Source organism: Anas acuta, chromosome 3 (genome assembly GCF_963932015.1).
Source record: "Anas acuta chromosome 3, bAnaAcu1.1, whole genome shotgun sequence".
Classification (NCBI taxonomy): Eukaryota; Metazoa; Chordata; class Aves; order Anseriformes; family Anatidae; genus Anas; species Anas acuta.
Window position 1 is genome coordinate 18,288,556 of NC_088981.1, and position 115,750 is coordinate 18,404,305.

The following is a 115,750-nucleotide window of genomic DNA, read 5'->3' on the forward strand; positions in this document are numbered from 1 at the left end:
AGCTACCAGCACAGATCTCCACAGATTCCCTTTCCTGCAGCTCCCAAGTCTCCCAGCTCAACCCAGCACATCACCAGGTCCTTCAAACTCAACCACGCTTGCTGCTGCACCTGTGTGTGCTCCATGGCTCCTGCAGAGAGGCTGAGTTTCATCATTAACGGCAATCGCTCCAACAGCGCCTAATGCCCAGCCTGCGATGACATGAATAACTAACAGGAGAGTTTAAGATTAACAGTTCTCCCTAAATATACAGGTTATCTTCTCACACTTCTTCCTCCTAGGCATCTCCATTACACTTGTTTTGTATGCTTTCTGAGTGCTGAATTAGCTCAAGTTATTGCATTTTATCACATACTCCTCTTTTAGCAGTAATTTACATACAGTGAGGAGCTTACACCATGATTTAAATATGTGTTAAACTTGTCTATTATGCATTGTAATAAGGAGTGCTTAGAAACTGCAAATGAATTTGTGGCTTTCTTGTGCCACCAACCATCATACAAATACAAAATAATGGACAGTTCTTTGAAGTGCTAGAATTCCATATTGAAAAGCCAAGCAGGATGTGAATTACTTCCCAATTTAAGTAGGGACAAGGGAGGTTTTTGTACTGCTTTTTGGGGGTTGATCACACTGTAAATGGATGGCAAATCCAACACATGATGCTTATTGGAAGATCTACTGTATTCCATGAGCTCTCATTACATGGACCATTTCATCACTAAGAATGAAAACTCTTTTGCTTTGAAATAGAAAACATAAAATCTCTTAATAAAATTAAAAAAAAAAAAAAAAAAAAAGCATGAGTCTGTTTTAAACTCTTTGCACTACAAAAGTTGCTATTTTTTTTTCAATTTCACTTTTAATGTTCTGTAAACTCTGACTACCTAACTAACTGTGCTTCCACTTGTGCTGAGGTTTAGCCCTGGCAGACAGCACAGCTGCTCGCTCATTCTCCCCAGGTGTGATGGGGAAAGAACCAGAAAGGTAAAAGTGTGAGAACTCATGGGTTGAGACAAAGACAGTTGACTATGTAAAACAAAAGCTGCGTGCACAAGCAAAGCAGAACAAGGAATTCATTCACTACTTCCCATTGGCAGGCAGATGTTTACCCACTTCCAGGAAAGCAGGGCCCAGCAGCACATGCAATAGTTTCTTGGGAAGACAAATGCCATCATGCCAAACATCCACCCCTTCTTCCTTCTTCACCCTAGCTGTTGTTGCTCATCGTGAAACCTTGTGGTACAGGACATCCCTTTGGTCACTCTGAGCCAGCCGTCCTGGCTGTGTGCCTTTGCAGTTCCTGGTGCACCTCCAGACCAGAAAGGTCCTTGGCTCTGTGTGAGAGCTGCTGTGCAACAACTAAAAATATTGGTGTGTTGTCACCACTATTTTCATCAAAATTCCAAAACGCAGCATTGTGTGAGCCTCTATAAAGAAAATTAACTCTGTCCCAGCCAAAACCATGACAATATCCATACCTTCTTCCATACCATTCATGTCATGCTCAGGTCCCTCATTAATCATCACCCTTCAATTCATAGATATCATTCCCTTAGTCTAAGGGCCACCCCTACGAAAAGTCCATAAAATGTTCATATAATGTTCAGTGAGCCCTTTTACTCTGTGACTAAGCTTCTGTCTGCTTTGGTGGTCGCTCAGGACAGGAAAGGTGGTGTGTTGCATAGAGTTACTTACACACAGCCACAGCTGCTTCAAAGTATTCTGGCATGGCCTTATCTATGGACATGGACACTGCAAGGTGTACCTGCTGCAGCACAGACTTCTCCATGGCCACGGATGCTTTGAGATGTACTTTGCTCCAGAGTGGATTTATCTTTGGCAACACACAGGCAAAAAAGTTCTCATAATGTAAGGCTTCGTGATGAGCAAGCAGCAGTCTGACTTGAGGTCATTTTCCTGAGCTTTGGGACAAACAGAACATTTCCTATTACCTCATCTTTCATCACTTTGCTAAGAAATAAAGCAAGGCAAAATTATGCCATTCAGCCCTTCAGTCAGATTTGGACGAATCCAGACTTTAATCTGGATAGTCAGCATTTTAGTTCATCTCCCACAGGTGAGTGTAATTTTCTTAATAAAATATATCAGCAACTTTCTTCTGCATTCAAGTTTTTAGATGGTTACACAGATATCTAGCAAGACAAAATTATAGACTGAAAGTGAACAATCGGTTCAGGAAATCTGAATTAATCTTGTATAGAAAGCTCAGAGGTAGACATTCATTCATAAAGAGGTAAGAGAATTCTTCTTGGCTGTACTGTCAAAAGTCTGCATTTATTTAATGGAGAAAAAAAAATCCACAATATAGAATACTATTTTACTAAAGTAAAAATAAAACAAATGATTGCAAACATGCATCACAGGGACATGCCAGCAATACTTATTGGATGGAATGGTACAAGAAACTGTAGTTTGGCTCTGGGATTTATGTCCTACAGTCCTGAGTTGGTGAAGATGGGAAATTGTGCCAAAAAGCTATATGACTATTTAAGGCAGAAGAAAACATATTCTTCTGATTTTTAAGCAGGAACATAGATAAACAGCAACATTGTCTGCAGACAAAATATAATAGAAAAACAGAAAGAAAAAAGTAAGAATAATAATTTTGGGGACCCCACAGAAATTAACATTCCCAGCAGATGATTCAGAGAGAGCATTTCCCTGAATTACCCTCACTTCTGATAAGTCACAGATCAGCATATTCAGACTGTGGTAGAAGATGGTTTCTTGCGTTTCTCTTGACTTCTCTGAACAAAATAGTCACTGTCTATGTGGATGAAGATAATGAAAGGAAATATTAGGATCTGGGACAATTAGAGGGGAAGTGCATAATCTGGAATCAGTTCTTTTTATAGGCAACAGGAACAATGAAGTTTCCTGCCCCTAATAACAGAGATTTCAGCATGAATGAAACCTAAGGCTGATTCCAGCAGGTACAACAAAAGGCAAAATTTGATTCATGCAATCTAGTCTTTTACTACTCCTCTAATGAGTGGTTTGGTTCTTGTATGTAATTTGATTGCTCAAAAGTAGAAATGTCCAGCTCATACTGAGACCTCTTAAGTCACATATGTGCATAGCACTTCCAGTGCTTCAACATGAACTGTGAGCCTGCTGTGAGTAGCACAACACTGAATCATGTAAAGTTGTGGGGTATTTCACTTCTTCTAGTACAGACAGTAAGAAATAAGAGCCTAAATGCAGGGTTTCTATTCACCACCTCCTTCGATGAAATGTGGTATTTCCAGTACGTGTTTCTCAGTCAAACTGTCCCCAGGCCAGCTCTTGTGAGCAGCTCGAAGCTGGTAAGCAGATATTTGCTGGCTGGATAGTGGCAATACCAAGCAGAAGTGAAACAAGCTTTCTGATGCACTTTACTCATGGCAGCTTCATTCCTTCTCCCCCACGGACTAGCGATAAGATCATGCATTAACACCCGATGTCCAGGAGCAGCTAGCCTTTCCGTTTCCTCTGCCATCCAACAGCAAGCACAATTCTTTGAAGCGTTGCATACTTTGCTTCTTACGTTAACTCAGTACTGTGTCAACAAATGACAAGCAGTGTTACTGGTTCCAAGAAGATGCAGTTGTTATGCACGGCTTGTGCAAGATCTTTACATATTTATTGCATTAAGCTAAGAATGAATCTTTCTTACTTCATCTTGATGTGATTCTTGCTCTTTAGTTAATTCGAAACAGGACCGCATGTAAGCAAACTGCATCAAGCTTGGCTCTTTAATGATAAGCCAGCATCAAAACAGACACCCACCCAAGGCTGCAGGAATTTTTACCGGAATTAAGATTTTTTCTCTTGTGATGGCAGTGGCGGGTTTGGCTGCCTTTCACAGGCGGGACAGCACTGTCAGGCTCAGATCATTAAAGCTCAGCACATTCCCAATAGTCATCAACCGCATTGAAGTAGACTGGAAAGAGGTTTATGCATTTTCAATTTTTATCTCCCAATACATGAACAAATAAACAAATATCGCTTTATTTGGCCCAAAGAAACTTGCAGCCCCCTGCTGAGGCCTCCGGCCAAAGAAAGGCGCCGGTCTCGGCGGCGGCTTCTTCACCCCGGTCCCGAAACTGCCGGCTTTCATTGAAAGCCTTTCACTTTCTGGCGGCCGCCGGGACAGAACCGGCGGCTGCCCGCCAGGGGACGCTGTGGCTCCGGGCCCCGGCGCCGCGACAAGCGACACGACACGGCGACACACGAGCGACAAAGCCACACGGCCACTGCCGCCGCGACAGCCCTCAGCGCCTGCCCGGGGGTGCGGGAGGCACTTGGCCGTTGGAAGCGGCCGTTGGAAGCGGCCGTTGGAAGCGGCCGTTGGCCGTTGGAAGTGGGCATTGCCTGTTGGAAGTGGCCGTTGACCGTTGGAAGTGGCCGTTGGAAGTGGGCATTGGCCATTGGAAGCGGCTGTTGACTATTGGAAGTGGCCACTGTAAGTGACCGTTGGCCATTGGAAGTGGCCGTTGGAAGTGGCCGTTGGCCGTTGGAAGTGACCGTTGGCCGCTGGAAGTGACCGTTGGCCGTTGGAAGCAGCCATTGCGGCGCCATTGAGGCGTGTGAGGCTTTCCCGGGGGTTGAGGCATGTGCCCGGGGCTGGGCAGAGCTGGTGTGACTTGACCGGTTGCGGCGCGGACGCAGAGCGCGTACATGCGACTCAGCGTGGCTTGCCGTGTAACTTCCAGGCACTCCGGGCTCATGCAGTGCTATGGTACACGGCAGGGACTTCCCCTTATTTCAGTGAGCTGAGATCCTGTAAATGAAAATTCTGAACCGTTGGTTGTCTGGATGGAGAGTCCCTGAAGGCAATTTATAGACAGTATTTCATGACTAACAAAATACGGTCACTGGGATTTTCAGATGGCTGACAGGTATAGCCCAGCAAACTGCCTGCATGAGAGCAGGATGGGCAGATGACAGCAGCTACAGGCAGAAAAAGAAAATTATTTGTATGTGCATTGAAGATCTGCTGCTGCATGGCAAGATACTGTGGCTATTTGTGTGACACCAAGCATTTCAAATCATAGCCAGGCATCTGCTGGCATACGTGAACACTGACTGAAAGGAATGGGACCACTGAGTTGCAGACAGCTGTCGGAGAACCCTGAGCCAACACCTTTAATGCACGTCCACAGAGCCTGGGCAGAAGCACTGAGTCAAATCCCCTTCATGGGACGGCTGTTCTAGAAAGTGCTGACTTGTGTGGCACAAGAGGGTTGTGGCACAATAGTCTTTCCTAAATCTGTAAGGGAGAAAATGCTGCACCATCACGTGGCTTCCCTATCACCATGGCTTCTGATGGATGGTCCTGGAAAACGATCAGCTCTGCTTCTCAGAAGGGATGGCTATCCCGTGGCCTGCCAGTTCATCTGCCTTGCTTCCAATACCACGTGGCTGCATTTATTGTGCACTGCGTTGTGCCGCGTATCTGTGCCCTCAGGTTTATATGTGCAATCACACAGCAAACAGTTAACGTAATTTAAAAAGTAAGCAACGCAGGAGAGAGTATGTATAACAAATCACATAAGCAGTCTACAGCCAGTTCAGCAGAAAGACTGGGAGGCAGCTTAAGGAATAGTTTGATCATTGATTGTAAGCTTGAATAATATGCTCTGCTGATTCTGCTGTAAACTGATAACCTCTGGCAAGAAAGTGGTAACAAACATCTCCAAGGTTGCTTTGACAGTAATGGCTCCCATGGCTTAAGCCACATTATCTTTGCAATTCTGAGCAAAGGAATGTGTAAAATATTTTTAAAAGCATGGACATAAACTCGTTAACACCATTGGTAAGCACTCCTGCAAAAAACATTACCCCAATTCATTCTTTCTCAACTGGAAGCAGAACACATTTTATATCAAGTGCAATTTCTCTTTTAAACATCTTTATCCTAATGGTTTCAGTATTGTACTTTCTGGGGAGCTGAACCTCACCTGAGAAAATTGTTAATGCTTTCCAGCTCTTAGAGGAGTCCTGTGGAGTGTATTTCTGAATGTCACAGACTCATGCCTCACCTGTGAGTCCTGCTTCATTGGTTGGAAAACACTGTTCTGCACATCAGATGCCATGTAAGACATTATTTTCCCACTACTATACATCATTCAACTCCTTCTGTAATTAAAAACAATACGAGGAAGCTACAAGAAGCAGTCAGTTCAAAAGGACTTTATTCCATTTCACTGGTGATGGCAAGCCTTACTTCAGACTGAATTGATGCACAGGTGGACTGCCAATCCTACATGATTCATGGGATTCAAAAGCACTGGGCAGTACCATGTTCACACTACTGCAAAAGCTAGTCTAGGGTTTTTAAAAGCTAAAAACAGCAATTGCAAAGAACAATCTCTCACTGGGTATAAATTGATACTGCTTTAGCAAGTATCAAGATAGAGGTGAAAATGATTTATGGTTTACATAATGCCTTCCCTTGAAGGCATGAATTTATTTAAAAAATAGGCAGGTGTGTTCACCCCAACAGTTCACAAAATCCCTAAGATGCTGCCAAAAAGAATATTTCCATATAAAAAGATAAAAAATTCATCATAATAATTACAAATAAACTTCAATATCAGTCACAAATTCTTCCGACATTCTCTCTATTTTGTTTATTCCAAGTGAAAGTGGAGAAAAGAGAGGAATCTTCTCAGATTACTACATCTGATTCAACAAAGTTCCAGAGAAATGATGACCATTAAGAGCGTAGTTCTGAGTAACTGGCTTGTCTTCTTCATCTACATGAAACTGGTCAATCCAGGAAGCAAGGGGTAGCATCGCAACTACCTATTAATGTCCGAGTTCAGCTATTACTAAAGCATGTTAACAAGCCAGCTGAGATATGTGGGCAGATATCAAGTGACATGTTATCTGTCCTGTTCATGTATACAAATGTTGGACTCCAAATGAGGCTGAAGGGGGTTCATGACACAAAGTGTTCAGTGGCAAGCACAATGATTCAATGCATTCCCTTGCCACCAGCCACTCATTCCTGTCTCTCTGTCTTGGCAAGCTCCTCCTCATCAGTCGTGCCTTTCCCACTGTTCACCAAGCCATTCTGTGAGCAGGATCAGTCAACTGGTACTCAAGAAAGGTTTTTTCTTCATGCAAGATTACTTTTCAACCAGTTTTACTGAACGGGCTTATTATACAGCCCAGAAACATCATGCTGGCATGATTTGGAGGACAGCAATCAGGGAGAAGGAGCTACTGGGCAGGTGATGCTTGCTTTGGTTGGTTCTGCCACACAGAAAACTGTATGTACACCTACTCTTACAAGCACATTTGCTATTAGTGCTTTTATGTGTTACATCCACACATCATGAAAATACACAATGCTAATATGGCATGAAATTTCTAGCATAATCTGATTTCAGGGACAACCAAAGTTCATTTTTTCCTCTGTATGGCTGTATTCTCTGCCATTTCTCTTCCCCTTCCCTACACTGAGTAGTAGGAGCTGAACACCTGGGTTGAAATCCTGGCAGAAAGGCAGTCAGTGGTGGCAAATCCCACTGACTTAGAGGGAAGGGAGCAGGTTTCACACCAGCATTTCTCCCGAGTTTAAAACCAAAACTTCTTACTCTTTTACTCCATCGGCAATAAAACAATTAAATATCATGCAATGTCTTACCTTAAACCATTTCAGAGGAACCAAGGCATTTGCGTGAAAACTGAAGTAGGTTAAGCTGGGGTATGTGTCCCCTTCTGTCACTTCTAGCAATCAGTGGCAGGGGAGCAGAGTGACATCTGTGCAGTAACATCTTAAACTGTGGCTGATGAATTTACCACAGCCAATTAATCAATGCTTTTACTCAGCTGGAATGTACCCACATGAACATCCCTGCTAAAATCAGCTTGTAAATTAGATAAGCATCATCCATACCTATTTTAAAACCCCTTTGTATTGTCAGGATGGCATAAAGGGGCTTGGTATATAGGAAAAAATGGGTGTGATATTTTATTGTTTTAGTTGAGTTGTTGGGACTACAGTTTTGAAATCAGTAAGGCAGTTTTTCCAAGTGCTTGGCAACATACACAACTGTTTACAATTTCCCATAATACTTTTAGTAAAAATCTAGTCTATACCATGCAATTTCAGAACCTGAATATGGATCCACGTGCACAAAGTTCTTACGCTCTCACTGGGAGTATCAGCACACAATTAAATGAAAATATTTGAATTTACTAAATACAGTGCTGAGACACTAATGCAAATCTTGGTTTGTAATCTAGGAAGATCCACTTCCATGCCAAATATACATGAATTAAACTCACCTCATACGGTTCCCCAAGAGGACTGAAAGTTAAAAAGAAATATGTTCCATTAAACTCAGGAGAATAACCTAAGAGGCCTAACACTTGGTTGCTAATTGAATGACATCAGAAAGAGGCCATCAATGGTGTTCTGCCGATTTCCTAGACACTGGAGAGTTTTGGTAAGAGTTGCATTAAATGATCTGTCATCAACCTAGTATTAATCTCTCAGTATTTTATTACTCACTCTTAAACAGGGCCTTCTGGAGGGCATGAATTATTGGCAATGGGAGGCAGTAATTACAAAGTGAGGTATGGCGGAGAAAACATGACAAGTGAGCTAAAACAGTGTCTGGGGACCATTTAATATTGTGCTGGCAAACATGACGTGCTATAAAAACATTTTAGAGAGAACAGATATAATGCAGGAATCTAGCTGCTTTACAACAAAAAATGAACCCTGAAGCAGAAAATTATGTTTTTCATTTCTTACATTAAGGCATAACCTTTCAGGCTACGTTCCTTTAACAGTGCGGTGGATTCTGGTTATAGAGAGCACCATGTGAATGTGCCAAGTTTCTTGAATGTGCTGCGGGACTGGACACATTTTTAAAACATGTAGTAATCGCTGTGCATAAGATGCCATCGACCATGGTCTGTCCTTTGGGTGCTGTGTGGCTGATGACCCTCTTGCTGATCTCAGTGCTGAATAGGCTCCAAGCAAGAACGGAGCTAAAGTGAGGAAATACACACTTTACATGTGCATGACACTGACATGATTCTGTTACAGTTAAGAAAATGTTAGTAAAGAGAAAAGAAAATCACAGCAAATTACTGCAATTCAAATATCCCAACCTGAGCCAAGCATGAGCAGATGCTATGAATGGGGAAGGGACCGTAACAAGAACTAAAAGCATTGTGCAGGGGATTAGCTATCGGAGGGTAGGGCATATGGCTGATAAAAAAGATAAATAGCTCTGAAAAGCATCACTGATTTACTAGGAAGCCTCAACCCACGAAACACAGAACCAACCATTTCAGGCCACATGATACAGGCCGATGTTCCCACAGCCGTCATATTGCATGACAAAGCATGAGTAATAGTAGAGAAGTTTTCAAGTGTATCAGTGCATGGAAAGACCAGGAAAGTACTGGAACATTTCCCTGAATTAGCAGCTCATTGCAACAAATGCCTCTGCCCTGAAGGACTTAAATTGTTAGTAGATAAAATGGGCAGATGGTGCTGGAAAGAGATATGTTACAGATATGTTACATGATAATTGAATGACCAGCAGCAATGTAGCTCGCAAAGCATGGGAGACCTTCATGAAGGGCATTTGTTCATTAAAAAGCATTTTTTAAATGTAATAAGTAATGCATAAGATGTTATTAATATTATTATTAGGGCAATTGAAATGCTAATTGGGGTTGGAGTTGCGGTTGTTCAGCCTAGAGACGAGAAGGCTCCAGGAAGACCTTGTAGCGGCTTTTCAGTACCTAAAGGAAAGATGGGGAGGGAATCTTTGTCAGTGATAAGACAAATAGCTTTAAACTACAAGAAGGTAGATTTCGATTAGATATTAGGAAGAAATTCTTCACTCAGAGGGTGGTGAGGCACTGAACAGGTTGCCCAGAGGAGCTGTGGATGCCCCATCCCTGGAGGTGCTCAAGGCCAGGCTGGATGGGGCTTTGGGCAGCCTGGTGTGTTGGGAGGTGTCCCTGCCCATGGCAAGGGGTTGGAACTGGATGGGCTTTAAGGTCCCTTCCAACCCAAACCATTCTGTGATTCTGTGATTCTATGGTTCTATGAAGCACCAAAGTAGAGATTCTGCATAATGACTTGGGATAGATTACTGCTTTCTCACTCTTATTGTTAATATGCATTCAGTAGCTGAGTACTGTTCTTGAAACGCTACTGTTCAGGTATAGAACAAGTGTGCAGATAATAATGTGCAATGGGATTTTTATCAAGAAATCATGCAAGTTTTTAGTATCCTTGTGGTATCATTTATAATAATATATTCTTGCAGTTTGTGAGAGCAAGCCAAGAAAGTAAGACAGCTAGGTCTCTCGATATGCATCTGATGTCAAATATTGTGATAAAAGTGAAATTGTAAATTCATCATACCTACTTTCCTTTGAATGTATATAACTGATAGTTTAAAAGTAAAATAATTTCATTTTTCTCAATCATTATAAAAGTTAAAACTTGAAAGAAAAACAATTATCTACAGCTGTGTATTGTTTCCTGAATTTTAAAAATAGTGACCCTCTCTAGGTGGAAATGTAAAGAAACTATATGGAAAGAAGTAGTGATGCAAAACCAATTAGTGAAAACTGCAGAAATTGGTTTTCATATGAATTAAGTAGAATATTACAAAATATGAGACTGATATAACATTTGTTAATCTAATAACTCATGAGGAAAATGTTTTGATCACAGTTTCTTAGCAGACTGGTAAAAATACAGATGTGCTTATAATGTGAGTGTCATATAGAACAGCCAATAAAAGGCCTGAGTTATCATGCAACCTCACGTTACAACTCTCAGCCACCCATATCCTTGTTTATACTCTTCTGCTTGAATTGTATCCGCAATTAGATCCTGTTCCCGCTGCAAGCTGCTCTGCGTGGGCTGACCTCACTGACTCTTTGAGACTCCCTGAGTTATCTGAAACTCCAGACTGGAGAAGTGTGGAACTACCAGCACGGCAAGGTTCATACCAAGGCAAGCTCTCTCAGCATTTTATTGACCTGGAAAGCTGGACTTCTGTTCTTATAGAAACAATACTTAAGTAGCTGTCGTTAATTTCGTCACCTCACCTGTATGAACAAAAAGGCTCTTTCAAATTCCATGGCCCTGGGCCATAAGTCAAACCCTTAAGCACAGCTGATGGATCACCTCCCCCTAGAAAGGCATGAGCAAGGGTGCGTAACATCTCAGTGCTCTGACAGAATAGGTCCCGAGTCCATACTGGAACTTAGCAAACAAATGGGATGACCAGAATTTACAAGGGAAATTTCTAGCCCTGTGTACTATTGTCATTTACAGTAAAAAAGAAAGCAAAAATATTCATCTCTAGAGATTATTTACCTCGCAACCCAATAGTGCACTTGGAAATTACTGTACCCTAAAACAGCTCTGATAAGCAAAGATGAAACTCAAAGAGCTAAAAGGGAACTAGCAGCTTTCTTGCTTAGTATCAAATCCTGTTTTAAAACTTTCTGATCTTAAAGACATCCTGTTTATATATTTAATCAATGAACTGGATGTAAGAGAAACAAAAATTGCCTGCATTCCTCTGTCAAATGCATATTCCCAAAGCTGGAATAACTCAGCTTTTAAAGTAAACAACTAAACAGTTTGGGAAATTTACCAAAATTCCAGTTATATTTTGTTTCTGTTTCTCTGTGAACGGCTTTTTTTTTTTTTTTCTGGGAATGTGACATGGTTCAATGGTAGGCATCAAGAAGAAGAAAATTCCCTCTCTTTTCTGCTCTTTTCCTACTTTAATCAATACTTTAATTTGACAAGAGACACTTGTTTTACAAAATCTTACACATGAATTAGCTCTCCTGTCAAAATGAGCTGCTAGGTAAAGATGTCAGATGCAGAGATCTCGGGGATTTATTTTATTTTATTTTATTTTATTTTATTTTATTTTATTTTATTTTATTTTATTTTATTTTATTTTATTTTATTTTATTTTATTTTATTTTATTTTATTTTATTTTGTTATTTAAGATCCTCTTGCTTTTTAAGAACAGTTGCAGACCTTTTCTAAAGCAGATGGGACAGCAGGAAATATTTCAGATCACCACTATGCTCAATTGGTCTCACATCAAATAAAAAAACTTCAGCCTAAAAAATAACAGGTTGTCTGTATACATACCTATCCACAAAACTGCTCATACACACCATTTCTATTGAAAGGTTATTCCTGAACCTCTTTCTTCACATATACAGCTCAAAAATACATACAAATTACTCCTGTTTATTCTTCTACCAACACTCTTTTCTAAAATACTTTCCCTGCCATGATCCTTACTCTACTGTAACTACATAGACTGTGTTCCTAATGCTTCTCAGACTATTTGCCTAGCGACATAAAACAAGATCTCTTTTTTTTTTCTCATTCCATTATTCTTCAGAGCAGCCCTTCTATGAACATACGTTAGCTTTGGTTCACCTTTCTTTATCATGGGTGAGCAGAAATGTATGCAGAATTCCAGATGAGGAATTTTGTTTCATCAGGCTCTTGCACGGTTATATGGACATTTCTCTTTTAAAGAACACAAAAATGCACATAAAGAAATAATCCCATTACTACACATCTAAGTTCCAATTTAACTTCCTTTTTGCCTCAGTGTGTTGGTGCCCAAGCATCAGTGACTGACTAATATGCCTTTGCTTTTTCATTTCATCGTCATTTTCAATCAGTCTCCACCTTGTGACAAAAATTCTTGTTATTAGCTCAAGTTTGTGACTGTAAACTTTGCATCATTAATGATAATTGTATTTCTATTCTCATCTCCAAGGTCACACTGTTCCTCTTGCATGGTATTTCCATCTTCCTCTGTACTAATGGCTCCTCCATATCAAACCTCTGTAGAGAAGATTCTAAACACAAGTGGTCTGAGTTCAGTCCTTGAGAATCTCCCCTTATAATCATTTGTTAGCTGGATAGGTCCCTTTTCAAAAAAAGGGAGCCTTTTCAAATCTTCCTTCAGCTCATCCTCTGGTTATTTTTCAGTTCTTGTACTAATTCACATCATCTCCAGCTGACGTAATTGCACCTTGTGTTGCATCAAGTGTTTAAGCAGTCTTACTGTTTATTCCTTATTCTCAATTGTTTTACCTAAGACATAATTAGTTTTCTTACTATTTACAATGGAAGATAAACATTAGTAGTTTTCTTATGCCAAGACAGTTTCCTCATAAGAATCTCAAGAGATTAAACATTTTATTAATTCAGAGTGATGAAAACATGACAGTATGTTCACAATGAGACACTTAGACACTTGAAGGAGAAAGTTCTTCCAGAGGACAAAGAACTGGAGATGTCTAGCCAGAACTGAGTTTTGGGGGGAATGGACTGTGATAGACTTCATTGGATGGTGCCTGGATGAGTGCAAAAAGCTATACTGGCAGGCTGTAGAACTTACTGAACATATACCATTTAAAAAAAAAAAAATCTTCTAATGCAGATTTGAAACAAAAACACCTATTAGGGGTATCATTTTCTATATGGCTACATGGAGAAGCTGATTCAGGATAAGAAAAGCTTTGAAACTGAAGCACAGTAGTCATTCTGTACTAACTCCCCAAATGAACGTTTTCATTCTATACCAACAGAGCCCTTTGTGGTTTAGCTTTATCCACTTCTAAAGAGAACTATAATGATTCCCTTAGAGCAGACAAAACACATAACTAGTAGAGAACAAGAGTATTTACAAAAGTTATGCCAGCTATTTCCAGACTAGGCAAGCCCTTTTGATGTCATGGTTTAAAATTCTACAGTGGGTGAAAAAAATCCTACTCAATTCTTACAGATTTTTTCCATAGGAACTATCTAGGAAAAAAAAAAAAAAAATCAGCTGAATGAGTACCAGAAAAGCAGCATGCAGTCTCAGGGATGATTGTTACTATAGTTTCCTTATTAAGAATTACCCACTTCAAGTTAGTCTGTAACCGCTCCAAGTTAAATATTACCCAGGTTAGTAAGCATAGTGCCACATGTCCTCTGTAGGACTGTTCCTGCTTCCAGTGAAATCAGCGTAGAACGCGTGTTTCAGCAAAGAATTAATACAAATTCTTTCACTCCCTTGTAGATAGGTGCCCACACTACATTCTGTGCGTAGGTGTGAAATGTTTCTCCAGTGACCATTTGAGAGCAAACCAGGGCTTACAAAAAGAAAACTCCTACCCTCCTGTCAAGAGAATAACGTTAGTCTCTAACAGTAAATAAACCCACTGCTTCTCCTGCTTATCATACGTGCTTCCTTCCTGTGACAGGAATTATATCACCACACTGATGGGAAGAAGAGAAAAGGGATTTTTTTTTTAATGGTTGTTTTATCTATCACTTTCACTGAGGCAGAAATTCAAGACTGATTCACGGACGGAAACCCCAAAAGCCATGCAGCAAAGCATTCATCTATGGACAGGAAACAGCATGGGTTTTATAGGCTAGAGTAAAGGTTATGTCACTTCTAAGTATGCTTTAAAAGACTGCTCAGACACCTTCCTTAATATTCAACTGACAAAGCTAGACACACAGAATATGCTTTAATCGTGTACAGGGTGTACCAGCAAAGTTGAATTTCTATATTCTCCTACAAATTAAACTTGTTCCTATATCACTGATAACATTAAGCAGTGGTGTCACCTAGCCACACAGGAACAGTTGAAAAACAAAGGAAGAATGGGGGGGGAATATGTAGCATCTGAAATAGAGCAGGAGAATACAAGGGAAATAGCAACAAGTGCAGGTGAGACCAGCAGCAGAGCAGTACAGGAGGATCAGCAGATGACAGTAAAAAAGGTACCAGGTAAAGAACAGAAAGACCCAAAGTCTGTAGGCTTTTTGAATTTTATTTTTTTTTTAAGGTGTGCTTTTAGCAGGACTGGATGACTACATGAAGACACATAAATATTCACATGCATAAATATAAAACATCAGTGGGCAGGAGCGGGACTTTCTAATCAACTCTCTTGAGGTATAATAATTGATCTCTGTTATATTCTAACAGTTTTGGGAAGCTTGACTTTGTCTTTCTGTCTCTCTTTGGAGGCCAGAATTATCTTTTAAAAATAAGATGAATTTAAATCTGACCCACCATCAACTCAAAGAAATGAATAGACAACAGCTGAATTGGACCCAGTCTGCTTACCAGAATTAATATTTTTATCTTTGGGTAAGTTTGAACTGCGCATTTTGATTTTTCATTAGACTCAAAGAAAATACAAAAAGAAAACACACACTAAGAAAATCTAGATTAACTGTAATCTTCATTGTGAATATAAGAGGGAAAATCCAGTTTTCTTGGCAACCCTCATCCACATTACATGACCACAAACAGGATTGCAATTCATAGTATTTCTCACATGAACCAGCACCTGAACATAGAAAAGATCTTCCCTAGGTAGACGCATCAGAAAATTATGCAAGTATAATGCAACCCACATTCGTAAGGATCAAGTCAAACTATCTGGAAGCTTTCTAAAGCTAGAATAAGTCAAGCAGTTTTTTAGCCATATATAGGTATGAAACATTTTTTGTGATGGTGTAATACCCTGCTGCAAAAGGAGAGGTCTGAATCTGAAAAAGAACTTTCTGTTGCTTCCTTAACAAACGGGCCTTTTCCTTTCTGTTCTCCTTTCTGCTTCCCTATTCACGTTACAATTATCCCAGGCTCCAGAACATACTTTCAGTTTTGAAACTCTCTGTAAATCAATAAATCCTTTTGAAGAGCTCCTGCAAACAGTGTCATCAGCCCAAGTGCATGTTATTTGTATTAGTGATACATAAGCCAGTGCTTTAACAGGTCACTGTGTCATTCACAACATGATTCAGCTATGACAATAATTCTACAAATGTATCAGTATGTTGGGTTTATCTAGTTTGGGACACTCATTTTGCTCGCTTCTTTTGCTCAGGGTTCTCAACTGCCTTTGAACTTCTTTCATACAAAACACAGTTTGTGATAGATGCCTTCGTTGAACTATTAAACAGAAGAATGATGCATAAGGCCCTTTGGTAACAGTGCTGGGAAAAAAAAAAAAAAAAAAGTGATGCAATAGATGCAGGAGGAAGAAGCAGTCCCTGCCCCAAGGGTTCAAAGCACACTGTTAGTAAGGGACCCAAGGCACAGGCTGGAGCTACACCCTGTGGCTGTGGGAAGGAACTTGTGGTCATGAGGGCCCCTGTGGGGCTCCCAGCTCTTCCAAGGAACAGCAGCACAGCCTTGGACTTAGGCTGCTGTTGCAAGCACACGACATTGTTGCGAGTTCAGCCGTTTTCCCCTTTACATTCTGCACAGACATTGCGCAGTTAATGAGCCGATAAACTTAAATGCAGAAACAGCGGACTGAAGTTTGCAGAGCAAAACAAGATCGTTGCTTACTGGTGAGGAACATACAAAAGGACTTGGGCTACTACATAATAACATGCAGCCAGTTTCTAGGCAGATATTTATAAGAATAGATGTGTAAGGATGATGATTTCACACAGGTGACTACTCTTCCCCTTCTAGGGGAAAGCACTTGTTGGACAAAATCCTTAGGAGGATTCTGCTGGGATGGACTGTCTTAGACAAGGTAGTTGATCTTTCCTCCCAGTTTTGAGGGTCTGCAGGGCTTCATAGAAGATACCACGCTTTTGCATCTACTCTGACCTCAGCTAGCTCCTTTTCATCCCCAGCCTCCACTCAGCCACACATACACATCTACGAGACAGCAGATACCCTCTTGCACTCTGACCATCCTAAGCTATAATGAACTTTACTGGAGCAAACGTTGTTCATTTCCACTATGCTCCACCTTCTCCATTACACCTCTACTCAGCCCAAATTACACTGTGGCATCCAGAGGGGAAGGGATGTAGGTGGGTGGGTGAAGATACTCAAGATAGCTTCCTTTATTAAGGGTGACACAAAGAATCCTGTCAAGGACATTACCCAAAAAGCATACTGCAACGTGTCCTGAAGTTTTCATTTTCCTTGGCAGGGACTGCACCTGCTTTTCTTTGTATGATGAATCAATTTTTACAGGACCATAAGAAACTTTGAACAACACGTTTGGGCTGTGGATCGCTTCTGCAAGTGCTGAAAATTCTCTTGGGAACAACCTACTGCAAACTTCTCAAGAAACCAAAAACTCCCTCCTCCAGTTGACCTTAAGTTTCTAGCCTAAGACAATGGCACGAGGGGGCCCTTTAGAAAGCAGATAGAATTAGTGAAACCGTGCAGTCAACTGTCTTCATAATTAAACTGTAATTCATAATTAAACTAGTGAAGCTAAATATATAAAATCTTTTACACTTTTCGGATCACATCCTGCTGATAAATACATAAATCCAGCTGAGGGGAGAAATTAATCTCATGAGTTGAGCTGAAAAAAAATAAAAAATCACCAAATGCTGAAGTGGGAGAGCTTGCAAAAGGATAGAGCTTTTTATTATCCAGAGATGCTCTTTGATTGGTAAACACTGTGAGCAACTCTTTGTTGGATCCATTCCTAGGGCATTCACATTTCTAGGGCTTGACACAACTAAGAAGCTTCAGAGAAGGGGAGAACATTTTTCTGTTTGTTTCTCATAAACATGGTCATAATTCTTCCTTTTTGGTAAGAAAGGGAAAAAATAGTGAAAGTAGTAATAAGACATATTGCATGCAGTTATCCCATGTGGACATGGAATTAAATGCCTAGCCAAACTAACTCATTTTATCCATGGGCATCACTTATCAGAAGCAACATGCGAGATGAAGAATAAAGATAATGCACTACCAAAAAAAAAAAAATCCAAACAATTTCCCTAACCCCAAATAATCCCCTAGTTAATTTTCAGTTTGCACACTAAAGCAGTAAATTTTAAGATCTGCTCTTTAAAAAAAAATGTGTAAAACCAGCAGACTGCTTTGCTTTTCCTTCACACAGAGCAGACTATCATTATTAGAGACTGGCTGAGCTGTATTTTAGGATATAAAACATTATGAGAATTAATGCTGGCAGAGACTGATGATTGGGGATAGTAAAGAAATAAAGACTTGGAAAACTCATTGGTTTACACGCGTTTCAAAAGAGGGACTAATGAAATGGTGATAAGAAAATAATAAAGCAACTGACAGGAAGATTACCATTAGACTTTGGATTTGACCAGCAAACAAAGAGGAGAGATGTTTTAAGGACATTGGATATCGAAGAAGGTGGAGAAAACCATAAAGATAGGACATTGCTTTTATTAACCAAACCTGTTTAGAGAAAAAAAGAAACAAAACCACAAACCAGCAGCCAGAATCTGATATACAAGGATGACAACTGACAAAGGGTTGCTAGCAGTGGATGCGTGGGAGAAAGGCATCTCAGCCCAAGGCCGGTACTTTTCCCTGTCTACATTCCGTTGCACGATGGTGGGCTGCATCGCACTGTGACATTTCTGAATGCAAAACCATGGCTTGGAGATTCTACAAAAATATAAAAAGTCGCAGTTCGAGTTGTCATTTTTTCCATATTGATGTTTTCCTGAGATTCAGGAGACTAAAACACTTCAACACGGAGAAGAGCTGTGTGGTCAAGTCCAGCCCCCTTCAAGGGAAGGCCTGTGCCCTAAGTATACAGTTCTTCAAATCTCCCCTCGTACTGGCACTTTCACACATCGCATCTAGAGGTGGTGGAGGCAACGTCTCATCTGGGCAGGCAGCTGCTGAGTGCATCGGGCCTTGGTACGGTCACAAAGTTCATGGTGCAGTGCAATAGTGGACAGATCTTCTCGTGATCCTTCAACACTTCACTCAAGTGTTTCATTTCATCTGTTAGCTTTCCGATTTCTCTCTTCAGGGAGGTATTTTCTTGCTCAAGGGACTCATATTCCTGGAAGGAGGAAAAAAAAAGCCTACTCATAGTCAAAACGTTCTTTTCAGTGCTCCCACCTTGAGTATATTCAAGTAACTGTAGGCAAGAAGCGTGGTTTCTTATTATAATGTGCAAAATGCTAAGGAAGGACATGCACAGCCTCGAGCAAACCTGGGTGCTTAAACAGGGCAGGTACTTCACGACCTGCGTCCTGAGCATGATGTGACTCCTTTTGCAGGAGGTGCCCCTGGACGGGGGGCTCCCCAGCAGCCCAGGGCTACAGAGGCAGCTGGTGGTGCCCCTGGGGTGCCCCTCCCAGCCCCAGGCTGTGCCTGCCAGCTCCACACCATCAGAGCTATGAAAATGAAAGTCCCGAGCCCCCGCTTGGTCAGCAGCACTCCTGGCCACTGCCTTGCTTGTCCCTGAGCAGTCTGCCTTTGAGCCAAGGCTCCTCTGGCAATGAATACGCTGCTGTTAACTGCAGGGGAGCTTTGAGATGCTCTGCAGCACGCACCTGTGACGGATGTGAGACTCGCGTGTCACTTTTTTTTTTTTTTGCTAGCTGCAGGTCTCAAGTGTCCCTGCTGCCAAGACTTCTCATCCCAAAGAGAAGAGAGCCCAAGGTTCAGAGCCAGCCCACGGAAAACCTGCAGGTGTCTGCACCTCGCTGCTGGCCTGGGGCTCAACACTCGCCCACTCAATCTCACCTCCCTGGGAAAGCTTCAGAGCAGGCTTCAAAGCCCACACGTGCCTTCAAGGGGCTGCTTACCAGGCGGAGGGGAGAGCCCTGCACAGTGCTCCTCTGCTTCTCTTCTTTGCTGCAGCTTGGACCCCCCCCGCCCTCCCTGGCACCTTTCCAGCACCCACTCACGCACAGAGCACAACAGGCAGGATCCTCCTGACACATCCCTGTGGCAGAGGCCAGCATCCCTGGCTCTGCTCTCCTCTTGTGCCCCAAGCCCCGTGGAGCAAGCGTTACCCTCCAGTCGCTCCATCCCTTTTGCAGGGCAGAGAGCACCAAATTGCTCCTGCTAAGGAGGAACGCCTCTTCAGCCAGATCTGCCTGGAAAAACCTGGGAATGAAGATTCCCAGCGTGAGGGAGAGCCCCGAGCCCAGCAGGAACACCAGAGCGGCTGTGGGACGGTGCAGTGACTCCAGAAAAGCCAGGGCTTGCCCTGTCCAGAAGCACCCAGCACCTGGCAGTGTCAGGCACTGACTGAGGAGATCTGGGAAAAACCAAACCCCAAACTCCCCACCCTGTGCCTCCCGTAGGCAGCTCCTTCCACCCTACATGACCGGCACAGCCACCAGCAGCAGGAGCAGCTGCCGGGGTACCGGGAGCCCCGCTACAACAAAAGCACTGCTGTGTCAGGCAACATCCCGACCCGGAGAGCTGCAACTCCTCTCCTCCAGCGTTTGTGCTGGGGACTGGAACCGCACGTGTGATATCGAGAAGTGCTGAGAGTTTCTGGAAGAATGAGCCACTTTCATGCTTTTTGGAAACACCCACTGCTATTTATCAGAGCACACATGCATAGCAGCTAACTGAACCGAGCTCCCGCGCCAGTTTTGGAGTTCCTAAGAAGCCTTTTCGAGCGGGTATTTCTGCCCCACACCACAGTTTTAGGTTGAGTGAAGCCAGCGCTGCCACCCCGCAGCGGTCCCCTCCTCCACCACCTCCTCCCCGGGGCATCCCTGCTCCATCGCAGCGCTCCTGCTGGCCTTAACCCCAGCTCCAGAAGCGAGCAGCTTTGCCGAGGGACGCCAGGAGCCCCGGGGAGCTGCTCGCAGGCGGCCAGGGGCCACCAGGTGCGGGCACGACCGTGTCCCCCCCATCCCCACCGGGCAGAGCCGGGAGCGAGCCCGGTGCATCCCCAGCCCCGCGGGCACCCCGAGCCCCCCGGGCACCTCGTGCAGCTTGTCTGCCTTCTGCGTCTGCTTCTTCCGGCTTCTCTGCGCCGCCACCCGGTTCTTTTCTCTCCTCCTCACCTTCCTGTCGTCTTCTTCGTGACTCTGGAAAGACACCGAGCCAGCAGCGCCTCGAAACAAGTCCGGGAACCGGCGGGGGGCTCCCGCGGGCGAGCTCCGGCCGGCACCCACCGCGTCCCGGCAGGCACCCAGGGGTCCCCGGCAGGCACCCACCGCATCCCCGGACCCCCCCATACCCCTGCCCCTACCCCTACCTGCTGGCTGCCCTCGGAGCTCCGCGGCAGCGCGCTGCCCGCCGCCGGGACGCCGCCCGACATGCCGCCGGCTGCCGCCCGCCCCGGGGCGCCGCTTGGCAGCCCCGGCCCCGGCCCCGGGGAGGGCTGGAAGGAGGCAGGGAGGGCTGCAGGCACGGCCCCCCCCGGCCCGCCCCGGCCCGGCACCGGCACCGGCACCTGCGGGCCCCGGGGCGGAGCCGCCGCCCGCATGGAGCACACGTGGAGGGCCCGGGGGCTGCGCCCCACCGCCGGGGGAACCCCCCCAGTTCCCGCTCCCAGGGCACGGAGCTGCCCGAAATTCCCCCGGAGAACCCCCCTCCCTCCCTCCCTCCCTCCAAAAAAATTGCTCCCCCCTTCACCCCCCCCAAAGCCGCGCAAAAGCCGCGCAGCAGCCGCGCAGCCTCACCCCCGCGCACTCCTGCCCGCAGCACTTGTGCGCCATCGGCTCCTCCGAGCGCCCTGGGCTTCAGAGAAGGGAGCGAGGCTCATCGGCGTGAGGACGAGGCATCGGGGCTGGAATACAGCGATTTTCGCTTTCGCTCCTCGCCCTGTTCCTTTAAATAATAAGGAAATGCCGCGCGCTTCTGGTAAAGGCGAAGGAAGGCAGCGCCTGGGGACAGCGCGGCTCTCCGGGACGCGGCTCCCTGCCTTGTGCCGCAGCGAGCAGCGCGGCTCCTGCCCGAGCCTCTGCTTCTCCCTGGCTCAGAAGGATTCCTTTTTGCCCTGGCAGATGCTTGCCAACGCCCTCGCTCTGCCGTAGGTGTGCTCAAAGCACCCCGTGTGCCAGCGCACGGGGCACACGCGTCCCCACGAGGGAAGGTGTCCCGCGGCGCCACGCACGAAGCCCCAGGTATCTCAATGAAAGGGCCGCTTCCCCATTCTCCTGGTTTCCCCAGAAGTTTGAGTCACGCAGCTTAGATGAAGCTGAGGTTGCGGAGGCCACAAATGGAGTAAATAAACCCGACGTTTTGGGAAGATCCGGCCAAGAGTTCGTGCTGGAGGTGAGAGAAGCGCGCAGCTGGAGGCCAGGAGCTGGCCCGAAGGCAGTGCTGCTGAAAAACCTGGCCAAGGGCTTCTCCCCAGCCCTACTGCACCACCTCAGAGCACTTTCTGTCTCTGCCCTCTGGGCCACCTCCACCTGGTGCTTTTGGAGGACCAAGCAGCAGTGACACTTCCCTAATCCAACGTCCCCTGGGACCCACGTCCCTGACGGGCCCTTCAGGTCCCTCGCCAAAATGCCTCAACCAGCGGGCACCCACAGGCTGTGCTGGGTCTGTGAGTGCCCTGCAGGACGTTCCCGGGCCCCTGGTTTCTCCCTGCCTGGCTTCTCCCTTCCTCCATCACACCCGCACCCAGCTGCTGGGTGCTGGGTAACTCCTGGCAGCTGCAGCCTGAGGAGGTTTCCAGGACCCCACAAGCAGGGGACAGGTCACAGAAAGGTTCCCTTGGGCCTGAGCATGGTCTGCTGGGGCTCAAAGTGGCATAGGAAATGAAAAGTCAAAATTTGCTCGTGGGAACAAGTTTCTGCTTAGTATTAAAGCTCTATCTCTGGTACATCTGCAGAAATGCCTACACAGTAATTCCAGGTAACACAGCAGCAAAGGCAGAACATTTCAATGCAGGAGGGAAAACAAGCCCAGAAAGCAGCCCAGGCGGCTGAGTTTACGTTTTACCCTCGCAGCTTATCAGCGACTTCTGTCTGCGTCGAAGCAGCCTACACACACACGCGGGCTGGAGATGTGGTTGAACGCAGCGCGGCGCTTCCAAGGCACGGCACAGAGCGTAGCCGGGTGGCAGGACACCCAGTGCCCCGGCTTGCAGACACGCAGTGGTGTCTGCGCCAAGATTTCTGGAAGGGGAGGCTCTCCCTGTGGTGTTTGCCATCACCTGGGTTAGAAAACAACATGCACAGGGCAGGGATGCTCCTCCAGCCCCTTAGGTTTCACGGGGTAGAAATGGCTCGCCCTCATCAGCGATGACCACATCACCAAGCAGCGAGATGGCCCAGCTCACCCCAAAAAGCCACGAAATCCAGCCTGCAAATATTCCCGAGCATCCCTCACTGTTGAGCCGCCTTACAGGATTCAAGGGCTATATAAAGAAAACCTACCAGACATTTCTTGATGCAATACCAATTCAGCCCAAGTTAAAAATAAGTTTGGATGTTGTGACATTTCACCGAAAACCTGATTAAGCACTTGTCTTGCACAACACTGCTGATTTCTATGAAAAGTTAACTGAAGGACGAAAGGCTACGGGAATGGGAAATAAATATATATATATATATGTATTTCTGCCAGTGGAAAATAGATCCCAGACACTGATAGCTGCAAACATCCCTTGCTGCAGAAATTTTTAATAATTAGGGAAAGAGCTGAGCACTCAAGTGTCGAGTTTAGTTCATCACAGGACTTTCATTTCAAGAGACGTCCTCCAGCACCTTCTGCTGCCGCTTGGCCAAAAGCAGCCACCAGATTTGTAAATTCACAGCTGAGACGCTGCACTGGGAATCTTTATTTACCTTCTTTATCCTTCTTTACACCATTTATTTGGGCAGCAATTCCAGATGCCTTTGTGTTTTGTTTTTTTTTTTTTTTTTCCACACTCTCGTGGTTACAAGGGCCACGGAACCAGGCTCAATTACCCTGGCTCAGGGTACCAGGCATCCCTTCCCACTTTGTTCAAACCCCGTGCAGACCGACTGTCCTGACATCTCTTTATGCTGCCACGTGCTGCAGGACAACTTCTTTCATTCACTTCCTAGGTCTTAATCTGCAGTGCTGTCCCTCCTTGTTTCTTAAGGCGTTTGTCTTACACTGGTCATTTTAGATGGGATGTCTTCAGAGAGGTGCCTAATCCTAGCTTTTATTTTGTTTTGTTTTAATTGCCTAACATTACTCAAGGGAGGATTGCAGGGAATCTTTCTATTAAAAAAAAAAATACTATAATTGGAGACTTGCAAATTCTTGTGGTGCTTAGCTTTGTCTAGGAACACTCAGATTCAAGAGCACCTGTGGAGCTCAGCGAAGATGTATGCATTTGGGCAATGTGGGGATTTTCAGCCCAGGCCAGAGCAAACATACCAAAAGAAGCTACAATTCACTGTTTGAAAAACCGTCCCGGTCACACGTTCCGCAGCTTTGCAGTTCCAGTCCTCTCACATCCTGTCCTCTCTTATATTAGAAGCTTTGTAGCCCCGAGATTAATAGCAGTTGCAAGTTCAAAGGCAGTAAATGGAGCTACTTCAGTTACTCGAGCCAAAATTTAACACAGATGTCTTCTGAAGTACTAATACACTAACTGTTCAGTCACCATGTATTCCAGGATTAGAACAACATCAGCCAAAACTTTGATCTTTCTTAATTGATTTCTTTTACTTCGTATAAAAACAAGTTTGTATATACAAAAGCCATGGGAAATATATTTACATGTGATTAAATATACAAAGTTTTAGCACAGAGGCTCACCTTTACAAAATAAACGGTACTAAAATCTGTTACACGTTTTCTTGAAAATTTTCAGTCTCTTAGACATCAAGTTGGCTCTGCCTTCCCACAACACTACACTAATAAAGCTTCTTAAAAACCCTCTGTTTACCGTGTGAGGAAATACATCACATGCTAGACACACGTATTTACTGTAAGCACATGCACTCGTAAGCCAGAAAAAGTTATCGATGGTTAAAGCATAATGCTCAATTTAACACTACCTAGGTACTAATGTGTTTAAAAAAAGTAAGCTAGCTCAACCTAATACCATTTACTGTTAGCCTATACTGATTTGTAAAGTTTAGTCAAATGCCACAATTGCATATGTGACCCAAGTCAAGATCCTGTAATGTGTAGAAGTATTGTCAAGGAAACCCCCAGACTGCTTATATGGATTGCATGAACTGAAATATCAGATGGAAAGATGCAGATGGTCAAATCCTTGCTCTGAAGATCACACGGCAGGCAAATACATACAATTATTGAAGTCCCACATTTAAACCAATGTGATGATACATAAGCCTTGCTGACCTAAATTCAGGAAAGGTGAAATAGGGGGGACTGATTTTAGGTTTGCTGTGGATTTTCAGATAACTAAAGCATCATACCAAAATTGGTGGGTTTAGTATGTTCTAGTTTGAAACTCTTCTTAATTTATTTATTAAATAGCCACCAAACGCAGTATAAATGAAGGTTCATTAGGACAACCAGACACTCTCCAGCCTCTTCAGAGATGTGCCTGCTGTGTACGAGCACTTAGTGGTTTACAAAAAGGCTGCCCACAGACACAAAGCATTTGCAGAGCTCTGAAAAGAACAAGGACTTCAAGTTAACTTCTGTAATAAAAGGATAAAAAATGAGAGTTAATCAGTAAATACATTTGTAGGATACCAGATGTTACTGGCACGCATAGGCTGTCATATACCACCATTGTAACAGTAAGAAGAAAGATACATATATGGATCAAAAGCTAAATAATTAAGGAAGCTCCCACGTACAGCACTGAAATAAAGGGTAGAATAGGGTTTAAAAATAAAAGACTGAATACACCGAGCCAGAGTGCAACCGAGTATCCAATCTGAAAATACAAAATGAGGAATTCAGGCGCTGAGGGTAATTTTCCTCCGTCGAAGTGGGTAGTATCTTCTCTGTGGTGAATCTGCAGCTCTTTTCCTCTTGAACAAAGTGTAGGGATTTTTACTGGTGCCAGTGTCTGTTGGCGTGACCTCTCCCGGTGATACGAAGCTTTGGGCGTTATCTTCCTCCTTTGCATGACAACCAGCAAAAACTTCTTGCCGCAGCTTGCAGAGTTCCAGGGTTGGCTGCCAAGTCAGCGCTTGGGAAAAACCTTCTGCTCTTTCTATTAGCGCGGGGAGAGACTGCAAGAACAAATTGAGCATCTCGAGTTACATGGGAAAAGTAACGGCTACAATGAGCGAGATGTTAATTAGATTCTGACAGGCACAAAAGCTGCAGTGTCTGCAGGGATGGTCCAGGTGAAGGCTGGGAACCCAGCGCTACCAGCCTAACAGCACAAGGGGCTGCACTCACAGCTCGTACCAACAGGATGCCAAGTTTCAGGGCTGCCTAATTCCAGCTCTGAGCTGAATCAGTATCACAGGAACACAGTTCGTGTCTGAGCTGGTGCTAATGTAATAAATGTCATGTGCATACCTCTTCAGGAGGTATTTTTCAGATGTTGCAGGTCCTAAAATCTCCATTAAAGAAAAAATGCCTCCTATCGCCACAGGTTATTCTTCCTTACTCCCAGCCGAGGGTGAGTTCTTTACAGCTATAACATCAGGAATCCAAACCTAAAGATGTGCTTGCTTCAAAAGTATACATGCAGGCTTTTTTGTACAGATCTATAACCAACATGAGTTAGAACTCCTGTTTGATAACATTATCAGAACAAGAAAAGAAACAAACATCCCCTTGGAGCACACAGATCTCACCTTCATTGCCTCACCAATCTGTTCAGACACCGTTTCTGTCACCTGCTTCAGATCTGTGATGTAAGCATCTGCAGAAAAACATAAAGCTCAAATACACTTCTGAAACGTAACTCCCCTTTCCTCCCCCAAAACTTGCTATTGGCTTTTTAGAATCAGACAGAAAAGCAGCAGAGTCCTTGTGTAAAACTTAAACCTACAACACATCCCTTTTGTCAGAGTGCCGGGGATGACAGCCGAAGGGCTTTATCGTAGTGTTATTACTCTTAATCACAGAAAATACAGTAGTGCCTAGAAGTCTCACCCCTTGCAAGCCACACAGTTCTTCACTAGAAATCCTACAGCTTATACAAAACATGAGCCACAGAGGAAGTATTTGAGTTAAAGGAAGAGGTTACAGTATATATATTTATCTGTTTTTAAACCTTTCAAGTTCACAGAATCACAGAATTGTAGAGGTTGGAAGGGTTTTCAAGAGACCATCAGGTCCAACCCCCCTGCCAAAGCAGGTTCAAATTACATTATGTAATTACAATGTTCACACTACATTTGGAAAAAATGCACGGAAGAAGGAGCTTTTACAAAAAAGGCTACTTTTTCATCCTGGCTTAATTTACCGGGCGTTAACAACAGGAATATGGCCAGGCTAGATGGGGCTTTGGACAACCCAGCTTAGTGGGAGGTGTCCCTGCCCACGGCAGGGGGAAGGAACTGGACAGCCTTTAAGGTTCCTTCCAGCCCAAACCATTCTGTGATTCTATAAATAAAAAAAAAAACAAATGAGTGTAAACAACATGAACAGCACTAATTCTGCTGGGTTAACAAGAAAAGAAAGAAAGAGAAGCTTTCACGAGTACTGAGGCAGACAGCAGGTGCAGAATAGTGGGGAAAATGGTATGTATTTGATTGCTGTAGCAATATGATAAGATCATCAACACATTATACATTTTTGCTGATTGTTTTACAGACAATAATAATTCTTCTACTCAAGAGTTAAACTCTTAAAGTTACTATAAAAGAGTTTTGCATGTCCTCTGTCATTATTCCGTCTGTGGCACTATGCCATCAACAAAAACAGATAAGTAAGCATGCTTCTGGGAACTAAGTAGTCTCACCTCCCACTACTATTATTTTCCTGTAGGGTTTCGCCATCGTCTGCAGTAAATACCCTGTTAGATTGTGCACATGCTCCTAAACCATTTCAGAGCAAAACACATCACCGTGCTTTGACTTCAAACTAGTCAGTACTACTGAGGATAATTTAAGTCAACTACTGAATTCTGGCGCAGTGCTAGTGACCTCCTGCTGACACGTAGGAACCAGCAGCTGGCTGTTTTGTCAGGCTGCCTTTTCCATGTGCCTGCTGTGCTAACCTCACAGGGCTTAGGAAACAATCCTTGCACGGACATGGATGCTAAAACGCACCATCATTCCGAATTTGGAAGGAAAAAGAGTCAAAGAGCAGCCTCTTTAATTACAACACAGGACATTCTCTAAAAGAAAGGCATGTCCATAATGAAGTATCCTTGAAGTAGAATATTGGGATTAGAAGACTCTATGAAGTTGTAAGGAAGGAGTTAAGTAAAAGTGAAAAAAAATAATTACTAGGGTTATTTCAGTTACACAAGAAGATTGACACGCAGATGAAGTTTGCCTGCAGGAGTTCAGCTTTACATGGACAGCACTATATTCCTCAGTGTTCAAGGCTTTCCAAAACATAGGGAAACGAAAAAAGGAAATGAAAGGTATTGAGTAATCTAAACATTTTTGGTTTCTGGCCGCTGTACTTGCTAAACTGGGATACATAAACTTCCCAAAGACTACATAATACTAAAATTCAGCACAAACTCTCTGCTGTCTTGGCTAGGACTTTGCTGTTACCTAACCTAAAAAGGAAAACAATGGTGCAAGGTATTACTAGCTTATAGAAGCAGTTAATTCCTAACAGAGAAGCATAGACCTGGATGCTAGAAACCAAAAGGAACGCAGACGTGAAGTGACGCTCTTTACTGCTCCTGTTAGCTGCTCTGCTGCACAGCCTGGCATTTCTGGGAGCAATGTCTCCTGTTTACAAAGAGGAAATGATGCCTTGAGTGAAGCCAGATCAGCAGGGTGAGAACTGGAAGCTTCAGGTTTGCTTCTCAAACTTCAGTTATCACCTCTGCTTGTTACGTCAGCTTTGCAGCAGCTGCAGTAATTCATAGTGAGGGTTCTGTCACTGTGCCCACTTCAAACAGCACTGGCAAATTGTGTCATTTTTCAGGACTTTGTAACAGGCAAGACAGAACTTTCCATCTCCAAAGGCCAGCCTCAAACAAAGCACATCCCACTCTTGTATTGCAAAACACACCGCCTTATTCAAACTCCCTGGAACAAGGAATAACCTTGCAAAACCATGGAGCAAACTTATGACGTTTACAGTTTTACACAAGCAGGCTAAAATTCAATCCATGCTTCATCAGCGAGTACTACACAACTGCTTTCAATTCCCTGAAGAAACTGACCGATTAGGAAGAGAGAGTGGAGCATTTCTAGTATTTATATAAAGGCAACACAAGGATGGTCAAAGCATAATGTCAGTGGTCCACCTAGTTCTGCATCTTGCCTCCGCCACCAAAGGAGGAAAGAGGTAAGAAAACCTCCTGAGGGCGAGTATTTGACAGTTTCTACCCAATGCACCCCCCCGGGGACCAGCTTTTGCCTTCAAGCACACTGTGTAACAGCAGACAGCGTTCAGAATAAACCGATGCAGCGATACATTCAGTTATGACAAACCTCTAGCTGCTTTGGTTAATAATTTAAACAAGCCAATATATTTAAATAAATTTACAGAAGGGAAACTTGTAAAACATTTGCTGCAGGCCAGTAAGGTAGGCAGTGTTCCCTCAGTACAGTTGCCCTCCCCTGAGAAACCATTACCTTGAGAAGGCTGTGACCTGATCTCTTCGGGTGTTACCACAGGCTGGTAGAGCTTCTGCAAAATCAAAAGAGAAAAAGTCTGAAATATCCTCTCACTTTAATAGATACTAATGTATACGCAGCAATTCGAACAATGGAGAATGGTTAATCGAAAGAGATGGTGGTGGAATTATGTAGATAAAGAGGGTATTAGACGCAGGGTTTGTAGATACCCAGTTACTGGAAACAGCATTCTGGCTAACACAGTTACATTCACTGTGAACACGGCTCTGAAATCTGCTTTGGTTTGTGGAATTCCAATTCTTAAAGCACGAGAATTTCTAAACTAAAACCCAGATGTTTTGGAAGAAGGAGTGCCATCCGCTGTGCTACTGAGGAAAAAGAACAGCTCTGACTTCTAGGGAACCATTCACAAAGGCAGGATGCTGTCACAGAGGAGCAAACCTCAACAATGGGTCCATAAAGACAAAAAGCTTAGGAAATGAAAACCATTTACGTGACTATATCATATCTCTGGAGTTACTTATGCAAGAACAAGTACAGTCGTCTGCACAAGCCAGGCTCTCTCATTTAACACCAGGGAACTGTGACATGAAGTTCCCTAATACCAATTAATATATTTGATATTTAATTATGCTGAGGGCAGAATTAGAAGTAAGAACCTACTTGGGAAGAAGGGAACAAAGCAGAGACATAGGAACGCAAGGTTTTTAAATCATCTGCAAGTTGTTTTCTCCACTTGAAGAGCTGTCCCTCATCCTTCTCCAACCAAAAAAAGCAGCAGGAGGAAAGTTACTTATTCCTCTCTGCAGTGTTATCAGAGCAACACTTTCACAGCTCACACGTGTTACTAACAAGCCCACAGCGTCAGCTCCAAACAGAGGAACACTGCTTGCAGCTATCCTCAAACAAGAGGGAATATACTGAATGAAAACGTGCGAGATCATCTCCTGCTTTGGCAGTTACAGGGAGATTGCCACACTAAACGAGTGGTTCCCTCCATGTGAACTTCAGTTAAGTACTGCATCTTCATAGCTGTTTTTTTATGCCCCAGAAAACATGCATCAGGAGAGATACCAGGCTTAAAAAGGAACAGGAAAAGTCCTCCAACTAAAGCAGAGAAAACACGAGTACCTTTGCAGAAATAGCTGGGAGGAAAAAAACACTTCATTTACAGAGACATGCTAGAAGCTTTCTGTGTTTTGCAGACACAAAGAAAATAATCATCTGGTTGTGCTGTAGTAAAATCTGAAATGATCACCAGCAGAAGAAATGTAGTCTGAGAGGCATCCTAAGTAACCCTTCTACTTTAGGACTCGGGTAGAACATAGTTCCTTTTGCAAAAAGATCAAAAGGTCTCATTAAAATCTTGGTGCCACACAATAGCACACTTTATTTTAGTTAATTTTTTGGGTTTGATATACTTGACTTACTGACAACAGAGATCACAAAGGCATGATGTGTTAGAAAGTATTTCAGATTGAAGACAAATACATATGCATGCACTTCTATTTACTGCAAATCCTCTACGCCTGGCTAAGCTGGAGAGTTATTTACCTTTGTCAATTTTAGTCCTCTGAAATGTAATGCAGGCTCTTAAAAGACTTTAAAATGATGATAATAATCCCTTTCTTCTCTAGCAGAGAATCACAGAGCGGTTGGGGCTGGGAAGGCCCTCTAGAGGCGGTTCAGTTTAAGCCCGTGCTGAAAGCAGGGCTAACTCGGGCAGGTTGCTCAGGACTGCACCACGCCAGCGACTCCTTGCTGGACCTGATGCAATTTCCCCACGCCTTCCTCGGACCGAGGAGCCCAGCAGGACCCAAAGCTCCCAGCCTGTGTCACCAGGGCTGAGCAGAGGGCAGGAAGAAGACCAGCTGGCCTCAGCCTGCCGGCAGCTCTTCAGCTGGTGGCCTCCTCTGCCACAAGGGCGCGCTTCTGGCCCACGGTCAGCCCAGCAGCCAGATCTGTTCTGCAGAGCTGCTTTCCAGCTGGGCGCCCCCACATCCAGCAGCTCCCTGGACGTGTCCCTTAGGTTGGTCGGGGATGGCTCCCTCTGTAAGTCCATGCGGGCCACTTCCACCCATCCATCACCTTCCCAGGGACGGACAGCTCCTGGCTCGCAGGTCTGCAGTTCTCTGGATCCTCCTTTTTTCCCCTTCCTGATGATAAGGCTGACATTTCCTTTCTTCCAGCACTCAGGGACCTCCCCCATTTGCCACGGTATTTCAGAGATAACCAAAAGTCCCCTTTTAACAGCATCATTTGTGGACACATCCCAGCAGGACACGGAGAACAGGACCGAGTGCATGAGCCGGTCCTGAGTCACTGCCTGAAGACCCACGGTGCGTGCCCTGGTGATGTAAATGTTCCTGGCCTGACGCTCCTCTGCCCTTCCCCTGAAGTTCTCCTTGCTTCACTGCCTCCCACAGCTCCCAGGGGCCTGTGGTTCCTGAAGGCAAATCTTACCGGGAAGGACCAAGGCAAAGAAGGGATTAAGTTTCTCATCCGTTTCCATTTCCTTCGTCATCAGCCCCAGTCAGAAGCAGCCCCTGGTCTTCCTCTTGATACACCTGCAGAAGCCCTTGCTGCCATGGCTAAATTCATCTCCAGGTGGGCTTTGGCTTTCCCTATCCCCACGTGCTACAGAACCCCTGTGAAATACAGCTTGATAAATGTCAAGGCTTTCCTTGCTAACTGTTTAACTCGCTGAACTGCAAGGCAGCAGTTCATTTATGCTGCCTTCATTCATTTTTCCTGTGCTTCCAACATGAAGAACACAATTCTCAAGTCTTTACCGAGTCAGAAATCCTATGAAAAAGCAGTAACACTTCAGCCACAGAAAGTTCATACTACAGCATGCACAAAATTAGGAAGAGGGAAGGAAAATATTTCTGGATTTCTGTAGCAAACACTTTAACCTTCTATCCTGTTTGAAGTTTCTGAACAGAAGGCAGTAAATCATCTCATTTGTTTACAAACACACATGCACGTACAGAAATGGCTCAGTGTGCCACAGTCCAGATGTCCCTCTGTTTTGCTCCTTGATTCAAATTACATTTTTTCCTCCAAAAGCACATATCATAAAGCCACTAACCTGCCACAAAAACAACATGGTTTAAGACCTTATCCTAGAGTTAGACACTTCCAAAATGTACTTCAAGAGATGGGAATGTCACAGCAATTTTGGATATCAAAGTGAAGGATGGAAAGAAAATTGACTCCTAATTAACCAGCAGGTAAGCAGGAGGCAGGTCTAATATAATTACAGAAAAGAAACTTAACCAGGAGCAGGAATGGGTCGTTTAATACCAGTAATTACTTTACACTCAGTGTCAAAAAACAGAAATTGCTGAACCCATTAATTATCCACATTACTTCTTTTCCTTCTTAACTGAAATTGCTCAATGTAGTTGCCAGCTCAACAGAAGCGCTCAGGGAAAACAGACTTATTTTTGAAAGTCAAATACCGTGTGTGATAATATCTATCCGCACGTATCATAAATTTAATACGTTAAATGACCTTCAGACAAGAATTTCAGAAACCCAGATTTGACAAGATTCATAGACATATAATGGCTTGTAAGCTGTAAATCACCACGTTGAAGCAATCTGCCTAAGTAACTTGCTGAAATGTGCCACAGGCCCACTTCCCTCACAGCAGTCTGTAGTAATCCTTACCTTATGGAAGATAAATTACTGCTAATTAGTGCAAAGAAACAAAGCTCAATGTTTGAGCAACCTGGTCTAGTGGGAGGTGTCCCAGCCCATGGCAGGGGAGGCGGAATTAGATGATCTGTGAAGTTCCTTCCAACCCAAACCATTCTGGGATTCCATGATTTATTTCAAGTTACATACAGCAGCTACTGTAAGCAAAGGGCTTCTGAAAAATCTGAGGTTACTCACCAACATTTCTTGCTCTGCTTTCATGCTTTGGATAACATGTACCAGTATCTTCTTAGGCCACTGCTTACGCTTTGTTGATGTCTCTACTATAAGTTCATCAAACTGGTCTTCAAGAATTTTGATGTAGGAACCTAAAAATGCCAAGCACACAAAGTTATTGTAACAATGCTCCTACCCACAATGTTTCTTTGCTTTGAGACAAAATTGTAAGGACAAAGGCATCTTTAGAACTGAAATAAGAAATGAAATGTGATTATCAAACAAGATGAATGTGTTTTGGATCCCACTGTAAAGCAGTATAGAAATCAAATCACAGCTTCCTGCTGACCAGTTACTTTTGAAGTAAGGGAGCTGGGGTGAGGATGGGACAGGAGAGGCAGGGAACAATCTGGGGAAAAAATCCAAACCACATTTCTCTGTGTGCTCTGAATCTGACAAAAGTCTGACGAAGATCTTCTCAGGTAATTTGTTTTTCCACTAGAAAATAAAAAGCCAATAAATGCAAGATGCAAGAAGAAAAATGGTTTGATCTGTACAATTTACAAGCATCAAACGAAAATCAGCTGTCTAAACAGTAATTTGACTTTCTATCATATAGAACACAGATATACATCTTCATCTTAAAATCAATCTGTAAATTTTCAACAACAAACTGTCACCTTACTGAAACCTTGATCCCATAAATACTCTGCAGCCTGAGGACACCTGTAGTTACTAGTCAGAAGGAGTTTGCAAAAACAAAAATAGGTCTACTTTCAACCTTTCGTAGCCTTCTTTTCCAATCATAAGACTAAGCTAAATATCCAGAACGTGTTTTCAGTTGTTGACTGAAATATTTTAACTTCTGCTACTCTACTACAGGTACTCAGCTTCTCCAAGGTTGCAATTAAACTTAGCTATTTTTAAAGCTTAAGACACTGTTTTAAAACTGGTTTCAAGATTTAGACAAGTAAACGCCTGTACTGGCTTGATGTCACACGTCATCATTACAAACCAAAAAAAAAAATCACAAGAGTTATGAAAAAAAAAACACAAAACAACAGAATCAACGGAATTAACTTTGTCTAACTGAAAGGTAATGCATATTTCTATATTCTTCCATTTGCACACTTATAATTCTCCACCAGTGGAAATTCAAAATCTTGACAATAGTCTTGCTGTATAATTTTTAAATTTAATTTTGCAAACTCCTTAGGATTTAAATTCACAGTTATCACTAAAATGTTGAGCACAGCTTGCAAGCCACACAATGTTTTCAGTCTACTGGTAACAAATGGATTTTGAGCACCCTCTCTTGGTCAATCTGTGCAGAATCAGGTGATTGTAAAACTCAGAAAGGCAAAAAACAAGTTTGAGAGTTTGTGAGGTTTTTTGAGCCACTCGTCAACAGGAATACCTGAAGGCACAAAATGCCAGATCAGCTGGTGGTTCAAACTGGCTCAGAGATGACTACATGCTTATATTTACGTCAAATTAAAATGCACAACACAGTCCTTACACCTGCTTTATGCCGACTGCAGGAAGGTAAACAGTACCTCAGCTAGCATGAGGTTGGATAACCTACATTAAAACGTAACCATCCAAACAAAGATTTCCTGTTAAGAAAACTCTGTAAAGAATTGTTAAATAAATCTGAATTAGCGAAGCGAGCCTGAATCAGTTCAGCATTTTGCATTATGAGACCAGCGCATGCAGCCTTGACAACGAAGTAAAACCTGGTCTTGGTATCTCGTGAAACCTGCATTTAAGATTATTTTATAAATGCACCCACTGAAAATAATGGATAAACATTTCACTCTGATGTATCCAGTCCCCATGCCATCTGGGCAGCCTCTGATAAACTCACTCCAGTTCTTCACCCTTTACTAAAATGAGGCAAATCATGCCTGACAGATCTGTTGTCCTTCTATGGTGGGGTTACTGCACTGATATGGGAAGAGCAACTGACATCATCCACCTGGACTCGTGCAAAGCATTTGACATTGTCGTGCATAACTGCCCCATGTCCCTAAGCTGCAGAGATATGGCTTTGACAGACGGAGCGCTTGGTAGATAAGGAGCTGGCCTAATGTCCAGGTGGAGACCAGTGACGAGCGGTGTTCCTCAGGGGTCTGTACTGGGACCAGTGCTATTTGACAGCTTTGCTGGCAACAAGGAGAGTGGGATTGAGTGCATCCTCTGCGAGTTTGCCAACAACACCAAGCTGTGTGGTGCGGCTGACACGCTGGGCAGAAGGGATGCCATCCAGAGGGACCTGGGCAGGCTTGAGAGATGCACCCATGCAAATCTCATGAAGCTCAACAAGGCCAAGTTCAAGGTCCTGCACCTGGGCTGGGGCGATCCCAAGCACAAAGACAGGCTGGGCAAAGGATGGACGGGGAGCTGAGCCCTGGTGGGTAAGGATCTCAGTGGGAGCACCCCACGAAGCCAGCTGTACCCCGGGCTGCACGGAAAGCAGCGTGGCCAGCAGCTCCTTCAACAAAGCCAAGCCTGAGCTCCACCTCACCCTCACCACGAACAGACAACCAAGAGGCACTTAGCACAAATAATGAAACCCGCGATAAACGAGCGAGCAGCCCCACGTACCGCAGGGCTCGGAGCTGGCCGAGGCGTCCCCCCAGGGCTGCCCGTTAATGGTGACGTTCTCCCGCACCGCCGCCTCGAAGTTCTGCAAGAGATTCAAGGGCTGCAAAACTCCTGCAGCTGCTTCAGACTCTTCCTGACCCACTGCCCAGGGATCGCCTCAGGGACCGAGCCCCCGTCCCTCAGCGACCCGTCCCTGAAGCACCCCCGGGGTGGGGACGCCCCCCCCCCGCGGGCCCTTCCCTGCCTCCCTCCCCGGTTCCCCGGCCCCGTCCCGGCCGCCTCACCCACAGCACATCGTCCTCAGCGGGGCCTCCCGGCTGCCCGGCCGCCAGCGCCCGCAGGAAGGGCTCGCAGAGCCCCAGCAGCCGCTCCAGGCCCCGCCGCGAGCAGCAGCGAACCCTCGGGTCCCGGCCGGCGGCCGCCCCGGCCGCCATTTCCCGCCTCCGCCCAGCCCCAAAATGCCGGCCCGGAAGCGGAACCCGGCGGGCAGAGATGGCGGCGGGGCGGCCGGTGGATTGCCACTGCCACCTCGCCGCGCCCTGCTTCCAGACGGTGAGGGGAGGGAGAGCGATGGATGCACGGGTGCAGGGAGGGATGGGTGCTGGGATGGGTGCTGAGGCGCTGCCTCTCTCCCGCAGGACGTGGCGGCTGTGGTGCGGGCAGCAGAAGAGGTGAGGCGAGGCGAGGCGATGGGAGGCGGCACCCCCAAACCCCGAGCCCCGTCCCCTCCATCGCCCTCCCCGCTCCTCAGCACCTTTTTCCCGGCTGTGGCAGGCGGCCGTGGCGGCGCTGGTGGTGGTGGCGGAGCAGGCGGCGGAGTTCTGCAGAGTGATGGAGCTGTCCGAGAGGTGCGGGGTTTGGGGGTGTCCCTTCTCCCCTCCGTCCCCCCCCATCTTATTTTCCACAGGCTGGCACCGCTGCCCCAGCGAGAGCACCCCGAGTCGTCGTGAGGGGCTGCTTTGACAGCTGGTGAAGACAACCTGCCCTCTGCCTTGGTCAGGCTGGCCTTACGTCCCTGTGTAACTTGCTCGCCCTCCCCACGTAACTCGCCTTCCACCCCGCGCTCTCTGGCTTGTCTCCCTGTGCTCCTTCACGCTGTTCTGTGCCCAGGTTCCCAGGATTCGTGCTGCCGTGCCTAGGGGTTCACCCCATCCAAGAAGTTTCTCCAGAAGAGCAGCGCAGCGTGACGCTGAAGGTAAAACACCGTGGGTTAGGTCAGCCCAGTTGTGGTGACGCTAGGGCCGCCCTGACAATGCACCATAGTGTTCCAGTTTGCCTAATTTAACATTAGATCTGCTCAGTGATTTTTGTCTTTCTGTAACACAGAAGATGCAGTAGACTGAATCCCAGGTCTCTCAACACTGCCATTTGTCTGTGTGAGGTGTACAGCAGGGCTGTTTGCTGATGTCATCTGGCCGTGTTACAGATGCCACAGTGAAACAGTTCAAAAAAATCCCAAATGGGTGGTTTGTTTATAGGAACAGAATGTGTGCATGTTTGCAGATGGCCCTTTGTTGTCATGGGGAGCGGGAGGATACCAATTTGTGCCTGAAAAATTTTAACGTGAAAAACTTGGAGAGCTGTCTGCAGCCATATAACGCTACCAGACTTTTTATGGGCCTTGGTTTTGTTACCTCTTCTGCTCCTGTGGAAAGAGCGACATGAAGTGAGGGCTCATTGAGTAAAGCAGAAAAATCCTTCAGGGCCCTAAAACTACTCAGCTCCTAGTAATAGCAAGTTCTGGAAACAGAATTTAAAAGCAATAAAGGGAAATCCATTTTAATCGCATGACTGAATTCATACTGCTTCCATCTCATACGGGCAATAAGGATCGCTTCTTTACTTTGTTCCTGCAGGATCTGGAGGCTGCGTTGCCACTTATAGAACTCTACAAAGATAAACTGGTGGCAATTGGAGAAGTAAGCAGAATTCTGTAATTTAAGTGTCTCTGGATTCAGCATTAAAAAAAAAAAAGTTGAACTTTGTCACTTCTCTTCTTGTACCACAGGTAGGACTAGATTTCACTCCCAGATTTGCCAGCACGGATGAACAGAAGGAAGAACAAAGACAGGTTTTGATTAAGCAGGTTGAGTTAGCAAGAAGACTGGATTTGCCGTTGTAAGTGTTGTTTATACTAGTAGAAGAACTTGCTGTATCTCAATAATCTATGGAAATATTTCCCAGGATTTATTATTACTAAGAACCTATAGAACTCGCGTGGCTTAAGCTGTTACTAGTTTCCTGTCAGTCTCCAGCTGAAGACGTAGTTATAGAATTTTCCCTATGTTTGCCGTTGAATACTGTATCTTATCCTTACTGTGTTGTTGATATATCTTCACTATAGCTAAAATTATTTATATGTATATCTCTAGATTTTTTTTTCCAGATTAAAGGTGTAATACAGATTTCTTTCTTCCCAACCTGCTGTTGGTTCATGTTTGTTGAAAAAAACTACATAGATATATACATGTTTTGCTGAATTTCCTAATGCCAGGCCTCTCCTTGGTGTGCAGAAATGTTCACTCCCGCTCAGCTGGAAGGCCAACCATTAATCTCTTAAAGGAACAAGGTATGCTTCTAATGCTTTTTTTTTTTTTCCTTCATGGCTTTTTTTTTTTTTAAACAGAATTTTTTCTATCTTGTTCTGCCGTCATTACCAGTTTGTGTACAAGAAACTTGGGAGGACTAGTGCAGAGACTCTGTAGTTATTCTTGGTGGGCCTGAGGTCTAGTTGGAAGGTGGTATCATGGACCTACTGCAAACACTACTACTGAGTTGGTTTGTTTCTTTTCTCTGAGGTGCTTCGAAGGTGTTGCTTCATGCATTTGATGGGAAGCCATCTGTAGCAATGGAAGGGGTGAAAGCCGGATACTACTTCTCCATTCCTCCTTCCATTATAAGGAGTGAACAGGTAACATTTAAAGGGGATTGCACCTTCTCAGTGCTTGGGGATTGCAGGTTATAACTGGTAACTTTCCATGGTGGTAAGCACGCCTGCATTTTTACCATGCAGCTCTAAAAGATGCTTTTTTTTTTTTTTCCGTTTTTTTTCTTTTAAGTCTGTACAGTTTGAAGTGGGACTAGCAGTACTCATTTATGATTACAGTCACTTTTTTCTTGATAGAAATTCCTGCTTTCGGTTACTTATAAAATGGCTTTTTTACTTGGGCTAAATTTCTCTTTGGGCCTTTTGCCTTAGTTTTTGGGGAAATTTTGGCTGAAACAGTTCAGCTATTCCTCAGAAACAGGGGTTAAGAAAATAGATGTTTTCCCTCATTTTAATGTGTTCTGATTAATTTTTCTTTGGAAACTTCTGACACTGTAGTGTTCTAGAGTAGGGACATGATGTGGAAAAAAAAATAGATTCTATCTTGGTGCTATGAGGCTTTTCAAAAGGAAATCTACTTGAGATTGACTAAGTTACAGGCCTTTGAGAAATAGTTATTAGTCAATGGCATGCCCTGCAAAGCATTAGAAAAATTGCTTAAAGACAGTGTTGGCCAGTTTCAGCCCTGGACTTAGTGAAACTGCTCATTCAATTTTTCCTCTGGACTGCTGCAAACTTTGCTAACTTCTCGGGTAGCCATCTCTTTCCATCCATCATCAACTTCTGTGACACAATCTGGAAATGTAAGAAAGGAAGAGGCATGATTCGAGTGGAGGGGGTGCGAGGGATGGATATAGGTGGGGATGAGGGTAGGAATCTGCAGAAAGGAAAGGAAACTGGGGCTGCAGGGTGAAAGAGGTGAGAAAAAGGATACACAAATATATATACAGAAAATTGGCAAATTAAAAATGCATTGGCAAGTCTAATTGTAGGGCATTCAATAATGTGCAATATAATAATGTAATAAAATAACAATGAATTCAGTGTTAAGAAAATAATAGTGCTTCAGGTATTTAGAGTCACAGAAAATAGGATAATCCTGTTTTCAGGGGACTTCTTGAGCAGCTCTTGGTATTCTTGCTGCCACTCTAAAATTGTTGATAGCATACGGATCTTTTAAATGCCAAGCTTATCCTTCCATCTTACATTTTTTCCACAGGTCTAAGTTCATAAAGCGTTTAATAGCTGTCTTTATTTTCTTCAAGAAGCAGAAACTTGTGAAACAGTTACCTCTGGAAAGTATATGCTTGGAAACTGACTCTCCAGCTCTGGGGCCTGAAAAACAGGTAAATGATGGGTGGACTTCTGCATTTGCATGTCCAAAACCATGCCTTATGGAGATTACTTCATTCTCCTGTGCTAGTAAGTAGAGTAGACATGGGCAAGGGATGGAAATCAGAGAATTAGCTAGAGAGGTAGTGTTCCCAAGGCTGGAAGAGGAAAAGAAATTTATAGGAATGGTCAAAGGAGAAAATAATGCCAGGGTAGATGTATGCAGAACTGAAGTGGGACTAAAGGTGTCAGGAAGTATTGAACCTGAAGCACTTGTCACCTGGAGAGATCTATAATTTTCTATAATTTGATTTTTTTTTTGTCTTTCTGTTTTTCAGGTGAGAAATGAACCAAAAAACATTTACATTGCTGCAGAATACATTGCCAAAATTAAAGGAATTCCAGTTGAAGAAGTTATAGAAGTGACGACACAAAATGCACTGAAAGTATTCCCCAAACTGCGGAACTTTGTTCGTGTATAAACTTGGAAACTGAAATAAATAATCTTGCAGCAGCTATTAGTTATGGCATGATAAATAAAACCGACATACATCTTGTCCTTAATGGAGTTTGTTGGAAAGTTCAAGGAGTGAGCACAGTGTTACACAGATACAAGTTATAACAAGCTCAAGTTTCTGAAAGACCTTCTTTTGTACACACCTTTGTTATCTCTTAAATTGAGATAAAAGTATCTTGGATCTCTCATGTTTCAGAGTGAATGCTTTGTTAAGAAGAGCACCACAGAATTTATGGGTTTAATTTCTGAGTCCTTGATCCTAGCCTAGGAGATGGCTAACATGCTTAATGTCCCTCTCATTTCTTAATTCCATTGACTGGAAGTGACTTGGCTTTGGGCCTACATGTGATATAAGCTCTGCTATGGCCCACAGATTGCACATCCCAGTCTGAGCTGTGAGAAAGCTCAAGCTGGATGGATGTTCCGTGTGTGTCGTGTGGACCAGGCTCTGAGTGAACTTGAAACAGCAGCTCCACTTGCCTTCTAAATAAAGTTGAAAAAAGAATTGCTGCCTTTCTACTCCCTCCTTTTCACTTGCATGCAGTAACTTAATAGCTGCTCAGATCTTAGATATTTTGAGAAGGGTTCGCTTTTGTTTATTTATGTATTTACTTGAATCGTGCTGGGTTTGGACTTATTTCAGGGACTTCTTTCTGCTCAGTGTCGGGAGATGAAGGAGTGAAAGAGAGACAAACCTGTTCTCCGTATTCTCTAAATTCTCCAAATTTGTCTCATTTTCTTGGAGGGACTTGTCTACTGTGGATTCTGCCACACTGCTTTTTCTTTCCTAAAAACTGAATGTTGTGCTGCCTCACAACAACCATGTAGATGTGGGCTTGCTGAAATACTGAGCAAAATTTTGTTGACTATATAACAGCAGCGAAGTAAGGGAGTTACGTTGAAGAATGGCTCAAAGAGCGAGGGCACGGGTCCCTAGAGGAATTGTACAAGCAAGGCAAAGAAAATGCAGAGTTTATAGCCATGGAGTAGGCCAGATGAGAAGCATTCTTGTGAAAATATGCAAGGAGCAGTCTGTCCTTGAGAGAGAGAGAAACAGGTGGATCTGAGGCCTGGGAAGATAAGGGAGTAGCTTATGCGCTGTAACCGCAAGTAGGAGAAACAGTGTTTTTTGCAACATTTTTAGGCTTAGCCAATAGGATAGTGACCAGTAGGCATAATGATAGCTGTGTGTATAAATATACGGATATCTACGCAATGAAGTTGAAGCTTGTATTACCACTCATATTGAGTCGATCACTTGCTTCCCCGCGCCGTAAATCGGAGGGTCCCACACCCAATAGAGTTACAAATGACAATTGTTCTGAGAGTCTGACCGCGAAGTGGAGGCTTTATCTCTATGTATGGAGTATGGGTTTAAAGCTCAGTGAAGATAAAAGGGAATTATTATGCTCCCAAGTGAACACGTTTAAAGAGTTGAACTCCCTCTTCGGACACGTGGTAGCCCTGATGTGCACATGTATTCTGAACCCCGCTGCAGCCACCAGCACTGTCTGGATGAGCCGTGTCCCCTACTTGTACCATGGGGCACTGGAGTGGCAAGGGATGTACTGGTGGACAGAACCAGTTCAAGTTCAGCTGGATGCCAAGTTCAGCTTTCAGGAAACCTGAGGGGAAAAGAGGGGGAAAACACAGAGGTAGTGAAGCTAGGGCTTTCATTTTCAGTCATGCTATCAGCTTCCAAGGCTAGTAACAGCCCCTGTGATTTCTGTCTTGCAGCACCCCAGGAGCAAGGTGGTGTCTAGGTGTCCTCAGTTTTGTCTCTGGGAAAAATAGGGCACAGAAACGTCAAATAAGTTGTCCAGTGACACAGAAGGCCCACAGCAAAAGTGGCCAGGCCTGAGTTCTACCTCTAGATTTCACCGTCCTCTGGAATGCTCCCAGCAGCAGGTCTGATTGCATGACTGTCAGGGTCTGTTTATCTTGCAGTTTGTACGCGATATAATAAAGGTTTGTGATTTCTTTGACAAAATTAGTGCCTTCAGGGTGCCTAACTTGCTACTCAATGCCCAGTTATTGATGCAGCTCTGGTGGGTACAGCTGCCAGAAGAAAAGTCCCACACATCACTAGGTGCTTTCCAGGCTTAAAATACAGCACACAGATGTGCTGCGAGCATGAGGGAGGGACTCCCACATGCACAAAGCCTTGAAGTGAACGCATGGCTCAACACTTAATGGGGGCATGCGCAGGGCAGTGCTAATGAGAAGGTACTTTCCACAGGCTGAGCTTGCTGACCTAGACGCCCTTCAGATGGCTTTGTCTTGTCCATAGAGACAAATCAAGGGATCAGCATGTGCTGCCAATTGCTACGAGACCACTCAGAAGTAGTCTGCACTTTCTCCTTGTTCAACGAGCACCTTGGGTCAGCAGCAGAGGCTGGGAGGATGTTGGAATTGCAACTTTTTGGCTGTCTGGTGTCACTGTGCTTTCACCACCCATGCCAAACTCTTTGTAGGACTCATGCAGGGGCAGCACTCCCACAGGGCCCTTCTGAAACTTGCTTTTTGTCATGGACTAACAGGGTCTGCATCTGCCAAATGCTGGGGCAATATGTCAAGATCAATAATTTTTCAAGATTTCAACATGGGAACAAGTGAGGGGATGGTGGTGAGGCCAAGTGGGTGACACGCTGTTTAATCCTGCTGCTTATTGTCAAAAGAGTTTAAACAAATTGACCAAAGGCTTTTGCTGGAGGTACTTCCAGCTGGCTCCTATGCAATGCATAGATAGGCTCTTTAGAAGCAGAAACAAATAAATAATGGGCTGAAAATGCAACTTTCATCACTAATGGGCCTCTGCTTTTGTTTGTTTTTTCATTAATGCAGGCTGGGGTTCGACCCTTTGTTTCCGTTGCAGAGCAGGAAAATGAATTGGGAAAGTTATTGGCTTAGCAGGAAGGTTTGTTGTTCTTCTCTTTGCTTTCTATATGGAGTACAAAGATACAACCGAGATCAAAGAAAGGATACAAACTGCCATAGCACCTAGTTGTCTCAGCATTTTCCTCTCCAGCAGGTGGTTATCCATCCCTTCATGTCCTGTGCTGGGGCCGGTTTGATTTCCAGTGTGAACAAGCTTGGGCATGGGGACAATCTCCCTCCCTGCCCTGGGTGCTTGGCTTTGTGTATTGGGCACAAAGTACTCCTGCCAGGGTCTGGCCATCCTTTGTGCCCCCCTTGAGATGCTGTGAATCATGGGGCTCATGGCCCTGATGAATCTGTGGCTGGGGCAGGAATCAACACCCATCTCCCCTGATGCTTGGCATTGTGCTCCAGTGCCTGCCCACTCTCCCTGTACCCATGGTGTGCATGAGAAGCTGCCAGACGGGTGCTTCCTGAAAACGCAGGAGAGTGGTGGCCAGGCTTGATGGAAACGGTGATTCAGTTCACCTGAAAGAGAGCAAAGAGGCCCTGGGACATGCAGCCCTGTCTCTCACAGAGCCACAGCTTGTGGCACCATGACGGGTGTCGTCTCCCTGCTGTGTGGTCCCCCCAGCTGCTGGCACTTGAGTGTCTGGGTCATATCTGCTGCCAGGGAATGGCTGCTGGCATGTCCCTGCCTCCTCCTGCCTCACAAAGGCATCCCAAGTCTGCCATGGGGAGTTTGGGGCCTCATCCAATTCAGAGCAGAGAAAATGGACAGCACAGCACTGCTGTTTAGGTGAGGCACCTAGCTCCTTCCCACGTGTATTCTGCATTTCTGTTACAGGCTATGGAGGCCAGTTTCAACTCCTTTAATAGGGATGTTCAGATCTTAGGTCCACTATTTTGGCTGTGTCAGGGCTGTGTGCTCTGTCACTGAACAGTGAAAGCAGATGCTTGGCTCCTTGTCAACGCACAGCCTCAGCACAGGTAAGTGCTGTCCCTGGGTTAACAGAAGATACCTTGCAAGCAGCACAACCAATAAAGACTTTATTTATTTATTTATTTATTTATTTATTTATTTATTTATTTATCTGAGGGATTTGGGGCCTCCTCCCCACAGCAACCCCAGCCTCCAGTGCATGTCCTGTGGTGCTTCCATCTCAGCCCTGGGGTCCGTGTTCCTGCGGTGTCCCTGTCGTTCCCCAGCTCTCTTCCATGTCACCTCCCCATGATAGTTGGAGAGGAGAGGATCTGTGCCATCTGGGTGGCCACCAGCTCTCACAAACCTTGTAAGGAGTTTTCTCTCCAAGAGCTCTGCCCATCTGCCAAATTTTGTTGAGCGTTGACAAAACTGTTGAGTTGTGGATGTGGACCAGGAGACAGCAGGACGATGCTGACTGATTTCCACAGGAATTGTGTGTGTGTGTGGCAGATGTTGTGTTTCTTGGGTGGGACTGGGCCTGCTGGCTGTCGCCTCCTTGGTCTGCTCAGCACATGGCCGCCAGCGTCCCCATGAAATGGAAAGGCCTGGGATTATCTCGCAGGAAGGTCTGTCCTTGTGAAGTGCACTGCCTGGAGAGGGCAGCTTTGAAGTCCTGACTGCTGCTGGCTTGTTGCTATAAATACATGGAGCGAGCACTTTTGTGCTTGGAGCATTTCTGGCCACACAACAAAGGGGGAGGAAGCGAACAAATGGAGCGCTGTGGGAAGAAGTTAAATGGAGCACCATGTGGGGAGCTCCAATCAAAGCATCACTGGGTGACTTCCCTTCTATTTCGGGGAAACAGGGTGGGAGCTCAGCTCTGCACCACACGGGAGCTCGGTGCTGAATTGAGGCCATGGCAAGTGCACGTGCAGTAGGCTAGCATCGTCTAATGGACACATGCAGATGTCAGCACCGCCAAAATCATCCCCTCTACACTCCCAGAGAGTGCGGCATGTGCACTGCCAGTCTCTGTGTGTGTGGGCGGTGAGCATTTATCCAAAGAGGCTCCTAAAAATCAAGAATTCACAGAAAAAAAATGACAAATCTCTCTCTCTCTCTCTCTTTTTTTTTTTTTTTTTTTTTTTTCAAGAGCAGAATTTTGGGGTGGGAAAAGAGGATTTGTCTGGGGAAACCTGGATGTACAATAACCCCTGTCACCACCAACACCTTGTTAGCTAAGCTGAAGGTTGTTTCTTGAGCCACACTTGGAGGCTGTTGAGGTACCAGGACACTCGGAGCTTCCTCTCAGAGTCCTGAAGATGCCCTCTTGGATGGTGAGGCCCAGCTCAGCCAAATTAGTGGGACATGTAGAAGAATGGGGTCTGACTTCCTCTGCTCATTAACAGAGTTACCTGGGTTAACATCCCTCCAACACTCCTCAAATCTATTTTTTTCATTTTCTTCTGAGTGATGAGTGATTAGATCGTTCAGAAACTGCTAGGAACGCAGTAGACCAATCCCTCCCTGCCCTGGACTCTTTTCATGACTAGCATTTCAAGGTGCACAACAACATGGATGTGTATGGTTTTGTTTGCCGTAACCCATCTTGCCCTCTTTCTCTTTACAAAGCATGAGAGCTGTGGCTGGTTTATTGCAGGATGTGAAATCTGTCCTCCCGCTCTCCCAGAAATGCAGAGATAAGCTGGTGGCTACTGGAGAGAAAACGTGCTTTGATTTCCATGTAATCAGAGTTTGATTTGACTGCATGCAAACTGTGTTAAAGTGCGTGGAACTCATCGTAATCTCTGGCTGACATTCCTAAGTACATTCATCTGATAGACGTGAAATGAGTTGGACTTAAATTCAAAAACTTTATTTTCCTGGCTAAAATCTGTGCAAGAGTAAAAGGAAAACTGCACAATCATGCAAGGCAGGAGGAGGGACTGCTGATAGGAGATGTCTGAAATGCTGGCTTTCAGCAATGAAACCTCTGTAGGGAAGCTAGAGAAGATGCTTCAGAACCTTACTGGGAGAGTTTTCATATCTGACACCATATTTTCTTTGCTTTTATTATTCGTATGTTGCTGTGTTTCCAGGCAAGTTGCCTTTTGGAGGGTGCTGTTTTCTTCTCTGTTTCTCCATTGCTAAAAGCTTCTGCTGCTCTCTTAGGAAAAATTAAGCTAACGTAGACATTAAATCTGCAAAGTTTGCAAGTCATCACATTTTGCAGAGTCTTAACCGGTTCCGTGTGTGGGTTGGGCTGGACTTCACTCTGTGCCTCATGTAGACACCTCCACAATGTAAGGAGTGGCAGGTTCTTCTTCACCTTTTTATGCTAGTCCTTTCAGTGATAACTGGGCTATACTTCCCTGATAGGACTGCTCAGGATTTAGACATGTGATAGTCGTAAGGCTTCATTTTTTATCCCAAGCTACATGGCACATCAGAAGGTTCCCATTGAAACCAGGGGAGAGAAAAGATAGAGGGCTGCTTTCACCCCAGAGAACTTTGTTAGTGATTTGTCTGTTCACCACAGACATGTGCCTCCCACCTAGTTATTCTTAAAAAAACCATCTTGTCTCAAGTTTAGGTTTTAGCTCTTGATATAGACATGACTTACAATGGAGGAGAGATGATGGGAGAAAGGAACTGATCTTCTTTTTATGCAGTCCTCTTGGTGCATTAACATCCACAGCTTAGCTACCTTATTTTTAGGTAGACCTGAGAATCCACCAGATTCAGATTGCTGTAAGAAAGATCTGAGCCTGTTTTAAAGCCCTTGTTCCATTATAGATAGCATTTCTTCTCTGCCCAATGCCTCAGTATTTAGAAAAATACATCATTAACAAAAAATTAATTTTAGTTTCATGACATAAATATGGACCTCAGGAGCAACAAACTTCCCTTTTTTTATACACAAACTGTATTACTGTAAAAAAGCATGTGTGCAGTCTATACACATAGGAAGGGTCACAGCTGTACGTATGTAGGTACCCAGGGCACTGAGAGAATAAAAACAAATTAAATCTAGTCCAACACTTGCAAAAGATTCTCTTGAACTTCAGATGGATGTGAATAGGAGCAAGAAGTTAATAACGTGGCCAGCAGTGATCAGTAGAAAACAAATATTTGGAGGAAATCAGAGATGAGATTTTCTGGAGCACTGCTGCTTCACTGTGTGCTGGCCATGTAATCTGGCCATAAAGCCAGCCTGAGTGATTAGGAGAGGGTGCTTCAGGGCACAGTTGTCCTCAGATAGCTGACTGCCAGCAATTACATGTATACCCTTTGCACCTGGCATAACAGATACAAAGGTGAGACTGGAAAAAAAAAAAAAAAAAAAAGTGATCCAGCTGTAACTGCCTAATCAGAACAGCACCAGGAGTGAGCTGATGTAAACGGGGACTTGAAACTACCTTTACACGTGTAAGGTAAAGGTAGCTTACCTCTGACGTGTCTTATGCTGCTGACAGCATTAAAAATGGGGATTTGGGTCTGTAGAAAGGGAGACCTTAGAGAAACAGAGACTAGGGAAAGCACTGTCACTGTTGGGGGAATGGCAGGAGGAGGTGAAGCAAAATAGCTACTGCCTCAGCATTAACCGCTATGTTTTCTTTTGAATTGGGTTAGAAAGCTTGATTTCATGATATATATATATTTTAAACTCCTTGTGGACTACTTTAAGCAGATCTATATATTCCAAATTTGACTTACCTAATGGGGAAAAAAGTATACATCCTTTCCACTCATTTAAAAACAATTACATTTATGCATATTTTATAACATCAGCACTGCAGAAGACAGCAGGACAGAAGAAGGGGGCTGTGGACCTGGAAGAGAGAAAGCTGAACAGTTACAGCAAAGATTTTTCCTGTATTTGCGAGTCCCAGCATGGGCCAGGCAGGTGCTAATTGCAAAACGTGTCCATCCCCAGTCCCCTGGTGACTGAGGAGAGGTTAATTCCGTGGTACTGGGTGCAGCAGCAGACGGAGGCAGTCCCTGCAGTGCTTTTGGCAGACTTGGCAGCTGTTTTGCCATAGGGAGGACAGGGTTAACAAATTCAGGTTTTGCATTTTTTGACGGTTGCACTACTGACTGGGATCTTGGCATCTTGTCCTGTTATGAGGAAACCTGATAGGCAGTATTTGGGTTGCTCGACCCACGTGTGCCGCGGGTGTTCAGTACGTACCGCTCCATAGCCGTGCCGGGAGGGTGTCTGCCACCCTGCAACAGGTACCAGCTGGCTGATATCTTTCTTTTCCTCCGGCCATTACAAGGCACGATCAGGTTAGCCCTTGCAGAGTTCCTGGAAGCCGTTTTAGCTATAATTGGATTGCACGAGGCTTGGCCTTTCGCCTTCTCGTCCGGCTATCTGAACCAATGCAGAAGGAAAAGCAATGCTGGTGGGGAGGGGACTGGCTGTGGTGACCAGGGGTGACTTCCACGTTGTGGAAAACAGTGCTCCCCCAAACTTGTTTTCCTTTAGAGTGAAAATGAGACGCTGGGATGTTTGTGGTTGGTGGAACAAACATGGGACAGACACCTCGTGTAGCAGCGTGGAGCTGAGCCTCCCACAAGCTGTTTTTAAATGTTTTGAAATAAGAGGCCGAATGTTTTCAATGCCTTCCCAGGCAGAAACAAACGATTCAACACTTCTTAACTGGTGGAAGATCAGTACCAAATTCACGGTGAAATGGTTCGGTATTTATAAATGAAAGAAATTTTCCCAAACATGTAAATAACTGTGTTGCCTCAAAAATGCAGCCTCTCCCAGCCCAACCCCTTGTCAGGGAGCAGTGGGAGCTTCACCTTGGCTGCTTCACCCACCAAAACATCGCTGCTTCCAGCACCCAGATGTTTACCTTGGGAAGAACCAAGCTAACATGAGAGCCCAAGTTTGTTGTACAGCCTGTGGAGAGAAATAGGCAACCAAAACAGCTATTCTCGGGGCCTAAGTTATTTCCTCTTCATTCCCCTCCTAAGGTTTATAAAAAACATTCTGTCTGAGGTCTTAAGAGACATAAATACTCCGTTCAGCCTGTATTTGCAGTTCATCAGAAATATAGGATTATCTCCAGAGGCTTAAACAGTCTGAATGCCATTCGAGCAAAGCTGGTTCTTATTTTGCATGTTGCTGTATCGATTGCTGTGGTGAGAGCGACCCTGTCACATGCTGTTCTGCCTTGTTTTATTATCCTGGCTGCACCAGAGGGAGAAGTTAATTAAACAGATTCCACTGGAGAACATTTGCTTGGAGACTGATTCCCCTTGCCTTGGTCCAAACAAAGAAGTGTAGTCAAAAACATGTAGATTAATCCCTACATTAATGCTCCTTTGAAATGATTTTCCTAAGTTCTAAAGTTTATGTACTTTAAGAGCCTTAGTGCCATGCAACATTTATGTATTTTTGTTTTTCTTACTGGCCTGGTCTTATTATTTAATAAAAGAAGAGCCGCGAGGAGTTGCAAATATGAAGAAACAATATGTAAGTCAACATGTTAGCTCTTGGGCTGCTGCTATTGTACATATATGACAGCTGCTCCACTAAAACCCAGCGATGGATGCGTTCATCGACACCCCAGGGAACACTGCTGTGTGCTCAGTGTCTGCTGGAGGTGCTGAGCATCCTCCTGGTACCGCGTGGAGGGGATCACAGCTGGCTGAAGTGGCTGCTGTAACTCACAAAACGCGCTAGATGCTCTGGAACGGTCTTGCCGGAGCTGCCCGCTGACCGGTGGCGGTGGCAGTGCTGGCATGGCTGATAGGGGCACTAGATTTGTCTCCCCCAACACCAAAAGAGAGGGAATTCTCTCGGAGAGGTGCTGGGTTTGCAGCTAATCTGGACTAGTTTAAACCGTGCTAGGTGTGCTGCAAAAGAGAACTGCCTGGAGGGGTCTTTGGAGCATGTTTGCAGTGCTTTCCTAACAAAGGAGCAGAAAAAAGCCCCTTTTGGTGTCTGTCTGGCCGAGTTCCTGTTGAAGTGATTAAACCTGCTGGAATGTTAATATATTTTTCCATAATGTGTTATCACAGCCAGGGGCTTGGGCAGGCACCTTTTATTGTTATTCAGTCTAAACAAAAAAATATTCCCGCTGATTTTTAGTTAAGCGGAGGTCAGCCAGCGTCTTCCCTATCAAATAGGTTTGGACCTTTCTTCCTGCTGATAACTTTTTCAGAGAGAAATTGGGAACTTCCAGCTGTTATTAAATGTTTGGGTTTCCTCAACGGTAAAAGTAGCAATGTTTCTCAAGCTTGGGTGGGCAACCTGTCTTTAAAATGCAAGCACATTTCTGTACTAGGCTCTTAATAGATCCAAACCCACATGTCTGTTCCATCCAGTATATGAAGGATGTGTGCACATGGGCCAGGCAGGTAAGTTGCAATGAAGCAGCTGGTGAAAGGAAAATTTAGGTCCTGTTATCCTAGAAGGGAAGACGACGTTTTGTCCTTATTACTTTATGTGGTGGTTTCACCAGCTAGTTGATTCAACATCCTACCCAAGTGGTCTGACACTTGGTATTTTTTTTTCTTAACAAATGTTACCATGGCTTTTCTAATCACTGCTGTCCCACAGTCCTTTGATAAGACGTGTTGATGACATTTGATCTCTCTCACAGAAGAGCTCTGTTGATCAAAATCAAAATCAAAAGGGGAAGAAACGAACCAGAGAGGATCAGGATTGTCTGCCAGTACACTGCTGCAGAGAATGGGCTATCAGTGGGAAGAGTCTGTGAAGTAACAACAAAAAATACCTTGAAGCTTTTCCCAAAAGTTTACCAGTGTTCAAAGGAATGAGTCTTTGTCAAAAATCAGAATGTTCATTAAAGACAACCCTTCTGCATTTCATGAATTTTATTATTTTTTATGTGGACATGTACAGGGTTTTTTGTTTGTTTGTTCCTCTGTGTATAAAGGATTCAGATAGAGGTTACACTTTTTGTAATATATGAAGATGCTATTAATCTCAGTGAATAAAATTCCAATAAATTTTACCTACTCTGTTTGTTCACATGCTTATTTTTTTGTACACAAAAGTTATTTTGTGTACCTAACTTTTTTTTTTTTTTTTTTTTTTTCCACTTGCTTTGCTAGGAAAATCAGGAGTAAAATTCCATTACGTATATGAAATTGACAGCTGTCTACAAAAGGAAAACCAGATGGCAGCATGACAGAAGTGCCAGATGTACATTTCTGCATCTTTTATATAGATGGGGATATCCAGAAGTGCTAATTTCTAATATTATTTACAGAAGAGTAGCCTGCTCACTTAGCATTACCAACATTTTAGACTGTTATTTAGAACTATTCTCTGATCCTTGAGTAAGAGCATACTTTATATGCTTGTTGGTACATAAAAAAAATAAATTGAATAAAGGTCATTGACAGACATCCCTACTATGGGCAGTCATGTTCCAAAAGAGAGACAAACACCTGGAGTTATGGACAACCTTCGGTTAAGTGCTTTGTATTGCAGATGAGCATTTACTGGGAGACATTACGGCTTAGCTCATGGGAAGAGTGGGCAAATGTTGCTGGAATGAGGACTGCACAGGGGGAAGAGGATGTTTACATCTTCCATGTATTCTCTAATAGCTATTAATTATCTAGCTCAGTTGGAACCTCAGATCTTTTGTTCTGGAATCAATTTCTTAAGCTGCTGTAGTTTTGTTTTGTTTTATTTTGTTCAGTTTTTGTTGTTGTTGTTGTTTAAAGGGCTCATCTGAAAGAGAAGTACCTAGTGTGTTTCTTTCATGGAGTTTTTCTCTGCACTGAGATCAACGTTTACATTGAAAACTAACAGGGAGTTAAGTGCTTTATAAAATAACATTTAAATTTTTGACTATAAAGACTGAAGTACACGGTTTGAAATATTAACAAAATGAAAAAAAGAAAAGAAATGAAAATCCTGGAATCTTAACTGAGTGCTTCACGTACACAAAAATTCTAATTTTATTTTATAAGAAGTGTTGGTATTTTGGCACCATTATACAATCACAGTCCTAGAGAACCAGCTCCTTTGTTCGTTTCAAGTTCCTACCCTTCATGTCAAGTTTTACAAAGATGGTTTGACTTGGATTTTTAGGGGCAGATCTTAGATACTGTTTTGAGGGTTGGAAGAACTTAACTAGGAATTGATATCACTGCAATAATCTAGCTAGGAGTGCTGGGAAGCTAATTACACATTGCAAGCAGCACACTATAACTGGGCTCCCTTTGTTTTGTGAAATGTCCTGATCTGAAACAAAAAGGCATCTTCTGAGTAATGTTTCATCCAACAATGGCATTATCTGAAAGATGAAGTTTGGAAATAGTTGTGAAAATCAATCATCCTTTCAATGGAACATACGTTACAGAGGGAACAGTAACATATTTGGGGTTAGAGGCTAGACTGAAGAAGGACAGCAGCAGTTCTGAGCTGAAATTGTCTTGTAAACCTTGACATCAGTTTTCTGTTTTTAGCTTAATCAAATGTCCATGAAATATAGAGATCCAAGGACGCACATTTTAAGCAAACTCCTGCAAGGGCTATTTCTCACAGGATAACTTTCTCTCTTGTGCAACAACGTCCTTGGCCCTGCTTCTTGGCTTACATCAACCATTTGCACTGCTTCCTCACATTCAGTGCTTTTTTCATGGCTTCAGTCATCATTCTAAGAAAGGTGTCTAGTTATTTCTTCTGTGCAGGATTCCTGTATAGAAAGAAAACAAAGCCTTGTGTGTTGGACTGTCATACAAAGATGATGCTGTCTGGTTGCTGTGGAACTGAAACCTCAGACACATCTGTAACTGTAGAACAGGCTGACGTTGAACCTTGCTCTGAGAATATCACCTGGCCGTAACTCTGCCTGTTGCACAGAGTCAATGGTGTAACAATAGGAAAAGAAAGAATGAGAGAAGAACAAAACCTTTTTTCCTGTGTCTTTGGGGAGTAAATTTTATCTTTGGATGGATGTGAGGTCATCCAACTTTCAATGGAAAAAAAAAAGGGATCATGAACAGGTGCTGTTGGAAGTACTTTAAGAGATGTGGTCTCAAGCAAGTTTTCAGATTATTTCTACCACTATGTAACACTGACAAACTAAAGTGAAAGCAGGCTATTCTGGTACTTTGGTAATGTCTGTTTCAGTTCCCCCCACACTTCTTCCTCTCAAAGTCCTCAAGTTTTCAACAAGGCTATGTTGGTACAGCAAAAATTCTGAAGTTGGGCAGAAGAGTTAAGAAAAATTTACCCAGCACCTGATCTGATACAAAAAAAGTACAAACAGATCAGGCTTTTCCTTGGAGTGAATTAAAGAGACACGGAGAACATGAATCTGATATAGCTAACTGTGTTGCAAAAAAAAAAAAAAAAAAAAGTAAATATTCACCTCAAGTAGTCTCTGAAAACCCACAGTGTCTGTAGTCATCACTACTGTTGCCCAGCTAAGTGCTCAGGGAAAGCAAACATAGCCAACTTAACATTTTGAAGCATGGGCTCCTAGCACTATTTATGCTGTAAATAAGATCAAGAACTGTGGCTTAGATAGATCACCTGATGTTAACTGAAATACCAATTCATAATTAGTGAGGAAACTTAAGATTGGTGGTTAAGCGCATCTACCACTCATACACAAACCAGCTTAGGCTGTAACATATCCATGAACAATCTGCAGCATGTTATTTGCTGAGTACATGCCGGATGATTTCCCACGTAAGCCAGTAAAATACTTCTAACATTGTTAGCAAATTTAAACATTTCTATATTTTCATAACGCCCTTTGGAGAACAATCCATTTTTTATTGTGGTACACTGCCTACGGCAGCAGAATTATAAATCTCGAGGGGGCTGCCAGACACCGCTCCTACACGCCAGGCAGGGCTTAAGGGCAGATGGCTCCTGAGGTAAGCACGGATTGCCTTAACATGCCCCATGCGTGAATCAGCTTTCCGGGTGCGTGTCAACACAAATTGCAGCAGTTGGGTGGAAAATTTTTGCCTGAGGCTCTTGAGGCGATGTAGGACTGGGGTGGATGTGTGCTCCCCAGCAATGCACCAGTCCTGGGCACTCCATGCTGGGCCTCCACCTTCGCCGTCCGCTCCTTGCCCCATTGGCATGTTCTTTTGCACTGCAACTGCAAGGAGATGAATGTGCTACCCGAGGGGCACACTAGCTATTTTTCCTGGCAGTGGTGTGGCGTGGGTGCCTGTGGCACAGGCAGGGTGCAATCTGTGGGATTTGGAGCCGGAGGGTACCCGAGAGCGGAGCTGGAGGTTGCCAGGCGCGGGCTTACACACCTCTGCGTGGGATGCACAAACCCAGAAGGCGCTTACAGGAATGATTTCAGGCCGCTGCTCGCTCAGCGGGGATTATTCACACCGCTTTCTTCCTCCTCGTGCTCCTCAAACCGAGGCTGGTGCCGCTGAGGCCCTCAGCAGGGCAGGGGAGGAGCCGGGCAGGGGAGGAGCCGCGGCGGGCAGCTCACATGGTACTGCCTCCTCCTCCTCCTCACCCGTGTATTTCCTTGTCACCGCCTCACCCTTGTATTTCCTTCTCACCGCTTCTTCTGTCTCCCGGGCGGCTTCCCCGGCCGCTGCAGCCGGGTGACCTTGCGGGGCTGCGGGAGCGGAGCGGGCCGGGCCGGGCAAGCTGAGCGGGGAGCGGGCGGAGATGGCGGAGGGCGGCGAGGACGAGGAGGAGGAGGAGGAGGAAGAGGAGGCGGCGGCGGGGGAGAAGGGGGAGATGCTGGGCGCCCCGCCTCAGCACAACGGCTTTCTCCCCGGCAAGGAGGGGGAGAACGGCGGCCCCGGGGGATGCACGGCGCCGGGCGGCCGGCTGGAGACGCGGCTGTCGCGGCGGCGGCTGGCGGTGCTGGGCGTCTTCAGCTGCTACTCGCTGGTGAACGCCTTCCAGTGGATCCAGTACAGCATCCTCAGCAACGTCTTCGCCCACTTCTACAGCGTGTCCTTCACGCAGATAGACTGGCTCTCCATGGTCTACATGGTGGCTTACGTGCCCCTCATCCTGCCCGCCACGTGGCTGCTGGATGCCCGTGGGCTGCGCCTCACGGCGCTGCTGGGCGCGGGGCTCAACATGCTGGGCGCCTGGCTCAAGTGTGCCAGCCTGGCACCCGACCGCTACGCCGTCACCATGGCGGCCCAGGCAGTCTGTGCCGTCGCCCAGGTCTTCATCCTTGGGCTGCCCTCACGCGTGGCCTCCGTCTGGTTTGGTCCTTCAGAGGTCTCCACCGCATGCGCCGTGGCCGTGCTGGGCAACCAGGTGAGGGGTGACGGCTTGTAGCTCATGCTGAGGTGGATCAAGGTGGTTGTGGTGTTATAACCAAGTCAGTCTTCCTCGCATGCCCTGGTCCTGCTGGCTTGACAGCCCTGGAGCAGGCACACGTGGAGGTGAGGTGCGGGTCCTCCTCCCCTAGCCTCGTCCTCTGGCCATCCTGGCCGGTGGTCACGGGATGGGGGAATCCCCACCAAGGTCACCGGTGCGGGCTGAGGTCTCGGGAAGGTTTTGTTCAGGTACCAGAGGTCATGTTTTCCGCCTCCTGAGTTCAGTGATTTATGTTTGTGCACTTTGGATTATTATGGTGGTAATATTAGTGGTAATACCTGCAGTTAGGGTTGCTTGTTATCACATACCTGTTTGCACTTTTTCCTAATGCTTTTCCAAAGCAATTAATTTTGTGCCAAAACCTTCCAGTCGACAGGTCAACTGTCCATTTCGGACTGAAGACTTGTAAAATTGTTTTAGCAGTCCAGGTAAAATCTTCCTTACGGGAATCAGGGTAAAGGTTTTGTTGGCAGCTCCATCTCCACGCTTCGTAACAGCTGCAAGTTAGCAGAGGCTCCCCCAGGTAATGGTGAAACTGGGGGACTGAAACTGGTGCTTTCCTCTGATGCTGAGATGTGGGGCTTCAAGTGGCAAAGGAAGGGAGCAGGAAGGAGCAGAGGGGTTGTCCCAAATCACACCTGTTATCTCTTCAGGTGCTGATTGTTTGCGGCCAAAACAAATCACTGGGAATGCAGCTGTTTACTTGTCAAGGGTTGTTACCAGCATCAGGTTTTCAAAAAGTGTTCAGCTTCTCAGTTTGTACACACCAGACTCGTTGCCACTCTAAAAGGCTGGGCTCTTAAAGGCTGGACTAGATGATCTTAGAGTTCTCTTTGAACCTGAATGATTCTTGATCTCTATGATTCTTGATCCTTCTGGCTGTAATTTCTGTACTGCAGTTTTCCATATGTAAAAGGTGGAAAATGGTGTCACTATTGGGACATTGTGGGTGCTATACTGGGTCACACAGAGGCTGGGGGCACCCATATACCTTAGGAAAAAGTGTAATAGCTTACTTATTTCCTACTTGCTAGTTTTGTGTACTAAAAGGTGATGATCATAACAAGAAATGAATTCTTCAGATGAGTGATGGGTACTGGGTAAATCTGATGGTCAGTTAAAAAAAGCGAGAAAAGTCTTGCAGGGTACATGCACAAAGGCTGCTTTGTGCGCTTAAATTCGGAGTCGAATTTACTGCTCTAACAGTCCTTTTTTTTTTTTTAACCTGAAATGGATGCAAGTTTTTTAGTCTAAAAAAATTGTTGCAGCACTTAAAAATGCAACTTAGTTTTGGAGGAGTAGCAGAGACAAATTGGAGAGTGATTTCAGGCTGTTGTTTCTTGATGTTTTCAAATGCTTTATACATGTACCCAAAATGTAAGTCCTTGTTTTCTGTCTTTCTTTAATATAAAATCATTGCTACATTGCAATGGACTCCAAATGCAAACTCAGTGCTACTTTGTTTTGTAATTCTTCTTTCTTTCCCTAGCAATAACTGCAGATTTAGATCTCTTTTTGTATTTATTGATAAGGTTACACCATTTCCCTTGTTCTTCTCTATCAGTTCTCCAGTAAGTCTTTCATGTTGGTCTTTATTTCTGTAGTGGCAGGATTGTGACATAAAATGCAGAATATTGATCAAGAAAAAGAGAAAAGCATTTCCAAAGAAGCAGCTGGAATCTTCTATCTCATCCCTACTCCTTCTGTTACAGGATGACCGACACAAATTTATGTGCATGCATGCTATTTCCTTGTAAAATGTTCTTCTGGAAGGAAAACAAACAAACAAACAGAAAAACCTTTCTTAATGCTTCTTTGTTAAGTGGGCTATATTTTAAGTGTAGCATTGTATCTTAATTTAGAAATGAAAAGGTAAAAAAAAATATAATCCTAAGCTATCAGAAAAATTGTCTGTGAAATATCATTAACAGTAAATGACGAAGTATTATACTAAAGGAGCGCTTTTCCTTTGTAGATTTTATTAATGCTTATGATGATACAAATTCTGAATTTTACCTGGTAAGAATTTTGCTTCTGTTAATTTTTATGCTTGCAGGAAATTTATTGTTGCCTTTCTTTTCTTGCTTTACAGCTTGGCACTGCGATTGGCTTTTTGGTGCCACCTGTTTTGGTTCCAAACACACCGAATGATATTGATCTAATGGCACATAATATAAGCATCATGTTCTATGGAACAGCGATAGTATCCACACTTCTGTTCTTCTTAACAGGAGTTGGTGAGTGTTCTTTCCTTACAGTTTAAGTGCTGTGGCCGTAGGGAGTGTTTAGACCATCATACTTCAAGCATCTAACTTCTCTCAGAGTAGCTGAGGTTTTCTCAGGTTTACTTGTGCTCACTTGTCTCTTAACCCTGGTCACAGCAGATGAATTGTTTACTGTGTCATGCTTCACGTGGAGCAACCTCTCTAAGGATATGCAGGTTGTTTTTTGTAGCTACCTGCCACAAGGACATTGTGATATAGCGCAAATTTTTTGTTATTCTGACAATTCAGATACAAAGGTCTAGACACGTTGCAGATGCAGTCTATCTCTGACCACACGTTGGTAGCAATTGGGTGTGAACAAATAATTGGGGCACCTATTGTGGCTGTGACTTGTTTCTTGCATGATAAAAATATATATAAAAAAATACATATACATAACGTTTTATGGGAGTGATAAAGAAAACAAATCAATCTTGTGAAATTCATTGATGTAAGAACAGTTCACACTTAAAAAAAAAAAAAAAAGAATTACTGTGGTAAGGACAGATCAAAATCTTTTTATTTTTCCCCAGTGTTTGAAGAAAAGCCTAAATATCCTCCTAGTCACTCTCAAGCACTTCTGCAAGCTCTGCCTCCTGAGGATTATTCCTACAAGCAGTCGATTATTAACTTAGTCAAAAATATTCCGTTTGTACTGCTGCTGATCAGCTACGGTAAGTGGTGATGTCTGGCTGTTGTCTGGCAGAGCAGTTGTGATATGTGCCGAAAGCACGCTGAGTTTTAATTGACTTGTTTTGTGTGTGTGCGTGTCAAATGTTCACCTATTCAGCAGCCTGTGCTGGAAAGGCCAGCAGTATTTAAAACAGCAGTTATAGATCTGGAGGAGAGATCTCACCTAGTAGATAAAAGGTGTTTTTTCCTCGCACTTCAGTCTTGAATATCAGAAGATTAACTCTTGGTGGTGGCAGATCTGCACGACTAGATCTGGAATGGCTGACGCTCTTCTTTTGCTATTGCAGGCATTATGACTGGAGCATTTTATTCCGTCTCCACGTTATTAAACCAGATGATAGTAACTTATTATGAGGTAAGTTTTTTTGTTTTGTTTTTTAAAGTTTACATTTGCAGAGGTGATGTTTTTTATTATTTAGGTGCTATGTGCGCTCAGACATTTGGTTTCCTTTATCCCCCCCGTACGGTTTCTTGCATCATACAGCTATGGGAGTCGTAGGAATGTTTGTTTGCACTTACGACTGCCAAGAGGTCTGAACTTGACTCTGAGTGGAAGCAAGTTATTAATGAGCACCGTATAAATATCTGTTGAAAGGGAGAAGAAGTGAACGCTGGGAGAATTGGCTTGACACTGGTGGTGGCAGGAATGGTGGGTTCGATTATTTGTGGTTTGTGGCTGGATTACACTAAAACATACAAGTAAGTGTGGGTAGGCATCTATGGGGCTAGGGGTAGGAGACGGTGCATTAGAAAAATACTGAAAGGGTGGAGGTAAACTGATGATAAAATGCAGCACATCCCTGATCTTACAGCAGCCTTGATAGCGACAAGTTTCTAAGGCTACAGCAAAAGCTTGAGACTCTCCTACTGGTTTTTGGCCAAAAGAAACAAGATAGGGTGTGCTCTAGACAATGCAAAGACATGAAAGGGGTTCCAATCTACTCCTGTCTCTGCAAGGACTGTAATGCTGGCAAGGAAATCGTTGTATGTCCTACATGTATATACAGTGGTCAGGTGGCCCAGGAGGCTCCTTCTCCAGGAAAAGCACAAAGGCTTACCCTGCCTTATTTTATAAAACTGATAGTTGATGGATTCTCAGTTCTTGTACTACTCCTGGGCCTGTTAAGAAGCACATTTGCTTTAATTCAGGGGGTGACCATGCAGCAGAACTCTGTTCTGGGGTAAGAGTTCCAGGGTCCATCACCCACGGTGTGATATGCCCCCCAGGAGCGGGCAGGGCCCTGGAGCACTGCTTGCAATGAAGAAGTTGTCCCTTGGTGACTCAGTACATTACGTGCAAGAGCTCTAGAAACCTAATGGATGTTACTGCTGTAGGTTGGCTTTGTTTCTGCATGTCTTCTGGCTTATAAATAAGAAATAGGTGCTTTAATATTTTGGATGACGTCCCTTATACCAGATTTAAAAAAAATAAAACATTTTAATGAGATTTGTTTGGCTTGCCTCTTAGACTGATTTTTATCACTAATAGTGTTCGATTTGGCTGCTGCTGTTTTGATCTTTTTATAATGGACCGTGCTGCAGAATGGCCAAGAGGTACAGCATAGTGGAGAACTAAAATGGTCTTGAGGTAATGGTTTCTGGTGTGATTGTTCATTCTTTAAGAGTGAGTAATTCTCTAAGCCTTGAGTGAAGCAGCCATATAACTAAGGCAATAAGCAGTTGGGGAAGGGTTATATTCTCACTGAAATGCATGATGTGTTTGAGGCAGAATCACATGAAGCAAATTTAATTACTGTAGAATGTCAGTTGTTAGCAAGAGTAAGAAATTGTTATATTACTTTTCTGTACTTCGGCAATGTGCCAAATGACCTTATGTTAACAGTGTAATTTTGTTGTTGTTGGGTTGCAGGCAAACCACTCTGATTGTTTACATCCTCTCTTTCATTGGGTTGGTGGTATTCACATTCACCCTGAACCTTGGACATCTCATAATAGTGTTTGTGACTGGAGGAGTACTTGGGTGAGTAATTAAAGGGGTCTAGAAGACTTACTGGAGTTCTGTTCAGAACCAGTATTTCCACAGCAGCTTCTAACAGCCGTTCCAGTGTCTGGCCATATTCTGTTGATGGTCTTTTTTATCATCTAGCATGGATGTTACGGCTAATCGAGCTCTGATGTTCATGTATGCCTTTCATGTGAAATTGATTTCAGTTATGGAGTTGTTTGTGAACGGGTCAGAGAAGGTTGTTTTGTGTATATGGAGTGGAATAACGGTTGTTATGGGGAATGGCACAAATATAAACATCTTTTTAAACATTTATAAACATTTTTTTGTCCTGGAAAGAGGGGTATATGGTTAAAATTGTTGGATGAGGCAGGCAAAGCAAGGTCAAATCATATTAGGTCTTGAAAGCAGACAGTTCAGAGTACCAACTAATTCAGAGTACCAGTGGTTTGTCTAATTTTCATAGTCATAGATGAAAGCCAAACCCATCACCCTCTTGTTTTCTTCAACAGGTTCTTCATGACTGGCTATCTCCCTCTTGGGTTTGAATTTGCGGTGGAAATTACGTACCCAGAGTCTGAAGGCACTTCGTCAGGTCTCCTTAATGCTTCAGCACAGGTTATATCACTATTTCTTCAAGTGAAGTAATGTTCAGAAAAGCTGCTCTGCTATAATCTAATAAGTCTTTCTTATATTTGGCAGCTAAAGTCTCCATTATGTTGCTGTAGTTGTCTCACTTGTTTTTGTAAGGTGTCTGAAGATTTGCAAGGTAAACTGATGACTCTTTTCTACATGGTGCTGATGAAGAGACTTTTTCTTTGTAGATATTTGGAATTGTCTTTACACTTGTTCAAGGGAAGCTTACAACAGACTACAGTCCTCGTGCAGGAAACCTCTTTCTTTGTGCTTGGCTGTTCGTGGGCATTATCTTAACAGGTAATTAATCAGAAATGTAAGTGATGCTTTATCTTTAATGCAAAAATGTGTTCGTTTTTTTTTTTTTTTGAGATCTCAGACACCTAAGATTTAAATATTTGACTTCGTGTCTGGATGGAGGACGAATGTTACTAATAAGCGCAGGGTTTTTTGTTTTGTTTTTAAATACTTGCTCTGTACACACCTTTTAAGGATGATGTTGCTAATAACTAGAACAATCCACCACGCATTTCTTGAGTCATGTCCTGAATTTGAGGCAGATGTCTGTCTTCTGAGTAGGATAGCGAACATAAATAAACGCAGAAATGCAGACAGTTTGCAGTTTTTCAAATATAAGAAACTGCAGATTTATTACTAAATTGTAGCAGTGATTTATACATGCCAGTATCTAGAAGTATGCTGGAAGAGCAAAAAAAGATCAGCCTTTGTTTTAAAAGTACTCATGATTTAAAAGCTTTTATTGTCATTTTCTGCATGTGATTTGTGAGGAGCAAGTTCAGATTGTCACCAAGTTCAAACTGCAAAAGTATGAATTCAGATACTTCGAGTATGCGCTGAAAGCAGCTGCTGTGTGCGTGCACTGTACAAACCCTTCTCTTGAAGTGCTTGTCATTACAAAGCTGGAAATTAACTTTCTGTCTTCTCTCGCTTCACCCTGACCCCAGCCTTAATAAAATCAGATTTGCGAAGACACAATGTGAATTCAGGGATTATGAATATGGACGCTAAACCTGTAAGTGATGACTCTTTTACCTTGATGATATTACTGTATTTGCATGATGACTTCTATTGGCATAATAATATTAACATCAAAAGAGTAATTGACAAAAACTTACTGTGTGACTGTTCCCATGCTATTCTGCAGTGACAGAACCACATGGGATCCTGCTCTCAGGCATGTTTCTCTCATAGCTCCCATGAACAATCTAAGAAACTTTCTGCTCTCAGACTTCCCTGAATTTTAAGTAGCTAGTATTCATCCTTTGATTTTGTTTCTTGAGTCTAGTTTTGCAGCAGGCTTGGGTCAGTTCATGTTTACTGTAGGCAGTGGTCTGTGACTGTTCTGTTTTCCCTTATTACCTTGTTAATCAACTAGAGCGTCACACAACTTCATTAATACTACCCACGATAAAACAAAAGCATGGAAACCTCACCCCAGGATTATCATAAACAGTTGAGAGTTGCCTGTGTTAATAAAGGTACAATGTCTGCCTGTGTAAATAAAGGTAAAATAATACACTTCTTCCAAACCGTAGTCGTGACGATTCTCTTGTATTTAAGTGTAATGGAAAAAAAAAACAAAAACCAAAGAAAGTTAATCTCCATGTGATAAATATCTATAGCCAGTAAGCATATATTTTAGTTATTTTAAAACTCAATTTTATTTTTTTGTTTGCTTCTTTTAAAAATTGTAAAGAGAAGGGAAAATATGGATTTCTATAAATGTGTGATTCAGCTAATTAACTACATACACTACTGTTGGTGAACCTAATAATTACCCAAGAGTACTGAGATTGAAAATAGCTTCTGCTCGATAACAGTTTAATTCCTGATTTTATTTTTTCTTCTCCCAGGTACCAGTGGACAGTCCTGTAGAACATGAAAATTGTACTGCTTTAAAAATCCAATCAGATTTATAAATCTGAAAGAAGATGACTTAGAAACACAAAAGTTTGGTTGAAGACTGAACAATATTAAATAGTGTAATCACTTATATGGACTTATATGAGTAGTAAAATGTATTAGGTGATGAATTCATTGGTGATTTTGTAGTGGAAACTGGAAGTGGTCAGTTCATTTCAACCAAGATGCAAACGACCCAACTTTGTATGGAATATTTATTTTAATGGCTTTCAAGTTATGCAGTTTCACCGGTGAAGAACTGTCTGAATGCTCTCCACTCTAGGAAGAAATGTACATCCATGATGCACACTAAAAAGATCTGGAATCCTAAAGTATGCTCATGATCAGAAGTATTTTTGATTTCAAGGGGGAGAGGGAGAAAAGTTGATTTCTTCTTCAGTCCTTTCTAGTTCATTTGGAAAGTCAGAGTACGTATAGCTGCATGACTGAGTGTATTCATATTCTTTTTTATTTTTTTAATTTTTATGTTTTTTAAATGTCTCTGAAGTAAGCCAATAGTCCCTTCTGGGAAACTGTCTATAGCACAAGACTGAAAACAGGAGATAACTACAAATGTGAGTTTTTTGAGTTTCTTTTGCCTGGAAAGTTCTTGATGGATATCAGAAGGCAGGTGAGGGAAAAACAAACAAACCCACAACATGTTTCTTATTTAATACAGTAAAAAGGAGAAAGACCATGGATATCTCTACTGTGAAGTATTTATAGGCAACGGAATGCTACTGCACGGGTTTCTTCCTGAATATTTTGAGTGCTTTCTCAGTTAAAGTGAGAGGAACATGTGTTTACAAAGTGGTGGTGCCTTTACTTTGTAAAGAAGATACCTGCCTCCTCTTGAGTTGAACTAGTGCTGCTAAAGAAATTCCGTTTTGCATGTTAAACTTCTGGAATATGTGTGGAGTATCAGAAAATGTGTTCTGTCTTTTTTTCCCATTTATTTCTCTGTGTTATGAATCATATCATTTATCTCCTGTGAATTTTTTATGCTTATTGTATAACTTTGTGCTCATATGAAATGAGACATGACTTACGGTTAAAAGCTGTAAGGATGACTGAAAGGAAAATAATGTTTTTCTCTGTCTGAGAAATTTGCTGTTTAGGTCATGCATCTTAGATGGAACAGAATTCCTTGCCGTTCACTTTGTGTTATTACACTTACCTGAATTTGGGAAGTGGATTTCACTGCAGTGCTTCTGAAAATATTGCCCTTTCCCCTGTGCTCTGTAAACCCAACTACGGAACTGCTGGCAGTACTGTAATGCCAAGGCTCTGCTGTTACTGAAGAGTCAAACCAGAGCTAGCAGCATTTAGGCTTTGGCAGCCTTTAAGTTGAGGCTGCAGTTTCGGCACCACCAGTGATGGAGCTGCTGAGTTCCCACAGATGTAGTGCGATCGAGAAGGTGGAATCCTGCTTGAAGTTTCCTATGGATTAATACAGTGAGGTATGGGGAACTGTTCAACTCCCAAGACAGACTTTCAACGTGATGAGTATAATTAAATGCTTTTCTTCCCCCCATTATAGATGTAGAGAATCTTTATATTAAAAGGAACCTCTAAATGCATCTTTCTAAGCTTGGCCTCTAAACTTTGTGCTTAATTTGGCATTTTGTATGATAAATGCTTCAGACAGGAGAAGACTGAATGGCAGTGTATACACCAGAAAAAGACAGGTATGTTTGGAACACCTGTCTTTCGAAAAAGGGTCTGTGCCTCTTCGTGGGGTCCAGTGCTAGAGAGAAAATTGGCACGCCTTGCTGCTTCTGGGCAAGCGAGAAGAGTCCTCTGGTGAGGGAGCTGAATAGAGGAAAAGTAGATATTCAAATGGCAGGTGAAATCATAGGAGGGGAGGCAGAGATATTTTCTTTATGTCAGTTCTTTACGTTGAATGACTTGCTCTGATACAGGCTGGCCCAGACAGGGCAATATGCACTTTCACTCTGAGAGAGCAAAGAGAAAGTTTCTGCCTTTTGATATCCGGAGGTGGCTTTTGCCTTTGGAGAAGTGATTACACTATGATATATATAAAACTATTCCACAAGATACAGATTCAGTAACTATGGCCTGTATTTGTCGCCTGTGGTTTCTATGTACTTCTGCTGTTGCAAAACTTTAGCAAGACCTCTCTGCAGGTTTGGGGAAGTGCTTTCAACTGCCCAGCAGAAAGTCTTTAGCAGTCTGCAGAATGCTTTCTGTGTCTGGTACACACTGTTCAAATTCCAGGATTGAGCTCTTTTTTTTTTTTTTTTAATTTATTTTTAAAATTCCTTTCCTCACTAGTTTCCAGTACCTTCCAGTTTCTTTGGTTCTGTTTAGTTGATTATTGAAAAATATTCCAGCCCCGCTGCCTCCTTGTGTTTTTTATCTTCTGCCAAATTACTTGGCTACCCCCTGAAAATGTCCAAACAAGCTTTATGGCATGCTGGAAAGCCTGCTGGGTCCCTGAAAATAAAATATTTCTAATAATGAAGGCTTAATTACATCCTGGATTTAATACTCCTCCAAAAGAACTTGAAAGTTGGAAACTTGTGAGCGTGTATTTATCTGAAAGTTATTTCTGGGCAAGAATTAAGTATGTAAATAAAAGGCTCAGTAGTAAAGTGAAGAACAAATAAACCAATATTTTATGCAATAATCTTGTCATCTGTTTATCAAGAAACTGAGGCTCTACCTCATGGCAGAAGCAGGTTTGTGGTTGTCGGGGCTTTATGTTCTGTGCTTTTAATTTTTATTTTTAAATAATATCCATTAAATCTGATGTCGGACAGGAAATAGGGTTTCTGACTCTATGAGCCTTGGGATTCTGGCTCAACCCTGCCCTAGCTGAAGTGGAAGATTAAAAGAAGTAATCAGTTAATGAATGGAGTTCTGTGTGTGAAGAGGATGGAATTGGAAACCAAGCGAGGAGAAACCTCCCAGTCCCACGCATCAACTTTTGCTTTTTAGTATTCTTATCTTGTGGGTGCTTCAGGGGAACTCCGGAGGATGTAAGAGACTCCATGTAATTTTGAGCAGAAACAAGAGCTCCGCTCCTGAATCACCAGAGGCCCACCAGTGTGCATACCTCTAGCTACAAGGTGCAGAGATCAGCTGTCGGAATCGCTGCAGGAGGAATTCTGCACTTCGCTCGTAAGAGACAAGCGGCAGTGTATTTACTGATGAAAGCAGCGCTTTAGCAGGGCTGAGCTGTGAATGAGACAAGGATTTGACAAAGCTCACATGGTGAAACATGACGTTAACAGGATTTGCGGTGGCAAGGTCTTGATTTTTACTGCACCAAGGACAAGGTCAGACTAAAAGCGTCAGGGAGAGCCTCACGGTGAGGGTCAGAGCGGAGTCTCTGCTGCCATCCAAACTCCAAGAAGTCTGCATGTGGCTGGCTCCTGTCCTGATTCTAGATTCAAGAGTTTATGAATAAAGGATGATGTGCACAATCAATCTTTTGTCACCTAGCTAAGATTACAAAGTTTCAGCCTGCTTAGCAAGTTACTTGCAAAGTTTCACCAAGCTAGCTATTAGTCACTTCCTGAGTGTCACTCACAGGCAAGGAATCTCTTGACCTGGAGGAGTGACCTGGAGGGGTGTCCCTGCTCCAGGGGAAGCTCCTGGCATGCAGGAGGGCTCCATGGGCTCTGGGCTGTCCTTGTGTTATTGGGGTGAGGTGATGACTACTAGTCCTATTTGCACGCCAGCCAGATTTGGTTGGTGCGTGCCTGTTAGTCCTTGGGTCTGTCTCCTCCGAATCCACCTTGGGCCTGGTTTGTCACCATCACAGTTCATCATGGTCACCACTGATGGTTATCGTCTGAGCTGGGTTACATGTGCACGAGTATTTTATTTTGTAGGTGAATGTTTGTCCTTAATGACAGCTCTTCCTGTAGCTAAATGCTCGTGTTTAAGAAGGAAGAATGAGGGAGGTGGGAAGAATACATACAAATAATTTCGGGTTAGCATCACTGAAGAGTGTAGTTACAGCTACCAGCCTATGTTCCCCAATGAAAAATGCCTTTTGAAAGAGCTTTGGGTTATGTTGTGCATCTATGACCAAGTGGAATTGGGTTAAGGTATGAATATTTACTGCTCTCATTTTCTATTCCCTGAACTCATGTCTTTTGCTGTGTGAATGGGAACGTGTGACCTTTCTGGTTGCTGTCTTGCTGTACGTTTATGTGCCACCTTCTGAAGTGTCTAAGACTGCCAATGATTCATAGACCACAAGCTAAGCTGTTGTGTCCCATGTGATTTCCCCCACCACCATGCAGCCTGAAGTCTGTGAAGGGAAGGAGATGAAGTTAATGCGTGAAATGGAATGAAGTAAGCAAAAATATGCCTGAGAGATGCATTTCTTTGTAAGACCCATGTTATTCACTGCTCGTGTCTTTGTTCTCCTCATGAAGATAGCAAAGATTTTTGCTGTATTTTTTTTTCTGTTGTTGTTACTGTCCCGTTCTATGTTTCAAAAGATAATAAATAATGCCTATGAATATCCTCTGAATGCAATATTGTACATATGTGTTTCCGTGGGTGGAATCATTCAGCATATAACCATTATATGTTACTAATAAAGTGTGTAGCATGCAACTCTGTTGGAGCCAGAATTACCATTTTTGACAGCTACTGACACACGTAATGGTCTAAAATTGATCGTTTTCCTTGCAAAAGCTGTCATTTAATTTAGGAAACTTTACATGTGAATTATACTGCGTGCCATTAATAAACATGCATGCATACTTATGCAGACTGCATGTATTTAGGGTACATAAATATCCTAAACATGGCTTCTGGCTTACAGAGAACATTTGTCAGTATATTTTATCCTCAAGTGTTTAGTATCAATTCCCAGGACATGATCTGTGAGCCAAGCAAGTTTGAGGAACCAGCTTCAAAGAAAGTGGAGTCACTGTAAGACAATAACTATATTTTCTTTTATATTTTTTTACCTCTCTTCTCCGCAAAGCTCTGAGTGGTTGTTATATAAGAGCCTCTTCCCAGAGGAGGCTGCGGGTGGTGCAGAGCACGGGATGCACCAGCCTTTAGTGGCAAAGCAACGCTAGCATCCAGTCACATTTGGTTAGGACTATAAGGTCACGCTGCTCTTGCAGTATCTCTGTGAAAGCTGTAGGCTATATCCCCATTTAGCGCTGCATTTTAAACATTTCCCCAGCTGGAGAGGAACAATCAGAGCAAATTATCATTGCCTGAAAGGTTGTTGTTGGGCAGACACTCAGTCTTGGGATAAAACACCAGGAAGGTCATCAGGTAACAGGGAGATGTGAAGTCATCCTGACGATGAATCAAATGAATCAAATGCATTCTTGAGGGAAAATCTTTTTTTTTTTTTTTTTAATTATTTCTATCGTTGGGAGGAGGCCCTATGTATCCCAAACTAACAAGTGTTATCCCTTCCAGAAAGTGATGCAATTTGTGCACAGATAAAATGTGCAGGTGCTGAATGCTCCATTTCCTATGCTGAAAAGGTTTCTTAGAAGCTTGTTGTATTTCCTCCCTGCTGCCTTTGACAATGAGCTAACCTCATCTGACCTTCTTCTGAATCAATATTCACATCTTTGCTTAAACAACATCTTTCAGAAGACAAAACAATAACAGCCCGGCCTTTGTATAAAGTCCTTCAGCAATTATATCTCAGTAAAAAAAAAAAAAAAAAAAAAAGGTAAAATACTGGCAACGTTCAGACATAGCTACTGATTTGTGAGGCTGCCTGTGGAGTATCAGGTATTGTCAATATTCTATGATGCTGATTTTTTGCATCTGCTCTGCTTTCAAAGGTTATGCAGGGAGCTACTAAACCCTGATTCTTGGAGAGCAGCATGTTTTAGGGACATCAGGAGCTAACCCTGGTTCTCAGAGCCCTGTGGAAGTTGCTGGGGAAAAATCCCACAGATTCAAGGCTTCAGAAGTTCTGCACTAGGCTGGACCAGAAACTTTCCAGTCTTATTTTATTTTATTTTATTTTATTGGAAGAGGAAAATCCTGAAGTTGCTGATGTGCTGATCATTAGTTTCGATAAGGTAGCATGGGGATTGCGGATGAGTGCGAAGCTCCTTACTCTTTTACAAACTAAATTGTCTAGCTGGTGCCAAGGGAAAAAAAAAAAAAAAAATAAATATATATATATATATATATAAGTGCCCTTTCTGTGCCTGTACATGCTGGTGTTCTCCATTAATTCCTTGGAATGTAACTTAATTTCCTCAGAATAATTCATCAGCTAATTCTGAACAACCCTCCAGGCACTGGAGGAAAGCTGCATCCTGTCCTGAAGGAACAAACTTCATCCTACTGGGGGGAGAATGACCAGCTCTGTGGGACTTGAATTTGTGTATCTGAAATTCACTCAGCAGCCTATTGCTAAAAACCTGACATTCATGTGGAGGCTAATGCTTAAAGCCCCCAAACCCTGTAATTTCTCATCTCGTCACAAGCTTCAAAAGGGTAGAGGACCTCTCAGAGGCTCGGAGCTCGACAAAGCCTCCCAAACCTGGCAGTCGTCAGGAGAGACAAGGAAGTCCTTCAGCTTTTGGGGAACAAAGAGCTGTGCTGGGGGTGATTTTCCTCTGACCCGCTTCATCTGCTCAGCCACAAGCTGTGGGCAGCTCGCTAGGCCTGCGATGTCTGTGTGCATGAAGAGAACACAGAGCGTTATGAAACCTCCTTGATGTCCACAGATTGCGTGATCACACTCGTGACGCTCCTATTTGTGATCCCAAAGGCAGAAACGGCTCCGCAGGCTTCTTGAGTTTCCTAGTTACCTCTGAAAATGAATGTGATTCACATGATGGCAAATAATGTGGATCACAGAAAAAAAAAAAATCATTTTGCTCCAGATGATTGTTTCATCAGAGAGCTTTAAGTTTTCTAATGGACCACAGTATTTGAACTTTTCTCTTATCTGCAGGTGTTTCTGCAGAGTTTTGGCTACTGTTCAGTCATTGATTTCTAGAAAGGGAGGATTTTAATTTGTGGAGCACTGGCTTCCAATGACGCTTGAAGTAACACTCCAGGTCAAAAGCTGTTTGAAAAAAAACATCAGTATTGCAGTGTTACTTTTTTGTACCTTGGAATGGGAACGATGAATCACACGTTTCTCTCTTTGCAGGTTTCACAAGGCACCTAAATCCAAGGTACATTTTATTGCCAAATAAAATTGTGCTTGGCACATTTTATTGCCAAACCTGATCACTTTTCCAGCCCACTTTCAAATACTTTCAAATACTGCCTCAAAAGACATTGGAGGACAATCTGTAAGGACAACATTTGCTCAGTGTTTCCTAAGCAATTCCTAGAGGGCAAAGGGTGCCCTGTAACAGAGCTACATTGCTTAATTGATTTTTAAACAGCAACAACGATTCGGTTTTGTGCTTCTGATCTCAAGCAAATGATGTTTGCAGGGCAGCCTGCTCCTCTCTGTGTGCAGGCAGCTCACCTGGCAGTAGAGGTCAGTCCTGACTCACCTCTGTTCACCCACCCACAGCTCCCTTGTGACAAGGGCTGGGGTGCTGCCAATAACTGAAAAGAGATCTTGTTTCGGAGTAGCAGATCCTTTTTATTTATCTTTTTTTAGCAATTGCCTCTCTTTGTTGCCTGTACTTCTATTATGCAGTTCCCCCAAGCAGAGTGATGGTGCTGGGTGGTTCACCCTCTGGCTGAAGGTTATGGAGGAAGTAAGCAGTCCAAAAAAGTTGGCTTGCGTAGATTTATGGAAGGTTACGTTAACATTTCCTTGTTTTTTACAAGCAGATCTTGCTGTGGAGATATGCAATGTGCTGGCAAGTAAGACCTTCACAGCAAGCTGTGCTAATGCAAACATTTCCCCACCCTACAGCAATATTTGGGGCTGAAGCCTTGGAACAAGACTGAAGGACCAAGGCCGGCAGGGATGCTGGTGTTGTACGATTCAGGATCAGGGATCTCAGCTGTATCAGGTGCTAACAGCTGTAAATCGGAGCGAGGTGTCTGTGACAGGGGGCTCAGGCCAAGCAGCACACGCAGCAGGGGATAGAAGGAGACCTGCAAGGGACAGAAGGAGAAATTAGGGGTGGGCAGCATGCTAGGTCTGATTTATAGCTTTTGGCTTATTATGCTGGAAATCTTGCCTGTTGGATTAGACTGAGATCAAGCGGAGCTCAAACAAACCCACCTAAAATAAACACTGTAATGTTTTGTCATGGTAGAATTAGCGCAGGAGGTCCTGGATTTGCCCAGGAAATCAAAAGGCACCACTGATGTTCTTCCTTGCTAAAACCAGTGTTTGAAGAGCAGCGTGTAAAGTTTTCAGAAAGGGTTACCTTGGGGAAAGCTCCAAAGCAGCACACCCTCAAGCCTTCCTTTCATAGCTTTCTATTTTCTTTTTAAAGTCTTTTTAAAGTCCACTTTACATGTTTATTTTCCCAGCTTTTATGGCCACATTGATTTATACATAAAGTTATCGTTCTTAGCAGTTACGCAAACCACTTGTGCAAACTTGCTTCGACAGCCATTATCATATTGCCATGGTTACAGCCTTATCACCATTTAACCTCGCATTTCATTACTAACAAAATCCAATGCTGGCCTAACTTCCAGTTTAGGAAAAGAAAGCCCAAACTAACAAGTTTCATTTCCCTTTTCAGGCCGTCGCTGCATGGGCAGGTTTGCTGGGTTTGCTCCCGTGCGCGGGTGCGGTTCCTTGCGGCGGTGCTGAGGGGATGCTTGTGGAGGAGAAGGCTTCCTGGAAGCAGCGCCAGTGCTAATATCACCTTGCTGCCGCGGTGCAATTAAGAGGCATTAATTTTCCCTCAGTCGGTTGTGTAATTGCGCTGCAGGGCCTTCTGAATACTGCGTGTAAATGAGTCCGCAATTGGAACTAATGAAGGTTAAAACCCTCTTGCAGGACTTTATGATCAAATTAGTTCCTTTGGCCCAGAAAACAGCTGCGGTAGCAACACGCTCTGCATTAGGAACACGACCACAGGTTAACTCCGTGCTACTCAGTGCCGGCCTTACAAAGGTACCTCCATCCAAAGGGTTGGCACTTCAAAACCGAAAGGCCACTCCGCTCCGGGGTACTGCAGCAAGGCATGCTGTGGTTTTCCCCCAAAAAATGAGCCTGGCTGTGCAGACAGGCCAGCAGCACGAGCACAAGCCATGGCCATGCCCTGGGAGAAGACCAGTGATGACAACAGGTGACAGCACCGATCTGGGCTCTGTTCTCGTGGGCAGCAAAGCAAGGGGTAACGGGTGTTGCCAGCTCCTTGGGAAGGGCTCCACATGTATTTCCATTGGTGCTGGACTTTGGGGGTCCAAATCCGTTCCGTTAGGCTGTCATTTTGAAGCTGACATTAGCTCTGGGACCTCAGCAAAGTTCTGCCCTGACCATCCAGCCCGGGCTGGCCTGTGGGAGAACGGCTTGTCCCTTGTCAGTGTAAGCATACAACGAGAGCTGCTAATATTTTTTTCCCTTTGGTCCTGATAGAAAGGGGTCTGGGTGGTGCAAACATCTGCTCCGGCTGTGCCAGCAAGCAACAGGGCTGTGGGCATCCCAACCAGGGAGAGAGTCCTGGCACACAAGGCCTTGGGATGCAAAGCACGTGAAGTCCCTCTGGTCTTCATGATTTTGGGGTGATTAGAAGGTGGTGGGTATAGGAAATAGCTGCCCGAGTCCTCTGGCTGCTGTGAGGAGTGGAGCAGCGCTGAGCGAGGCTAGGGCTGCCTGTGCTGGCAGCGATCAGGGCTCTGGGATGCCTGTGGCCGCCATCTCCTGCATTGGCACCTCTGGGCACAACGTGGTGCTGCCTGCGCTCCTGGGTCCAGCATGCGTGGGGTGCCCGCCCTGTTATTTGAGTACCCATCCTGAGAGATTGTCAAGCTCTCCTTGGATCTGCCCCAGTGGGCAAGTTCGCTGTGGCCTGCCCTTGCTGCCCTAACCAGCAATAGGACTAGAGATAACCAGAGATAGGACTAGAGATAATCAGTGATAGGACTAGAGGGAATGGCCTCAAGTTGCACCAGGGGAGGTTCAGGTTGGCAATGAGGAGACATTTCTCCTCAGAAAGAGCAGGCAGGCATTGGAAGGGGTTGCCCAGGGAGGTGGTGGGGTCACCGTCCCTGGGGGTGTTCAAGGAAAGGTTGGACGTGGTGCTTGGGGACATGGTTTGGTGGGTGATGGTGGTGGTAGGGGATGGTTGGAGCAGGTAACTTGGAGGGCTTTTTCAACCTTAATGACTCTGTGATTCTATGAGGCTGAGCCCCCCAGTGGGGCTCCTGGGCGCCTCCACGAAGCCCACGAGGGCACCGCATCCTCATCCTCAGCCCACCCCTGGCGCAGCGAGGACCACTGCGTACCCCGCGGTACCCCCGCAGCCCGGCCGCCATTTCACGACCCAGCTGCCGGGGGGCGACCGGGGGGCTCGGCCGCGCCCCCCACACCCCCCCCACACCTTTTCCTCCCTCCCCACCAGGGGGCGCCATCTCCGCGGCGGCCGCGGTGCCGCGCCTTGGCCAATCGGCGGGCGCGCCGCCGGCCGGCCCCGCCCCTCTTTGTTGCGGCCACCAATGGCGGCGGCCCGGGGGCGGCGGCGGGCAGCGCGGGACCGGCGGCGGCGGCGGCGGCGGCATGGGGCGGCTGCAGCGGGCGGGGGGGCGGCCGCCGGTGGGGCCGCTGCGGGGCATGGCCGCGGCTCCATGACGGGCACGGCGGGCGGAGGAGGAGGAGGAGGAGGAGGAGGAGGAGGAGGGCGACGCCGGGCGGCCCCGGCTGCAGCGGCGGCGGCGGGCGGGGGCCGTTCCCGGAGCGCCCAGCCGCGGGCGGAGGGCGGCGGTGGCGGTGGCAGCGGCAGCGGCGGCTCGGAGGAGGAGGAGGCGGCGCGGGAGGGCGGCGTGCTGTTCCTCGTCAACCGCAGCGGCTTCCCGCTGGACGGCCAGACGTGGGAGCGCATGTGGGGCCACGTGGAGCGGGTGCACCCCGACGGCAGCGCCGTGGCCGCGGCCATCCGCAGCGCCGCCAGGCTGGCCCGGGTAAGGGCACCCCCCCCCCCGCCCCAGCACGCCGTCCCCGGGGTTAATTAGCGCTCATTAGCCGGCCTCGGGGCGGTGGAGGAGAGGTGGGGGGGTTTGGCGGGGAGCGGGGCGAGTGGTGGCTGCGGGAGTCTGCTCGCTCCGTGGCTGCGGTGCTGCTCCAGCCTTAATGACCCTGGGGGTTAATTGCGGTGAGTTGAGCCTCTGGGGGCTCTGCTCTGCTGGCTTCACGCTGCCAGGTAGCGCAGGACCTGGAGCAGGGCTGGCAGGTGCCTTCCTGCTCACTAGCGAGGCACACAGAGGGGTTGGAGCAGTTTCACGCCTGCCCGCACAAGAGCATTCCCATCCACGGGATGCTCTCCAGCCCCGCTGTGATGTTTACATCGGCCTCATGCTCTGCGGTAGCTCTGCTGTCTCCGGAGGCATCACGGCTTAGAAATCACAGGGTCAGGGTCATCCATCAGTCTCTGAATTTCCCTTGCTGGGTTGATGCACGCCCTGCAGTGCTGTGCTGGCATTTCGGTCGTCCTGCTGTGTGCTGGGATGTGTACCCCCTCGTGTCCGAGCTGTGCCAGCATCGCCCTGCATCTCGTGCATAGCTTCACTGTGCTGGTTTTTGGGTGCCTGGGGTCTGTGCTGAGGCTGCACCCAAAATACCTGTGTGTTAGGAGGCGCTGAGCAGCAGGCAGCGTGCCACCAGCCCGGTGCTGTCAGTGTGCAGCAGGGAGTTGCTCTCGGTGCAGCACCTCGGGGCTCCTGAGGACTTGCTGGGCAATGCAAGGCAACAAAGCCTCCTGCAGTGTGTCAACCCCAGCAGGGTTTTGCCTGGCCTGGGGCTCTCCATGGCCATGGGATGGGGAGAAAGCCCAGGAGTTGCTACATCTGGAAGCTTTAATTTGCTTTATTTAACTACTTACGCTCCCGAAACTTGGGCAGTGCCTGGTGCATGTAGTACAGCTCTGCCTTAGTGCCAAGAGTGACGGGCGAATAATTCACCCAAACCAAAGGCATTGGGGCTGGAAGGAGCTTGTGAAACTGAGAAATTGCCTCTAATGAAGAGTTGATGCGTGGAAATTGGGATTAAGGAACGTTAATGAGCCTTACCCGTAACTTACGCGTGGAGTGACTGCAGGCCCGTCTGCGCACGCTGCCGTGTCTCTCGTGGTGCTGAGGGTGATAACAGCACGCTGCAGACCTGGCCATCTGTCTGCCTTCCATTTAAAATACGTTTCTGTATGCCAGCAGTGTAAGAATCTCTATTTTCTTCCCTTACTGAGGCCTGTTTACAATTTGACTGGAGTAACTAGCTAAATGCTGCCTTGTGATCTCCTCGGGGAGATGGATGCTCGCTCCCCCAAAAGAAACACAAAATCCCTTGCTCTTAGTGGAGGTGGGAGCCTGGACAGGAAAGTGTGTAACAGAGACAGCTCCAGACTGTTCAGCCTTGCTTTTTTTGTCTGTAATCGTTGGCTTGGAGTGCCTTTAGAGCTGTGATTTTTTGCTTTTTAACCCTTAGGGCTGATCTGCCCTGTTCCTGGAGCAGCGTGGGGCTGAGCTGTGGCTGTGGTGGTGTCGTGACCCCACGTGGGTTGTGTGCTTCCCTCCGCGTGTTGTGTCGTGCCTGCCGTGGGCACTGCTTTCTCAGTTTGGGTTGGCATTAATATTTAAGCAAACCATTCCCTTGATTGTGTTTGTGAGAATTGTGTTAACTTTTAGCAGGCCTTTCCCCCTCATGCACCACTGCCTGTTTTAGCACGTGCTGACCCCTTTTTTTGCAGGCATCCCCTTAAAATAAGGGGGATTATGACAAAGAGCTGTCCCTTTCTTGCGTGGTTGCAGGCTGAGGAGCCACGTAGCTATGGGGATTAAATATGGATTGAGTGCCAGGCTTCTTACGGTGCTTAGGCACAAGCAGATGTCTTAGGGGATTTTTGAAAAATCCCATTATGGTGCCAGTTTATATCTTTAAGTGTCGTAATGTCATTAAATATCTGGGTCCCAGGTGGTCTCCAAGGTACCTCACGACCCCTGCCCAGCAAGCGGGCTGTCGATAAGCAGCAGATGGAAAGTTACACAGCCTGGGATCCTTGTCTCCTCTTATCTTTATCTCCTGCTAGAGGAAAACAAAGATTAGGCTTGAAACGAATCCTCGGGTGAGGGATGATGACAAAGGCAGCCCTGGGACTCTGCTCCTCTGAAACGCCCTAAGCTAGAGGGGGGGGAGGAAAAATGTAAACCATTTGCCTCCTGCCCTAATCTGCCTGTCCCTCTAGGCAGGTGTTGGAGGGACATCGCTGGCAGCTGTGGGGGGGTCCCCTCACTGCAGCAGGGACGAGGCTCGCCCCGGTGCACAGGCATTTGCTGTCACAAGTGGGATGGCTTTGCCCGACGCCTGAGTTCACTTTGGGCTGGAGCCATCTGTGCCACTGTGAAGCGCCTGCCTCTGTCAGAGCAAATCGCTCATCCTCTCCACGGGGAGCGGTGGCTGTCTAACCTCTTTATTTTTATTTATTTTATTTTTTCGTTTGTCCAGCCCTCGGTGCCGCCGGTGCCAAACTACAAGCTCTCCATGTCGATCCCGGAATGGCTCCAGGCAATACAGACCTACATGAAGATGCTGCAGTATCCTTCTTGAGCACGTGGCCTCTGGGGAGAAGGCTGGCTTGGGCCTCATGGATTAATGGGGTTTACTGAAGCACTCGGGCTTGGGATCATTTGGGGTAAAAGGACTTATCTCGGCACATCTGAAGATTTCTGGTGGTACCCACAGCCCGGAGCGTGTCACAGCAATCCTGTGGGCTGCGTAATTAACTTTAAATGATACTGGAGAATTTTGCTGTAGTGACACCAGTGAGAACAGAAATGCTCGTTTTGTAGTTGGTGTATGAGGATGTTATGATCAGATCATGATGCCTGGAGAAATAATATGGCATCTCTTCATAAAGGGGTGACGGGGGAGGCAGGGTTGTGGCAAACCCTTTCTCCCTCAGCCCTGACGGCCCCGAAGGGCTCCCTGAGGCCTGCCTGCTTGCTTGGGACCGTCTGCTCTCTGGAGCCCAGGGGTGGGCAGCCTTGCCCATCACACAGGGGCTGACCCAAGGAATCCTCCCCACAGGCCCTGCTTTCGGTCCCTTTCTGATGCGGTCCTGAGCCACAGGAAGGCCGGGGCAGCGGGAGGGAGGCCCTGAAGCAGTGCATGTCTGTGGCGATGTGCGTGTGGGGGAAGCGGCGGAGTTGAGGAACGAATGTGAGGTCCTGGTAAGGATTAGGAAAGGATATGGGTGGCAGCTGGAAGAGCATCCGAAAATAGCGGGGCAGGCAGCGGCAGGGATCAAAGCCCCGTCAGGGGCTGGAGCCGCAGCGGGGAGGAGGCTGGGGCCAGCTGCGCTGTGGGGAGCGGCTGCTGTAGGGCCAGGCTCTGCTCTGCAGCCCTGCAGCGTTGCAGGGTGAGGGATTTGGGGTGTGTTTGTGGTGGGGAGGAGCAGGGCTGTGCCAGAGGGGAGGCCGTGTCATGTGGAGCCCAGCAAACCGTTTTTGTTTTCCAGGGGTTTTGAAATCCTGTGCTCTGCTGTGGAGCAGAGACGAGCCTTAGGCGCTGGGTTTGGGTCTGTGTTCAAAAATGCTTCAAAGGGTGCTGGGGAATGGGGTCTTGGCTTCCTTTGTGGCTAAAAGAGGCTGTGTGCTTTGTTTGGAGCGCTCTGGGGAAGGGCCAAATGGGGCTTTGAAGGCAGGAGGGAGGAAAGCCTTATTTCTGGGGAGCTGAGCTCCAACCGAGGCCAGTTCTGAACATCCTGATGCAAGCTGGAGCTTTATTTAGACCACGGTCACACAGCCAGCAGCTGTGCTACTCACCCCTTGCCAGGCACCCTTTGTCTGCACGGAGTCTCCCCTTTCTGCCCTGCTATCAGCACCGCGATTTTGCTGGCGTGAGTGTTCTTGTGGCCGTGCTGGGGATCTGATTCAGCTGGAAAAACAGCCTAGCGAAAACAAGTGGCTGGTGTGATTTGGGTTTTATTTTATTTTTTTTAAGGGGGTGTTGTTTGTGTTGGACAGACCAGTTTCTGATTTATTGCGTTGCTGCTTGAACAGCTCTGCTCGAAGAGCAGAGGAGAGGCTGCTCTTGGTGCTGCTGCACATCAGCTTGCATTTCTAGCCGAGCGGTGCTGAGCTTTAGCTGGCGGGTGGCTGTTTTCTGGCATCCTTTATGATGATCTTACGTGCTCGTAGCAGTAGCTTATGTTCCTGGTTTGCATTTAGCTGGACACTTCCATTTGAAGTGCCCTGTATGTTTTAGGGAATGCTGTATATTTCCAGATGTAAATGGCTGTATCTGTCGTGCTGCTTGTTTGCAGGTCCTGCGTGAGCTGCGCGGCTGAGTGAGTTAAAAACTTAGGAAGGAAGCCAGCTCTTTGAAACAGTGAGTGGCGTGGATTGGTTCGAGTAGACTACAAATGCCTTCTCTCCCCTGAAGGGGGGAATTTTGTCAAGCTCTGATGTAACCCAGTCGTGAGTGGGAGCTGGAGGAAATGAGAAGTCATAACACACCGATGCCAGATGTGTCATATCAGATGTGTCATTTTATTTTTTTAACTGTTCAAGTTGCTTTCCTTTAACAGACAAAACACAGATACAATCACACAGGAACTCAGTTCTTCGAGATTAGGAAAAGCAGACCTCTAAGTGGGTAAGTGTCTCTGGAAGTGACCTACTGTCCTACTCCCCGTAAGCACAGAGGGCAGTCGGCTGGCATTGTGGTGTCGTGGCAGGCTGCCTGGCGCAGCCCAGGCTTTGCACGTCACTCAGCAGCGATGTGGGAGCTGCAAGGCTTGAGTGTACAGAGTTTGAAAAACTCAATTCTTGCTTGTCGGTGTTGTTTTGGGGGTACAGTACTGTTTTTATGGGAACAGTGCAAGTCCTGATATTCTGGTTGCACTACAATGCCCTTTACTGATGGTAAGAAGAGATCGACTGTGCAAAATACTGCAGAAATCTTGGCATTGTCTTGGGCTCAGTCGCTTCCCCTGGAGGATCACAAGGAATAGTTTAAGTCGTGGTCTTGCTGCTCCTCGTGCCATTCCTTCCATCTGGCTGACTCCTGCTCTGGGTGACACGGAATTGTGCAATATGAATATGAACATGTGCACGGGGAGCGTGACAACAGGGAGTTGGGATCCCTTACATGTAAGAACCGTAATTCTGACAGCTCTTTAAGAAGACTCAGTAAGTTGGCAGATTAGGGTGGGAAGTGATATTGACAACATTGTGCTTTTAGTTAGGGCAAAATTTAGATAAGCAGAATGTATTGACTTCTGTGGGCTGGCCCGTCTAGCTCTCCCGAGCTGTCTGTCACTAATTTAGTGGTCCCTTGCTATAAATTCCAGTTCCCATCGTAGCTCTAGACTTGAGGTTTTCATCTTGCTGACAGCAATTTTTACCACTTCCTTTCTCTATGCAATTTGACTGTACTGGTGGAACTAGTTTAGAGGAAACCCTGTGCTTTGAATAAATTGAGGGCTTTATACAAGCTTAAACCAATTTTCAGGTTGGTCATTCATGTTTAAATTTGTCTCATTACTTTTTCACAAGGAAGTGGAGGATGAGAATGAGCTCACTGCTTGAAAGGCCCGTGTTTTCTGTGTTGGGCTTGATGAAAGTCCGGTTTATGAGGACAGTGCTTTTTGCTGAAAGTGAACCAGTGGTGCTCCCAGCTGGGGATGTAATCATGGCTTTGGATCCCCTTCTAAGTGGTTTCATTTCCTCTGCTTACCTGCCTTTATTGTTTGTGGCTTGGGCACTTTGTATTTGGCTTCTCTCCTTGTTGTCTTGCTTCTGAGAAACCTAGTTAGTGGTGATGGGGCTTCTGAAGAGCCACAGCAAGCATCCCTGGAAATGGCCAGCCTCCTAGGGCTGGCTGTTTGCTGCCCACATTCGCCCCTGTTTGGTGTATGTTGGACTCGCACGGCGTTAGGTCCTAACCCTATTCTGGTTTGCTCCAGCTGCAGGTATTTCCTAGGCAATTGGTTCACCTGCTGCCAGTCCAGTTTTCATCAGAGTTCAACAATCACCCATACCTACAAGATTTTTATTTTTTCCTCCTGGGAGGCTTGTTCTGTTTAGTAGGAGATCTGGGCTGTGTCTCTGGGCTGCTTCCTTTGTCCTCAGCTGGCGCCTGGTGGACATGCCGTACGCCGGAGGAGCTCGTCTGGAAGATGCTTCGTGACTTCCAGCGCGGTAACAAGGGGCCCGTTGTGCTGAGGCAACAAGCGGTGCTTTGAGGAGGCTGCTGTGGTGTGAGCGGCCTCGCTCGCTGCTGAGGGGCAGGAGATGTGTGGGGCAGGAGGCAGGAGCACTGTTCCTTGCCTCAGATGAGGGGAGAGCCACACTGGGATTGCTGGTGTCCCTCCAAACCCGGTGCCCAGCTCCCCTCTCACTGTGCATCGCCCCTGGCGTGCAGGATCCCCTGCTCGCTGGTGAGCTAATGCAGGAGCCTGCTGGCAAAGCAAAGCTTGTGTTTGCAAGTTGATCTGGCAAGGTGCTGCGTGCTGTTGGCTCCCACCGACTCCTAGAAGTTGAGGCTGTTCCCAGAGCCGTGATTTATGGGTGCGAAGCGTGTTTATTTCATGTCATGAAGGCTCGGGCTAGTGGCAGTGTTACAAGGCCTTTGGCAGCCTGTCTTCCTGAAAGCTGGACACAAAGAAGTTGAACACTAGGTGGAAACGATTAATATTTATGAATTCATGCAAAAGTTTCCTGAAGCATATTAATGAGCATTTCTGTTATGGAGGGCGGGCTAGATATTATGGAGATTTACTGTCAGCGGTGGCATCGTGCATGCAAATAAAGATGCGTGGCTGGGCTTAGGAAGGAGAGCATAAACTGCTTATAGGAACTCATAGCATTAAGGAACTCGCAGCATCAGGTGACACGAGCTTGACATAACTCAGTATTAAAAATCTCTTGGGGAAAAAGTTGGTTAGCTATCAGCTGGCATCTAGGCTGCCAGACACCCTGCCTAGACTACAGGTAACACTTCGGAAAATGCTAGGTTTCTGCTGGTATGGCTCTGTAGGTCGGGGTGGTAGAGATGTGATCCTGAAATCTGCGTGTGGTGTTGTTGGCTTTGTGATGTGTGCTTTCCTATGGGGCAGGCAAAGGGCAGCGTGTAGAGGAGGAATTTGAGGAATTGCAGCCTGGAACCTGGAGGTTTCACATCGCTTTTTGCTTCGTTTGGGAAGAATAAAGCTGCCAGGAGCCTCTGAAAAATTAAGGAGAGGGAGCTTTTGTGGGCCTCATGCAACATCATCGTGTTAGTTCCCAGCTACCCATCAGGTGAGATGGAGCAGTAATGTGGAACCTGTTCAGATTACTGGAAGGACTTAAATACAAATCCCACAAACAAACCCTGCTCAGAAAGGCAATCAAAGAGCCTGATGCTGTTTCTTTTTATTTTTATTTTTTTCCCCTTCCTTCATTAACACGTTTATGTAGCCTTTCTGGTCACAATTGATACCCAAGTGTGGTAACAGTTCAGGAGTGAAATCAGGTGAAGCCAAGGCAGAGAACACTTGTAATGAGTCACTGTTCAAGTGAGCTGAGTGCAATGGAGTTAGTTCCAGGTGACTTAGCTGACAAGCAGCCTCCAAACCATTTCTGCTTCAGGTGGAGAACGTGGGCAGGATGGGTGCTTATGTTGGAAGCAGGACAGCAAAGGTAGCAGCCTCCTTGGAGGAGGGAAGAAAAGGGGTGTGGATGGGAAGGAGGTCTAGGAACTTCCAATTTATCTGCAATTTCAGGAGAAATGCTTGAGCAAATAATCAAGTGTCTGGAACGTAATAAGGTGGTAAGTAACAAGCAACGTGAATTTAATCTGACGTGGTTTGTTTCTGATAGTTCCCCTCTGTGAGAGCATCGGAGCCCTTGTGTGGAAGGGGTAACTCTTCACTTCAGTCTGGCCTTTGGCAGCCTCCAGATAAGGCCGAGACATCCAGTCTAAATGAAACTCTTGGGACATAAGGACTCAGCCTGGTGCAAAGCTGTGGGCCTGGAAAGTGTTACTAACCAACATCTCGTTCCTGGTCTAGCAGAGCGGTTGAGGTTTGCAGTATCTATCTCCATTCTATCTCCGTTTTTTTCATTAATGGCACAGATACGGCTGTTTACTCCTGTGCTTTGTGCCCCAAGCTGGATGAGGCTTTGCAAGGTGGCATTAGGCTTCGGAGTGATCTTGGAGAGCAAGAGAGGTGGACTGGGAGTTAACAGCATGCTGGTTTGGTTGCAAAAATACACGCAAAGTTGGATTCAGAAGGTAGACAATGTGCTTGTATTGGTGTGGTGGGCTCAGGTGAAGGGTCTTGTTCGAGTCAGTTGAAGAGAGTCTAAAAGGAAAAAAAGCAACAAACATTGCCCCAGGCCTAGAAAGCGTGACCTGTGGGAAAGCTTGAGGGGGAGAGGGGTTTATTTAAAACAACACCAACCCCTGTTTTTTCCTATGTTTGCAGAGAGGGCAGATTACAGCCTTCTGCATACACAAATGTGTGTTGCAAGAGGAGAGATAATAAATGGTCTCCTGCCCGCTGTGGATAGCAGAAATAGCTTCTGATTTAAATTGCGAAAATAAAGATTTAGTTTGAACACGAGGGGACCTTCTTAGATGTGAGGTTAAGTATCGGATAGATTTAGTGGTAGCTTTGCAAGCCTTTGAGAAGCCAGTTAAAAGTAGGCTGGAAAATTATCGGCGAGGAGTGATTTAGATTTGGCTTATGCTACCTCGGTGGCTTAGGGATGCTCTGAAGGCCCTGGTCCTGATGCAAATGCAGTTCCTGAGGCTGTGGTTCGACTCGAGCTTGTTAGGAGCAGCAGGAAGGCTCTTGGTGGTTATTGAGCTGGGTCATGCAGATAACCTCCGTGGCCTGTGTTGGAAACGTGAAGGAAAAAAGTGTTTGCTGGGTGTTCCCTGGGACTCTGGAGTACGTGCAGGGCTTGTGGGGGTGTGCAAGGGTGGGGTGGCTGGATGCACAAGTCCTCAGGGCTCGGTTTATCCCCCAGCCATCTCTGTTTCTGTGCTCCATCAGCACTGAGCACCTCTTGCTCCATGGCATGGCCCCCGGAGCGAGGCTGGTTGAGCCCCCGAGTTAGGAGAGCTGCGGGGTGCTGTGGCCAGATCTGGGCAGCTGCAGGGGGCTGAGGAGGGTGACCCATGGGCCTCCCAGCCTACACCTGGCCCTGGCCTTCCCTTCCAGTCCCTCCTTCCAGGGACGGCTGTGATTCCTGCTTCCTCATGCTTGGATGCTGGACAGGAGGGCCTCCTGCGGTCCCTCGCAAGCTCCAATTACCCTGTGATGCGATGTAAAGTCAAGGAGAGCTGCTGCTGGCCTCAGAGGGAGCGGCTGCTGTACATCAGTAGGACTTCTAAGCAAGCAAAATGCCTCTCGTGTTCAATTTAAATCTGCCTTAATAACCATGGAGCATCTCACAAAGCTGTACTTCAAAACCCAGCGCAGGCAGAGCCCGCGTTAAATACAACTGAGTATTTAAATACCGCGAGTGTCGCTGCGACAGATGAGTTGGTACTAATTTGGCTGCTCGCTTAGGCCGATTACTTTGAAGGCTCCCTCCCTGGCTGTGAAGTCGCTGCTGTTTTATCCACGCTGACAGCACCTTGGCTTTATGGCAAGCTGCGAGCTCGTGCAGGCGGGCGCTGGGGGACCTGATGCTGCTTGCCGTGATGCCGCGGTTACTCCAAGCCCAGTGTAATGGGAAAGAGGTTTGGAAATTGAGTGTATCGTCTTGTTTGAGGATGCATCCTGTGCTGCACACACTTCTGGTGCTGGCGGGGAGGAGGCTCTGCAGCAGCTTCTGCCCAGCCAGCTCTGAGGAGCCCCTTGGTGTGCCCTCACTGGGGCTGCTGCTGCTTGCTCCAGCGGTGGGGCTTTTCTCACTGATGGTGGGCATGTAGGAGGCAGGCTGGCTCTAATTCGTCTTCTGTGTGGCAGGCAGAGTGTAAAGAACAGCTGTTTACAAATGAAGGGATAATTTCCAGCTCGGATGAATTGGGTGCGGAATCACTGTGACAGGCAGTAATAACACTGGGGGCTGCGCCGCCGCTCGCGCTGCGTGCGGGGTTTGAAATGCATGGGATGTGTGCGTTGGGAAGGGGGAAAATAGATGAAAATATGCATCTTGAGCCATTAGTCATCTTCTCTAGTACAAATATTTCTATCTTTTAATGTCGTGTTTCCTCGAGAGCCGGGATCTCTACGAAAAGCTCTCCTCAGGGAAAGGATAGGGTTGGAGGCTTCAAAATAGAAGTCGTCCTTTGTTTGGGCTTTTTTTTTTGCTGAATATTTTACATCTCTTTGTCTCCTTCCTGCAATTTTTTAAAAACTCTACAGGATTTGGGGATCTGCTGGCAGAAGAGGGTAGGGTACCTTGGTGTTGATGGTGCAGTATCGGTCTGACCTCAGCGGAGATCAGATCGCTTGCTTCTTGTCACAGCGTTGTCCCTGTCAGATGAGGCTGCTCCAGAGACAGAATCCAGATTCCACTAAATTCTGTGGACTTGCCAAGGTCTTGGGGATGCATAGTTTGCTGCATTCCTGTAGGAAATCCTGCGTTTCTTACAGTCCACAGGAGATGGAGAGGAGCGGCAAGATGGTAACTCAGCTTGAAATGCCTGTGCTGACAGAGCTGTCTGCACAGCAGGCTTGGATAAAAATACATTAAATTCCTGCCTGCACCTATAGGCATTAGCTCAAATGGGCATTTGTAGCTTTCAAGGGATATCACAAAATTCCTATATCCTCTTTTTTTTTTTTTTTTAACAGAAGAGAGCTGCATATTTTGAGAACTCAGCTAAATTTGGTCATGCTGTGGGAGCTTACATGACTGCCATCTTGCAGCTCAGCAGGGCTTTGTGTCGCAGTCCAGAGCAATGCTCAGGGCCTTGCTGGGAGAGGCAGCGAGAACTGCATTTCTCCATCCCATCTGCAGAGGCATGGAAGGCGCTGGGATACCAAACACCCGTTTATTTTTTCAGTCATCCTGCAGAAATTAAGAGGGCTCTGGCAATCGCTGAAGAGGAGAATCAAGTTCACCAGCACTTGCTGAGATGAAAGATGGAGGTGTCTAGCTCTCAGAGTACAAGAGAATCCTTTGTTCCAACTGAAAAGACTAAAACCCTCTTGTTTCTGTACCAGGTTAATGGAGACAGCAAGAGAAATGACCAGGGAGTCCCTACCTATCAAATGCCTTGAAGCGGTTATCCTGGGGATGTATCCTTTTGTGTGTCTATGGCTTTTTCCACCACAGCACTGTTGAACGTATTGCCCTCCCTGGATGATGTTTGAGATGCTCACAGCCACAGGTGAGTGCAAGCAGCTCAGAGACCTTCCATGGGATTGACCAACACGTTGCTGAGGTGCCTAGGTGTGTCAGGAGGAGCTCAGAGGCTGCGTGCACGGTTCAGAAGGGTCAGCTGGCGTTATCCCCACTTTGCCTTCTGCCTGGGTAATCTGCATAATGTCAGGAGCTGACCCAAAGCGCCCAGATAAGTAGCTGTCTGTGCAATCCTTGCTTTCTTCTTTAGTCTTTTTTTTTTTTTTTTTGCCAGCTATTGTTGGAGCTTGTTAACACCTGACAAATGTAGGTTCTGTGCTACATTTGTCTAATGTTTACATAGCAAAGTCGTGTTGTGATTTTTTTCTCTGCAGGAAAGTGCATAGTATAATTAACCATTGCATTAAGGTAAAGCTTAAATGCTTATTTCATACTCAAATCCAGAAAAGAACGCTTTCTATTTAGAGATGGGCTTGCTTCTTAACCCTTTTGTGCTCTTACTTGTAAATAAACTAACTTGCATCATCCCAAAACACCAGAGAAGGATGAGGCAGGACTACAGGAATAGTTTTCTACTGGATATGCCTCACAGCAGCTGATCAAGTTTGATTTAAGACAAAGAAAACCGAACCCAAAATAAACTCAAAAGCAGAACAGCTCCTCGAACGTCTCTGCTGTGTTTTGCTTGCTGCTGCTGCCCCCTCTCGTGGCAGCAGAAACCAGCAGAGCCTGTGCGTAGTGCCCTGTGTTGGCTGATGTTGAGGGGGCATCTGCTGGGGCTTGTGAGGAGCTTTCTGAGAGCTTCCCCCTGAAATTTGCTGCCTACAGATGGCCTTTAACCTAAGAGTACTCTGGTTGGTTTAGTAAGTTTTGACCATTTTATTTTTATTTGGGGCAAAAAAAAAAGCTTTCTCAGGAAAGGTTTTCTTCTGCCTGTCTCAAGGCTGACTTCAGGATTTTTTGGGGGCAAAATAGTTGAAGGCTCTGGATTTATACGCTTCAGTGGTGTCTGAAATTTCTTTTGATTTTTTTTAAGCTTTGGATGGATATTTTTTTTTTTCTGCACAGTACTTTCAAAAATGTTTATGGAGAACTTTTAATTGAGATTACCTCCTGAGAAGCCTTAGGAAGGGCTGAGAATGGGACAGGCTTGTCTTTTCCCGTGACTACTTTGCTGTCTTGGAAGCCTGCTGTGTAGGAACAGAGGCCACCTGCTGGGGTGGTTATCTTTGTAACAGCATGATGTTCAGCTGGTTGATTTTTTTTTTTCCTTTCTTAGCCATGAGATTTTGATCTTCAGCATCAGCCTCCAGATGCGGACACGGTGAGGCCAGCAGCTGTGATTTGCTTTCCAAGGTTGGGCAGCCAAGGCCATTGCATGTGCCTGAGCTGAGCATCCCTGTGCGTGTGTGGTAACCTCTGGCTCCCTTCTCTGTCCCCAGAAATAAGGTTCCGCTTGCAATTTGTGTGCTGGCAGGCTTTGCTGTGTTGCTTGGATACTGGGAAGAGCAAAGCCGGGTTGGGTGGGCCCTCGGCGTGAGCCTTCATTCAAAGGCTGCCTCGTACAGAGCAGCTTAGCAAGATGTCACTTTAATTGAGCAGCTTGCTGGCTCCTGCAATTGCCCTCTGCAGCCCGACTTCTTACAAAACACTTGGGTAATCCCTCTTGCTACAGAATTAAGTTTTGCATAATTGCCTTCGTGCTGGATCTTGAAGCATTTTTATCTGGCAGTGAGTTAAATACCGGGCGACCCTGCCTGCACGCACCGAGGGAGCAGCTGCTGTGAGGTTACCAAAACCTCACACAGATCCTACGGTGTGATGTTGATTGCAGCCCTCTGCACAGATCTCCTGCTCTGCTCTGCGTGGCTGAACTGGCTCCATATCCTGCTGCTTCCGTGGCCTGCTCATCAGCGCCTAACCGGAGGCATTCCTCCTGCTGCCATCCCCAGGGTATTTTCTCGGTTGGGCTGTAAATCAGCCGGGTAATGATGCGTTCGCCGCATCCATTACGAGCGCCGATCGAAACTCCTTGTGCTCAAGAAAGGGAGCAGTAAACCGAAAGGTGCCAGGGGAATTTTATCCGTGCTGTATTCTTTATTAAAACGCAGAGAACAAAATATCAGGGGGTAAGAGGAAAGCACGGCTCCTCAGGGGATCTTGCAGTGCTGTCTGTGACAGATGAATATAACTCGCTCCCATTGACTGCTGTGCACCTGTCCTGGTTCGTGCGAGGTAACAGTCAGACCCGTAAAGTGTATTTATTAGACCTCCCCTTGCCCAGTAACATCATTAAATGAGGAAGGGGAGAGCAGAAGTGTCTCAGGAGGAGAGATAATTTAATAGCTTCTGCACTAGGTCTTCTGCACATTTAATCAGTGGGTGATGTTTATTGCTGCTGGAGTCCTGGGCCCATCCTGTTCTTCCTGCCCAGCAGGCAAATTCCTGGGCTAGGCGTGAGCCCCTTCGGGAAGGGGCAGAGTTTTTCTGCGGTCACTGCAGGATGGCTGGAATATTGATGTCCTCTCTTTGCTTCCTGCCAGCTTGTCTATAGCTCGACCTGCTCACGAACTGAAATATGGACCAGGAGAGTCCTGCTGAGTAGCTGCTGCCCCTCTGGTAGCTCATCCCATCCAGCTGTGGGCTTGGTGTAGCGCCCTGCCTTGCCATCAGCAGTCCCAAACCTGGGATCTCAGTGCTGCTGGAGCTTGTGAAAAATGCTGTCTGGCTCCAGGATGTGGTGTGAAGCTTCCCCGGGTGCTTGCCTCTGACAGTTGGATGCCCTCTGACATTGCTAGCAGTTGTTTAGCTGTTCTCAGAAACAGCTCCTCTCTGCTTGCTGAAGCCATATCTGATGTGTGAAGTGTGATGTTTGCTTTCTTCCTGTTCAACCTCCTTGCTCTAAGCTAGCAGCTTTGGTGTTGCAAGCCTAAATACAGCTGCCTCCTTTCTCTTCTTGTCCTCTGGAGGGTGTGTGGAGTGCCTTACGGGGTGGCCTGCAAGGGCCTGGGGTCACAGAATCACAGAATTTCTAGGTTGGAAGAGACCTCAAGATCATCGAGTCCAACCTCTAACCTAACACTAACAGTCCCCACTAAACCATATCCCTTAGCTCTACATCTAAACGTCTTTTAAAGACTTCCAGGGATGGTGACTCCACCACCTCCCTGGGCAGCCTGTTCCAGTGCCTCACAACCCTTTCAGTAAAGAAGCTCTTCCTAACATCTAACCTAAAACTCCCCTAGCGCAACTTAAGCCCGTTCCCCCTCGTCCTGTCACCAGGCACGTGGGAGAACAGGCCAACCCCCACCTCTCTACAGCCTCCTTTAAGGTATCTGTAGAGAGCTATAAGGTCGCCCCTGAGCCTCCTCTTCTCCAGGGGTCCTCTCACCCTTGCCTAGTTCAGGGAGCACCATGAGAGGTGGGGACCAGAAACCACGTGGTTTTCTGTGCTCATTTTAACCAAAATTGAGTGAAAAGGTCCTACTGGGTGGGCTCTGTGAGACACACAGCACTACAACATCATCTTGTCCAAGTTAAATAGGGAGGATTTCAAGCACTGATTAGTGGCACAAAGTGGATTCCTCTGGTCAATATTAGATTGAGCAGATGGTCTGTTTTCACCTCTGGTTTGCGGTGCAGAGTGGAAATTGTAGCGGGGACAGCTACCTGCATCCCCAGTGAGTGTCAGGAGTGATGCTGGGTGTTCCTGCAGCACTTGTGAGCCTGGCTACTGGGAGAGCTGGGCGCTTACACCCCCTAGGGCATCGGCTCTGGCTGGCAGGTCTGCTCGACCCATCCATGGGGTTTCTCTCTGAAAAGGGAGGATATACCAATTTGTTTTGAGATGCTGGGGGCTCTGCAACACCACTTTGCACTGACTTACTGAGTTTTTTCCCCTCGCTCAGAGCTCAAAGGACAAACTCTCAGGGCTGCTCCCCATGCCTGTGTCCCCTGGGTGTCTCTGCCAGTCTGTGTCCAAGTGCCATGGAGCACCGTGTCCAGTTAGCGGCCTGGCTCCCCTGGCCTGCTTTTGGGGCCTGAGCACCTCTGACGTTGGTGTCTTGTGATGCAGTGACACTCGCTCCTCCTGAAGGGCTGGCGCCCTTGCCCCGTGTCCCCCTGCTGTGCTGGCTGCGTTTCCTCACGGCTGTGGGAGGCCTGGCAGCGAGCAACCCGAGCCCAGCTCCCACAGAAAGCAGCTGCCAGTGCATCAGCCCTGTCAGCTGCTAGGGCCTGTCTCCAGAAATGTCCACGTTCAAAGCCTCGAGCCGGCATGAGGAAAGATCCTGCGTGTTACCAGAGCCGTGCTGGGTAATGCCAGCGGCCTCGCCCCAGAGCACGCTGTGTGCTTCAGGCCAAGCTTCAGGCCAAGCTCTGCCCTCGCTGCTTGGAGCCAAATGCCCAGCCGGCCTCTGGGGGTGTGCGAGCAGAGCTCATCCCTCTGAGAAAGGCCCTCCTGGTCATCTCTGAGGGGATCAGTGTCTCTCAGTGCCACTTTTGGGCTGTGTGGCCTTGCGGGCTGGGCCCTGGGATTCACACCGGGGCCTGGGATCTGGAGGGCACCGAGGTTTTCGCTGCCCTCTCCCCCTGTGCTTGGTGTCAGCGCTGTGGCACATAATTTACTCCCCGACTCAGTCCCGCAGTTGCAGTCCCGGCTCAGAAATGCGATGACGGCTGTGGCATCGGCGTGTCCTTGCCTTTTGTTTGCCACAATACAGCTCTACTTGGGCAGAGCAGAAAGGGAAAGAAATAACAATGATAGACGGATGGAGGGGAAGATCTGACGTGCCTTTCCAGCCCGTGTGCTGTGTATTTCATCTCGGGTGGGGACTCTCATTAAGTAGTCGCTCGGCAGAAGCAACCTGTACCTAAAGGTTAATTTCCACAGCAGTTGTTGCTGGGTTGTTTGATGGTGGGTAATTTCCAGCCTCAAAAGAGTCTTTTACTCCTACCTAGTATTTAATGAGATTAAATTGCAACTCCTCCAAGACCTCGTGGCGGAAGTGTGTATGTGTGGCAGGTGGCCACGAAAGCTTTGTGTGGGCTTAATAGAAAGGCGCTCGGGGAGCAGAGAGAAAAAAACCCTTTCATAATGAAGGGGAAAAATAGTGGCGATGTTTGAAAGCTTCATAGGTGTTAATAAAAGATACTGCTTTTTCAGTCACACGGATTGATAAATACAATGAGCTTCCGTAGGAATCTGTCTGTAGGACAAAAATTACTCTAACGTGACTTTGATGCACGCAGGACGCTCCTTGGAAGGCCTGGGGCGAGGTGACCCTTCAGGCGAGGTGACTGGGATGAGTTTTGCAGTTGTTAGGGTAGCGCTGGGCCTGATCCTGACCTTGTGGTGTACTTAAAATTTGCTTTGTTTGGTGAAGGTAGTCCTGCAAAGATCCAGCAAGACCGCCAAAGACACCAGGGAGGTTTTGTTCCCTGTTGGTGCGGTTAAGTTATTCTTTTTTTTTTTTTGGCTTTGGACAGAGGTGATCTCCTTGCGTTTGACTTCAGATTCAGTGGAGCTCATTCAGTGGCTCTTGTTTCACTCCTTTAAAGAGCTTTTGGGGCACAAGGGGGGGGCGTGCTGGAGATCTCCATACCAGGCAGCTCCAGCGGGGACCGACACTAGTCCTCCATCCTTCAGGCTGTCCCGATGGCATCTCAGTGGCGCTGCCGAATTACCCTGCGGCTGTATTTCATCGTCAGACCCAGCGTGGGTTGGTGGGGTCTCAGCTGAGGGAGGGAAAGGCACCTGCTGTCCCTGGGGACTGGGAGGCCTTGGGGTGAGCGTCAGCTGTCTGGGATTAGCAGCGGGGAGCCACACGCAGCGTAGGCGCTGACGCACGGCCACGTGCCTGAGGGAATCTCGCTCCTCTTCCCCTCGCCAGCATCCCGAGGAAACCACCTGGACCGGCGCGTAGCTCCCGCCTGAGATCACACATCGCTGTTACAGGGCTTGGCCCCTGGCCACTTCACGTGGTGCCTGTGAAATGGCCAGCCAGCAATCCAGGGACAAATCTTGCTTTTCAGAAATGTTTGCTCCTGGCCGTTTATCTGTGCTTATTTGGAGAAAATAATTATCAAGCTGGGAGCTTTCCTCTCCATCATCTCAGCAATATGTCATGAGTGCAAAAGCCGGTCTTGTACACGGAGTTGCCAGACTGAAGGCCAGCCTTTAGACTCCAAGCCAGAAATGCAACCCCAGAAAGGATTCTGAGCTCTTTGTGCTGCTTAAAGGCTGCAGGGATGTGTGAACATGAGGATAAGTAAACAGCCTGAGTCATACCGAGCTCCGACATAAAAGAGAGGGATGTTCCCTTTGGGGGAACAGAGGAGTTTGGTATTGGTGTCACATAAAGGAGTTCCCAAGGATCTGGGAGGATGGTCTCTGATGCAGCACGCTGAAATGAATGCTGTTACTGTTGTTGTTTTGTTTTCTCTTCCCCCCAAGCATGGCTGAGTCAGGCCCTTTCCGGCCTGAACAGTTGCATCCTATTCTCCGAGTGCTGAAAGGGGCTTTGGGCAGCATCAATTATTTCTGGGGCACAGTGAGTGTAAATTTGTGCTTATAAGCAGGCGGGGGGCCCTGTGGTTACCGCTGCTGGGTCTCTCCCAGCTGTAACTCTGTGCGCTCGCTTCTCAACCCCATTGGTGCCTTGACTCGGCGCACGCCAGATACCTGACGAACGGGCAGCCCTCCGTGGAGCGATTCCCCATCAGCTTTAAAACCCACTTCTCAGGGAACTATTTTCATCACGTGGTGCTTGGGATTTACTGCAATGGCCGGTACGGCTCGCTGGGCATGAGCAGACGTTCCGATCTGATGGACAAACCTCTGACGTACCGAACTCTGAGCGACCTCATCTTTGACTTCGAAGACTCCTATAAAAAGTACTTGCATTCGGTCAAAAAGGTGAAGATCGGACTGTACGTCCCGCACGAGCCGCACAGCTTTCAGCCCATCGAGTGGAAGCAGCTGGTCCTTAACGTCTCCAAAATGATGCGCACAGAAGTCAGGAAGGAGCTGGAGAAGTTTGCCAGGGATATGAGAATGAAGGTAGGTCCTCGCCTCCAGGCTGCCGTGTCCCGGAGGTGGCTGTGCAGTCCCACAGAGGTCGGTCGTGCTCCCCAGGGGGGCTCAAAAGGCAGGAGGGGAGCAAACCCCTGGCAGGATGGAGCTTCCCCACCAGCTGGTTGGACTGAAGAGCCCGGAGGGAAAGGCGGGGGGATGGGGCTGTGGGGTTTGGCTGCCCTTTGGGATGAGGGGTGTCCCCGAGCGTGCCTCTGGCGCGGGGAAGGAGCTGGCCACAGCCACGGCGAGCGGGGATTTTGGTGCCTTTCCAGCCTTCTGCTGGCAGCAGGAGCTGAGCAGGTGTGCTGCTAAGTATGGGGCTGGCTCTCGCCGAGAGGTATGCGGCATGGCCTCCGAGTTATTCTGGGTTCCCGGCCCCTGCCCTGCTGGCTCGTGGCTGGCATCTGTCTGCCCGTTTGGCAGCAGCCCCTGTGTCCCGCTGCCACCTCTCCTGCCCCGCCGAGTAGCTCAGCAGGGTGAGAGATGTGTGGTGACCCCCAGCCTCCACCTCTTGTATGTGTCCGACCCCAAGAGCTCCCGGAGGTGGCTGTCACAGGCTGATTTTAGTGCTTCTGGTAGAGGGCCCAGCTGTGGATGTCTTTTTTTTTTTTTTTTTTTTTTAAATTTTTTAACATTTAAGTGGGGACTGAGTTGCTGACACCAACCAATTCTTGCAAGGGGCCCTGGCACAGCTACCACGTGATAACTGCTTTGAGCTCCTCTTAACCTGGGGCAGGGTTTGCATAAACCCAAGGGGACTGAGGGCTCTTTGTGTGCCATCCACCCTACTGTCTGAAGCCCTTTGATTCTATTTTTTTTTCTTTAGTGAATCATTGCCTTCACTGAACGCATCTTCCTTCCCTCCCCCATCTCTTGCAGATTCTGAAACCCTCAAGTGCCCATTCTCCAGCGAAAGAGCGGTCCCGGGGTAAGTCATTGTCCCCTCGCCGCAGGCAAGCCACCAGCCCGCAGAGACGAGCGTGCCGGAGGGACAAATCGTGAGTATTGCTGCACCAATGCTGCTGCCACCACTCGTGGGGCACAGGCTGAAGGCAACGATGTGTTATTGTACAGCACAGAGCTCGAGGCACGCTCACTGACACACACAGGAAAGCTGTACCAGGCATCTTGGTTGTCTGAGAGGCTCCAGAAGCCAGGAGTGCTGGTGTCCCGGTGTTTCTGTGACAGCCCCTCTGTGCAGCGCCTCCTCGGAGGCCCTGCTGACCTCTGGTTCAGCTCTGCAGGGTGTCAGAGGGCTGTGACAGTACAAGTGGGGCTTTCACCTTCTTTTTTCTAGCTCTTATACAGTGCACTCTTGGGAGAAATTAACCTAGTTTGGGGTGCAGGAGAGCCTTACAGAGAGGCAAGTAGTTTGATCCCGTTTAAGGGTGTTCAGATGTAGGCATTAGAAAGAGGAGAAGACCTCTAGGAGAACATCTCCTGGTGGTGGTGGGCACCCTGCTGTCAGTGTCCCTCTGCCAAGCTGGATTCCCCAGGATGAGTGTTATTATCAGGTTGTGCTGCTTACAGAGAGGTTATCACTGAGGACCGACAGACAGGGATTGGAACAAGCGAGCCTTTTCTTGCTGAAGCAGAAATACTGCTCCCATTGTATTCCTTCACTTATAATCAGTTGAAAAACCAGACCACCCTCTTCGTGCGTCGCAGCTTTAGCTTTTCACCGGGTGCTGAAGGATGGGCTGGGCTCACGCAATGCCTCTACATGGAGAAAAGTGAGCCTCCAGGCCACGGGCCTTGTACGGCCGCCAGCGATGCAGCCTGCCGCCCGTGCCTTACATTGGGAAGTCGGGTTTGAGCCGTGCTGCATCGTGCCAGAAGGCTGACAGCTGTGAAAGCCCACACGTAACCCAGATCAGGCACATATTTGCCATCACTGCTTTTTAAATAGGCTCGCAGGCTCCTGCCTCAGCACTTATTTATTTATTTTCAAGTGGCTAACAAAGACGTTAGGCTAGCTTGCTAAAGATAACTTGGAGATACTTTAGCAGCAGGCTTTTATTTTTACTCCTGAATTCATACTGGGTCCACGATGCTGGGCTTTGGACGTCATCAGCACAACCCGACCTCCTTGTATAGCACCTGGATAATTATAGTCGTGGCAGGCCCTGCTCCTCCTTCACCTCCTTGCTGCTTTTGGAGGGATGGGATCACCTCTGGGGTTCTCGGAGGGCTGCTGTGGAATGCCCCGTGGCTCGAGGGGGAAACAGGACCCGAAGGCAGATTATGGAGTTTTGCTGAAGTTTGGGCATGGTCATGAGACACCTCCCCCCACCTCCATTAGGGAAATGAGGAAAGGAGCCACCCAATTAAAATTTAAAATTTGCAGTAGCTTATATACAATTTGCAACAAAATGCTATTTTATAAGTAGTAAAATAATACCCAGTCATATTTCTATACTAGTCCTGCCTCTGCAAAAAAATGTGTGCACAGTGATGAGTCTCAGCTGAGGGGAAAGATGAGAGGAGAAACTGGGTGTTTTCTGCTGTGTATCGATGCATCCTTAGGAATCTAGCTGCAGCGAGAGGCCTTTGTGTCACACGCAGAGGAAGGACTCTGGGTAAGGCTGATGGGCTTGAGGCTGACTCTGAGCTGAACATCAGCCACGCTCATTGATGCTGCATTTGGTTTCTTCACAAATCTCTTATTTGCATGCTGTAATTACAGCTTTTTAGAGCATGCAGGGGAGGGGAGGGGAGAAGTGTTTTTTTTTTTGCTCTAGCACGAGCTGGCAGGGGCTGAATAACGCGTTCGTTTGAGAGGCTTCACCTGCTGATGGCAAGCTGTTATTACAGCCTGCTTCTTGTCGACAATGAAATGGGATGGGCCTGCTGGCAAAAATCGCCCAGTGAAAAGCGTGCGAAAAGCCCCTGCTGGAGCAGGCACGGCTCCATTTCATCCTCAGTAAGGTGTGTGGAGGTGGCAGGGTTGGGAAATAGTGTCACATGGCGGCCTGCAGCAGTCTCTGCCCCTAAAAGTGTTTGCCAGGTCTGTTTCCTTTTCATCTGATACTGAGGCTTTAACACGGTTGTGGTCTGGGTGTTGTCGTGACACTGCCCTGCTTCAGCTGTTGAAAGGAAAATTCTGCTAGTCCAGTGACTGCCCAGCTCTGGGATAACCAGAGGAGGCAGAACCATCTGGGCTCGCTTCAATTAAAGGGAGGAAAGGAGGGAGAAAGGCGTGGGAGGGGAAGAGGAAGTGTTAAGGGCTGGAAACCAGGTGTCTGAGGAGCTGGAGGAAAACACTGGATGACCAACTTGCCATTTTACCGCCCAGGCTTTAGCTGTGATTTCTGTGAGGACTTTGTAATTTAAAAAAAAAAAAAATTACAAAGGACTTTGTAATGTAAAAATTGGGAAATCTTCGCAGTAAACTGTCCCTGGTTCTGCACGTGCTCTCAGCTCCTGTGTGGCAGTGTTCAGACCGCTGTTGAGCAGCGCCCTCTTCCCTCCTTTGCCCGCAGGCCCGCGGTGGTGGACAAGAAGGGAGACCTGGCCACGCTCAACGAGGTGGGCTACCAGCTCCGCATCTAACAAAGCCATAGGCTGGACAGAGAGAGGGCTTCCTTGGTGCTTCCCGCTGCACTTTACCTGCACTCCAGTGGAAGGAAAAAGGAATGGGACTATTTATTAACTCGTGGACGTTGAAAATAAAAGTGTTACCTAGGAAATAGAACGGGGGGGATTTTTATCTTTATTTTGGTGGCAGTATTTATTTTCGTTCGACTCATGGAAAAGGCACCAGTGAGGAGAACCTCAAGTTGTTGGCCGGGATGCGAGGTTCTTTTCACTGTCTTGTGGGAGGTAATTCCAGGGGTATGCGAGTTTCTACAAGTAGAGTTTTGCTGTACAAGTGTTAATTGAATTTGGACATTGTGCTGGGTAGTAGCTTTGGGACGACTACAAAATCAAACACAGTCTTAAGATGTGCTGGGGTGCAGTGTTTAAAAAAAATCGCAGTATTAATATTTAATTCAGCAATAAAAACAAGCAGTGCAGAAGTGGCATGAGTTTTTAAATTGTCAACATTACCTCACTAAACTTGATAGATATGCAAAACTGTCAGTATTACTGTTTTGTAACGAATTTGTACCGTTTCCCAGCATTTCTGGTAGTATTGGAACAGCACTGGATGTGCTCTGCCACCTGTATTATTGTTTTGTGCATGTTGCTGAAGGATGTTAGGTATCAGTAATATGCAAGTGTATTCTTAAACACTGACATCTTCAGAAAAAAAAATGAGTGTTTTTTTTTAAATGACAGTAATTGAATAATGAATTTCTAAACTTTAATAATTTTTTATACTTTGTCACAAGCTTTTAGTCTTTCCAGACTACACTGCTGAAGCACAAAACCTAGAGATTGCTGTTTTGGAGAGACAAGTGTTCGTGTACTGGTTTGTTTCTTGTGTATGTTCTTGGAATAATGGGAGAACTGTCAGAATTGCTAACCCGAGTCTTTCTGCTTTCCTTTCAACACTTGTATGCAACTTTGAACCTTGTCTTTGAAAGGCTGAGCAGTCTCAGACAGTGATGCCTTGACATCTTATATTAAGATCAGACATCACAGGCTGAAGTGAAGCTTCCACCGTGCTGCTGTAGGGAGTTTTTTGTATATGCACTGTAGTAACAGCTGCTTAGTCAGAGCTGAATAAAGAAGCTTGTGTTGGAACAAATTCAGCAATAAAATCAACTGTATGTCTGAAATAACTGAGAATCGAGCTCACCTGCTTCCTCCCTCCTCTGTCCTTCCATGCGAAGATTGGGCAAAGGACCTGTGATGGATGGCAGCATTCTCAAGCGGTGGGGTAAGGCTTTCCTTGGAGTCTGCCTTTCGTGTTAGTGAAGTTCTCTGGAAGCATTTGAGGGCTGCATTCCTGAAAATATTTCATTAGGTGCCTAAACAGAAACTGGACACTTCCAAAAGTCCAGCCTCTACCCGTTGTGCTGTGCTCCCAGATTATACTGCCGTGGGACTTGTGTACCGCCTCTCCCGGGTGCTTGCTTTTGTTGGAATGGCAGAGAAGACAGGGCATCACCACAACAACAACAATGCTTAATCAAATTGAAGGATTTTAGCTCCCAGAACCCTTCTGGTCTCAGCCAAGAATTGAATGGGTACGGGAGGAGATGAGTGCGTGTACACAAACCTCATTGCTCAGAGAAGTCAGTGAACCTCATCTACCCAGGGCAGGAAGACAACACCGAGACCCAGCAACCTTCTGCAACCAGGAAAAGGCTTTTCAATAGTCAGGCTTCACAAGGCCTAGAAAGGCTTTTCAAATGTATTATACTTCTTTATACAAGATGACTTTATCGATTACAGGGAGGCCTTTCTCATCCCTCTCACCCCAGCCTTTTTTGCTCCTGTGTTCACAACAGGATTTTTTTTGGGTTGGGAGTGAAGTTGAAGAGAGGGAGATTATTCTTTTGGTAGAAATTCTTGTGTGATCTGACATCAGCTGCAGTTTGTTTTACACTTTGTGCTGCTCAGTGTCTTGTGACAGTTTTTTTCTTGTGTCCCTTAGATTTTTCATGGGTAAAACACTGTGGAAAGACTTACATGGTGATCAGCTGTATTCTATAGCATGAGGTTAATTAATATCTTGCAAGTTTTTCTATAAAACCATTGTTTACTTCAGCTTGAGTGACAGTGGTTGGTATATAGCTTTTGCCAGTGTCCAGAGCAATTTGAGTTATTTTCTCTTAACCTCTAACTTATACTGAAACTCTTTTATGCTATAGAGCTGTGTGACAAATTGCTTTTGGGGGCGGGTCTTGCTTTGAAGTTCAGTTGAAATATTCTCTTGGAACTTGATTATGATGGCATTTGTCTTAATTGTGGTTCTAGTGACTTTAATTCCCTGCAACATCATCAAGTACTGTAGAAAACATGCATGCTGCTCTCTTTTTCATTACTTGTATGCTTAGGCACAGTATAAGACTTCAATAAAAATATCACGGTAGTCTTTTTAATGATTTAGGGTTATTTTTTGTCTTGTCTAACACTGGCTATTACAGGTAAGTGTCCAGGTTGTGATATTCCAGAAAAATATCATTTTATTAGGCTATAGTCTAGAATCAATGTGGCAAAAAGGAAGGAACCAAAGCAGCTTTTTGTATGCTAAATACCTACATCCATCATTTACTGTTCTACAAAGAAGTTTATGCATTAAACCCTTGAGCCTCCCCTAACCATTCTCTGGGTTACACTGACAGACTAGAACAAGTCTCTAAACCCTGAAACTCCATTGCTGCGTATTCTTTCAGTACTGCCTTAGCCCTTCCCCTGTTAATGTCATCAAAACAGGGGAAGAGACTTAAGGTGATTGTTTCCCGCCTTGGAAAGGGAATTAGTACAGTCCTTTAGTTACAACATACCCTAATGAAATTGAAGAATTTTACTGCCTGAATGGTGTCAGGGGTTGCCAGGGAGTGGGGTGTGTTTTCAGAAGGCTGTCATGTTCACTGCCTTGAGTTTGGCCATTTAAAATGTCACAGTGACTTTTTAGGAGTTTAAGAAGTAATTTGAGAGCGTAAGTATTTGCCTTAGGCAAAACTATCCAGGTCCAACCCTGCAGCCTCTGCACTGGCTACACGTAACAAAGGAAATTCCTTTGCAGAATTATTCAGATGAAAGCATCTGCAGAGCAACTCTGTAATAAAATATTACTTACTGCAAAATGGGGCATGCACACAAACTCACTTCCCTTTGCTCGAAGAATGACACAGTTGTCAGAGAATAATCAGTTTTACTCATATTTACAATAAAAACCATTTACACTATCTCTGTGAAAAATAATGCCATTTTAAGACTGGCACAGATGTTTTCCATTATCAAAGGAAGCTAATGTAAACTTTTTTTTTTGCCTCAAAGACTTCATGAAGTCATTTAAACGTTTAAAAAAAGTCTCTAAAAAGTCTACTTTACACAACACTAACAAATCAGCACGCATGCAAACCTGTTTAAACCGGACCAGCAGTGCTTGAATTACCCCTTAAAAATAAAAATCACATGAAAAGAGAAGGTGAAGGTGACTTTAGCTACACGAAAATTCCTTTGGTTATTACCGCTCAATAAGCCTGAACTCTGCTAGCAATGGCAGGTGGTCAGAAGAGTTATTTTCATTGGGCAGACCGTTAACAGTCCAGAGATCTTTCTCTGTTAGAAGTGCCAGCCTACCAAGAAGCTTCAGACCTCCACGAAAAGAATCCACTGCTCCTAATATTAAAAAAAAATAAAATAGAAACATTCATCAGTGTGGACTAACTATTAAAAACCACATTCATACATATTCAGAAAGAAGAAAACACAACAAAAAACAATCGAAAGTGATTACTGTTCCATGCAAAATCACCAGTAAGGTGTTTTGGAAATTCTTTCAGTTTGTTACTGTACCCTTACAATAGGACTTATGACCTAAAGTACTCTGAAAGATACTGCCCCTTCATTTTGCAGAAGGAAAATGGAGGTAGAAAGGGAAAGGGATTGATTTGTCCATTGTAACTTCCTTGAAAAAGCCTCATACAATCCAGTCTTAGGCTCCAGCCTAACAGCATGGTTAAACAGTGCTGACATTTGCAAAATGAAGGATCTTTTGAGAGTCACCGTTTCACATTAACATTTTATTTCTGTATCCGCAAGCACACAATTCTCCAGCAGGCAGCAGATGGCTTCATTACTGAGGAAAAAAGCCTTCTGGTATCTCCCTTCCTAACTGCTCTTCATAAGAAATGGATCTTTCTCTGGTGTTTCCTGCTACTTTCTATAATGGCAAAAAAAACAACTAACAAACCAGAACACCCCCCAGATACCAAAAACACCACATTGTTCATGGAAGAGGGGAAGATGACTGACAGCCTTGTCATTATTACACATTACTATTACAATATGCTTAAAATGTGTTATCAAAGAAACTGAAAGCTATCAGCAGCAAGAATTAATAAGCTTTTGAGTCAAGTAAAGGAATTCTATTCAGAATAAGATCCTGTAGTGATGTGTCAACAAACTCAAGCTTCTTAAGCTGTCTCTTTGAGGAAGAGGACTATTCAGCAGCCTTAGCTACTGCTTTCAGAGCGCAGAGATAATAAATACTGAAGGGCTAAGTGCTTTTCAGGTACAGCACAAACAGCAGCTCCAACTTTGACAAAAAAAAGTCTGTGTGAAAATGAACAGCAAATTTAGATCCTCCTGACTGAACCTTTTTAGGTACTGTCTTAGCAGTAGGGGTATTTAAAGGATTATCCAGCAACTGTTAAACTCCTCAGATAGTTCAACATCTTCACTCCTTAGCCAACTGCCAGCTTTCCAGGCCTTTAACAGCCCAGCAGCTGTTTACTACTGCTTTGAAGCAAAGCCTTTTCGCTGCGAAGATGTCTCAGCAGCTCCAGAGCACGTCTTCCCAGCTCTCGAGCCAAGTTTATCATTTGGCACAGCACCCGAATGTCCATAAAGCAGCAGTTTGTTACTACAGACAGCTTGGTCCACGTGCAGCAATTAATTTTGACTCAGGGCACTCTGCAACCAGCAAAATCAAATCCCGAAGGAGCCAGGTAGGTGCTGAACCCTGCTTTCACAGCAAGTCCAAAATCCTTAGCTAAGCATAACACAAAGCACAGCATCAGAACTCTGCCGAAAAACCCCCAACACCTTTAATGGGGGAAAAAAAAAAAAGTGATCAGCCAGCCTCAGACCACATCTAAGTCACTTCTGACTTCGGACAACTTTCCACAATGGACATCCAATGACAGGCATCAGAAAACTGAAAAATCCAAACTAAAAACTAATGAATGAGAACTACACTACTTTACATTACTCTGAGAACTCAAGTTTACTCCTATTCTGTGCTCTGACATGGGGTGAAAGATCTATTTGAAAAGCCATGCAGGAAGAAAGAAGTGCTACAGCTCTGCTGGGGCACTGGTGCTGCAACAAAATGTATGGGCATGTGAATTAGGATTCTGTTCTGCAAGGTGCTGCACTGAAACCACACAGCACTCAAGTCACACAATCCAGACTGAGCTTAGACATTTGTCATCCAGCTTTTCAGAACTTTTATATCTGCGTTTTAAAGCTTTTGTATTTGTTACTTTACACTAACAGCATTTGTTGTACATGTCAAGAGAAATGAGACTTGTGTATTGACTCAATTAATTTTAACAGCCTAGACTCAGGGTGTGAGAGATGAAGGTGGCGTTTTCATTTCAGTATTTGAAATGATTGTTAATTTATAAATATCAGTTGCAACCTACACTGGGAGCAGGAGCAGAACCCAGCTTTCTTTGCTCTGAGTTCTGCAAAGCCATTAATTTATCTGATAGTGCTGCACTGTGCAAGGTTCTTTGACAATGACATAAAACACACAGCTAACTGTAACGTGGAAAGTCTTTTTTATAGCATGGAACGCCTCACATGGAAAGTCTGCTCAGGAATATCCATGGTAAGAACACAAAAGCAATTAAGGATGATACTGCTACTACCCATGAAGAAATACACCCGCAGAGGCACCGTGTCTTTCTTGCACCATCTGGTGAGTTTTAGCTGCAACTGCAACGGGAGAGGGGCACATGCCAGTGTCTGCTCTCATAGGAAAGGCACATGAGGTCATTTGCTTGACAGACATTACATCAAACCTACCTGAAAAGTGATTTTCTAAGAAATTGTTCACTAATAAACTTAAATGCACATCGTAAATTACTATTTTACCACTGAGATCCTGCATGCGTTACTGACACCAGTATTTCCTAGGTGCTCCTTACGTTGCTGCTTTTCTGTTTCCTCTGCTCTTGGTCTCCAGGCTGAGATAGCAAGTACAGGAATGTTTAGCAAGTTGAAAGAGTTTGCCCTGTGTGGGACTCTACATCCAGCTGTGGTAAGTTTACAAGGCCAGACACATTTCTCAGGTAATTTGTAAAAGGTAGAAGTTTTTTGCTTCTAAACAACACCACAAACCCGCGAGATGCTTGATACAGATCAAATTGTCACTGTGCTTCCCTTACAACAGGATCTGGAAGTTCCCTTTTAGCATTTCTAAAAAATAATTAAAAGCTGACTTCTTTACCTGGCTGGGTAGCATCATCATCATTTGCTGCAGAATAGAAGATATAATCCACTGTGACTGCACTTCGGGAGTGACAGGTTGTTACTTCGGGCATCCCAGTTTCAGGGAAGTAGTGAGAATACACTGAAGACAACTTAAAATGGTGCCGCAATTTTGAAGACAACCTAAACAGAGTCAAAGAAAAACATTTAATTTTCCTGCATTTCCTGTAAAGAACAAGCAATGAAGAAACACCAAAAAGTTTCTAGTTCAAACAAAATCATCATGAGGATATGTACGTTATACAGCCTTTGTGCATCTCTTGAGCAATCAATCCCACCACCTTCTGCTTTAGGGACCCAAACCTCTGAAGGTAAAATGAAAACAGTTTTTTCAAGTAAGTGGCAGACATCTAAAAGCCTATCAAAACTGGATCAACTCCATCCACACTTTTTAAGATCTCATATGCCCTCATTGTGCTATATCTCCCTGAAACATGGGTAGAAGTGTCTATGAGAATAGTTTATATGAGAAGGGACTAACTGAACTCATCTAACTGGGCATACAGAGAAATAAAGATTTATTTTTTTTTTTCTAAACAAAGCTATCAGGTATTTTTACATTAGGCTATGCCTTATTTTCCTTCTACTTAGGCTCCTATTTTGTGTCTCCCCATCACCTGTCAGGCTACTCCAGTTCATCCCACCTCATCTCACCTGGTTTTTCAATCCTGAAAGAAGACAACTGCATCTTTTAGCAAATTACCCTTCCATCAGCTGTACCTGCCTTGCCCTGAATGGGCTGCATTTTAAACCTAATCTGCAATTTGTTCTGGTTAAACCCAAGCTTTTTTAAAAAAAAATAAATAAAAAAATCAGCATGTCACCTGCCTGGGTGACAGTGAGTACAATACAGAGTGGTAGTAATTTCTGCTCTGGAAATTGCTGGGGAACAAGCTCCTTTTTTTCATTGATTCTGCTACACTACAGCTTATCCATTGCAGCTTCCATGGATTTCTGCTTCCTGCATTTTGATGAACTTTTTCATCCACAGTTAGCAGAAGCACAGCTTTATGGAGTCATCACAGCCTGCCCTACCTGCCTGAACCAGCCAGCAGCAAACACAGGCTGGGAGTAACAACTGTGATGCCTACAGGAATACAGGTCACTGGAGAACATCCAAATTATCAACAGTCCTGCAGCTCACAACCTGGCCAACAATGTTACATCCACACTAGGCAAGCCACATACAACAGACTTTTCTTCTGTGAGCTTTCCTTACTATTTCTTAGAAACTTCTACTACGCTTAGCAGGTAATTTTATCTGTGCGGGGAGACGAAGAACCTTTACCTGTTTTATAGCTACTGCCTGGAAATTTGTCATGATTGGTATACTCACTGCTTACCCCTTCCATTTTTATTCATGTTCTGCTAGCTATTAAGGGTTTTCCTGTTTATCCCTTCCCAGCTGTCTTTTTTTCTAAGCCAAGACGACCCAAGTCCATTTAATCACTCTTCAGATCAAAGCTAGGGAATAACTTTGATCAGCCTTGTTATTTCATGTTCATTTTAAGATGAAGCAAAAAACCTGCCAGCAGTCTTCAACACGTGGCATGCTAGGGATTTACACTGTAGCAGAGGGTTTCCCAGATTATCTTCTACTTTTCTCAGAAAAGCCATGTGTGGTACCAAGATCTCATTTCTGATTAGAAGAAATGGCTAACTTGGAGCCTGATATCACACATACACAGTTATGGTAGCTTCCTCCTTCTGTGCCTTATTTTAAATACTTCCACCAGTTCGGTAAACGCAAATATATTCTTCTTTTCAAATAGCAGCCATATATTTCTCCCCCACCCCAAAAACTAAGAACCATTCCATGGTTTCCATTTCCTCCTCCCCACAAAACGTACTTTTCAGATGTTCTTACAATCTCCTTAGTATCGTTCAACTTTGATTCTTCCATTTTTTCTCCTGCAAAACAAAAATACATTCCATTTACATTTTAAAAATAGGATGTAGGTGAAACCTGTATCGAAAAGCTACAGAATAAAAGAGCCACCTGTTATATCTCTAAGTACACTTATTTCTTGCAGCAAGCAAGATAAAATTCACAAAGCTGGATTAAATTATTCTGTTCCATTATTATAATTCCCTTCAAAGAGTTCATTTCAAATTATTTTGTTTGTCACAGAAAAAAAGGTGGATGAGAGATATGCTAACACTCAGGAACCACTTGCTTTTCCCATTTGTTTAATTATTATGGATCAGCTCCTTAATAGTATTTGTGTCTTCTAAAAGATTCAAACCTGCAAATACTGACATGAACAAATAACTTTACCCTCTAACAAGCCCACCAATGATTTTTTTTGCAAGCTCAAGGCTCATTTTTCCCCTCTACTAGAAAAGACCTTCTGTTTTTCAGTGCTGCCTGCAGGATATTTTCAAAGGACCACAAAATTCATCAACCCCCAAACTGACCTGCATTTTCTTCTTTTTGTTGCTGTTTTATCTCATATACGCAGTTCTGTGAAATACCTAATTTTTTTGGCCAAATTGGAATAGATAAGATTCTTTGTCCCCTTGGAAACTGTTCTTGTCCAGAAACCTAAGAAAGACAACAAGCTTTTTTTCATACAGAAATCTGATTAAAAACACTGAAATGAATGGAAAAATTCTGTAAATTTTAAAGTTTTACATGGAATTCAGCTCTTTAGAATAAGTCTTCTATAATGGTTCGTCAAGTCTCTATAAAAACACTAAACTCTCCGTATGTAAACTTCTTTTGTTAACTCTTACCAAACTTTTTGCAGATACCTAGATTTCCAAGACAGTTCTTGTGACACAAAGCTGAGAAACTACCAAGAGCACTTCTAGCAACATAACAGGAGCGAGAATAAACATCTCCCTAGCAGACACTTACTTCATCTTTATGATGCTTATTCTTCTTGGAGCAAGTCAAAGAGGGGCTAGAAACAACAGCCCACTAGCAACAAACAAAAGCTCCTGTTTTCTCATTGTTACTTTCTATTAAATACTCAAGTTACTCAAGTTACTTTCTATTAAATAGCTTTTGGCACATCTAACAGCTACATACAATAATTTACAAAGAAAACCGTGTAACCTGACACAGTTTATGTTCAGCATCTAATCATAGTTTTACAGTTATTCTAACCACTTTAATTCACACTTCATATCTAAAACAGAAGTCATCTTTCCAGGGAGAACACAGTACATATTTGATTAAGTACTTATTTTACCCTATTTAAAGACCAGGACACTTAGAAACAGTGATACCATCATCTTGTGGCTAACTGCCTTTTGAGAACAATTAATTTGCTTGGCAAATTCTTCCAGCATGCTGAAATGAAACAGACAGCATTCTGTAAGGCACAGCTAATAGACCCTGGCTTAACTTCACAGTAACTTTTGCTTTACACGCTTTGCATGGGGAACCAGGATTGATACTGCAATATTAGTAATCACAAATCCAGCTATCATATTCTAGTGTGACTTAAATATTTCTTTTTAATCAGCATTAACCTTTTTTTTTTTTTTAAATGAGAAACAAAAAGCACAGCTTACCTTCCCGATAGCAAGTCCTTCATAATTTAACTTTCCTTCCTTTATAAACCTGTACAGTGGGGAACCAGGAACAGAATTGAAGTCACCGCAGATGATAATCGGACAGAAGGTACCGTCCTTCTGAGGGGCCACGCTAGCAATCTCTGCCAGGAGCATTGCAAGCTGGGTCAGCTTGATGTCCCCCCTCCGTGGGTTATACAACAGATGTGTGTTGGCTATACAGATGGCAGCATTAGTTTTACACTGAAATTTAGGCTGCAAAAGCAACACCAGTCCCACATTGTCCCTGTCCAAGAGTGGAATATCACGGCGAAAAAATTCCACGGGGTTTGACGAGATCAGGCTAAATTTGGAAGTTTTGAAGCAAATAGCACAGCCATCAGGCTTTCTCCCGGTCCTCATTTTATACTCACAGTGATACCCTGCAAGAAAGGCAATTAAAAACACAAAATGCCATTGTATAAGTACAGATAAGTTAAAGAAATACAGATAAAATATATATATAAAAATTAGAAAGACTTCATGCTACTTTTCTCCCCCAGCAGTGAAGATCCAGTCTATTTCTACCAAAGATAAGGGATGTCCACTGTATTTCTTCAACATCCGTCATGGACTTATGAGGTAAAAGTCTCAGACATTGCCTTGGAGGAAAGCTGATTTTAATGGGAATTATTTGGCATCACTACATACAAAGCTGGGAACAGAGTTCATAAACAATATTCATCACAATTTCCCTATAGAAACTCCAGCTTTAATGACTTTTGACAGGAAAGGAATACCAAGAAATCTGGGTCACGATAAAAACAAAGTACATAAAACCGAGTTCCCATTTATACTTTAAATTGATAGGGACCATCCCCATTGTTTCTTGTTTTCAAAAGAAAGTTGCTTTACCAAGGGAAGCGTTTCCCTAAGATGGGAAAACAGTTCAACATTAACTGCCCAAAATAAAGTTCAGCTAAAAATGTAAACAAGTTTATATAAAGGTATTTATCTCATATTCTTTAAATGAGAAATTATTTAATGTCATTAACAATTCATATATGGAGAGGTATCCTTAGCATTCATTTTATTCCTTCTCTGTAAGCCAAGAATCAACTTCTTAAGAAAGTTCTAAACTTTTGTTCTTCAAAAGTTTAAAAATATGATTCAGGAAGGAAAGTGTACACAAAACTTTGTCCTAACTTCAGTTAAAAGGAAAAACTACAAAAGGCATTAGACCAAATTTACTGCAATGGATAAGCATCGAAATAGTTCAAAAATACGAAGCACGTTCTCTCCTCACGTGGAAGAACAAAACAAGAAACAAACAAAAACACTGAAACAAAATCTAAACCCCAAGTCCCATAAAAGTGGATTTGCATACTGAAGTTTTTTTTCTGAATGTTACAATAATGGTTTAAAAATACTAGCAGTGAAGTCTTCCAATCAAAAGCAATAATCACTGTAAGTCATAAATCACTGTCTAAAATGATTCATAGACCATCAAATGCTTCAACATATTTACACAATTATGCAATTATCCAGTTAGCAGCAAGAGGCAAGCTTGCAACAGGAAAACTGAGACACCTATCAAATGACAGAACTGGAGTTCATGCAAGTCCACCTGAAAATAGTAATTTACCAAGTTCTTTATCCTATGCAGAGCTGAAACTCAGATTTTAATGACCCCTTATCCGTGTAAGAAAGAACTAAATATCTTGCCACAATACTTTTTTTTTTAAAAAACACTTCTCTGCCCAGCCCATGCCATATAAATTCATGAAGTACAGCACCATAAAGCAGAGTTGACCAAAAGCTCCCTTGCCCACAGGAGCCTGGCCTTGCACTGCTATTCCACATTCCAAGCTGATTTAGGTCAGTGCTGCCATTACACTGCCTTCTTTACCTGCACTTGGTTCTGGGAGCTAGACTACTAAGAAATAAAGAAAAAAATAAATCAGTCCAGGCTCCTCATGGCATCAAACAAGTACCAGCGCTGGGAAAGGAGTGGGGCCCTGGGACTGGGTGCAAATAAAATTTCAGTGAGTATAAACCACCATAGAATGACATCCCTGTCAGCTTGTCCCTTGCTACCGATTCATATGACAGAGTGACAAGGGCAGTATCAGAAGGAAAAAAGAAAAAGTGGTCATAAAAAAAATACTAATAAGAATTTCATCATACCCAGGGATTCCAAACTTGACTTGATCTCTTTTCTGTAGTGGTCTTCTTGGACTTCTTGTAAACAAAGTACCTAAGGCAAAAGTTTACAGTTAAAAGATGTTGGTCAAGATATTAATTTATCTCTCCGTTGGCAGTTTTTACAGGCTTAAACAACACAAAAAGTATTTCAGATTTTTTGCCTCTATAATCCTACAAAAGGATTCACTCTCCTGTAGAAAAACCTCCTTAAAATTGTGAAAAGGACTCTTAATTCCTCCCCGCCTTTCTCAGACACATTTTCAGATGTAAAATTCAATTTAATCAAAGCAGTGACCTGTTAATACATTCTCAGCAGTTTAGAAATAAACTAAATAAAGCTAAATAATAGCAACGGAATAAAGAAGCCAAGGACACACTTCCCTTTAACTACAAAGTGGATGAGAAGTTTCCTTTTTATGACAATCTGAACTGAAAATCAGCCCCAAAATAGTCCATTAAGAAAGTTCTGAGCATCTGGAGCCTTCTCTGCAGTGAGCACACTGCAGTTACATAGATTTACAGCCACCTTGGGACTCTGACAAAGGACTGAGCTCCTGAAGGGTAATGAGTTAGCAGTGCTTACTGAACAGCAGCAAGGCTGCTTATCCAGCTGACATCAACTCATTCAAGGTCTCAAAGACAAGAGCACAACCTGAAGCATCAGTCTGAAGTTTCTACTCAGCTTTAACAAGAAGCCCTCTTGGTTACAGTTCAAAACAATGACTCAATTTCAAGTTGATGTCTTTTGGCAAGGATTTACTCTGCACAGAGCGCATCTCCATCTTCTCTGCAGGCAATACAAGGCATCAACTCCATCTCAGTCTTGCGTTGCGTAGCTCCACAGGCTTTAGCACTCCACTCTTTGCCAGAGGAGCTGGCTTTTGCTCCAAGCCTTCCTCCTGGAGAAGTCTGTCACCGCTGCTAGCACCAGGCAGATCCCCACCAGAGCCTCTCCTGAAGAGGACTTTCATCTTCAGCTTCCTGCCTACACACTCACACAACTGTATTTTCCAAGTGGCACAACAAAGCAGCTTTTCGGTGGCTTCTCTAACGTGTTTACTTGGATTTGTTCAGCACTGTTTTCTGATGTGAACAGGTTGTACTCTATCTCCAAACTTTCACTGGCCTTAACAATGACTGAAGCAAAGTTTGACTTGACTTCCTGATTAACAATAAGCACTGAATGTCCTTAAAACAAACAAAAACACCTACAGCCAACCAACCAAGGACATGTACAGCCCTACAATATGAGGTATTTTTTCAAACCCTGCTGTAAGCAGGTGTTCAGAGGTATGGCTCAGTAGCAAAGAGCAGTAAGCTTGTTCACAAGTCAAATGGTGCAGAATACCAGCCAGAAAGAATGGATCAGAGTCTCATTGGAAATAGGTACTACTACCAGCTGCATCTTTCTCACAACCTTGAACGTTAATCTCAAGAAAACAGCAGTTTTGTCACTCAGGACCTCATACAATCAGAAAAGTCAATACAACATTTGAGGCTGCCTGCCTGCCAAACCAAGGATTCCCACCCAACAGCAAGTTCTCTGTTACCTGGTCTAACAAACGGCTCTAAAAAACCAAAAGCAACTCTGAGTCATTCATACTGTAGAGTTCGCCTTTGCTGCAAGTTTGGATCACACAGAATACACTGATTGTGTAAGCATAAAGCAGAACTGCTGTTAAGCATGAGATAACTAAAAGCTCCGTAAGATTCACTGGAGAGCCCACTTACTAAAAGAAAATACAGCAGACATTTGCTGCCCCATTTCATCAGTTTGTACTAACATTCACACGCCCATTTTGTACTCACATCCGCATCCAGCTGTTTGATTTCTTGCAGAATGTTGGGAAATCTGTATGTCCAGATTAACAAGCGTTGCCTGCAGTGTTTGTACAGGTGGGAGTTATCTTCTAACAAATTCTGTGAGAGGATATTGTAGGACATGACTGTAAAATCAAATTTTGCTTCACTTTCTCTATTGCTTTGGTCAATTTCTTTATTTTCAAAGATCTTCATTGTTTTACTGTGCTGACAGAAATATTCCCAGTGCCTTTTGATGGTTCCTGTTAAGAACACACGCAGCAGAAAACAAGTTATGTAATAACACCATATGACTTACTTCTATTGGAAATCATTCTACTGACAACTATTTGTGAAATTGCTTAAGCAATTCTCAAAGCTCTTTTGATTAGCACTGATTCAGGCCCTCCATTTAAGATAAACTTTATATAAGCATCAGTAAGAAACACACCAGAAATGTATTACAGGCTCTTGATTTCAAATGGCTGTGAAATAAGGGAACTGGCATGTTCCAAGGAGATCACTGCTGTCCTACCACACCATCTTGCTTGTTGGAGGCTGTCAAACCAGTAAGCCAAAGCCAGTCTCTGACACAGGCTCATGCTATTGCCTCCCCAGTGGCCATGGGGTATGGCAGCCTGGGGCACACCCTTAGCACAGCATACACGCCTCTTGAGCTATCTTGTACCAAAACAGGTACCAAAGTTGATTTTCCTCAGTGAAGTTAAGCAATTTAAAGAAATTACAAGTCTCAGAATGAACAAAAACTTCTGAAAAGGCTTACTTTGCCTTTCTGCCATACCTAGTTTAGTATTTATTATTTGTACACAAAAGTTTAGAAGAATATCTGTCCACCATTAAGTGTCTAATTGTTTTTCAGCTATGTATTTCTCCACTTAAAAAGACTGCAATCAAAGATGCCTTTCAGCTATGTTCCAGCTCATCCAAGAGTGTGCCAAGACCCAGTTACCTGTGTTATCAACAAACAGCAAGAGCTGTTATTATCTGCCCTACTTGGGTAGCAAACTTCAGCCCTGTGCTTACATTACTCAGGACTTTATCCACTATTTGCAAGTGCAGCAAGGCTCTAAATACTGTTTTTATAGTGAGAGAGAAGTCACATTGCTCCTCAGTGAGTGCCTTTAATTACTGTCACCTTATAATGTGTGAATGAAAGATAACTAGGATGGGCCACAATGCCCACCACTCTCTCAGACAAGAAGTCAAAACATGCTTGCTAAGGAGGGGGTTAAGGCAGGACTCAGCAGTAATGACATGGAGCAGCCTCCCTTCCTTCAGCTCTTGATAATGGATAACTTTTCTAATTCTTCAGGAAGGAATTCTTCATGTTTATGGATATTTATGTCCAAAAAGCCCTTTGGGATCCTGATGGCCTCTGTTGTCCTTTTCAGGCACAATACAATTTTTACTTTGCTATAGAAGTAATTTATTTAATTTACAATCTTGACTGTGCCCCTCTGTTTCACAGTTGACAGAACTGTTAATACCCTAAACACCCAGTGAAACATTTGGTGTCACGTGTAATAAGTTAACACAGACATTTCCAAGTTCCATGCAAGTAGATTACTGACTTGAGTAGGTGTATTTGTGCGTTGCATTTGCTCTGCCACCAAGTACAGCACACCTTTCTTTCTGACAGGCTGTTTGACATCACAGCATAAAGCAATTACTGACAGCATTACAGAACTGTAACATTAAGACAGATGTTTTCTTGGGTGAGGTGCCAAGAAAAATAGTAACTCACAAGTTGCAGGAAACATTGCTTCTAACAAGTTTGTTATAAATAAACAAACAAAACAAGCAAAGAGCTTTTCTTTTTTTTTTTTTTACCTTTCTTGCTGCTATCACTTTTTTTGTTCTGTGCTACAGAAAGACATGATGCTTCCTTCTGATTAGCGAAGTTTGTTTCTTCCTCAGGAGCTGGAGTATCATGCTGACCACTAAGTCTTCTCTTCTTTGTCAGTGGCTCTTCTCCCTCAGATTTCATACTGGGGTTCGGTAGATGGAAACAAGAACTTTGTGCAAAGTTATCAAGCTGCCAATAGGAGTTCTGAAATTGCCTCCAAGGTCCAAAAAACGGAGGGAACCTCCAGTTTGCTGAGAAGTCAACTGGAACAGGAAGAGGAAACGAGGCCCGAGGATAATGTCCAGCCCATCTCATGCAGGTGGAAACTGGGCCGTTCAAAGTGAATACCTGAGAGCTGTTCAAGTGGGCAATCCAGTCTCTGCCCAGCCTCTGCATGTGACGGGGCAGCATGGAGTGTCTATCAAAGAAAGCATAAGATTCATTACCTAAATGCAATTAGATCTGCATGTAGAGGACTGTAGATACAAGTCACCCCAATCATGACATATGAAAAGTAGTATTTTCCTACAAGTTAACTCATTTTCCTTTGAAATCACCTTTCCTTTCCTCACCTCCATGGGATAAGAACCTTATTTTTAGATACCAATTATATGTTACAACCTTTTATTTAGCATTACACATGTAATTGGTACACGTGCAAATCATTCAGGTAAAATTTGAAATTTCTGAAGGGGAATTTTACAAACTGATCTTGTCTCCTTTCCCCCCCTTAGCATAACAAATGTCATTTAAAATTTGCAAACTCCCCATCTTAGTAGCTATCCACAATTTGTTCCCTGCCTTGTTGAATTCAACATCACATCTTTCAAGTGCTCAGCTGACTGATCTTTACAAAAGGTCATTTCCGCACGCTGGATTATTAAGCTATCTGAAAAGAAGCAGAAAACCGCTTCGAGCAAGTTTCTGACTTCCTGAAAGAAAGAGTCACAAACTTGGCTCCAGCCACAAAGCCAACAAGACCGGGAAACAGAGGGTACTGATGCTCTCCCCCTTTCGGGCACCAGCTTAGACAGAAGTTTTTACTATGCGAATTCTTAATGTTTGCTTTGAAGGTGAGAAAGTTGCCGCTTAATGATTAATGCTACAAAGATAGAAATCCCACCCACTCCGGAAGAAAAGTCTCAGTCTCAACAAAACCGTAGGAAGCCAAGTGCCACCAGTCTGTCCCAGCTTCCTCATTGTTCGAGCGACAAGACGTATTTTGAGGTTATAAGCGGAAGACATCAGAGTTTGACATGCCTGAAGTCAAAACTTATCTGTCATTCAGCCCAGCAAATAAACTTGAATACAACTCGGCAAAACCAGCTTTTTACTGCGATGTACTAGAAGCAGCTCCTTTGTCACACAAGTGCAATACCGCCCCAACGCACCGCAGCATTACGATGCGGTCCCAAAGCAAGCACTGCCTCTCTTGTGAGAACTCCTGGAACTCTCGCTTCACAGAGAAGGATTCCAAAAAGACTCAATCCACCAGAAGGCTTTGTCAAAGCACAGCCTCAGACGAAGGCTTTCGTAGCGACCAGCGGGGAACGCCTCCGCTTCCTCCCTCCGGCTGCTGCCCTGCATGCCGCCGGCTGCTAACAGCAAAGGGCCGCCACCTGCGAGGCTTTATTTAGGGCTGCCCACCACCAGGCAGCTTCATCGCCAGCCCTAGAGCGGCTCCCGGGAGGGAAGGAGCGAGGCCGGCTCCCCGCGCACCACAGCGCCCAGGCGGCTCCCGGGCCCGGCGAAGCCCCGCAGCGCCCCGCGATCCCGCGCCCCCCGCCCGCCGCCCTTTTACCTCCCAGCGGGCCGGGGCCCCGCTGGCGGCTCCGCGCAGCCCCGGTGCCCCCCGAAGGGGTCAGCCCAGGACGGCGCCAGCTCCGCCCGGCGCCGCCGTGCTCCCTGCCTGCCCTTACCCGGCACGGCGGGCGGCGGCCAGGCCGCGCCCCACAGCCCGCTCGCCCCTGGGACTTGTAGTCAGACGGCGGCCATCTTGGCTCCGGGGCGATGAAGCCAGGCCGCCATCTTGGGCCCGGGCTGAGGGGGGGGAGCCATGTTGTGCCCCGAGGGATGGGTTGGCTGCCTCGCTTCTCACTTTCGGCCTTTGTTTTTTTATTTGTTAAAAGCAGATATAACGCTGACTTTATGCTGCATTTTCCATATGCTGTCTTCTCCGTGGGATGCTGTCTTTAGCATGTATTCCCCAGGGCCTGAAGCATCTTGAGGCAGAGCTGCCGGTTGTTCCAAGCTGCCACTCGCTGTTTGCAGAAAAATAAAAGCCACTCACCCAAGACTGTATTTTAGCATTCCTGGGTTAAAATGCTCCACACATAAGCTCTGTGCTGGTAGGGAGTCCCAGTCTGGTGAAAGAAGCAGGAGCCTGCCTCCCCGCCCTGGCAGCCCTGCAGATGCACACGCAGCTACCAGCCGCAGAAACCACCAGCTCTGCTGCTGCCAGCCTTGCACGGAGTCAAATGCATCCTGGAGGTCTTCTGAGGACAAAGCACATGCTGGCTCTGCTTACTGCAAGAAAATACAGCACTAATCATATGAAATATGATAGCGCCGCATAAGGCAGATGCTGTGCAGGAACTGTATAATTCAGCAAAATACTGTTTCTCTGCATTCCTTTATTTATTTATTTATTTTTCATACAAGTGACTTTAAGTAAGCAATCATTTTAAGCTTTTCCCAAGACTGGTAGGGAACACTTCAACTGGAATAATGTGATTATGTTAAGAGTGTTATGTTAGGCGATGTGTCCAATTCACTTTGGGTTTTCATTCTTGAACACAGATTACTTAATGGCAAAAGGTAAAGATTTTCTGTTAGTTTCTTCACAAGGTAGTAAGGGAGTGAAGCTACTGGTTATGTAATTTGTCAGCAGTAAAGAACTCTCAACTGTTATTTTCCATCCATACATTATTTCTTTCATTTATTCTTTTCCATATTTTTGAAGTATTCATACTTCTTGGGTGTATTTGTAAGACAGAAGACAGAAACCCATAGCTTCAGCAGCAAAAACTGCTCTTATTTTTAGGAGCAATGGGAATCTTCCTGTAGAATGTAGTTATTTTCTCTATTTTGACACCCAATGCTGTATAAGGCACCCAGGTTACTCTGTTGCTTTGAAAGTTTTTGCATAATAAAAATAATCTCAGTAGTGAGGCTAGAAAAGGGGAAAGGGTGACACTTTATTTTATTTTTTTTTTAAGACAAGATTGAAAAAGATAAAGATATGTTGTTAAGCATAAAATTAATTGTGAAAACACAAAATAGAAGATAACTAAAAGATTAACCTATTCATATGATACAAGTTGTTTCTTTTCTGAATTTTGAAGTTATGTTTTGCTTTGCCCTAGGTTAAGCCTTAATAAGCCAGTAACGCTTAATTACAGATTGTGTATTCTTCTCTACTTATTATTTTGTATATCTAGGTCAGCCATCCAATGTTAAGAGTTATTCTTCAAAATAGGTATCTCCAAGTTCTCTGATTTGTAATTAGAAGCCAAGTTTTTCATGAGTCATTTGAGCTTCTGAAACGCCCTAGTGAATGGAGGCTACTGACTCACCGAGGGATGTTTTGATTGATTATGCTGAACATGAGAACAGCCTTGGTGGTTCAG

At 45.0% G+C, this 115,750-nt stretch overlaps 6 protein-coding genes and 2 long non-coding RNA genes across 17 annotated transcripts; 5 read left to right on the forward strand and 3 right to left on the reverse strand.

Annotated features, from left to right (window-relative positions):
• Positions 1-18,223: 18,223 nt before the first annotated feature.
• On the reverse strand, positions 18,224-21,733 carry BATF3 (basic leucine zipper ATF-like transcription factor 3). Of its 2 annotated transcripts, none has more exons than XM_068675954.1 (3): positions 21,468-21,733; positions 20,766-20,870; positions 18,224-18,874 (listed from the first exon to the last, which is right to left on the reverse strand). In XM_068675954.1, exons 1-3 carry the CDS (start codon positions 21,501-21,503, stop codon positions 18,689-18,691), a joined length of 327 nt encoding a protein of 108 aa, XP_068532055.1. In that variant the 5' UTR covers positions 21,504-21,733; the 3' UTR covers positions 18,224-18,688. The 2 variants fall into 2 exon arrangements, with proteins under 2 accessions (XP_068532055.1, XP_068532054.1); XM_068675953.1 differs by lacking the exon at positions 21,468-21,733 and adding an exon at positions 21,041-21,246.
• Positions 21,734-24,409: 2,676 nt separating this feature from the next.
• NSL1 (NSL1 component of MIS12 kinetochore complex) lies at positions 24,410-36,343 on the reverse strand. 2 transcript variants are annotated; one of them, XM_068675952.1, is made up of 6 exons: positions 36,194-36,343; positions 35,910-35,991; positions 33,324-33,454; positions 29,421-29,475; positions 26,505-26,572; positions 24,410-25,928 (listed from the first exon to the last, which is right to left on the reverse strand). In XM_068675952.1, exons 1-6 carry the CDS (start codon positions 36,341-36,343, stop codon positions 25,650-25,652), a joined length of 765 nt encoding a protein of 254 aa, XP_068532053.1. In that variant the 3' UTR covers positions 24,410-25,649. The 2 variants fall into 2 exon arrangements, with proteins under 2 accessions (XP_068532053.1, XP_068532052.1); XM_068675951.1 differs by having other exon boundaries at positions 35,910-36,009.
• Positions 36,327-40,773, forward strand: TATDN3 (TatD DNase domain containing 3). 5 transcript variants are annotated; one of them, XM_068675946.1, is made up of 10 exons: positions 36,327-36,461; positions 36,548-36,580; positions 36,661-36,757; positions 37,020-37,104; positions 37,766-37,828; positions 37,918-38,027; positions 38,423-38,478; positions 38,708-38,820; positions 40,002-40,082; positions 40,407-40,773. In XM_068675946.1, exons 1-10 carry the CDS (start codon positions 36,368-36,370, stop codon positions 40,548-40,550), a joined length of 876 nt encoding a protein of 291 aa, XP_068532047.1. In that variant the 5' UTR covers positions 36,327-36,367; the 3' UTR covers positions 40,551-40,773. The 5 variants fall into 5 exon arrangements, with proteins under 5 accessions (XP_068532047.1, XP_068532048.1, XP_068532051.1 ...); XM_068675947.1 differs by having other exon boundaries at positions 40,005-40,082; XM_068675948.1 differs by having other exon boundaries at positions 36,362-36,461; positions 36,684-36,757.
• Positions 40,774-48,306: 7,533 nt separating this feature from the next.
• Positions 48,307-51,384, forward strand: LOC137853522 (uncharacterized). The gene is made up of 2 exons (XR_011094544.1): positions 48,307-48,677; positions 51,008-51,384. It is a non-coding gene; the product is annotated as an uncharacterized lncRNA (long non-coding RNA).
• Positions 51,385-54,873: 3,489 nt separating this feature from the next.
• FLVCR1 (FLVCR choline and heme transporter 1) lies at positions 54,874-67,702 on the forward strand. Its single transcript, XM_068675955.1, has 10 exons — positions 54,874-55,647; positions 57,803-57,947; positions 58,508-58,648; positions 58,955-59,022; positions 59,263-59,366; positions 60,538-60,648; positions 61,146-61,251; positions 61,458-61,569; positions 62,235-62,302; positions 63,144-67,702. The coding sequence occupies exons 1-10, from the start codon at positions 55,039-55,041 to the stop codon at positions 63,207-63,209; spliced, it is 1,530 nt and encodes a 509-aa protein (XP_068532056.1). The 5' UTR covers positions 54,874-55,038; the 3' UTR covers positions 63,210-67,702.
• A 6,105-nt stretch (positions 67,703-73,807) lies between these two features.
• Positions 73,808-98,625, forward strand: VASH2 (vasohibin 2). 2 transcript variants are annotated; one of them, XM_068675962.1, is made up of 7 exons: positions 73,811-74,220; positions 76,754-76,842; positions 78,848-78,904; positions 85,416-85,490; positions 92,233-92,614; positions 93,509-93,627; positions 96,112-98,625. In XM_068675962.1, the coding sequence occupies exons 1-7, from the start codon at positions 73,888-73,890 to the stop codon at positions 96,179-96,181; spliced, it is 1,125 nt and encodes a 374-aa protein (XP_068532063.1). In that variant the 5' UTR covers positions 73,811-73,887; the 3' UTR covers positions 96,182-98,625. The 2 variants fall into 2 exon arrangements, with proteins under 2 accessions (XP_068532064.1, XP_068532063.1); XM_068675963.1 differs by lacking the exons at positions 78,848-78,904; positions 85,416-85,490 and having other exon boundaries at positions 73,808-74,220.
• On the forward strand, positions 85,497-88,562 carry LOC137853525 (uncharacterized). Its single transcript, XR_011094546.1, has 3 exons — positions 85,497-86,408; positions 86,834-86,878; positions 87,287-88,562. It is a non-coding gene; the product is annotated as an uncharacterized lncRNA (long non-coding RNA).
• Positions 98,626-99,378: 753 nt separating the features above from the next.
• Positions 99,379-114,161, reverse strand: ANGEL2 (angel homolog 2). 3 transcript variants are annotated; one of them, XM_068675961.1, is made up of 9 exons: positions 114,041-114,161; positions 112,106-112,539; positions 110,264-110,517; positions 108,437-108,506; positions 106,271-106,692; positions 105,167-105,293; positions 104,599-104,659; positions 102,708-102,871; positions 99,379-99,868 (listed from the first exon to the last, which is right to left on the reverse strand). In XM_068675961.1, exons 2-9 carry the CDS (start codon positions 112,530-112,532, stop codon positions 99,714-99,716), a joined length of 1,680 nt encoding a protein of 559 aa, XP_068532062.1. In that variant the 5' UTR covers positions 112,533-112,539; positions 114,041-114,161; the 3' UTR covers positions 99,379-99,713. The 3 variants fall into 3 exon arrangements, with proteins under 3 accessions (XP_068532062.1, XP_068532061.1, XP_068532060.1); XM_068675960.1 differs by having other exon boundaries at positions 113,923-114,083; XM_068675959.1 differs by lacking the exon at positions 114,041-114,161 and adding an exon at positions 113,513-113,869.
• Between the last annotated feature and the right edge of the window lie 1,589 nt (positions 114,162-115,750).

Coding starts and splice junctions, on each gene's coding strand:
- BATF3 (XM_068675953.1), bottom strand. CDS start 21,103: ATGTCGGGCGGCGTCCCGGCGGCGGGCAGCGCGCTGCCGCGGAGCTCC. Junction 20,871..21,040: donor GCTCCGAGGGCAGCCAGCAG/GTAGGGGTAGGG, acceptor GTGTCTTTCCAG/AGTCACGAAGAAGACGACAG. Junction 18,875..20,765: donor AGGCAGACAAGCTGCACGAG/GTGCCCGGGGGG, acceptor TCCTCCTTCCAG/GAATATGAGTCCCTTGAGCA.
- NSL1 (XM_068675951.1), bottom strand. CDS start 36,343: ATGGCGGCCGGGGCGGCCGCCGGCCGGGACCCGAGGGTTCGCTGCTGC. Junction 36,010..36,193: donor CTGAGGACGATGTGCTGTGG/GTGAGGCGGCCG, acceptor GGAGTTTTGCAG/CCCTTGAATCTCTTGCAGAA. Junction 33,455..35,909: donor GGCCAGCTCCGAGCCCTGCG/GTACGTGGGGCT, acceptor TGGCATTTTTAG/GTTCCTACATCAAAATTCTT.
- TATDN3 (XM_068675946.1), top strand. CDS start 36,368: ATGCCGGCCCGGAAGCGGAACCCGGCGGGCAGAGATGGCGGCGGGGCG. Junction 37,829..37,917: donor AACTGGTGGCAATTGGAGAA/GTAAGCAGAATT, acceptor CTTGTACCACAG/GTAGGACTAGATTTCACTCC. Junction 40,083..40,406: donor CTCTGGGGCCTGAAAAACAG/GTAAATGATGGG, acceptor TCTGTTTTTCAG/GTGAGAAATGAACCAAAAAA.
- FLVCR1 (XM_068675955.1), top strand. CDS start 55,039: ATGGCGGAGGGCGGCGAGGACGAGGAGGAGGAGGAGGAGGAAGAGGAG. Junction 55,648..57,802: donor TGGCCGTGCTGGGCAACCAG/GTGAGGGGTGAC, acceptor CTTGCTTTACAG/CTTGGCACTGCGATTGGCTT. Junction 61,252..61,457: donor TCCTTAATGCTTCAGCACAG/GTTATATCACTA, acceptor TTTTCTTTGTAG/ATATTTGGAATTGTCTTTAC.
- VASH2 (XM_068675962.1), top strand. CDS start 73,888: ATGACGGGCACGGCGGGCGGAGGAGGAGGAGGAGGAGGAGGAGGAGGA. Junction 78,905..85,415: donor AAAAGCAGACCTCTAAGTGG/GTAAGTGTCTCT, acceptor TTTCTGTACCAG/GTTAATGGAGACAGCAAGAG. Junction 93,628..96,111: donor GCGTGCCGGAGGGACAAATC/GTGAGTATTGCT, acceptor CTTTGCCCGCAG/GCCCGCGGTGGTGGACAAGA.
- ANGEL2 (XM_068675959.1), bottom strand. Junction 106,693..108,436: donor GTCAAGTTTGGAATCCCTGG/GTATGATGAAAT, acceptor CCTTTCTTGCAG/GGTATCACTGTGAGTATAAA. Junction 105,294..106,270: donor AAGGACTTGCTATCGGGAAG/GTAAGCTGTGCT, acceptor TGTCTTTCTTAG/GTTTCTGGACAAGAACAGTT.